We start from the raw sequence: 112,245 nt of genomic DNA on the forward strand, positions 1-112,245 counted from the left end.
ACCCACACACAATGTACAATACGATATGCAAGACACACAATGCGATGTAATGAACAGATAGGGGAATACCGAACGACCAACCAGTTGGTTCGGTTCGGCATATTAGCAATGATTATCAGTTCAATACACCACAAAATTTCGAGGCAATGAAAAGAGAGGAAGGTGTCGCAATGACTTGGAGTAGTCCTTGGAACCAGACACCCGACTTGGCCTAGGCGATGTAAAGAGGAGGCATGCACAGTTGCACACTGAATGAAAAGTAAAAGAAGATAGTATAGAAAAATGCAAGCGACAAAAAATGGGGTGGCATGCCACGGAAGGCGAGATCGATATAGGTCAGGTCGTGATCAGGTAGTCTTGAGGAAGGAATAGTATTGATTTATTATTATTATTATTAATGACGAGTTTTAAGTGGCGCGTGGCGCCGTTTCCGGCCTTGTGCATCACGGACAAAATATGTTATCAAGGATCGAATTTTCGTGCTCTAGGCCATAGGTTTACAATAACTTTCAAACTATGTATACAAGTTACATGATATAATAAACTCGGCGACCGGGGTAAATAATTGCCGCATAGTAGGTAAATTGGTCAAAGTAAGCGGTATATTGAGCGTGGTACATGCGTCGGCAAGAAATGTTCGGTGAAAGTCAAATTTTTCGCAATGCCACAGTGTGTGGTCAACCGTGTCGGGGACGTAACACACATTACAAAGTGGGGAGTCGGAGCAACCGATATTGAACAGCTGTGCCGCCAGGCGACACTGACCGGTTTGGAGGCTAAACATTATTCTTTCAAATAGGCGATTTGGGCATGAATTAGGCGTCACTGTTGATATAGACGGTCGCAACATCCGGTAGTGGTGCCCTTCCTCCTCTGCAATGAACTCGGCCTGCCATTGGTCTCTGCAGAGCTGACGGGTGACCGCTTTCGCCTCTGATAATATTACGGTAGGGATATCGATACCGGGTTCCGGCGATTGACTTGATGCAGCCCGAGCTAGTTGGTCAGCCTTCTCGCTGTCGTCTATTCCGGTGTGACCTGGTATCCAGGCAAATGTTACCATGCCATCCGTAGTCTTTATCTGTGAAAGAATATCAAATAAGAGAGAGATTTCCTTATGCGGTTTGCGGGTATGCGGGGCTGACAAGGCCCTCAGGGCCGCCAGGCAGTCGGAAAAGATCACATAGCGTCGATTCGTGGAAATGCTGAGTTGTAATATCCAGGTCAGCGCGAAGACTATAGCTTTCAATTCGGCTGAGAATGAGGACGATAGAGTTGGGCAAGCCCGACTATAGCAATGCGAGTATTCTGGGATGTAGACCCCAAGTCCGGCACCATCTTCCGTCTTTGAACCATCAGTAAATATCTGAACGTATCTGGACGTATTTGGTAGAAATTGCTTGTATTTCGACTTGAATGTGGACATGCTCGTCGACTGCCGGATGGCCGTCAGGTCCGGCATATTTGATAGAGCGATGATCTTTTCGGTCGATCAAATGATGTTTGGACGACGTGGACGCTCGTGCTGACAAAGTCTCCGCGCACAGAGAAACCTGTGCCGCGCACAAACAATATTATCACTATAGCTTTCGCAGAAGGCACTGATGAACCAAACAGACGACCATTTTAGATGCAATACCAAATTTAGAAAATGCGATGAGAAACTATAATCCGACGCAGCGGAAGTCGAAAAAACGGGGATTTCGGGAGCCGAGTCAAAGTGATAACTTTTTTAGTCAACACCACACATTTCCGGGCAGACTTGGACAACTAGAAAATTTTCAGCTTTTCCAGATTAGATTAGAATTAGAATTACAACTATACGGTTTTTTTCCAGATTAGATTAGAATTAGAATTAGAGCTACGCAGTCTTTTCCAAATTAGATTAGAATTAGAATTAGAGCTACACAATTTTTCCAAATTAGATTAGAATAAGAATTAGAGCTACACAATTTTTCCAAATTAGATTAGAATTAGAATTGAAGCTACACAGCTTTTTCCAAATTAAAATTAGATTAGAATTAAAATTACTGAATTCGCAAAATACTTGGAAATTGAATGAAATTGTGAATGGGAAATAAATTCGGCAAAAATCAAGTTCAGTTCATATCTAATCACGGTGCGCACCCATAACCACGAGAATGGTTAACGTCTGTTCACCACGCTTGGCTCGCTTTGCACTCACCAGGGGTCACCAAGACGCGGGCCACATGCAGCCAGCGATCTGGTTTGTGATTTTGGAAGAACGCAAAGTAAAGCATTTTGAAATGCTGAAATTGATCTCAGTTGCACATTATTATTGTTGTTATTTCAAAATATGCTATTCGCCTGTGCCCAACAACACTATTCCGCACTAGATGAAACGGCTTCGGATTTGTACTAACGCATGGCTATTATTCGTCACAATTACTACTCTGATTGTAATTACGGTATAAGTAATGCGATGGTGGCTTGGCACTTGATTTCCCTGGGGGAGAGGGATATTCTTGTTAACTCGCTGCGAAATGCCGCGGACAACAAGGTATTTTCAGGAAAACAATAAATTAGATTAGAATTAGAATTAGCACATAGGACCATTTCACGAATTAGATTAGAATTAGAATTAGAGCATAGAAACATTTCACAAATTAGATTAGAATTAGAATTAGAGCATCGAAACGTTTCACAAATTAGATTAGAATTAGATTACTGGCATTTCGCTCTAATTTAGTGAAATTAGACAACAAAATTATCTAGTTGTCCAAGTCTGTTTCCGGGTAAATCGGGAGTCCAGTCGAGCACGGTTGTTCAAGGGACAGCGCAGTGATTTGGTGAGTTTGCGCACACGTGTGAAAAATTAGAGGGAACATTGATCATCAGTCGGTGTATATGCCGCAAAAACATCGAGGACAAAAATAAACCAAGTCCTTTCCTTTTTATATCGATTATCGTAACACTATCCAATTTGATTTGCAAAAAATGTCATAGAAGCATAGCCTATAAATGCTATTAACACTACGACAGAAGAATGCAGGTATGAAGACACGACACACCGTCGTTGAAAAAGAATCTCTTACAATGTAGGTCATGGATGTGAACCTTACGGTCTGCGGGCTGGATCCATCCGCCGAAGCAATGCCGAGGAAACGAAAAAATGCTTGTATTATCCAGCAGATTGCTATCGAAAGTAAATATATTCAATATTGAATACTTTAACACAGGGGCGGGCAACTTCTCCAGTGGGCGGGCCGGATATAGGAAAATTAAGTATTTGGCGGGCCAGATTGCTGAATCGATACATTATTCGCCCATTTATCGACATTTACACGTAGTCAATCGTATTTAATGAATGTATTTTAACGACAGCGATGTCACTTCAAAGCCATTTCTCGCCGATAATGACGAAGACAATGTGGATTTGATTTGTGGACAGCATTGTCATACAGGCGCCGCCATGTCGGCTTCTCTCTGATCAATTAACACATCCGGTGCAATCGAAATGTCCTATAGTGACCGGCTTGTCGAGCGCGGAATTTGATAAAACGGGTATCAATCGAAAGCTACCGCGGTACTGATTGCGAAAATATAAATTTTATTCTGCTCGTAACCCCGGAAACCCCTAAAATCAGCCTCGATTATTGCATTGTAACGGAGTTTGGTATTGTGACGCAACATTGCCCTCCGGGACCAAGTGAGCAAGCTAACCGCAAGCGTATTGGCCATCGTTGCACAACCGAATGAACATTCACACTCTCACTCTCGTACGCATTTGCTCCTGAGCTGCGCAGACGGCATCGTTGCGTCACAATATCACATCCGTTACAATGCAACATTCGAGGCATATTTTTTTGGGTGGTTCCAGGGCGACGAGCAGATAAAAAATTTATATTTTCGCAATCAGTACCGCGGTAACTTTCGATTGATACCAGTTTTATCGAATTGAATGCTCGGCAAGCTGGTCAAAAATTACCGCCAAATTGCCTTAAGCCAAATGGAAAGTGTGACGTAGACCAATTTCACTGAGCTGTGAGATTTGCTCGTGTCCAGACCATATAGGACACTATGGTGCAATCCTTAATTAAGATTTCAAGTCGTTCGATAAGCCCGGTACCCCAAATTTACCAATATATCAATTCATTAGGGTTGAGTACATACGTGGTAAATGCCGATAATGCAAGTCTTGCTTCGACGAACTTATGCGTAAGCTCTACTCTCGCACGCTGCGCACACACGTAGGCAATATATTAACATAGAGTCACTAAAATTTGACATTTAAGCAAGAAGTGGGGAATCTCGGCAGTCTGTGGCCGCGGGCCACATTATCATGTAAGACGGGAAACTGTCCGCGAGCCGGATCCGGCCCGCGGGCCGTATGTTGCCCGCCCTTGAATAATACCTCAAGACAGCAAATGTCGAACATGTTCATAATTAAATTGTTCATATACTAGGGTTACCATATTTTGGAATTGGAAAAGCAGGACACTATTTCAAAATTTTCAAACTTAGAATACTGGAGTAAAATACGGCCGTACGAGAAGGTTATATGTGGTAAATTCTACGTTAGTTCTAGCAAAAATCAATCCAGTACACTCGTGTTTTTGGGAATGCAAGGAGGAAATGATCCACAGTTTCGGGTTCGCGCAAAGGCGTATCAATGCAGCCTATTTTAAATGAATGCCCTTCTAGGCGGCAATGGCCCGAGCGAGGCCAAAATAGTATCGTTTTATCCGTGCATTGAGGGAAACGTCGTTTGCACAGTTTGATGGAAACGTTTGTAGTGGTTTCCCGTCTCTGTATCTCGGTACTCTGTCTGGCACACGGTTCGAACGTAGTTGCGTACTTCGTTTTTGACATCAGCAGTATGTTTAAGTAATATCAAGTGTTTCCTGGCTATCAAATGCGGAAGCGGCGGAAGGAAAATCCTGTTGAACGTTCTACGCGGTGACCGGTTCGAGGTAGCGATTGTGTCCAGAACACAGAGACAGTCTGACAGGATGACATATTTATCGGTTCGACTGCCATGATTGATTTTATCCACAATAGCTAATAGCATCTCCATTTTAAAAACCAAGTATAATCTCGGGCATATCTGGCTGAAACGGACAGACTGTGACGGAATGTAAATCGCGAAAGCCTTTGCTGCGACATATGTATGAACTACGGCAGGGGTGTCAAACTCAAATTGCGTCGCGGGCCGGATTCAAGCCTTCAAATCGATCGCGGGCCGGACCAGTCCACTGATTCCAAAATGTTTCGTCGTGCCCTTGCTTTTCCCTTGAATATTTTAACATCAAACATATATCGATAATATGCACGATCATATGGATGTAATTCTAGCATATCGTAACACCCGTTATTCGCGAATAACGGAATAGGCAAAAATACTATGATTTCTAGGGATGGTGTGAACCGCTGAAAGGTTCAGGTTCGTGTGAACGCGAACCTTTTTGAAAGGTTCTGTGTGAACGCGAACGTGAACCTCATGACGTCACGTGACGTCATTTTGCTAATTGCTAATTGCTAATTTTGCTAATTGCTAATTCCAACCCTACATTTTAGCGAAGTGCTATAGCCTATCATAATATACAAGATACCTAGCGACGACTCGGGCCACATAACGCCACAATTCTGAATTACATATTCCCGTATTAAACGTCGCCAAATGCATCAATTGGGGCAATCAAATGATATAATAATCCGATAATATAAATATCTTCCGTCGCTTTGCCAACAATTTCGACAAGGATATGCAAGGGAATATAAGCTTACGCCTTAACGGCCTAGGCCTGACCGGGCAATGTATTCGGCGTCTGGGTATTGCTACTTTGATATTGAGGGTTTCTATACTTGCTACCGATATTACCGCATTGAAAAGTTGTACAGCAGTAGCCAACACCCCAATCGCACGGATTTGGTTTTTATGACACAATAAGCATATGAAATCAGGATTGACCCCGTACGCCTGCTAGATTTTTACATCAGACAACGTTATCAATTGGTGTTTAGTTCGCTCTTGCTGTTGTGTGATTGCGGGTCAGGCTCACAGCAGAGAGTCACTAAATATTCACAAACGGAAAGCTGGATATTTCGAGCAAACTTTTGTAACAAAGCAAGTAATATTTTTGAGATTGTCAAGGTGCATGGTCGTTTAGTGTTGATATTTTATGCTGCCAGCGCCATGCATAGGGTGGCCCTGATGCGCAGTTGAAATGCAATTAATTTCAACCAAAGATGTTATATTGAAGTGAAAATTGTAATATATAAAAAAAGGTTCACGGTGCAGAACCTACCAAGGTTCGTTTGTTAACGTGAAGCTCTAAATTTCCGAGGTTCACACACAGAACGCGAACGTGAACTTTACGTTCACACCATCCCTAATGATTTCCCGGTTGAATATAGTTAAATACCGCAACGAACAACACATTCGTTCGAATTGCAATCTCCGTATTTACTGACGGCCGCTCCCGATGAGTGTCAGTTGTAAAGCTTAGAGTGAATAAATTGCGAATATGAATGTGTTGTTCGTTGCAATATTCAAATTCTCTACCACAAGGAACCTAGTTAAATACCGATAAAACAGTGGCGTTATCGACGATATAACTTGGCCTATTTCTATGCTAAAGTTCACTTGCTTTAATCGTAATCTGGCGTCATCCATGCGCATGTCCATGCGTTGTGAGGAATCTCAGATATTTAACTGCAAACGCGGACGTTGGAACTTGGTTTATTATTATTAAATTACGAATCGGGTTTCTCTTAAGTCCGGGGACCCGTTGGGTGGGATGTGACACAGCAGTGCGACCATAGATCTTTCAATTACCTATTTGTGTAACGAAGATATTTTCCATATAAACTGCATATTACGGGACCGAATTGGCACGCTCACTCCTGTGAATAGCCACCATAAAACTCTGAACTCATTGTGCAATTTTGGCCTTGTCGAATTGGGGTGTCAATGTCACCGAATTGTTTCTAATGGTAACTAGAGTGAAACCGGGTAGTTACAATGGGGTCTATGAACAATGAACATGCTCAACATTTGCTGGCTCGGTGTAATATTTGATGGAAGTATTTCTTGCAAAACATATGAACATTTGTTATTACTAATGTGCTAGATAATATAGGAATTTTTCAATCTACTCGGAATTGCTTCGCGGGCCGGATAAAATAGTCTGGCGGACCGTATGTTTGACACCCCTGAACTACATTATATCAGTCCGATTTCAGTCATACAATAGGTTCGTTAATGTGATCACTGAGCACTCTATGGAACATAAATACACTGTTATAGCTAAATTTATACTAGTCTACGACAACGTAAGCTCTAATCACTTCGTTCGCGGTCAATATATCTGTGACATACTGACGGACAACTACCAACTTCTCGATGACTTGAAATTGACTTGACATTTTTGATTCGAGTCACGAGTCAATCCACATTTTGAAACGCCGATTCGAGTCAAGTCAATGTATTGCAGTTTTGTTGTGTTTTCAAATGGTAAAATTCATAATAAACTGATACCGATATACTGTTACCGATTCAATACAATTTCGTATTTCTGAACCGCTTTGTGTCCATTGGGTGGGTCGATCACTACTTTTGACGAACATGTCGTCTCATAACATTTGTATCCTTGTACACACGTTTTCCGATGCTGAGATACGATCAATAGAGTCAGAGTCGGAGTAGACTTCCAAGTCAAATTAGAATATCGCAGATGTTACTGTCCTAAAAATCTCTTAATAACATGCGCGACCATGATCAAATATCATCTTACACCCCTGCTATAGCACCCTGCCTGTGTCATATATTATAAAAGCAATCAATTTTCGATAGCTGCTCGTGGTCGCTATCATTTTCATTTAAGGATTCTTTAATCAACCATTATAAAGCTACAACAGCGGATCCTCTGTCGCCAGAAAAACTGGTATAATATAGGCAGGCCGTGTTATTTTTGGCATATGCCAAAACTGCCAAAAATAACTTATTTTTGGCATTTTTAGATTTTTATTTTTGGCAGTTTTGGCATCGTCCTCTAAATAGATAGTTTCAGCCACGAATTAGTCACAAAAACGCTTTATTTGGGCTAGTTTGTCGAAAGACACCACAAAATGTGCAGCATCCACGTATATAATCAGTGCCAACAAACAATAAGAAGAAAAAAAAACGATTTTATAGGTTAGTAATAACAAACGAAACCACAAAATGCGCAGTATCCACCGCAATCGGTGCCAATAAGCAAAAAAAAGAAAGAAAAGCCATCGATCTCATCGCGGAAAAATTTTTGTTCCCGATCCTTTTCCAGGAGTTTCCTGTGTTGTCTCTCAACACATTCTATTCAGTAGCCCGACTATCATTTCTCCTTCAGTCTACAGATATATTTTCGGAGGACTTTTGTCACTTCAGGTGGCTTTAATATTACCAACTCGGATGGAAGAGTCCTGGGAAGGTTAGCTTGTCTAAGAACATTGACGCAACAAGACTGTCTGGCAAAACGTGACTATGCAGCTCAGGAATAGCCAGACAGTTTGTTGCGTCACAATGTTCAACTCGATCACAATGCAATAATCGTGGTTGATTTTGGGGGTTCCAGTTCCATGAGCAGAATATAATTTATATTTTAATAATCAGTACTGCGGCAGCTTCTCATTGATACCCGTTTTAATCAAATTTAGCGCTCGACAAGCCGGTCAAAAATGGTCGTAAAATTGCCTTTGGACAAATGGAAAGTATGACGTAAACCAAATGCAGTCAGCCGTTCAATCTCGCTGTGCCCACACCATTTAGGACACCATGCTTTCACCCCTAATGGGTGGGCTGGACCCAGATTAAGAAACCTGCCTTTCACAAACGCTCTTCTCGCCTGTAACGCGGTCCTGTTAACACAACACCATGAACGAAATACACTATTTGGCAGGCCGTGTTATTTTTGGCATATGCCAAAAATTGCTTATTTTTGGCATTTTCAAATTTTTATTTTTGGCAGTTTTGGCATCTGGCTCCTGAAATGCCAAAAAAAACACGGCCTGAATATAGGGGAGTATTTTATTAGTGTTGTGTTCCTTTTCGGATATTTTCAAAGGCAAATTTTGTCCCTGTTATAACATTACCTGTGCGTTGTTCGCGACACTGTTTACTTGTCACTATCACGGCAGATCGACAACATCCTTTCCATATTTCGTATTTCATTTTTTTCATTTACTGACGTGTGCTCCTTAATCCGTCAAAAAGCATGGGGTGAAATAAATTTGGCAATATCAACATATTGTTTGGTGCGACATTGTTGTTTCGTACCTCCAAAATGCAGATTTATACTGAAAGTAATTGATTATTTGTACATCAAACTCGAGACATTTCAATTGCGAATTTAAAATACAAGACTGTCGCTACTACAGCTTATTTGAATTCGTAACGCGTGACGGCACCGCAGTATTAATAAATTCAAATACTCGTCAAAACGACTAAGTCAACATAACATAGTACTAGAGGAAAATTTGCTTTTACGAACTGGAAAGTAGGATAGCTCAGTTCAAACAATGTTGGTCAAGAGTTGGGTTTCATTATTTTGAGCTTCGGTGCAGTACAGGATACACAATTGAGAAATATCGACGATGAAATGAAAGAAACTCAGAGAGAGAAACTCATTTTATGAAATCTAGCAAAGTTATATCTTGATTGAGTTAATAAAGAAGAATTGACCTCATATTCAGTACTCTGGATTATTCGACTGCTTAATTTATACTCATGGTGGGTGAAGGCGTGCTCTGGAAATTACGACTGAAACTATATCCATTTTAAATTGCATTTCTGAACAGTAGAAATGTGTATTAGCTTCGGAGCAACATTGTAATTAGCAGTGCAGCCTGAACGTGAACTAGACGATAAATTTGAAAGTGCGATACATTACGTAACTGATTGTATGAAACGAATAGATCCCTACAGGCTCCGAATGAAAATTGTGTCCAATATAGTACAGATAGATCCCTACAGATGCTCATTCTCAACTCTTTCCAGAAACAGTCTGTTGTTAACAGTAAAACGGCATATTATTGACATATATCTTTACTCTTCGAAAAATTCCCAATTCAGGGTAACTGTAATAATATGATGTATTTCAATTAATAAAAGAAAATAGTATCAACGCGAAGTTCTATTAAACTGTTAAAAGAAATCGTGATACATGTATAGAAAATCCTATTTCTGTGCAAACTCGAGAAAATGCAAGTAGCTATTTTAAAGTGCATTGTAAATAAAGTCCGGATATTTTCTTGGACATAAACCTTAATGTAATAAGTTAGGGACACAGGATCAGGAGCAAGTCAGGATTACTTCTAAAATCTTTAATGATAATTCGATGATATCGTTTACAGGAACAAATACGTATGGCTAGAAATGCGAATGCAATATATTACGCTGATTCACCAGCCGTCCATGCAATGGCATGCACTTTCAACAGCGGTCACGGGGCGTGCCGTGATGATGATGATGATGATGTTTGGTTTTCAGGAGATTGTTCATTTTGGCTTCTTGCCGCAACACACCTGCAGCTCACGGTGACACGCATCTTTGTGAGATAATTCCTTCCACGAATTTGAAAATACATAACAATTTTGACCGCTTCTTGCTTGTACTTCGTCGAAGAAAACTGCGAAATACCCCACGGATCTTTGCATCCGGTTTGGCACTCAGCTATCGAAAAGACAGAAGGCGAAACATTTGCGCAATGATACTCGGTAACATTGTGAGGGGCAAAACTGCTGACATCCTCCCGAGTCAATAAAGCTTCGCAATATTTTGCATAATTGAAGTGACGGTGTGTTGTTGTGGTAACATTTACCAGCAGTAAAACCAATACTCCCGCCACACCAAACATTCGTAATCTCATACTGATTCTGCAAGTAAAGTCGATTCCCGCAAATTCCCGACAGCAACTTGTATATTGTTGACGGGGAAATAATATTGGCGAGAAAGGAGTATCCCCTTTTGGTGAATTCCGTATTCTTTTTTCACCCAGTTCGCTACGACAGGAATTGTCATATTCGTCAATTCTCCTATCATGAAATTGCACTGATGTTGTATTTCATATCGCGAAAACCTCATCTCAATGTTACAGTTCGATGATACTGAATAGCAGCATCAGTAATTATATAACTGTATGTATTGAAACAGGGAAAATAATAAGTTGAAACTTTGCTCTCGCATTTGGAATTTTAACTGTTTTCAATAAATAAAATGAAACGGTATTCCATAATTTTGTTTACCTTAAGCCCATGATCAACAACACTTCAATTTTCTTGCAAGCTTATGCCTTGATTAGGAACAGGGACATGTTTATGTCGCTTTTTTAGTTCCTACCTTCGCCCTCGGATCAGCAGTAACAAAGACTTACACTAGTCAGCAATAATAGTGAAGAATCACATTCAGGAGTATGCAAATTTCAATAATACTATAGCACATCATCAAAATAATCATAAGATTTTTAGCTATTCGGATAGGAATTATTCTACCACCTGAATAGGTCAATCGGATCTCATAAATATTAGTGTGGTGCGGAATGAAGCTGAGTATCCATTGCATTATGTTAAAGGTATAAACATACTCCAATTACTCTTATGGTAAGCAGTTGAATCCCAAACGTCTGCATAATGACGAAAACGTTCTCGCACTATATACCTAAATGATTAAGTGAGCGTCAACAGCGACTTAAGAGCTCTAATATCAAGTTGATATCAAGTCATCTACCGATATGAGTGAGAATACTATGCATAAGCAGTATGAAAGCTATTTGAATGCATAATTATTAAAAGACCAAACTCAAGTATGGTGCTCACTATAAATCCGGATAGAAGTCCATATAGTGGAACGCAAAGCAATATGGCACACCCACGGAGCTCAGGTAGCACCACCATCTCTGTCTTCCACGACTAACAACCAACTTACATGTAAACTTCGCGGATCGCAACCAATCGACCTGGAAATTTGGAACATATTATGCTTCGATACGCTCGGAATCAACTATCGGTTTCGTAGAAAGGTCAAAAGCGCTTTATTCAAATGTTTTCGAAATAAACTGACAACAGAACGATGTGCGAGCTAACTACGCGTGATTAGTTATCTGTGTCGATTTACTAGGAAAATTCCCGGGAAGCTGCTTTGAAGATCCCTATACCCCATTCCCGCTGCAGGATCATAAGGTTTCGCTCCGCAGAGAGATAGATATCGGTCGAAGGAAGAATCGTTGTTCCCTATTCATGGTGTTTTTACTTCTAATATCGATATCCTTATTGAATATTCCCGAGCTGCATGCCGACATAAAGCGCCATCCAATTTCGTCATAGGCTTTCGTAAGGTATCGCCAATGCGGATCGGATGGCGATGATGAGCCTGCATAATCCTTCGACACGTAGGAAGAGCTTCTGGAGTCGACGTCGGTCCAACTGATTAACGGCGGCACATTTGTAGGTAACCGTACGTCTCTAATATCTTATTACCGTGTTCCAAAGTTAATAAATGAATTATCGACACCGACCGAAACCGGTGTTTCAGTTATCAGCGACGTTTAAGTTGCGACATATTTGAGGGCAGAACGGCAGGACTCTTAGTTGTATTGTACTTTTTCATATATAGACATATCGCCAGTTCCTCGTACTGTTTGCTGGTTAAACATTTGCTCCATGCTTTCTCGTTCGATGCCGGTGATAAGTTCAAATGTTTTGTTTACGTGCTTATCGTCCCTATAGCGGCTTTGGCTCTCGCGTATATAGCCTTATATCCTTTACATATGAAAATATTATGATTTCGTATTTCCAAATGATTGCTGTGAGAGTACTATTAATAGTACGACATCCAGCCCATCTGAGGTAACGACTCCTCCGGTTATTGATCGACTTGACATAGTATCAGATTTATGATCGTCCACAAAGGTGCAGCTCCACAGATTCAATGAATGAGCTGGGCAAAGATTTAATCTTTCTAAAAGAGTGAAGTCCTTGGCCCTTGTTGATGTAGCCTACAACTAGCAGGAGGTCACCGTGGTGAAGGTATAAATTTTCTAGGGGTTATTCGCCCGATTATAATCGAATGTATACATTAGAATTGTGGCAGAAGGTAAATGCATAGTATAGTACCTCACTTATAAATAGTCCTGAGAGAATTTGTTTAATGTGATGGCTTTAGATATCCAGGGAAATGTAAGTTTCAATTGTCGGGAATTCCAAAAGACCCCCCCAACCTAAATAAATCGGCGTATAAATCGGCTATGTTATTGACAGGAACGTGGTGCGATGTGAGTTCGAAATCTTCAATTTTAGAAATGTTTCAACGGAGATGGGTTTGACTTTTTGTTCTGTCATCAGCCGACAACAAGAAATATGTAGACTTCATCACTACTACGAGCTCGTGCGGATTTTGGTATGACCATATAAAACCAACAGTGTAATAACTCCAAAAAGCATCTGTACATGAATTCATTCTAGTGTAAAAGTGACCTTTACGTGGCAATTTAACTTTCTCATCGACACTATATTGCTGCAGCCTGTCTGACCTGATAATTTTGTCAACATTGGGATGAATCAGCATTGATTTACGCGTGTTATTAACTGCTATGGAATGATGTCCTCGATATTGTGTTGTTACATTTTGAACTCGCTCAATCATTTGTCCGTGCTTGCTGCCGGACTCAGGCATACGATAATTTTTTCGTGTAATCATAATGATCAACAACAATTGCCAAAGTGGCGCGCCATAGCGGATAGAACACATTGTTAGTCTATTGTATTTTATTCAAGAGAATACTGAATTCATAACATCAGTTTAGTATAATAAAATCCAGTATTAGCAGCTACATATACCATTCGGATGGTTTCCCTCGAACGTCATACATTCCCGAGGAGCCAGCATTTCCAAATGTCCATCATGATAAAATTCAAGAGAGAGCGTATGAGCTTGAGCAATGAGCATGCATAGTAGCACACTTATAGCATGGTAGCTGAAATGGTTGCTCGGCATTTGCGTATGCGAAATAATAAATGGTAACACTTTAGTATGTGCGATACTTGACCATGTGAATTTATGGCCCTAAAAACCGAATCCTAACTCTAACCACAGCAACCGTAAATATAACTCACATGCTCAAGTGTTGCATGTACGTACGTGTACGTACATTGCTCATGTGTAGGGCTGCATTTAAAGCAAACATATTAAAAACAAGGCCCTTGTTTAAAACATGTTTTTTATTGTGTTTTTAAAAAAATACATGGCGTCACGAATATTCATTGTGACGTCAAAGTGGACTGACATTGACAATTGAAAATATTGGGAAATATAGCTCCTTTGATGAAATACATGTACTATTGCTGTTGAATCGACTATTTTGAGGGTTCCAACCATCCCATATCGATATATGTCGGCTATATCGGGTGGTAATTGTCTGTAGGCTCATAAAACATGTTTTTTGGAACGAATTTACACAATTGTGGCATAATTTTACAACTTAAAAAAAGCACAAATTTCTTTTTTAAATGCCTTTGTTTAAAACACTGTTTAAAAAAGGTGTTAAACATAGTGTTTTAAAAGACCGTTTGTTTTAAATGAAGCCCTACTCATATGTCCATTGTCCACGGACCGACTCACATAAGGTATATCTGGGTAATATATATTGGATCATAGCATAGCATCGTAGCTACACGATGTCCGAGTTTAAAGTCAGTAGTACAACATGCGTTTTAATAATGAGTACACGCTCTGATTAGCGGCTGGACATGGACATCCGTCCTGACTGGCAACCGTCGTTTCTTCAACATCATTGTGCAATGTGAATGTTCGGCTGCAAGCACAGATTCAGCAGAAGTGGCTTTGCAATAGCATCAGGATTCCAAGTAAGCAAGCATACAAGCTTGACATTGACGCATCAAGTCGGCTGGATGAATTTCCGCGGCCTATGAATAAACATACTATCGTATTGAAATGTGTATTACGAGAAAGTTATGTGTTGTTCTCAAATACCGTATTTGAGAACGTTAATGCTGAAATCCGATGGTACGAATATTTCCATTTCGCCGTTCCCGTCGATATCAGCAACTGATGGGATTCCGATCCGCTTATCCGATGACCATATCTAAAATACGTAAATATGTGATTGACATCTCACGATATTATCTTGTTAATGTTCATTGTTCAGCCGTCTCTTTCACGCAATTGTATACGTTGATAGTTTTTATGCGGAAAGATGTTGTTGGAAGAAACAAAGCGTTGAAATGATCACATATTCTCACCTAATTTAGAAGCCAGCTCCGTGGATAGTAGTCAAACTAATACACGCGTCACGCGAAAGTCGAGTTGCTATTGGAGCAATGTGATTACCCGCTGGCCAGTGGCCACTGCCCACTGAGAAACATAGCCTTGTATGTCTTGGACCCAAGGATATCTGACCGAGGTTTGTAATCAAGAAATCGGTATCGGCTCTCGCTCTAGCTTCCGTTTCCATTGTTCTATATCCGGTTGTGGAAGCAGGGCCGTAACAGCACTTCGTCAGCACCCCCAAAAAAACTTTGGTCTTGGGGCCCCCATAGGGTTATAGGCCGAACTTCTGGGGGGCGGACCCCCCTCCGGCGATACCCTGTTTACCGCTATTTAGCACATTGTTGGGAATTTGTTTAGTGACTCAGCTTTTGTCGCCTAAGCGCGCGAAGCGCGGAGAATTTATAGAATTCATGATTGAATCGGTCAGTATGATCAGGAATTGCATATACATTGTTATCAATTTTTATCTTCTCTCTGCTCACGTAATCAGATTTGCCGGTAGAGCTGAGTGAGGTGTGCTTGAAAAGGTAGGATGACTCAATAATAATTAAACATCTTCTGGCGTATACCCATTGGCAGGAACGAAACAGTACCTCGTCAGGCCCCAAAAAACGTGGGTCTTGGGCTCCCATAGGGTGTAAAACGACCCCCCCCCATCACGTTGTTCGCGTTTGTCACGAAATCATCTGTACTTTATTGCGAGGCAGCGCGATGCGCGAAAATTTTCGATGATTTATGATAAAATCGGTCAATCAGATCGGCGATTGCATATATATTATGCACATAATTAGCAGAGATGAGCATGGATTAGGATTAGGTTTTGAAAAATCAGGATTTGTGAAATTTTGTCGGATTTGGATTGGATTTGGATTAGACATTTTTTTTGGAACGGATTAGGATTTGGATTGGATTTACCTATTTTCTGGGAGATTGAAATGTCGTGTGGCGAATGGCGACAAACTTTATTCAGATCAGTTATTAATGTACTTATGGTTACTAAGTTATCTTGAATCAAATGAATCGTTGGTTGTGAAAGAAAATTTTGGAATCCCTCCATTGCATAAATTAGTATTTTTTCTGAATTTTCAGTTGGAATCGGATTAGGATTGGACATGGACTTGAATATGAAAAAGTTATGGATTAGGATTTGGATTTGGATTTGAAGGTTCGGATTTGGATTGGATTAGGACATAGAAATTTCAAATCCGCTCATCTCTGATAATTAGATTCACCGATAGAGCCGAGTGAAGTGTCTTGAAAACGGGAGGGCCCGTAAATAATAATTAAACATCTTCGGCGGGCGGACCCGTTGATATGACTTCGTTACATGATGTTATTTCGTGACTTCCAGTCTGCTATAACAAAAAATATAGAATAGCCCAAACGTGAGCTTCTAAACTAAGAGACGCACACGATTTCAAATTGGTATTTCTTCACTGGCATAAAATTTTTCCCAGCGGAATGGTATTTGTCTTGTGAGGTTCAGATTGCAAAAACAGCAACATTCGGCGACAGTCATTTAGGGGCCTATGGACAATTAAACATATATGTATTTTGTATATATAACGAAGTCTTCCGTCAGCATAAGGGCATAGACGCTTTCGACAAAGGTTTTCTCGCTGCCGATCGTTCTGGCACACTTCTTGGAGTCGCATGTTATATGGCCCAAAACTTGATTGTATGTCTTGGTGGGTCGTGGCGCGGTAATGGCCCAATACCCAATGATACAGACAAATGGCTACTTGAATTCGCGCGCAGCGCGAAAAGATTTTGAAAAATCTGCATAACTTTTCAAAAAATACTCTATGATTTATGCTAATTCACGAAATAATTTTGGGCCCCCTTCGAGCTCGGCCCCCCCCAATTGGGGGTTTGGGGTGCGGCAGTTACGGTGCTGTGTGGAAGTATAGTGATGGTTGATTAAGCATTAGGATACGACAACGAAAGACGCGGTTGAGAGACAAACTTGGATATTGCGGTTATCCTCTCGTTCGCTTTGACGACGGAGGTCTGCAACTGTGCATTTAGCGAATTTCTCTATGCTAGTGTTTGCGTAGCTCTGTTTTGCAAGTAGTGTGCGACTGATGAATCAGGAGTATTGAAGAAGGAATAGTGACAGCTGAGATAGTTATAGTTGCTGAATATGTCTGCTTGAGCCTGCATGGTATATCGTGACGTAGAGACTACCGTATTTCAACGACCGCTACTACGGAATACAGTACAATACGCCCATTCCTATGTATTGGCCACGCCATGCAGAGTAGCTTCGATGTTTATTGGCAATGATTGCTGTTCAAGACCGACTGGCGTTATGTTATTGCGGCATATGTGGCATCAGCAGTGATAGCAGTGATTACTAATTTAGCTTAGAGGCCTCGGTATCAAGAATCCTTCTTTTTGGTCGTCTCGCGATAGGCCTATATTTCTGATTGCTTTTGCGTATCATTGCTAAGCGTTACCGCGCGTCACCCGTTAAAATATCGTAGGCTTGCATTCGCTTTCAACCTTAAAGGCCTCACCTCTCGTCTGGTATAATCCCATATATACGGGCTCCATGTGTTAGGAGATAAGACGTAAACTTTGCCGTCATCCTGCCCCGAAACGAGTAAATGAGGTTTTTGCTGGCTGTTAACGTAAAAGCATCGTAGTTAGGAGCATGAGATGATTTGGCATTGTCAAGTACGTACGATCGGCCCGCGGTACTGGAATACATATTGAAGCTAACCACTGGTCCAGGTGATGTCATATCGTAACTGGTAACAGCCAGATTCCACTGTGAAAGTATATGCTTTCTCCATTTGACTCCTTTATCGTCAAATCCCCCGCGCGGATATTCATAAGCCAATACCATACCTGCAGATATACGCGTCAAGTTATTTTACACCGACATGCAGGGATAAGTAATTTGCACCTCGGTTCCTCGCGGTTGCAGTTGTCGACGTTAGAATATCCAGACGTCCATCCATATTCAAATCAACGATTTCGAGCCCGACATAGTATCCATCCGAAGCGATTAATTGGGATCGGATTTTATTTTCCCGAGACCAGTCATTGTTAGAATCTAAACCGGATTATAGATTGTTACAAACACACAAACACAATTGCCAATTACCCCCGTATGATATAGCAAAGCTAATATACTCATTGGGTCGATCGTACTCAAGCCCCAATCGGTAATGGAAACTAATCGATTTGTCAGCATTTGCGACGAAAAAAGAGGATATTGTTTTCCGAAATCTTGCTCTGTTCGCTTCGCACTAAACTGCAATTCTTAAACCGCGCTGTCCAGTGCATGCGGGAAAGCAATACACGAGGTGATTTTCGGTATGAAGCTATCGAGCTGTGTGCATTTTACAGCAGCGCTGAAGCCATATCGATTTCATTTCCTTGTTTATATTCCCATCTTGCACTTTCCGCAGGGTTACTGTACCGTAATTATGTGACGTATCCTCCGGTATTTCCACTTCGATATAAGACGGACACGAACATTCATGCCTGTATTTTGTTTAGTCTTAATTTGGTAGTGATCGATTTCATGTGAAAGATCAAAGATTGGAAGTACGGTTTCTGCAAATGAATTGGCAACGGAAATATTAATCATTACGCTCATACCAAGAACGTTGTTTAAAACATGTTTTGCACAGTGTTTTAAACAAAAGACACTTTAAAAAAAATCAAAATTGTGTTTTTAAGTTGTATAATTATGCCATAATTGTGTAAATAAGTTCATAATACATGTTGTAAGAGCATACGGACGATTTTCACCCTACATAGCTGACGTATACAATATGAGATGGTTGGAACCCTCGAAATAGTCGGTTCAACAGCTATGGTGCGTATAGATACAGATAGATCATTGGTACGGATTGAATGCTCTCATGATGATGACCGCCGACCGTAAAAATGCTGTATCACGATGCAGTCCTGGTCAACGATATTTTTGGTCCGTATATATAAACGGGTTGAAAGCTTATTTCGTCACAGGCGCTATTTATTTACCCTTTATTTTGCACGCAATTAAATATTCGTGACGTCAAGTCTTAAACAATAACTAAAAAAACAATAAAAACATGGTTTAAACAAGGGGCTTGTTTTAAACATCTTTGTTTTAAATTAAGTTTTTGTTTCCATGCAATCCTACTTATACGTATTAGTTACATGCACTGTAAGACCGTATTATTTGTATTTGCACGCACCTTCCACCCAGTATGCCGTCAGTTTTCCTGATTTTCGTCCAGCGATTATGAACACATTCAGGTCCGTTTCGGTGACCTTACTGGGCAGCTTCATCACCCGAAAGTCGGTCCCTCCCACGTCATCATCGCCACTAATAAGATGACGGATCCATTGCGACTGGCCGGACGGTTGTTGCAGCCAGATCAAAGAGTTCACTTAGGAATTATATTGTCAGTAGGATATGTGATATTTTAATGCATTAACTCAACCTACGTCTATTGCTCCCTTCGATGGTGATGCAGTCCGTATGACCATCAATATCCATGTCCATCCATTCCGCATGAGAATAGCCCTTTCCCGTCTTATTGGCGATTGCCACCGGCCCTGATAAATGCGTGTATAAAGTTAGATCCAGTTTTCCGTGGCGTAATATACCTAAGGTTGCATTTAAAACAAATAGTTGTTTAAAATACCTTGTTTAAAACATTTTAAAAAATGTGTTGTATAATTATGCCATAATTGTGTAACTACTTTCCAAAAAACATGTTGTATGAGCCTACGGACGATTACCACCCGATATAGCCGATGTATACGACATGGGACGGTTGGAGCCCTCAAATGGTAAGTTCAACAGGTATAATACGTCGATATTTCGTCAAAGGAGCTGTTTTACCCTATATTTTCAATTGGCAATGTCACTCCACTATGACGTCACAATTGAATATTCGTGACGTCATGCCTTAAAAATAAAAAATAAAATAAAAATAAAAAACATGTCTCAAACAAGGGCCTTGTTTTAAACATGTTCGTTTTAAATAGATTTTTGTTTTAAATGCAACTCTAAATATACCAGATATATCAATTTGTCTACTTTACTTTATAGTTAATTATTATTATTATTCTTACTGTGAATTCAGCTAAGATGCTTATAGGAGGGCTTGTGCTATTTTCTCAAGCAAGTGAATGGTCTTTTTTTTCGCATTTCGACTTATTTGCTTATTAATATTATTATTAAAGATATTATTTCCGGCGAGACGTTTTGTGAAACATACTGAATAGCTGGTTTGAAAAATGTATTCTAAAAAATTGCCCCACCAGCCCTATCTTCTCAGATGTTATTGCAAACATTAATTGACGTTATCTGTAACATCCTGGCCTTTTTACGAGCGAGGATCTATCGTAATGTCTCTGGCGCAAGTTCGAACCTAACAAACCAACTAGTTGGATCAGTTTCGAGTATTTTGGCGGTTATATGTAGTTTTCATAAATTGCGTGTAAACAATTTCACGAACTCGTTAAAAATAAACATTCTTTATTGGCAACAGTTGAAGGAAACGCAAAGCATTCATGGACTTAAACTGAAAAAATCAGTTTGCCTTGTTGATTTTGTGATCGTTCTTGTATCTTTTTCCTAAATATTTTTGTAATTAATAAGCTACTGAATATGAGTATCATCCTGGATAGCCCATTCTTCACATGTTGGCAATACGCATAAAACGGTAAAGATGGCTCTATTTACCAACTAGTTATGTAGATATTTTATGTTTTTAAACTCATTATTGCAATATACTTACTCCATTTTTTGGCTCCCATGTTGATGAGGAAAATACCTCCGACGTTTGATGCGAATACCGATCTCGTATCATGGTAACCAGACGCCACCCACCAAATGTAAGGCGGCTGGTTTTGAACTGTATTCATCGGGAGCAGTCCCACCTTATTAGGACTAATGATTGTCGTATAATCCGCCACTATGTCGGTGTTGGACTGCCATATCTAAATCAGAGTGCAGCAGTAGCACCGAATATCTCTCTGGAAGATGTGATAGTATATATATCTCGCAAGGCTGTCATAATTTTACCTCCGGCATCTGTAACTTGTCTTTTAACTGGGAGATCCGTCTGATGTGACTCGTTGGTTGACCAGAGACGTAGACGAGTTCATATATTGGGTAGTATTCGATGCTATACCGTGGATCAGCAATGACCTGTATATTGCACCCGCGTTTTACCCTCGTACATTTACCCTGACTATATAAATATTCTCACTTGGATTCGCGTGGGATTCATAGATAACGTGATTGTATACAATGGCTTCGCATAAAACTGCTCGGTTGTCACCCCCTCCTCCGTAAGCGTCGATTGGCATGTTGCGATGTGAAAAAGTCGCAAGACTATCGCTGTTAATAGCGACAGCATCTTTCTGCGTATTACACAAACAAATTCAATGATCGACCTGTCCCTGTTTCAAACCCTGGTTAATTGTGACAATATCCTTCTGATTGGAGTTATTTAATAACGAATCAATACTAAAAGTACGTTACTAATCACACGTTATTCGCAAGTTCCAGAACACCACTGACACCGTATTTCTCGAGGCTAATTGCTTCTGTATCGAACTAATTCTTCTTTAGTTACACAACGAGTTTGCTGCTTCTCTCCTATATGCCGTTGCGATCTGTCCCTCGTGAACAGCAATTCGCAGAATGTTATTCGAGCCCGAGGGCGTATTTTCAGTTGCCGTTCTATCTGGATTGGCAACTTCTGAACGACATCAATTGCATCGATGTGCGACTGGCTGCGCCACGACATCGCGAAAAGCTCATAGGTCAGACATGGGGTGATTACTTCATGAATGTAATCGATTGCGATTACGATTACTTCTTAATGACGCGATTACGATTACGATTACGATTACAGCAAAATCAGGAAGTAGTCGATTACGATTACGATTACATTGGAAAAGTAATCACGATTACTCACGATTACATTTATTTTGCATCTTAGAAACTATGCTGGAAGACAATATATGGATTGCGCCGAAAAGGCCTAATAAGATAACAAACTCATTTTAAAAAAGATGCGTCATTTGCTTGATGTACCCATTGCCCATTTTTATAGAGGTCAATTTATCGCGCCCAACGATTTGCGTTCTTGTCAGGGCCATAACTGCCGCACCCCAAATTTCCCAATAGGGTTGAGAGCTAGATCGAAGGGAACTCAAAAAGTATTTCGTAAACAAACCTAAGTTATAGAGTATTTTCGAGAGATCTAATTAACTTGAAAATCCTGTCTAGATCAGAGATTCCCAACCGCGGCTCCCAGCTAGCTTACTTGCGACTCCCATTGACGTTGGAAAATCTAACAAAAGTAATAAAAAAATCAATCTATAACAAACAAAAATGATATTCAAAAATTACGCTTGCTTGGCTTGGAATCTGGAGTTTATAAATAAGGGTGGAGACCAATTCCTTGGCTGCTGAGTAGCGATTCTCTACTCAGCAACGATTTCGTTATTCAACTCACGTCAAAAAGTATCCTCACACTCGAATGCGTTTGGATCGGCACTCAAATCTAAGTCTGCTCAGTTACAGATTTAATTAAGCACAGGTACAACAAGGTACAATCAAGTACAACACGTTTTACAACGCTCTATGACCATCAAACCAATGGATCATTTGACTTGATTGTTAAGTTCAACGGCCGCATTGACGGAATGAATGCTTTTTTGCCCATGATGAAATTGTTTTCAAGTCCTATTGTAGTTAATGAGGCCACTGATCCTATAGTAATTTAGAACTTGAGTTGCTAGACATGCAGTCAGATGGAAGACATGACAATTAGTTCGTGTGTCTCACGAAAGTTTTTCTTTTAGTCTGCTGCGTTTGAGCCACTACAATATCTTTTGATTATATAACAAACCGAAGGTCACGAATTAACAACATACACTAAAGTAATTATGACAAGATACCAGCGATTATAATTATGAAATACGTGCCCGCAGCTCTGCAGGTAGGTGTAGCTGTGAGGCGAGATAGCGTAGCGGTATATAATCCACGGCTGCAACACCGATGGGTTGCGGGTTCAAGTCGGGAGGTCGACTACCAAAGTGTTGGAGGTTTATCTATGCTCATCCTCGCCGCCTCATCCGCGTAAGCGGTGTCTTACAAAAAGCCTTGAAGTGGGCCGTGCTACAAGTCGGCAGATACGGAATCAAAAATGTACAAAATCGACCTGGTCTAAATGACAAACACCATGATTACGTCAGACTAACAACCTCTACAGGAAAATCTGACCATCGGGGGCTGAGAGGGGATAAAACATTATTGCAATTACTAATATTATTGACGAAATTCAACTTGAGATTTTCACCAACGTCTGGACTGGGGGACGAATTGCTATTTTGGTCCTGCTTCCAGCTACAACCAACGCTAACATGATATATAAGCGGCAGGTCCCAATGTTGAGAAAATAATTGTGAAATAACGATTGGCACCCGTTTCAAGTAGAGTCATATGAGAATATGACGAAGCGAACATAAAATTCTGGCTTCAACTTAATACAGATATTGTACTGCAAGCTGCAGTTACGAGAAACGGCCAAAACGGCTCGGTTATGATATATATATATCACCAGCAGCTGTTGATTTTTACTGCTTCGTTATGGAAACCGCAATTTGACTAGTACAAAATTTCAAATCTTTGTCCGGTGTACTTACGTACTAGATAGGCCTACTGCTCGCCAAGCAGCAACGGTTAAACTGCGTTTAAATAAGCATAACCAGACCTCAACACATAAGTTACTATTTTAAACTAGGCAGAGCGGAGACAAATTATACTGCTGCGAGGTAGTGCATGGCGTGTGGAACGTGTTGATAACCTGATACACAGCACGGCGGGTGTTCTTGCAATCACGCTAATGTACGACGTACGTAAATAGAATATCTATTTACTGTGGATACTTCTCACGCAATGACGCGCCAAGCTAATAGGCTGCTTCTGACGTAATAATGAACAGTGGCGTTTGAAAATCAGACGTTTGTGCTACCACGAACATGGTATAATATCTCTTCCTTGTTCACGAATGTTCATATGTCATAGTCATTGTACAAATAAAAAGTAATCGTTCTTTCACAAAGAAATCGATTAGATATGGGAAGTAGTCGATTACGATTACGATTACTTCGGAATTTTTCGAATGTAATCGATTGCGATTACGATTACTTGAAAATGCTGTAATCGTCGTAATCGATTACGATTACTAATCGCGATTACCCCATGTCTGCATAGGATGTGTTTTTATTTTCTGCTTGATTCGTAGATCGTGCGTCGGAATAGGAATACCCTATGGCTTTCGTCGGATTCGATGGAGGAAGATAAATATCAGGGAATGCTGCCTTCATCCTTGTCCACTAATTATGTGCCGATTACTAGTGGATTGGTTAAAAGCAAACCAAAAAAATCTGATTTCATCTCGTTCGTTATAAATTTATGAAATATATTGTGGTATTTTGTAATTCCGTCAGCCCGATGCCTGTAATGATATCAGATTTGGCAACGCTGTAGCGGGATGATACGTAGAATTCGGTAATATTCGAGGAATCGCGGTCTTCGCTGTTGGAGTAAAATTGTCACCGAGCAGATCCTTAACTCGACAGTTGCAACTTGAGCCGTATTCTGTCTCGATAGGTTCTCTACCACGATTTACAGCGGGGTCGGCAACCCTCGACACGCGTGCCATATGAACCACGCGAGATGATTTTCCATGGCACGCCAAACGATTTGACGCAAACGATGTATTGGGGATATTAGGGTGGAGAAAGGGATATTAGGCCTACGGAAAGGGATATTACCAATAGGCCTTTTAGGCCTTCATATTCCGACCCCGGGATCTGTATCAGCTTGACTGGCCAGTATCCCAGTCACAAGTATGGTGGCGGCGGGACAATCCTCCGCAGACGCCCCCAGCCAAAGCCTGCTTGTGACAGCCGTTTGCACCTAACAAGTGAAGCAACTTAGAAGGTAACAAGCAAACAAGAAGCAACCTTTTGGGAGCTCTTGGGTACTTTGGACCCAAGAGTGACCTATTAAGGCGCTTGTGGCAATAGTAACATGGTGTAGTACCATGGGGCTGCCACAAGCGTAACGGGGTGGAGGTTTACTGCGGTTACTCCAGGTTACCCCTAAAAAAAATGAGCATCGTTTCTATAGACAGCCTAACACTTTCATGGGGTGAACAGAAAATTTTCAAATTTTTTATTATTTATTTTTATTTGATAAACAGAAACTTTCATCTCCTGTAGCAAATCGGTTACTGGCTAGAATTGAACCAAATTTTGTGTGTAGGCTTAAATTAGGTAACCTAACAATTTTATCAAGTAGCCAGTACGATTTGAGAAAAAGAGTCATTTTTGAAGAGCCCTAATGTCCATGTGGCTTGGCTCTCTCCAAACCACTGGCATACCAAATGCTAAAGATTTTTGTTTTCAAATGCTTCACAGCCTCATTGCCGCTTTATTTTTCATTCAGTGGGCTATACATTCCTCTTCTTTACATCGCCGAGGCCCAGGTGGGTGTCTGATTTCAAAGACTACTCCAAGTCGTTTCGACGCCTTTCTATCTGTTCATTGTATTACAGTCTTGTGATGTTTTGAAAGGAAAAAAATACTAATAAATTGATACTGATATCAAAAACTAGGCCCATAATACTTACTTTTTGACATATTTATAAAAAGTTACTTTCTCTACTACTTGAACAGAAATTGACGCCGTTACTTCTACTTCTACTAGAGTACCTATGGTAAGTACTTTGAACACCTTTGATGACGTCACAATGGTTATAGCTATGACCCAACATCGAGGAATACGTCACAGAACAGGCTGTTTTTAGAACTGAAATGCAAAATTTTAAATCACAGATTATAACTGTAGTCTGAGAAATAGTAAGAGAAGTAATGTCATAACATGCTTACAATTGTAAGGGACCTCATGTACCTGATGACTCGCGGCAGAACCATAGTGTCCAATATGGTATGAACCAGTGCCTTTCAACCTGCGTGACGGTTCGCACTTGCGCGAATGAAAAAATTGCAGTGCGAATGACGAAGGTTGTGCGAATGACAAATCCGGATGAGTGCAAATGAAAATTGTGTATAATTTTTAATTTTTCTGACGTGTAATAATTCAAATAAACCTATTAGGAAATTCAAGGGCACTGTAACTGTTCTAGTTGAGAGGCTTGTTTGACGTACGACGCACCACTAATCGTAGCTCTCACAAGCCGCAGTGAAACAATATTTTCCCACTATAATTATTACGTAACCCAAACCCTGGTTTGGAAGCTGGTGTGGTGGCAGATATATACAGTATATCAGCCCACCTGAGCCTGCGACAGGCTGAATAAATGACGTCAAATTGGCTTTTTGCTTTCTTTCGCTAAACAATCATCACATTTTCGTAATAACTGTTCGATTAGCGCGAGGCACGAGGATAGTAGTAAATACCATCATTACAGACTCACATTTGTAAGTTACTGTAACGCAAATTTTTTCCCCTTCAAGGTTTATTACAGTATGGACCTCGAAGGGTATAATTTTGGGTCGACACGGTGCCAGAGCCATCTGTTAATATGTATGTAATATTTATTGAATTTATTGCAAAAAATCCTGCGATATTTTTTACATATCCAAGGTCACTGTGTTGGGTACTATAGCCAACAAGCGAGACACGCAGAAAATATGGCTTTATCATGAGAATTCATGATAAGATTTGTCCGACTTTTTTTTCTGGAAAGCATGGTCGAAGACCTTTGGGATGAACTACTGTAGGGGGGGATCAACGAGCGAGTTCAGGCCTATGAGACTCATTCATTTCGAGGCCAACCACTTCTGCGTCGGGGGACATCAAGACGTAAAATTTTGGGCAACAAACCGCTGATAAAATGCGGCAACAAAATCTTTTACAAAAAATGACCGATGCTGGATGGCCAAACCTTTCGATATGGAGATGTTCCGTTGTCGTCGCGGAATAGCCTCGTTCTTGCAATCTGAGTAGACAGTAGTTAAAGTCGTACAACTGCGACACGCAAAGGAATTTAATCACCGTAATTTGAAATCCCGTGCTTCAGACATGTTTTGTAGAGCTGTGTTGGGTATAGAATTGTGGTGTGCGCGTTGTGTACGTTATACATGCCCGTAAAATCGTAGCATACTACTCCAATATTAAAAATGAATTCCTTATCATGGGTGAGGCTCGGGTCGCTAGATGCCACAAAAACTCAGATTTGGATGGTAGTCTAAAAAGCTGTTTTACCGTTATTAAATTGTTATCAATTCTAAAGTTAGATTGAGCTAAAGAGCAGAACACATGGTATTTTAATGAGATTATGTGCTCTTCTCATTTACTCACGAGACAGAAAATCGGTAATCGGAAATCGAAAAAAAAAGAACACAAGTTGGAGCAACGTATCATAAGGTATAGTGCAGGGTAGGGCAAACTTTTGAGCTCGCTCGCCGCATTCAACATCTGAATCCATTCGCGGGCCGCACTATATAAAATTGGGATCATAAACCAAAATTCAATATTGGTATTTTATTACAGTGAGGACATGGAGATAATATATGTGCTTATTTAAAACAAACCAAACATTGCTTTGATGATATCATACACGTGTCAGAAACAGTGCCGAGATTTCATAGGCTGGTCGACCTCAATGACCAATTTTTCAAAACTATAGAGAGGAAAGTCGGTCGTCCCGATTCTTAGAACAGAATTAAAATTCAAATCTGTGAGCAGCGATCTGTTCATAGATTTACTAATTCCACTTTTGGTTCAGTTCCAGGACACACAATGCTGACAGCATCATAACCATGTTAGATTCAAACACGCTTCTACTATTTCCAGATAAAATATAAATACCCTAAGTCTACGCATAGAACGAATCTGTAGGCACATCACTAAAATAGTTAAAACTGGAGTGGCCTATCTGAAATCACACTCGTGATCAGATTTATGTCAATCTCGTTTAGGATTTCTGTCATTTTTAGCAGTAGAAACCTTTTAAACTCTGTGGGCGGCTTTGAGATTGTCGCGCCATAAATTAAACATGAAAATAATATAGGAAGTATTTACCTTAGAACTGTGGTTCTCAAACTTTTTAAGACACGCCCCCTTTGTGGTGGTGAAAGATTTCGCGCCCCCTTATCGTCATATCAGAAAACGCCACCAGGATGCTAAAAAACCTAACTGATAATTTGATGGCATGGTAGGTTACGACTGTGGATGATAGATTTTTAGATATGAAATTCAGACTAATTACAGAGCAATAATTAGGAATTGGGTGTAAATCGCGTGGAGCGCGAAATAATTTTTCATTCGGGCTCAGCTTCGTCCCCCATTCAGATGCTTTCACGCCCTCAAGGGGGGAACGCCCCCCAGTTTGATAACCACTGCCTTAGAATTATCAAGGTGAAATATACTAAAAAATGTTTAATTAGTCCGTACATTAATTCGATATTTAGTACGCATTTTGTCAATATTTTTAATAAGCTTCTTTAGACTCTCGCGGCCGCGGGCCGTAGTTTGCCAACCCCTGGTATAGTGAGTTCTAATTGCCCTATTTACCTCGGTCGTTTTGGACCGTATTTTCCTAGGCTTAATGCAAAAGCCTCAACACACAAATGTGAGTTTTTCAGCCTTTCGAGAAACTGGAGTCCCATTTGTGTCAGCTCTCAAAAACGATTTCTAGTAACAAGCATTATTCACTCGCTAAAAATACGCTGCATTTTGGATAGGACTGCAGAACAGATTTCACGACCTGGGCATCCGAGCATTAGTAGACGTTCATGTACAAAGCCCAACAAATTGTTTGACCGAGAAGGGTTTTAGTGAAATAGTTGAAATCAAAACGAGCGAAAAAGGTTGCATTTTTAATGAGACACTTGATAGCTTAAGCTACATAGTAGCCAATTTGTTGCGCATCTAAACATAACGCTGTTAAGTAGCTTCATCTTCTTTTTACATAACAATTCTCTGTTAGCTTGTGCGAAAGAAATTTATTTTGCAACAAAAGTGCGAATGGATCTCCAAAAGGTTAAAAAGCGCTGGTGTGGACCATTGTTGCCACTCGAGGTTCGTGAAATAACAACACGAGAGTGAAGCTAACAAGAGAGACCCGGACAATACTGTTGCGTTACAATGCCAAACTCGATCACAATGCAAATTTCGAGGGTTATTTTGGAGGGTTCCGGGATATTTTCGTAATTAGTTCAGCAGCATCTTTCCGTTGATACACGTTTTATCGAATTTAGCGCTCGGCAAGCCGGTCAAAAATGGCCGTAAAGTTGCCTATGGTCAAATCGAAAGTAATACGTAACTCCAATGCAGTGAGCCGTTCAGTCTCGCTGTGTCCACGCCATATAGAACACTGATTAAAGCGTCTCGGTCATACCGACATAGGGAATTGCTAGGTACATGGGTTTTATTTCAAAGTTACCCCACTTTCTCTTACTGTACTTGCCCATTTTCCCCACAACATACGAAAGAACATGAATTACGATACCATGAACCTGCGCAGCAAAACCAGTGTCGGCGATCAAAAATTCCCGATTAGTTAGCCTTCTTCTCCTCATCGATTCCAGCGAGTCGGATCGACGAGTCAGCTTCGAATCTGACTAAAACCGCCATGTAAATGAGCCTATACTGATACAGGGGCAGTGAAGTAGGAGCACATGCTGCCGCCCCTGGCGTTCGTTGGACATGCCGCCCTAAGTAGACCTACACTGCAGCAAATTTTGAAATAGTTTCATGTTCAAGCAATCTTTTCAATAAAAATAAAGACCAATAATGTGCCGCGTCTCAGAAGTTCTCTCTTGCTTGAGAAAGAGGCCTCACTGTCTAAGCGCTACGGCCCAAAAACACAAATGTATTAGGCAAATAAAATATCAATAGCCGCCTCAAAATTGACCTTTTCGAGCTTAGTTAAAGGTCTAAATGCCCAGGATTGGTTCATGTTCCACAGTTTTCTTGGTCTGCGGGGCCAAATCGTAATCGTAACAAATTAGCTCGTGATTAGCCATCTTTCCGTGCTGTCTGTGCAGCCTGATTTTGTCACCGCCTTGCAGCCTGCCTCCTCTGGCGCAGAGCCAGAACCGCCAAGTGGCTCCTACACCACTGCACAGTACACTGTACAGAGGTAATAGGCAGATTTTTCATCATCGGGCCATATCATCGTAACAACATTGAATGGCTTGTAACTGATAGGATATATGGTACCGAACACAGTTGGCTTGGAAACGAATAAAGCAACCACAGAAGACCGATCATTGCGCGATTAAAAATAAATGGGGCAGATATTATGTACATTTAGGCGATAGGTCTGGTGCAGTAGCAACCAATAATTTAAGAATCACTGGCGTAACCAATGCGTCACGTTGCCTATTTATGATGATATAACAAGACCAGCAGGTAGAGTGGGAATTAAAACAAAAATCAACTTAAAACAAACATGCTTCAAACAAGGTCCTGATTCAAAACATATTTTTTAATGTTTCTTATGTTTCTTTTAAGCCAGGGCGTCCCTAATAGTCAATTGTGACGTCATAGTGGATTGGCATTGACAAATTAAAAAATAGTGTAAAAATAGCTCCTTTCACTATATATATGTACTATTGCTGTTGAGCCGACTATTTTGAGTGTTACAACCATCCCATATCGATATACGTCGGCTACATTGGGTGGTAATTGTCCGTAGGCTCATACAACGTGTTTTTTGTAAAGTAGGAGGATTATCTGGGTTCCTCATCGCCAACGTAAAGCCCACAGCCCCACATACAAAGCGAGCCGAGCTACGAGTCGGCACCAACGACCACGATCGCGACGCATTGGGGGAACGAGTGAATGAAGCATAACTGAGAGATATTGAAAGGCGTTCACAGAAATACAAGAAAACAAAGACCTATGAACATTAGGTTGGCGAGATTGCGTAGTGGTATAATCCACAACTCCAACACCAATGGGTTGCGCGTCCTAATGAGGGCGACTCCAGAAAGAGGTTTCTCTATGCTCCTCCGTGTCATGTCACTCGCGTAAGCGGTGTCATACAAAAAGCCTAGAAGTGGGTCGTATTAGCCTACATATCGGCAGTTATAGAATAAAAAGGAAGAATATCGGCCTGGTGTAAATGACCATAAAAATTACAGACACCCTGAATACCACAAACAAACTATCCCATGAACATTATGAAATTTGTGTCGCGGGGCACAAGGCCTAAAAAGTTGACAAGCTCCACCGTGTTGTCGCCATAAATAAATCATAACGCGACAGATTCAATGATGACATGATGAATTTATCCCTATCGCATGGTGTCTATATCTCATAGTTGTGAAAAATTGCACCAAGTACAACATTCACTCTCAAATACTTATAAAAGTGACTTTTTTCCTGCCAATCGTAAAATGCTATAGTTTTAAATAAAATTTCCGCGATGCGCATGCTGGAATGTCAGTCTGCTGGGTCGGCTCACTTTACGTCGGCAATTTCATCCCATCAACAAAGGCCTACTTGGGAAATTGGCCTGCGACCACGTTTGAGTTTCAGACCTCTGAATTGCTCTATCTCGCCACACTGAGGTTGGAACGTGATCGTGAGACAATATTCCCGTACAGTAACACAATTATAGCTCTACGCCTGATTCAATTTTCTTTTCTTTTTATGTTCCGTTGTGCAAGATTGTTCCCGGGCTCTGAGGACTCTCATCGAATACTTCTCGGGCAGCTCATAATACCCGATGGAAGGAGGAGGAGGTGCTATTGCAGGCCTAGTAAAATGACCTCAGAATTGATGAATGTTACCAACGAGTGTTACTAACATCCTATGATAAAACGTTCGGTCCAGAAATATCGGTATGACTCATGTTGTGAATGGTGACAAGCGCATTATTTTGATTGTTGGCTATACTACCGACATCGAGACATCTTGTTATACAGACAGGACGTGGAAAGGAAGGCTAAGAGCGTTTTCCCATACTACTTCTTTCGAAAAAGGCAATTTAAATAGGGGAAATTCGAAGCCATCAATTCGGGTTCTTGCAATTTCTACAAGTAGGTTTAAGAATGTGATATCACTCAATCTGACTCAATATACACATCGATATGTACGTACATTTCAGTATCAGAATTTCATCATTTCAAAACACCCCAAGACTGCGATACAATTAAAAGATAGGTAGGTGTCGAAATGACTTGGAGTGGTCTCTGAAATCAGACATCCACAAGCAATTCCGGACACAGAACTTCAAAATTACACCAAACGATATGTTAATATGTTTCAGTCATTCACTAAAAGCATTCGATTGACATTCATCAGTTGCGATCCTTCTGCACAGTGCACAACTTGAGATTGAACTATACCACGACAGCAATTGACCAATGACCATAAATGATTCGTTATTGGCAAAAGATAAACTAACCTTTTCACGTGTTTGGGTAATAATGCACTCAAGTCCAAATTATTGCAGGTTTATTGAAAGCCCTAATACTATCGTACTCATTCTGAAGATGTGATCAGTTTCTTGCGCCGCGCTAGCCATTTCCTGCCATGAATTGGTATACATATATATGGCTGCGTCACGAAGCTTTCTAGTTCGATGAGCAACTTCACGTATACGCTACCGTTTGGTATTGTCTGGATTCGCGCATTGAAAAATATGGCTGCTGATAGTTCGGAAGAGGTGCTAAGGAAATATGTCGAGGGCATCTTTGATCGGAAAGGGCTCTTGATGCATGAGGAGGTGTGTCGCTTTGGTGAAATCATTAAGAGCAGCAGGGCCAGGTTGAAATTCGCACGAGAGCTGGATAGGAGAAGGAATATCTGCCTAGTTGACGAGAATACCTACCATAAGCTGCTACATAGCGTGGCTCTTGCGTTTTTCGAATCTGTCAAGGACGAAAACTTCACAGCTGGAAGTATATTGATGAATATGACATTTACTTACCATTACATACCAAAAGGCCGCCGTGTACATGACATAAATTATTCTACGAGTGGATCCTCTCGTGAGCGATTGCGTTCGTTGATGAGAAAATTGAAACAAAACATGCTTTGCTGCAATGACATTTCGTATATCAATGACTACAACGCCAAAAAGCAAGTAGATACGGACTCGGCTTCTTCGCAGACAGTCGTCTATTTATACGAATCTCTGAACAACCACGTTGTTTGGAAGACGATGGGATTTTGGGAAGAAATATTACTCGATTCCGTACATCACGAACGAAGACAACGTTGCACGCTGAGACCTTGGCGCGATTTGGGCAACGTGGAAAGGGACGAGTTTAATGCAGCTTTATGCAACATAACATTCGGCCAGTTAACTTCGTACCTGAATAACATGAAGCTTCTGAATTTGTCGAAAACAGCCAGGATCAATTTTCTTCAAAAGCAATGTGTAATCGGCGGTATCGTAGAAGGAACAGAAATGCATTCGACGTTGTACAATCTCGTTACCAATTAGCTATCGGTTAGAATTGGTCAATCATCTATCTCTGTGCCTGTAACACTTGGCGACGTTGATTTCAAGCTAGGCTACTATTTCTTCTTGTATTTATGTGAATAATGAAACCCATAGCAAGAGAAACTCCGTTGAAATGGATTTATGAATCAACTTTTTGCTACTGCTGTAAGAATTCGCATAATCGACGAAGTCTATAAAAGTGCATCATTTTCGCGCGAGATTGTGGTTCTAATCTCAGCAATAACCTGTTTGTTTGTGAGCGAGTTTTGTCTGGAAACCTTCACGTCGCTTTCCTTACGTCGTCTATACATGTAAACCCAGAAAAAGAGCGAGAGACGAATGCAAGGAAAATGATCGACGGAGCTGAGAAAGCGTCAAAAGAAAAGACAGCCGAAAAGATCACGACAGAGCACTTCTACATCAGGGATTAATACTAGTAATGACAGTAAGCCAAGGTGAATGTGCTGGTTATCGTACTCGTCGGCAACCTTTTGTGTGCAGCGTGCCAAAATGTCAAAAATGTGAAATTATTACTAACTGGCGTGCTAAACATTTTTAATTTTGTCATATTTAGCGTTTCTAGCAAGGAATCCCACCAACAACTTATCTGCAGCTGGCAACGGCATCGGTTACGCCGGTGATTCTTAAATGTACGTAATATTTGCACCATTTAATTTTAATCGCGCAATGAGCGATCTTCTATGGTTGCTTTAGTCGTTTCCAAGCCAACTGTATTCGGTACCATATCGAATCAGTGACAGTCCAATGAATGGTGTTACGATGATCTGGCCTAATGATGAAAAATGTGCCCATCCCTGATCAGTGTGTCATACAAGTCAGTTTTTTGTCACATCAGAGTTCGTCTGCCACTAGGTCTCGGTTGTCGTTTCTCCAAATATCGATCACACGGGCCAGTCGAAACTAAAAGAATATCTCCTTTCCTGAGACGAACAGGCTTCCAAACTAGCATTTCGAAGCAGGGACTCATTATTTTCCTCGGCGGGTTTGTTCGTTGTATTCATGGGGCTTGTCGGTTACAATGGTCATTGACACCGGGCCGATACTTGTAGCACGGCCTATTTCCAAGCTTTTGTAAGACGCCGCCTATGAGGATGAGATGGCGAGGATGAGTCTAAATAAACCTCCAGCACTTAGGTAGGAGAATTCTGGAGTCATCCCCGGTCGGACTCGAACCCACAACCCATTGGTGTTGTAGTTGTGGATTATACTACTACGCTATCTCGTTACATCGGTGGATCATTTGCTACGTGAGGCTCAAGCTGCGGGCGCTGGTCATTTCGGACAGCGGACATATTAATATCTAACGTTTTGGCCAACATGCGGCGGTTATTTTAGTTCAAGGTTTATCATTTTGGCACCGCAACACCGCACGGATCGCATGGTCGCATGTTTCCCAAAATGTTATGTCTAGGTCGTGACTTCTATAGAGCGAGGATTTCCAACGCCGAAATGCCGGATCACATAATATTCACGCTCCCGTAGGCTGCACAGTGCACAGTGCACACTGCACACTGCACAGTCACTGACACTGCACACTCCTAAACTAGCGCATCCATACCGTTCTGTACGATAATAAGTTGCCGTTCTTTCATAATTGCTAATACGGTTGTATTCACTTCTGTGCATTATGTTTCCACATTGTAATCAAGAAATCAGGTTCCAATAAATCGCACGAAGCGCGGAATTAAATTTTCAAGATATATAAAATCTGCCACAATAGACTCTATTTTATGTTGATTTACGGAATAAGTTTGGTTCGCAAGCTTTGTACATTTTAAAAAACTTCATGTTTTCAGTGTTTGTTAAAACATGGTTATAATATGTCGTTTGCGTCCAATCATTTCGCGTGCCATGGGAAATCATCTCGCGTGCCGAGGGTTGCCGACCCACGAAATAAGCAGTAACATCCTAAGGAAATGAAAGATATATCATTTGATGAAAATTATTGGTCGCAATTTCGTCTCAAAGCTGCAAAGTGCCACAGTAAACGCAAAAAAGAGTCGCATGCGTCCCCAGGGTCACGGCATCACCACTTGCAGCACCAGATGAACGGATTGTGATATGAAATGCCAACATTGCTTTCGTCTTGGTGATCACTGGGTAGGGTACAAGTAGTTAGACCCTATTATTAGCCGAATTGTGACTTTTGTGGGGGAGTGTCGTGTACAGTGGCGTATGTAGAGGAGGTTGCGTTCGCAATCGAGGCCACGTCCTTCTGAAATGTCAATTCTATCTCCAATACTCATAAAATCATTTGTAATCAAGCAATTGGTATCATGCTGTTGGTATCAACGAACAATACGGTAACACTCTCCAAGGTCAAGCCTCGTATTTCTGAACTGGTATCTGAAAGGGAACAATACAGGCCACATTGATTTGCAATAAATGGTGATCATGGTTTCGCTTCGTGTGAAAGTTATATTTTAACGATTTTGTTCTTTTGACAAGGTTAAAAAACCACACCTCTAGGCCTAGGTAGATGTCTGATTATAGATTACTAACGCACGGAAAGATGCGCAACAGATGACTTGCATTTGAATGCGCATGTGAGCTGATCAGCCGGCTAAAAGCAGCATAACTGGTAGTCATATAGCTGGCGATCCGAGCGTACAAACTTATATGCCTGGTCTTAATCGAAAGCTATAGTGTCGCACTGATTTCGGAATGAAAATTAAAATATTGCCAGGATAATAGAACCACCTCAAAATTTGTCTTCAAAGTCTCAAAATTGACATTGTTCTGAATGGCCGGTCGACGCAATTGGTCACTGTGCAGCGGCGCTCTCATTGTCCAGAACAATCGGCCTCTGACGGCTATTTCGGATTGGTCAAATTGACCTGGCGAGATTTTAATTTGTATTTCCGGAATCAGTGCGAACTAGCTTTCGATTAAGACCAGACATGTCAAATTTGGACGCATGGATCGCCAGCTACAGAACTTCCAATTATGCTGCTCTTAGACGGCTCATACTCTACGCATTCAACCGTGAGTCACGTGTTACGCATCTATTAATAGGTTAGTAATCTATAGTCTGATGTCAAAGTCTACTCCAAGTCGATTCAATAACTTCCCATCTTTTCATTGTGTGGAAACCTTGTGGTGTTGTGAAATGATATTTATAGCCCGATGATGGTGATCAGCGCTGGCAAAATAATGATAAGAACAGATGCTCGCGCCATTTCCGCAAGTGGGCAGGATTGGGTAACGTTTTCAATCAGTGCCGAAACCACTCACATTGTGGAATCTGCCAGACGCGTAGCTGGGATGAAAACTTTTCGAAGGGATCTAAATAATCACGTGGCGTCACGAATATCCATTCTGAGTAGTGGAAACTGATGAAATCATGATGGCCATGTCGAAAATTTGGAAGTGCATTCGCGCCGATCGCCCTTGGTTGCGCCACTGAAAGTTGCAATTCCGTTAGAGGAACTTTTTCCCGAAATGTTCCCCATATCCAGTGGATATTATCCACACTCAAAGAGTGTTGTGAAAGCAGATGCCATAGTCAATATTAAGTTCGGAAACAGTAATTCGAGTACTAGAGTACGTGTCGAATACAAATTGAAATATTTGAATGGCCCAGATAGGCTACTGCAAATCCCAATCGATGGCGATTATCACCATGATTAGGTATTTAACATTTACTGAGGGAGCCATGAAACTCTGACGCGACGTGAGTTTGCAATATAGTAACTGAATCAACAGTATATAACGCACACGAATTCACGGAAACCACATTTTCTTTTCAAAGTGTAGAGAGCTGCAACAATCAACATTGTCGTGAAAACAGTTCTCGACAACGCAATATAGCGTTATTTATATCAGGTGCAACTTGTTACCTGTCGTTGCCGTCACATACCAGGTCTACCTTTGTACTGTACTTTATTTTCTGTGCACGCTGTCATAATAAGTGAGGCATGAATATCGACATATCAATGTATATGGACATATCACACGCTTGCACAATACGCATAACATTAATTTTCTTCTCATACGCTTGCATGTGCGAATTCATGCATTTACCTCAGGTGTTAGTGGCTTGAGGACTTGACGTAATAATTACGCTATTTCGGTACTCATCTCCTGAATTTTCTGCGTTCCATGGTGCTGCAAGATCGTCATGTTTTGAAATAACGAAATAGAGCACAAGAATGAACGCGCTATGTACTCATCCAAGTAACAGAAACGTCATAAGGATTTCGAAAGTTTATTGAAATGAAGTTTCGTAGCATAACTTAGCGATGAAAAGTATCGAGAGAATACAACTAAATACAATAACTTTATTGTTAGTATTATTCACAATATCCGGGGTACGAGATGAATATGCTTCGCACTTCACTCTAACGGACTGCGCTCTGTCGTCGGCGACGGTGATCCGGGTGACGCACACATGCTAAGTCACACGTGCAACGCTTGATCCACTTTTCGGGTATCCGTCCCATATCTCTACTGATCTCGAATAGCACATTATCGGCATCCACATGCGTGTACCACCATATCGGTGTACTTTTTATAGACTACGTTGTTGTCGTCATCGTAGTAGAGCACGGAGATTGGTTCCAGTTCAGTTGGGGAGCAGCATGGCTGTGCTAACTTCTCTGGCGCCATAAGATGGGCAAGCGTTTGTACAACGGCATGGTTTGTCGCATTCATGTTGGCACCCAGCGGAAATTGGCACAGGCCTATACAGTGGTACGCCCTGTATCCAGCAGGAGCGATGATCCAGACCTAAAAATATCGAATATAATGTGACTGAGGTTGCAAATATATGACATGGTATGATACACTGCTGTAACACCGATGGGGGAAATTTACCATTTTTTTTGGGGGGGGGGGGGTAATTCAAATTGACGTTATTATATACTTATAACGCTGCACTGAAGTATTTTCAAACGTAAATATGAATTTAGGCTAACATATTATATTTCGCTATTATACATATTTCGTTTCACTTTAACACATCATGCCTGCTTTGATATCATAGTAACCATTAGTGATTATGAATAACAGGACCGAATGTAGTTAATTATAGTGGCAGGAAAGTCCAATTTATTTTGCAGTATTGCGGATCATATATTGTTGCGCATGTTGGCAAATTGAAAGACAAGGGGCGTCTAAGTTTAGCTTTACACCTGCAATACAGTAAGAATATCGTAGGAATATAGTTGTTAGCATTGAAAAGTGTAGTGGTCTAGTCTAGTCAGTAAAATTAAGTCTCGAGTCATCAAAATGCCTTCGAAGAAACGAGTGGAAGATTTTGGCACCTATTGGGTTCGCTTTCAAAATGAATAACCAATCTTTGTCATAATGACATTGAACTTTCTGATTGGATTTACTTCCACTTACTGCTGTGAAGTAGGATTTTTTGCAATGGTATATATCAAAACGAAATGAGTTTGCGATTGTCAATTACATGAGATGCTGTCTATTATATTCCCCTTTGTCTAGATTTGACCACTGCATAAAACGAAAACAGCAGAAGCATTCCCATTGACTTGATATGTTTAACAGACATTTCAGTGTACATTATGACGTCATCTTTGTGCTGTTTTACAATTAATTGAGTGCAAGCTGTAATTTGATATTTTTGGAAGAGGGGTAATTGCATCTCGTCATCTTCTTCATGGGGCTAGCGATATGAAAAAGGTTAAGAACCACTGGATTACAGGTTCGAGGTCGACTCCAGAATCCCTACTGGGTTCCTCTAAGCCAGGGGTGCGCGGACCTGCTTCACGCGCGAGCCGTATATCAAAGGTCTTAGCTTTCAAAGATCCGCAATACAACGATACGAATTTATGACGTCGCAATGAAATGTAGGCAATCGAATGAAGATTATTATTGTCTGGTGATACGGTGCATCTCCACCTGGGCTGAAGGTGGTTGAAATCCGGCATGTGCATGTGCATCATCAAAGAGCCGCAACCAAAGGCTGAAAGAGCCGCAGTTTGCCCAGCCTGCTCTAGGCTCATCATCGACACCGATCCGCCCACACAGCGTTTTGCATAAGCCTAGATGCAGGTATACCATGCTATAAATCGGCAGCACAGAAATCCTGAAGTAAGAATATCACAACTGGAATCGCGACCAGGAAAATTAGCAATAAAATGCAAAATTACTTGATCTTAGCAGTCAGGTGACACGGTCCATTTTGCTATGAACGCGTTCAAAATTTCAATGTAACAAGTTGTGAATTGCATTTATGGTTGCTCGGGCTCCGAAATATTCTAATCCTCTCATTAAAATAAATATAGCTTCAGTGTCAATTGTGTCATTTCAGAGAATGAAATCATAAAATCACGAAACTGTCTATACAGGACAAAAATATCGAGCAGCTATGTTATCTTGCCATCAGTTTACTGTAGTACGATACGATAGGATATTGCAATTTCATTTTGAACTTACGTCCCAGTTTAGGTCTTGAAAATTTACGTATAGTTCTTCTCTGTGACAAGCATCACTGTCTCCCCTACTATGTTTCAGTCGATTTCTGTTTCTGTTCCTTGATTTTGCTGCACAAATAAAAATATAAGAATTTCATCATGTTTTAGACATTATTGTGCCCATTTCTAAAGACTGCTAGCGATGATGCCGACTACAAATTCAGTGTGGTTTCAGACACAGGACTGTTGATTGCACAATACAAATGGCTCGAGACTCGAGAATTTTTGGTATGGATGTTGTGCAATGTGCACGTTACTTACATTTGCGTTTTCTCTCCTTGCTTGCTCGTTTGCTAACACGCCTGCCTGCATGTTGAGGTGACTCGCTCTGACGATGGCCAACCGCGTTCTCGCTGTCTCGCAGGCCTGGAGCGAGAAAAAGAATTTGAGGATTCGTTTGATTTACATTGTTAATCCGCGATAATTACTTTCGTTTCCCGTCTCGCGTCGTTCACCGGAGTCAGTTTCTGTCAAGCTTCGTTTGATTCTTCTACGCAATCTGCGAGGCAGATTTTTCGACCCTTGCGTCAGGAATACTACCAGAAAGGCTCGCTTTGAAGAGTCGCCACGCTTGGTTCCAACTATTCCAGCTTTGTTCAGGTTTATTGAGCGACCTGCCGTATAATATTGAGTTGTGTATAAAATTCTATATATTGTTGTGAGTTGGTTTTCTCGATTTGTTCTATCCATTCATATATTTATGGATGGTTTGAATATATCTTGAAGTTTATATAATTGTAATGTATGTTCAGTACAATGGTAATCAGTCCGTAGCTGACCAATGATCAATTGAGCATGTATTACTGAGGCGTTCTATCGTGCATGGTTATATGGTGTTGGATTTTCGCGTAGAAGATAATATGATTATTTCCAATGCAGGTCGTATGAAACGAGATGGGGATGCGTATATAAATATTATACTTCCATGATTGACGTCCTAGTTTAGACTTGTTCTGTTACCTCACTATGGTATATGCGAAATATCAGGGAGGATAGGCTCGTCAACGTAATAGCATCATTACGTGCTACGGCTATATATTCATATTGGTGCGGAGCAGATCAACAAATTCTCTGGTCCGACTCCGGTCCTGTTTTTCAAATCTCTGGTTCGGCTCCGGCTAAAAATGAAAAAGTCCGGCCGGATATCCAATCCGGCTCCGGTCCATGCTCTGCTCTACACTGTACGGCGGTTCTCTGAATTTACAAATATGCCTCGTTTATTTTCGCTCTGGCTTGGCGGTTACTTGCGTGTGGTTGGTTGGTAGTTACAAAAGTCATGTTCATCAATAAAGATGCTAGCCGGATAAAAAGAGTACTGATCCGGTTCCGATCCGACTCCGGCCAAAATTGAAAGAATCCAGCCGGATATCCAATCCGACCCCGGTCCATGCTCCGCACTAATTCATACCAAACTATCCGTGGCATTACATAACAACTCAAATCGTTGATGAGCATTACCACTTACCAGCTTACACTTTCAACATCAAATTAACAACCAAACAATTCGAATCGGTGACTTCAATGCGTTTTGTGATCAGAGTCAATGAAGTGTGCTCGTATGCTCAAAAGCTGTTTACTCTGGCTACAGATTGCTTTCAAAAATGTAGCTAAGAATTTTGATCTCTCCAATGCGTGTTTCTCGAGATATGTCACGTACGTAGCAGTGAGCTTATGATCATAGTAATAACAACGCAGAATATTTACCTTCTAACGTCTCGACGGAAACTCTCAGCCCCAAGTTGTCGCTTGTATTTTTCAGCCAGTCATCCACTGCTGAATATACGTCAAACGATAGCCATCCATCTTGCATGCTGTGTACTCTTACACTAGCCAGTAGAAAAAGCGATATCCTGGGAAAAATATCGATTAATGTTTTGGGAGTACAGTGATGTATCAGTTGGCGTCCCCAAGCCTTTAACACCGTTCAAGCCGATGATAGTACGCCGGTATAGTAGAAAAACAAATACCTATGTACATACTTATGTATCTAATTGTGAAAATATGTTTGTCTGTATGAATATCAGTATGACAATACTTTTAGGGCAGGACAACGTCTCGAAAATCATTTAACGATAGAACACAGTGACTAACATTCAGCTTCAATGATGGTAGATATATAGTGACCAAATAAGAAGAATTATAACTAGCTGGTATTATTGGTACATAATAGTTATATGGACAATTCCAAAGCTTTTACATCCTATCCTTTTCAATGCATCTTGACCATCATTTCGGAAATGGTGTATATTCAGTGCAGGGCGTATGCTACATACGCGAAATGTCGCCCATCTTTGATTTCATCGCCGCTTTTGTTTGATAAAAAAACTTTGATTTCGAAATTGTCTTCTCGATTACACTTGTCACAAGGAGCAATTCGGGTGCAAGGGTTTGCCATTGTACGGAGGAATTCCGAGTGTACTTGAGAATTGTGTCTTCTCAAGTTATATTGTTACGCTGTCAATTAAGTTACAATTGAAGGAAATATCTCAAACGTTGACAAGTTTTTTCGTCGATGCTCTCGAACTAAGGTATACTTCAGATCATCCCCTCTGAATTATGTCGAAACATGTACTGAAAATGGAGATATGTTGTATGTTTACAACCATCATTCAGTGGGTTCGCGCGCAGTCCATATGATAACTATATATAGTCGATTATGTCCAAATACATATCTAAATACATATACTTACTGCCCGTGCATATCATTACGTTTGACTTGGTAAACGTTTACTCTGAGCGTTGAATTTTCAATTCTGTCCGTGGAAGCATTTTTGTAAACTCGAAATCTCGCCCCTGTCAGTCTATCTTCGTTTGGAATTTGGTCCAACTTGAAATAAAAGGGTCGATGCCTCTTCAATTGCGTCCTCGTTGTTTCATCGAAATCTCCTCGCCCTGTTTTGAACATACACACGCCCTTGTTATCAATTAATGGCTTTTCCTTTGTTTGTTTTGACATCAATGTAAAACGGGGTAAGCAAGAGGTAATAGTCCTAATCTACGACGCCTAAACATTACGAATCTGGTGTCACGATAACAACCGTTCATAATCATTTCTTATATGGAAAAGTTAAACAGTTCGATCATGTCCTCTGGGTTGCCACAGACGCTCGTGATTCATAAAATTAAACGGTACGTGTGTAGTGTATGGTTAGTGAAGGTCAAAACGTGGTTTGTGAAAAGGAATCCGACACCAAATTCTACGCATGGGCAGTATCTGCGAGACTATTCCTCGACGTTGGTAGCACTTTGAATCTGGCACAACGTTAAATTTACCCTGTGCCAGACACAGCAAAACATATAGGCGACCTTCCACAATATATCACTGTCTATATTTTTTTCTACATCTGTTGTATAACCTGCATTTTTGCGGTTGCATGGGTGATGAGGATAAGAATCATGCTACATAATCTCCGCTTAAGAATACCGTGACATACTGGAAATTAAACGAAGCCCATTGAACTATGACATTAACGGAGTGTTGGATTTCTTATGCGATGCACAATCGAAGTACGCGAAGTGCTGCTCTTAATTTGCAACGCATGCAGTCTCACTTGAACCCGTATAGGAGGTGAAATGGCGTATGCACGATACATAACTATTTGTTTGGAATACAATGGCCTCGCGAATCCACCAGGTGGTTCATCTCATAGCATATCAAGTTTGTAGAATCGGTAATGAAAGGTCATAGATGTTGCTAGTGTATATATGATGGAACGCCGATGCAGAGTCATGTTTAGAGTAACTATGAGCGTGATTCTGAATCGCCGAATTCCCCGTAATAGTCTGAAATACCCCCCAAGTTGGGAGTCTGTGATTTAAGACGTCATCTGTCACAATTATACAGATAAATCTATTGTTTATTTCGTTCGTCGAGTACAAGAATTCCGACAGGGACCACAAACAACGTGAGCACGTACGTCCCTATAACTGAGCTGCCCCTATTACGTGTTTAAGAGGCGATACTGTCAGGACTCGGCTATATAAATTCCTGTGTACTGTCGTAAAGCTGTGATTACGATCCTTGCAAAAGTGTGCCATATCAATATCGCTAACAAGGATCATCACGGGTCGAGATAAATCGTCCTCTTCTTGTGTGTGGACGGACATTATACCCTGGTTCATATAGGAGTGTTGGATTTCTAATTTAGTTCGCCTAAATTTTGCAAAAATTTGATACTCCGTTCAGCTATTTCTGTGGTCCCGCGGTTTTACACAAAATCCTATCACCTGAAGTGTGCTTTGGATCAGTTTACACATTTTAAGTGGTATACTATTTCTGCGTCGGTCGAAATATTTCTGAATAAGTTTCTAGAGTATTATTCTATATTTTAGGGTAACTGCTGATCAACTATGAAATAATATATATTTACGATGTCTCTTACTTCAATCGAATGCACACGGTCCAGCGTGCATCGGTAAAATGTTGATTAACGAACATATGATGCATACTAATCGATGTTAGTGAATGGGTTTGTGCAGTTTCAGGAGCTTTGTCGTAACTTATACTGTCGTCGAAAATTAGCCAACATGCTCTATATAGGTGAGGTTGTGAGGCGAAACTCCTTGAAATTATTTCGCCCACTTGAAAAGCGCTCGTCCGTTGACCTGATGGTCCTTTTTAATTATCACAAGTGAAGCCAGAATTATGACTCGTAATACTCCAATCTTGAACAAAGCAAGTCTCGTGTGCTAACCTCACGCTTGGTGAAAAATTATGGTAATTACATCTTGTCGTTATAAGCGATGAATGTAATTCTGTAATACGATGCGTGGTGTCGGTTGTGTCCAAGAGCTTAATTGTTGCTAGCATCGCAAATCCGACGATTTGTAGCTCTCCATCAAAGTATATATGCTCTATATCTAGTCATAATCACACGTCATTATTAGATTATATACACGTCATGAACAGACGCTTTCGTACCACATTAAACACATACCCTTTGGAGATCTGGCTACAAAACTCATGACCACGTCGGCATCTCCCAATAGTCCTTTCTGAGCAGTACCTTCTTCGTCGTGGATATTATGCTCATTTATTTCCGGTATTCCGACTTCATTTGAGAAGACCATCTGAGCTTCACGAAATTTATAATAGGCGGAGTTAGTCGCTACGTGGACTTCGGTTGGCCATTCGTCACTAAATGGTCCCACGGAATGCGCGGCTGGCCTATGTGGGATTCGTGCCATGGGATGTGAATTAGTGTTCGGTAAAGGAGGGCCCCTTTTCTGCGGCGAGTTTGACTCGGAAACTGGGGGTGACAATTCATTTTGTATCCTTGTGTTAAATATTTCCGAAAAACCTGACACTGTGTTGTAGAGTCCAAGCATGTATAAAGGCGCTGATTCTTCCTGAAGACCACGCGCTGGTTCGCCGTCCGGCCGGGGCCTGTGGGACAAACCTAGTACCGATAGAATCTCCTTTTGCACTTCACGCCTTTCCCTCTTCCCAAGCGATCTATGTTGGTATGAAGGTATTGAACTACTGCTGTGTTGATCCATTGAATGCGCGTGAACATGGTGATTGCAATACATAAATAAAATTAATATTAAAGTCAAAAACTTTAAAAAGAAGTGCGTGCTCCGAGTAACCATTACCCCATCCCGTTTGGATGACGAAATGTCTTTCTTATGGTTCGAGCATGAAATATTATTAATCCCGCGTAGTCTGTGCAGTTTAGCTCTCGTAAACGAAGTCCATTTCCTGTGCAGTACTGATTGAAAATATCCTTTGCATTCGGTGGCTTTTGTTTTACATGGAATAATCTTTGTGCTGTCCATCGTTTGCTGCCAAGGAAACTTCCCAGTCGCCTTCACTGGATTTCAACATGAATTAAATTATATTACACAAGCTAATGGAACATTTTCCGTTAAAATAGTCTGGAAAAAGAACGAGGGTGGGTGGGTGGGTGGTTTTCTCCAATATTTATATCTAGAGGTACACGCGTTCTTTGTTCCCACATTTTGAATTTCAACGAAATGTCTGTGGGATCTTCCAACTAATTCCTAATTGTCTTCTAGTTGCACTTCTCCGGAGTAGAAAGTAGAGAAATCTCATGGCTACGTATATCTTCAGAATAAAAATACGTACAAACGTTCCTAGAGATATTTGAAAATTTCTTACTACTACATTTTTTATAAGTTTCTCTTGGTACACAATTTGAATATTGCAACGAACTATACATTCATATTCGAAATTTATTCACTCTAAGCTTTTTTGACTTTAAGCATTTTTTTAATATACGAGATATCGCAGGAAGTATAGTAACATCTTGAAACTGTATAATAAATTGCTATCTTCTTTCTGTACTGCGTAGGCAACGTAGCGGGAATCGTTTTAAGTCTGTTCGCTGCAGCCAGTGAGTCACTTCATGACGGATTCTAGCTTCTAGCGAAGACGCCATATTTCAAGTGTCTTAGTAATTTTGCCCCTCGTTTTCCACGATCCCTAAAATCAGTTGTTCGCGAGGAAGGCCATTTATACAATAATCTATGCCCGATATAAACAGAATTACATTGTTAAGCCTACATTTTTAGATGGATCGTCTCTCGAGTGGGACTTAGCAATTCAGACGATGTGAATCATTCGGGTAGCTATAGCTTGTAACGACGAAATTCAATAGTGAAAGACTCTGTCTGCTGGGCGTTAAGATCGAGAAGATATCCGCTTGGCTTACATGACGATACCTGCTAAAATCACAAACCCGACATCTGTTTCGCACTGTTTTTTTGGGTCGGTATCATCAGAGCGATATTGTCACTTTCCCCAGATCCTTTACGAAAATGTGTGGGTTGCTTGTAGGATGCTTGAACCGTAACCTCAACTGAATGCTTAGGTATCGCGCTACATAAGTGCATCCATCATTCCAGTAACTTGTGGCGCATATACCGTTTCCGGAATCGCGTGCTCCTTATGACCATGTTTGACAGTGTCTGTCTCGCTAAAGCGGCCAGACTTATCCAGTTCACTTGGTCCCGTATATCGATACTATTCGTTGTTTCTTCCCGATTTTTGCGTGTTATTCTTGAACCTTGTTGCTACTTTACCTTCGCTTGCTCTAGGCACAAGTCGAGATACACATTAATAAGTTAATTGAAAGTTTATAACCGTATTCCCTGAAACTGATGAGGAGGGATCAAATAGTTTTAATTTGATGTTAAATGTATTATCCCACCTCATGTATGCTGTAAAGCAGGGGTTCTCAACCCGCGGCCCGCGGGCCGCATGCGGCCCGCAGACGTTCATTTTGCGGCCCGCGACATCTTTCATCATGAACGCAATTATTAATGGCACGGTATTGTTACATATTAATTTAGCTACTTGGCTCTCTTATCGCACCGTCTCTGTTTCATTTGATTACTCATTCTTTGATGTGTTCTGGATTCTTGATATACGCTCGAGTTTAGATTGTTATTGTTTTGAATCGCTATTCGGCTGGACTCTGGTTCAAGGGGACCCCGCTTCGTAGTACACTTTTAAAGAGTGTTTCACTCACCGCGAATGATTTGAACAGAAACAATAACAAGGAACGGGACATTAAACGTCGAAAACTGGGTTTGTAACTCTGCTCGCAACAATGAATTTGCTTACTCGGATATGAACGGTAAACCAATGTGTCATATTTGTGGAAGAACACTTGTAGTAAATAAGGGTTGAAGCTTACAATGGTATCATGACAGTTTCTTTTGGAGTTATACATATCACCAGTGGTGGCCCTACGAACGGGGGGGGGGCCCTGGGCGAGACTTACCGGGGGGGCCTATAAGTATCTATCTGTAACTTCGGGGGGGGGGGCTCCGCCCCCCAGACCCCCCTTTCGCATCGGTTATTTTTCTCTATCTTTCACCACCGCAAAGGTTTGCCTAGGTGCTGCATTCGGCCATGTCTATTTTGCATGTGTGCAAGGATATACTACATCAAAACTAAGTAATTCTACCGCATGCAGAGACGTGATGAGTATCGGGACACGGGACTTTTCTAACAAATGCAGTGATTTGGTGATGATTGACACATCTGTACGGAATCATATTCTTGCTCGGTACACGGATTTCCATGTTTATTCGTCATTATCCTTGAAAAAAGCCCAAAATCCAAATAGGGGGGGGGGACTTCGACCAGGGGGGCCCCGGACGACCGCCCACCTCGCCCACCCCAAAAGCCACCACTGCATATCACCTGATCTTGGAAAAAACGCTGCTACCTAGGTGTCAAACCAGGCAATCCAAATTTCGAGACATTGTTAAAATTGCCGACGACGTTATAGACGCATCGTTCAAAATTGATTGGAATATCGCGAAACCTAAGAAATCTGCTAGAGAAGGTGCATTTCAATTATACTTTAACATACTATGGGAATATTCGCTTTTTCCGGAGCTTAGCACCAAGGACAATATCACCTGACAAATTTCGACGCTGCAGTTGTCGGATTCAACCGTGACCAGATGAGTAACAGCAATGTCAGTCGATCTTTTACCGCATGTTCTGAAACACGTTGCCGCGAAGACTACTCTAGCGTCGCATTAGACGAATCCACTAGCTCCACATACATTGCAGAGCTAATCATCTGGGTACATGTATCAGAGTGGGCATATTTCCAGACGAAATGCTGGCGGGGCAAAAGTGGGGAGGGACCTACGAGAAACATCAGCTTGATAAAGCTGACTTTTGTAACTATGGAAGAAAAGGAGAAGGGTTGATTGGTTTGCTCATAAATGACCCCGAACGCCAGACTTCTTCTCATATATTTGCGAGCTGAAAGTGATAATTGCCTCTGTACCGAAAAAGTGACAGTAATTAAATGCTTGCTCGCTCACGCATTGAAACAGAGTTCGGTTCTCTGGTGGAAGAGTTTGAAGGTGCATATAAAGACTTGGTAACGAATGCAATGCACGCTCCATGAAGGGAGTTACTTGCGCCGCTGTAAGATAGGCCTACTTATTCTCACAAAAATACAGCAACTGCAAACTTACGAACGCCGTCAATCAATGCTTTAGAATTCATAAAAATGTCCTAAATGCCCTATACGATTGGTAGATAGGCTATACAGAACCCCAAATTTAATAGTAGTTAAAAATACATGGTAATTATGTTCTGCGGCCCGCAGCGTCATTTACTGTTGAAATGCGGCCCGTTATACAACGGAAGTTGAGAACCCCTGCTGTAAAGAGACGGCGCGATCATGGTTTCACCGCCAAGCTGTATCAAATTTCGACGGTATAATCTACATGCTGTTAATCAGCCAAAACTGCCGTGGTCCTGACCGAGTAATCAGCAACTTAAACAAACCCTTTTTTACAGCACTCGCTAACGTCTCTATGCAGATTAAAAAGTCGTTACGCAGAACACTCTAGCAGATCATTGGTTCAGCGCCAAGTGATCGCACGCTTCATATCATTAGCGGAAATTTATCTTGAATGTTCCGCAAATAAATCTTGCGCCTACATTGCTCGCGGTATTTAAACTACTGAATACGAGCTATTTTCGCAATTGGCAGAATAATCAATCACCCCTGATAGTTTACCTGGTTGAGATTATATAGACTATTTTTTCGTTAGTGCTACGCGTTAATAATCTATATCAAAATCACGTTCTGTTTTCAGCCTGGCACTTCCGCATAGAATAAAACTTCTGTTGCCTGCAATTCGCAGTTTAACTCCAACACGTCGCCTCGCTCATCGGCCCAGCCCTCAATAACCGTTAATTAAAACAAATTTAGACTCGCACAATGCTATTCATCCGACACGTTAGGAAAATGCTGTACGTAATTGGTCAGCAGGCCGCTGACCAAATATTGTTCAATCCGTCGTTTTGGAGCTACAGTTACAACAGGTACATAGAGGGTACGTAGGTGATATATGTACCCTATCGACCATTTGGTACTCGGAGGCATTCAGTATACTGGTGACAACACACCTACCGTTGTCACGCTTTCTTCATTATAGAGGTTATAAAAGAAATTTACAGCATCAATTATCCACGGGGCAGTGAACATACATTCATGTATGTCGAAACGCTTCATCATAATGCCTCACGGGATTCTTCATTTTAATCATCATCGCGCTGGGGATTTGCTGCTGTATATCGCACTAGCTCTGACAATGAATGAACTGTTTTTACTTCCCGTTATTGTCTCGCTTTACCTCAAATCTACCCAATTTTACTAATTACTACTTAATTACCGCCTCAATCAAGGAAAAACTCAATTTCAGATCAATCGACAGACCATATTCTTTTCACAACACGAGTGATTAAAATTCCTCATATAGCTTGAAGAAAACATGTTCAGTACCTGTCTGTCTATGGCCCCGCATATCTATAAATTGCATATCTCTTGGACCAATATATTATTTCGTTAGATAACTTAAACAGTTTTCAACATAATGCCATCAAAAATGACCGCAACGTTTTCTAATATTCATCTCCATACCCGGAAATCTCAGATTCATATACTAGGAATTTACTGTGATGTGGAAATGAGGGAAATTCAAAACCCCGGAATGTAATGTAACATGCAGGGACAAAAGAAGTCTGAATTCTTTGAATATATCGGGAGTGCTGGTAAATTTCGAGAGCTTCCTTCTGTGTGATGTTTTATTACGGTATGATACGCCGTACTAGACAGCATATTTCTTCATTTAATTCGTGATATCAAAAACAGCATCGAATTTTACCAAGTTCATGCATGTTCTAAGGATACCAATCTCCTTTTATCATATGAATTTTATTATTTATTGGTTTTGTGTAAGATGTTGTTGCGATATCCGAAAACAATATCTAGCAACGAAGCCTGCTATGATTAACAGTCGGACGCGCGAAAAAAATGTATGTGTACATTAGCTGACAATAATATTACGTACCTTATATTTGCCGGAGAATGCAAGATTTTGTGACGGGCGAAAAGGCTTATTTATTCAGTAAGTAAATTGAACATTTATGTACAATTAGCTTTGCGCGACTGCTGGTATTTCTGCGATAGAATGCCTTATCAGCGATTACTTTATGCATACACGCTATCTGAAGTCGTTTCATTTTCCATATTCCCCGCCATTTTCCTTTTTTAACATCGACATATAGATAGCAACGTCTATCGGAACCAATCGACAGCATTCGGTACAATCTATTATTTATTATTTTACTGAACATTATACGGTGTACTCACACTTCTCACTTTATATTTGATGAAGGCTCTAATCCTGGTACAGGTTACGTTTGTCTAGCTTGAAAGACTACTACGCATTGCAAACGATGCAGGGTTGCTACGTCACGGATGTCTCCCGTCCGCACATATTGAAGGATGCTAATTCTTACAGTATGCGGTTTGCACCCCCCGTATTTGGCCATCCCATGTGATAACTAGTCGAAGGACTACGTCATATGATGTATGTGTTAGCGTTTCATATGTTTTGACGTATACGAATTGAATAGCACAGCTGTCCTGATGATGTCCAGCATTTTGGTACAGGCGAGTCGGAGATTTCCATAGTTTGAGACGGAATTCTTACATCGGCCAACATCAAAACTTTACCTGCGACTCATGCGTGACCCCCGCCTCACGTGAAATACACCCGTTCGACTCGGTGTCACACCGCGTCCTATTCTGGTCATCATTCATTCTTCACGATTGTCAATGAAAAAGTTATGAATGAAATCGCGCAGGATTGCCCAGTCGCTTATGTGACGCGTTTAAGAAATCCTTACATCTAATCCGTGACGTTCATATTTGTTCGGGTCCTATAGCTGTACAGGTGATCCTGAAAAAATTGCGGATATATACGCATGTGCTTTGTATTTCATTCCGCCCACCAAACACGCATAGGGCTAACTTCTGTGGTATAAACGCATCAACATAACAAGTAGGCTGCGCCAGAAGTACGTACGAGAGACATCATGACATGTTATATTCATGACGAAACCTGTTTAACCATGGACTATTTACATATCCACCCTCAACAATCTCCGAGTCGTTTGCTTTTTTATGTCAATCAAACGCCAAGTCTGACTTCACGACGGCGATTTTTCTCGTCAAACCTCGACGGCCTGGCGTCAAAACATAAATGTGGACCTATTAAAGCATCGCGTCTTGGCAAATCATATGTTGTAACCACACATACCCGAGATACGAAGATTAGAACATATTGATTCATAAGATAGGATCGTTTATTATCCATATTAATTCAACCCTAATCCTTAACGTGTCTTGACTATATCCTACTTCTGTCACTCCGAACTTGAGCTGCTTTGGAGTTATTAATTTATAACTAGCGTTAGCCTACAAGTTATAGCCTGATTACGGCACAAATCCAAAGATCTAGTCGGTAGTGTGTATAAATGTTTTCCTATATATGTGTGTCTTCTTACATCAATAATTGCCTTAATAGCTGCCCGGTATTAAAATCCTGAGCAAATCTAAAACACAGAACATAGCTATCAAACACCCATGCCATATCCGCGAGTATATTCTGCCGCTCTGACTATAGTCAGACTGCCTCCTATCTATACCGGCAATCCGGCATGCATGCTGTTGTGGCGTGTGGCAGTGTATAACACATCAACGTTTCCAGTTCCATACCATGTATTGGTAAAATTTACGGTTGGTGGATTTTAACATCTTTCTCCATATAACACACCACTATAATTTTTCGGACTATATCCCCGCACTTGCATTCCTACGAGTCCAAAACAATAACCGCACCATCTCAAATACTAGACAAACTTATTCTGAAGCTATACGTGCAGTGATATTTCATACCCACTGGCATCCACAAGACACTATATATCAAATCTGGTGACTGCAGTTATGTTTGCCCAGTTTATCTCAATTCTGCGTGTTATGGTGACAGACAAAATAAGTGCGAGTTTTCTTGTTGAAATGTGGACCGTCGGAATACAGTGGCGGTCAATTTCTCACGTTTCGTCACGTTCAATCATAAATTTTACTGCTCTGCCATGAGAGTAGGACAAACAATTTATCGCTGCCTTCACTTGAAATGAGTTTACTCAATATCCTGAAGCGCTGCTGAATCGCACCTCGATGCAACAGTAAACCAACGAAGATAACTAATAGCAATTTCTGGGGCGCTGTGGCTGACAGTTGATCAGAGAGTCTTACAGCTGAAATTTATAATAGCGGTGTGAATATCGTCTTTTCATCCTAGTAAAATATCGCCAAGTTTGTGCATCAGTTCCGTTTCGGTCAATGTCCCTCATATTTTAACGACTACTTCACCTCGGAGACAAAAGCGCCCAAGTACAGCACACGCGCGTCGACGAAGAACAACTACCATTTGATCAGGACTGAATACGAGAAAACGCATTGCTCTATCAAGTATACCGGACCCCAATTGTGGAACAGCATCTCGCCGGCTATCCGACAGTCGTCGAGCATGTCCGCACTCAAGTCAAAATACAAGCAATTTCGTCTAAATCAATACTAGCCAGTCTTCAGGATTACCGGACCACGACCTAACATCGACCTCGCCCTCCGCCACATGCCACCCCATTTTGTCTCTTGCGTCTTATATTCTCTGCATTACTTTTCATTCAGCGTGCATGCCACTTCTTTACTTCGCCTAGGCTAAGGTGGGTGTCTAATCGTAAAGGCTACTCCAAGTTGTTTCGACACCTTCCTATCTTTTCATTGTCTCGCAGTCTTGTGATGTTTTGAAACGATAAAAATATTATTAAACCTGATAGATTGATTGATTGAGCCTCATGCAAACACATCACGGGCGATATCCGGGACTAAATTAGGCGACATGCAAGGATATTATGAACTATAAACTATGAAATATATAGCGTATAAGATGCAATCTGCATAGCGAAGTTTTTAAGTAAGCAATGACAGTAAATACTGCAGTACAATCTACTAGTGACTTTTCGAAATCATTAAATGAAACAATTACAACCTTTGAAAGCATAAGAGTCAAAATATTCACTGCGCAACGGTCATGGGGAAACATAGAGTATATTTGTTTGCATGCAGCAACGGAATTGCGTGACTTGAGCGTCACGTTTTGCTAGTTTCCGATCGGGGCCTTGCCGGCGGGGACTTCGTCATCCACGGTCTACATACAAAAATAGCAACGAGAAGGCTAATCTATGTGTATGTACATTTCCTTACACCGTTAGGTGAATGCATAAAATTACCACCCCGGCCTATTAGGTCTTATTTCGTCATTCATAAGGATAATATCATCCTTTGCGGATGTGCCAATCCCATCAGTGATTACTCATAGCGTTTTATATTTGTCCATGTCGAAACTAAATTAATACTAATTACCTCGCACGTTAGTACGATGACGTGCAAGCTCTCAACATTTCTTAATAGTTCGTTAATATCTCATGCTTTTCCTTCCTGATCTATTGTTATCCATTCCTGTTATCCCTTAATATTCTGCTTGTCCTAGAAAAATCCGCGCAATTTTATTGTTATTCCCAAATCTCGCTGCCCCAGTTTGTCACTAAATAATGATCTTTTCAGTAATCCGTATTTTTATTGTTTGACGATAAACGATATCCGTTGCCATACACATATTTACCCGATGCCGCGAGAAGCAAATTGAACGTAAATAATGAAATATAACCCTGCATTACCAGAAGCTGCCCGAAGAAACCTATATTTACGCCTCGAGAAACAAACTTCTGCTAGGAATTTCAGAAATTCACCAATGCCAGCGCTGCCCGCCTTGCTGTATACTTCTAAACCATATTCAATCGGCAGCTACCGAGTGCGGGCGCGTATGCCCAGTAATTTTCTAGAGCAATTAACGTATCCGTAATGAATGTAATTGCATCACTTGATGAATATTCCGTAATCTCAATGGGATATCACGCTGTCTGCGATCTAATTAGCGCAAGGCGTTCAGATGCATAGCTTTCCCATCAGCTACAGTTTTACTTTTTATTCCAGTAACATGTCGTATATCGGCCATAACTTGCAGTCACGCTCGTTGCTAAAGACTAAATGGTTTGGCGTCGATTGTCTGGGGCCCATTTCAAAAGAAACATAACATATTCTTGAGGTAGCGGGAAAAACTGGCATTAACCCTCTATCAACATGCGATGGGTTTGTTTACAAGTCCGCCGCGAAGATGTTATTTGAGAAGCAAACTGACATTGTGCGGGATCAAATTTACTTATGAAAAGGGCAGATTGACTTGGAGATTTTGATGTTTAATTAGGAATATTTACTCTGGACAGCCACCAAATCAGGGAGTATGCAATGCAGTTACTATAGCAGTTAGTTTCCAAAATGTGTCACGGTCACTATATTAATTTCGCAGCAAATTTGCTAAAAAAAGCCTACAGGTGCTGCAGTATGTGTTTGTTCCATCAGAATCATCACATTATATGACGTAAGGTCGAATCACCTCTCTATTTCAGTGAGCGACTGCAGTTTGCGTTTATTCTACACCATTTTGTTACCCCATTTAACTCCTAATCATTATCGCAGTACTACCACCGAAATCCATGTCAGATGCTGGACTACATTTTACATACGTACTTCTACTGTATTCTCGTTGTAAGCTACATATTATGCCTGATTAATAACATTGTGATTTCGTAATTGCTTGGGTGTTTTTCCTTTGGCTCTCGAAATGGACTCGACCGCATTAAAAACTTTAAGCGAAACTGGTTATAGAGAGCCCGTGATGTGATTGCGCTCGGTTTTGGTTCGAGTCGCGCATCAGCTGGTATGTTTGTCAATTTATTTAGACAATCTACGGTTTTTGGAAGTGAAACGATAAAACGCCGCTTTTAAGAAAACATTGACGGAGCTTTCTAGAAAACGATCGTTGTTTCCGTGACTTCTAAGCAAATAACGGGGAATTTGTTGGTCTAATATTGACTTCATTTCGGAATAGATTTCCATAAATTCACATGTACGGACGTCTCACGTATGGCTTATCACATCGCGGCATTTACCCATGGCATTCCAGCGTCGTCTATTATCTTATTAATTGAACGTGATTTTCCTTGTTTGGATCAGTATAACTTTTGATGGTAAGCCTACCCGTTGAAAAAAGACTGTCTTCTCAGTCACTAAAAATCACATGTAACACTTTACGCTAGTTTTCGTTGTATCGCCTCGGCTACATTCGAGTGAACTTTCATGCTTTAGCAACCTAATCATCGAAGTTTGGATACAGACCACCGAATGTTAGGCGCCAAGCGGGGCCCATTCACCGCCGTCTAAAAGAGATAACGACTTCGAAAAGCGACATATATGAAACCGACTTGACGAAATCCTACTATACTCGGCGGCATGTTATTGATGTGCGGTTATGATAAGCGACCGGCTACAACTAACTGCCGTGTGAGCGCGCCTGAATTTGTCGCCGATGAATCCAAAAAGCATCATTAGAGGTTTGATGCAGACTACAGCGCTGGCATGCATTGTCCTAATTAGAGCCTTCGGAACAAATTTGCCTAAAATAAATGAATATAACGAAGATCTTGTCGGCAGATGTTCGCGCGTGTAACATATTCTGTAGCGATACAATCAAAGGTGGGAAGGTTCCTGGCATTTATAAGTGATATCCTTTCTCCGAAAAATATTAGAAGATTCTTATCCAAGGTACGGATTAATTTCGGCAATTATCTTGAGATTGCTTTCGTAAAGGCTTCACGCCATTTTGTTCATTATAAAATAATATATACTCCATATTTATGGTCTAGTATACGTGCACGCTTATTTCTGCCCGTCTTCCCAACCAGTATGTGTGCGTTCGGCCCGTGATCTCGGCTCATATCGATAAAATCACATAGCTGACATAAATATCCCCGTAATTTGAGTGTCTATCAATGTATATCTGTTTACATATTTCACTGCAGTCTGGCGCCATCTTTTCACGTTGTCGGCTATAATCATCAATTATTAGCATTCGAGTAAAGACGTCTCGGCGGTGCCCCTAATTTGCTATTGATTTATTCAAGCTATCGTACCATACACCAGTTGAAATTCGCTCTAAGTTTTACTTGGTAAATTACATTGGTAAGTGGCAGGATGTAACGAAATTAACTGACCGACAATGCAATACCAACAATACTGCGGGGATTATCGTCTAATGGGCGGTATACCTCATAGAGATAAAGTTTGATATGCCTATTTATTTACCCGATATCCAGCACTACTGGATATCTTTCTCAGAAAAATATTGCCAGCCAATCAGTGTATTCGATAGGTATATTCCTCAATTTTGTAAGTTCAAGGTTTTCGCATAACGTATGAGCTACTTTTATCAGTTTTTATCCACTTTTCAGGCGAAACGATCATAGCACACAAGTTGCATCGAAGTGAAATTATTTATAATCATAAAGATCTAGAATTAATGCTCATTTACTCAACTGTAGTGCCTCGGTGTTAGCCATGACAACATTCAGTGTTTCGTCTTTTGTCCCTGCTTGTCTCTTGAGTGGCGCGGTTTTCTCAATTGCCAATTAAAACTGGAATGGTAAACTCAACACTCCGCGTTCGTTTTTCTTGGTTAACATCGTGCACGTCCCTGTTGGTTTGGACTCCTTCATTTCGAAGGTGCGCATCCAAAATCCTCGGCCAAGCTGACTGCATTTCTTCTACACGATATTGCCGTCTGAGATGTTATACTCTGTAGCTGATCACGTGACTAGTAAACCATGGCGCTTTGACTACTCGCGGACTAGCTTCGACAATTCAATTCCCATAATTGAGTTCTTTTTATAAACGATGCCATGAACTTTGCAAGTCGGTCACCGAGTGAAGTGGGAGCCTTTTTCTTCTACGACAAAGTCGGCGATTTCTCTTCACTGAGAGATCAGATACGCATATGTTTGTTGTTTGTGGAGTTTGTGTCAGTTTGGCATTTACATAGATAGTCCGGCCTTGAGATTCATGAGCTTTTCTCTGTTTACCTTCTTCCCTCTGCCCATATTCGGTTGTCGTACATGGCATCAAATATTATTTAACATTCAACGGTTGGTGGTTTATTTCGTTTTCTAAATTTCACCCCGATCACTCCATACACTCCTTACTCATGTACGTTTAAAGACTACAAATTGTTTCAACACCCTCCAATCTTATCATTATATCGCAATCTTGTTATGTTTCGATCTGATGAAAATTTCAATAACTGACAATGACTTACTGACTATATGTCCAGTGTCCATGTATGTATTGTCTCTGTTGATATGTGTATGGGAAAGAGAATTGCCTTAGATAATTTTAAGTTTCCTACAGGGCCAACAGGGCAGCTGGTAAAGCGTTATCATAGTTTCCACTGACGTCACACTTGGATATTTGAATCCGTGGAAGGTTACGTAATCTTGTCAATTAGCAGTTGAGGTTTTGGTGTGTCTATAGCGATAACACTTAGAACAAGATAGCGTAACGGTGGAGCGTCCGGCTTCGGCATCGGTTGGTCGTGGTTTCAATCCCTAGCCAGGTGAGACAAAAGACAGCATTAGAAACACTGGTATCTGTGGCTTCCTCGCTTGGCGCTCAACATTGCTGAGATAGCATGGGCGGTGGTACAAGACTTAGAACGCCTCACATGACTATATCTGGATCTTCCTTGTCCAGCAGCATATACCCATCATGCACTCATGGTATGCATATGCACAGATCATAATTATGTATGTATATTATGAGTCGGTTTATATGCCACAAAAACACCAAGGACAAAAATACAGAACGTCGTCTTCCTATTCCCATTAGACCACAAGGTCAGCAGGCTACAGACGTAAAAGAAATTTTGCGGTGCTGACGCGTATACTTTACAATACAACAATGCTATTTTTCTCGTGTCACAAATTCTACTAATACTTTATATACGACGATAAAAATACTTTTGGAGAATGTCAAACGACAATAACGCAAGGTAAATATCTAAATTCTACTTGATTGTTTCACAATGCGGGTACACGCAAACGATTAGTGACTTACGCATAGTTACGAGATTGTGCAAATTGCGAGTTCGGGCTTGTCCGATCCACCACGATTGTCCAAACGCTCCTCAGAAACCTACGATGAATTCATTATCCAAAAATGTAAGATTTTCACCATAGAAAGAATCAAGTATTATTAGGAAACCAACGATTTGCTAACTTGCAATAGATCATTGGTAATAATAACGTTGTTACCGTGGTTTAGAAGGGACGCAAGGTCTTGGAATGTTTAGATATGCTGGCTATGCACTAATTTCCTATTCAATATTTTCAAATCAACAGTCAAATACCATGCAGGAATAAGACGTTATATATTTGTGTCCCTGGTGTTTTTGCGGCATGTACCAACTCACGCTATCTGTACATTTGCATACCATGAGCGCATGATTTGCATATGTCGCTGGACAAGGAAAGTGCAGAAATAGCCTTGTAAGGTTTTCCCAGTCTTGCATCACACCTCCGTGCTAGTTCGGAAACGCTGAGCACCAGGCGCGGAAGCCACGGCTACTCGTTTTACTGATTAGGTCATTGATCTAAACCAGCCTGGGATTGAACCGACGACCTACCCGACCAAGAAGCCTGGCGCTCCACCATTACGCGATCTTTCTGCGATGAATTAGGGCTAAATACTTGGCGACTCGTATTGATATACCATGCGATGACAAACTCTCATTGTCCAATTGAAACTCGATCGAAACTGCGTATTTGCGACATCTAATGGCTGTGAAACGCGTCCCGTTAATGTCGCTGTTAGGCTGCGCTGCGTGTATAATGTATTGTATATTAATGTGTATTGGGGTAAATTGTATTTCGATTCACATGACAACCACAGATAAAATGAAACTGTCTCAGTACCAAGTCTTTTTCTGTAGAATAATGTCCCTTTGCTATGCAGTCTACTTATCTTCTACGCTGACAGTTTTCCTTTTCAAGAATAACTTGGGATATCATTTATTATTTCATTATCCATACGGTTTCAATGGCAAGATGAGCTTTCACAAATACAGTAAGATCACATTTATTCTCAAATCTCCGTCTAATTTATCATTATTATCATATTTGAAAGTAAACATTGCATCCAATAGTTACCATAAAACCAATGCGCTACTTAATAGCTTCCATTCTGTATAGATGCGATCGAAGGCTTAAAATATGTTATAAAAATACTACATTTATGTCGCTATAATCGTAATGCTTTGGGAGCTTGTTCCAGAGCAACCCGTCATCCGGACAAAGAAGTTGGCATATGCGTGCGTCGTGCGTGGTATTACAATCGGTAAGCGTCATCGTCTTGGATAGCTTGCAAGTGCTTGGGTAGAAACGATCCTCTTTCGAAAAAGCTGCCGGACATTTCGGGATATCGACTGTCACGCATATCTCCGATGTCGGAGTACGTTGCAGGAATATTGCGGCACTTGGCGTTGGCAATTAACGAAACTGATGACATGCTCTTACCAACACCCATAGCAGCAGCTTCTTCTGCTTTTTCCTGTGATCGAAACATCGATAAGTCCATGATGCAATTCGGAAGAAGGTGCCATTATTTTAGAGAGGTGCATCATCCCGTATCACTTAAATTTGCTGATGACACTTTTATGTACCATCGTGTGGAGTTATGTGGAGTCATACCATATCCGTCCGTGGACTACCATTTATAAGCCAGCAAAGGGCGGATGCAATTCACTAGACACTTCGCCATTTCCCCTGTGACGAAATTATTCATACTACATAAGTGAATCGTACTAAAGGATTGTCACAAAACATTGCAAGTGATATTTTTAGTAGGTCTTCATTTACAAATCGTTTTATTCATGTTTATACATTTCATAGACAGACTTGTACGAACTAATAGCTTACGTAGCTAGAACTAGAACTATAGTCAATTTCCAAAAAACGAAATTAGGACTAGAACTAGCGACCTTTAAAATTCCGCAACGAACTAACTAATACCTGATAATACCAACTACTGAATCGCAAGTGGGTTAAGAAACATTGGAGTCAAGAATCAAAGGACGAAGTTTCGATTTTGAAACGGGTGAGGTTTCGACCCCCCCAAACCCACCCCTGGCTATACGCCACTATTACTAGTGATGACTCTGAGCTAGCGATGGTCGTAAGAACATCACATTACAGAACATCGGTATCGCGATTCGCGCCGAGCGACGTACATGGTTCCAGTTGATCTACAAATATTTTTAATGTGCCACTAGCACTCGAACTAAAACTGTTTACTTTTCAAAATCCGCAACTAAAACTAGAACTACCAAAAACCGTAGTTAGTTGACCGACAACGAACTATAGATGGATCTGTTCATGAAACGATGGTATGTATGTATATGTATAATATGAAATGGTGCGTATAACTCCGGGTTGTATTTTTCACCATGCCATTTCAAAATCGAAAGTTCTTTATAGTATATACAGACTGCCATTATGTTGTATTTCTCCACCAAATAATATGAAAAATTCAATAACCGTTGTCCTAGTATAAGGGCTATAGAGCAACAGTTCAATTTCCATTTTGATACCGCGCACTATTGCAAATGTTGCCGATGCCGAATGAATCGCTGGTCTTAGCGCCAGTTTTAATGTCGCGGTGGAAAGAAACGGGAGGAAAGACATCAGAGCATATTCACCTTGCAATATGTTTATTATACGCCCATCCAAAGACTTACCTTCATTTTCCGATGTTTTTGAATTTTCCGCTGTAGCATGACCGCTGATTTAGATGAATCCAGAGGTAACTTGGGATGCGCCGGACAAATGTGGCAGCACGTCATGATGAGAATAGACACCATCTCAACGAAACCTGCGTTACAATCCAATTAGAGGACAAAATCCCTTCATGTGTCACACGCCACTCGTGATTACCAAGAGCTGCTAGAAGTATTGCGATCGCAGAATAGTCAAAAATATCCGGTATCGGCGCTGGCGGAGTCGTGGTAGGTGTTTTGATCGTTGGAAGCGTACCTTGACAAGGAGAAATAACTCGTAAAGTTAGATTTTAAGAAATCAGTATAATTACTGTCACACTTACCTGTCCACGGAGGCCATGTTGTGGGCGGAGGTGTAGTTGTCGTCGTGGTAGTTGTAGTCGTTCGCGTTGGTGGGGTCAGTGATGGTAGATGCGGTGGAGTTAACAGGTCGATTGCCGTCTCGTCCACGGGTAGCAATAGATGCATCTAACATTTTGAAAGATTATTGAGGGATTGCCTCGTATCTAGCTTTTCACTACATATAATACGGCGCGATGTAGCTAAACCGACATGAAAAATACGTTCGCGACCTCAATGACATTCACTTGTCCAGACTTTGGTATTGATATCAAATTATATTCCTTTTAACGGCTCGTTTAAGTGCGCTACAAAGTGGCTACTTAATTCAGCCTCGCTCTGATCAAGAATAATTAGGTTTATTGTTGTTGTTCGTCTGGGTTCAATGGTATAATAACGATATCACTGAACTTTATGTTACGGTCGATTAAAATCTACGACAGCTTGTACTATAATTATATAATATAATATAATTACAGATCAGAATTGCTCACCTACGTGTATTGTCGTCAAAATCACTGCGGATTCTATGTATTTTGAGCTATTTAGGGATGGTGTGAAGTAGGGATAATGTGAACCTCTGAAACGTTCAGGATCGTGTGAACCCGAACCTCTTTAAAAGGTTCTGTGTGAACGCGAACATGAACCTCATGACGTCACGTGACGTCATATTGCTAATTCCAACCCTACATTTTAGTGAAGTGATAGCCATTACCTAGCGACGACTCGGGGCACATAATGTCACAATGCTGAAGTACATATTAACGTTTTAAATGTCTCCAAATGCATCAAATTATATAATGTTCCCATAAAATCAATATCTTCGGTCTCTTTGCCGACAATTTCGACAGTACTTGCAAGGGAATATAAGCTTACGCCTTAACGGTCTAGGCCAGATCGGACATGTATTCGGCGTCTGAGTATGGCTACTTTGATATTTACCAGAGTTTAAAACGGGTTTCTATACTTGCTACCGATATTACCCCATTAACAAGTCATACAGCAGTAACCAACACCCCATCGCACGGATTTGGTTAAACATACGAAGTCATGATTGACCAAGTACGCCTGCTAGATTTTTTACATCAGACAACGATATCAATTTCATTGATTGGTTGAATAAGCATCATTTGTTGACTGCATGTAGTGTATTTCGCTCTTGATGTTGTGTGATTGCGGGGTAACCCAGCAAACACAAAACCGTAAGAGGATCATCCGGGATCATCTCGATTAGGTTCCGATTTTCTATGTCTCGGGGGTATGTCTAAATCACGTAGAAAGGATGGTCCTCTAGTTATATGCATTTAGAATAATTCCCACGCAGTGCTGTTCCATCTCATGCGGTAGGCTTCCGGTATATCCCGTAGGTATATTAATCAGGCCAATTTTCTATTGCTCATGGTTATGTATAAAATACGTAGAAAAGATGGTCTTGGGTTTACATTCCATCAAGAAGCGAATTCCTATCCGGTGTTGATCAATCTCATGCGATGGATTCGCAAATCCAATATAAAACGTCATTGCTGGAAAGGAATTGTGATCGCCAGTGTTGTTACGTCAGGCTGATACAGCTCGGTGAGAGATGATTCGCGGACTGCTGGCTTCTGATTGGTTGTTGAATTACTAAAAAGTTCGGGTGCTGGAAAGGAATTGTGATCGCTAGTGTTGTTACGTCATACTGATACAGCTCGGTGAGAGATGATTCGCCGACTGCTGGCTTCTGATTGGTTGTTGAATTACTAAAATGTTCGGGTGCTGGAGAAAAATTGTGGCGCTGGCGCTCTTCAACAGATTCTGCATTTCTCTATGGTAAATGCCGTAAAGATAAACTTTGTGACTGAGAGAGGTAGCGGGCAAAAGCTATGTATGTACAGCAGCATGTAGCTTAGGGGGTATTTCGAATTACCTGTAGTATATGACGTCTAGAGCTGCTTGACTCCTTCACACCAGAGTTGCACCGTAGAACTAGAAAACTTTCAGCTTTTCCAGATTATAATCCAATACAATAGAATTAGAACTACATAGTTTCTTACAAATTAGAATAGAATAAGATTACGGTACTGACATTTCGCTATAGTTTGGTGAAATTAGACAGCTAGAATTATGCAGTTGTTCATTCCGCTTCATACATATGCATGCATTTATCAATATCAGAATATTATTTATGCTGGAATTTTCTATAGGTGAAAGTCACATAGATATATCTGTAGAACATATCTGTAGGTTACCTTTCTTGATACTGGTATCCTGATTTTTTATCAAGTTTGAGAGGGAAAAGTGATAAAAAGAGAACGGAACTGATCCTAGAAGATGTAATACCAGAGCCACTCGACACAAAACACGATTTAAAGAAATTCGATGACAGACTGCATGAAAACACAGCCTTTGCAAGAGATGTGGTATGTTGAATGTGTTTTATTATTTTTAGAAATTCAGTTAGTCAAAGTTGTCGATCGTATTACTTGGATCATTTTTAGGCTTGTTTTAGCACAGTGGTTACCAACCTTTTTCGACCCATCGCCCCCTTTTCAAGCTCAACACCGATCGTCACCCGCCAAATTATGTGTACCGAATAATGGGCATACAAACTGTAATCACCGGCCAGTTGACTAAAAAAAAGGTCAGCCGTTTTGACGCGTAATTGCCCACCTATCGCCCCCTTCGCTATTTTCGCCCCCTGTCGCATCCTTTGTCCATTTTCGCCACCCTAGACCGCCAATTCGCCCACGTTGGGAACCACTGTTTTAGCATCTATCGCAAAGATGCTAAGATACAACTGTTCTCTGAACGCGGAAGGTCATGAACGGTCGACTAATTCTGTTCCTATATTGACACTTCAGATATTTGCACTCAGTACCGTAGGCGGAGACAGTATTGGACAGTCGGCAAGAACCATGATGAAGAAAGTCGCCTGTGCTGGTGTCTGGAGTCAATATAGCAGAGTTGGAAAGAACGGGAAAGACGCTTTTATCAACCTCAATTTAAACAAGATCATATAAAGCAGTGGTTCCCAACCTTTTTCGGTGGCAGGGCCAAATTAAGAATTTCAGAGTACGGCCGGGGCCGCACGAATACCAAGGCAATGAAAGGTGCCAAAATAGTCACCAAAATATGAAAATTGGCATTGTTCCGATCTTATGTTTGACGCCATTGGCCAATGTGTTGCCGCGCTCCCATTGTTCAGAACAATCAACCTTTGCTGGCTATTTCGGAGTAGTTATATTGCCCGGGTGAGATTTCAATTGGTATTTTTGGAATCAGTGCACACTTGCTTTCGATAAACACCGACATTTCAAATTATTCGGACGCCTGGGTCGCGAGCTATAGGACTACAAATTATGCTGCTTTTTGCCGGCTAAACAGTAGGCATATCGGCGTATTCAATCGTGAGTCACTTGTTGCACATCTATCCGTAAATTAGTTATCAATACCCAGGGCCGTAACAGCACTTCGTCAGCCCCCCCCAAAAAAACGTTTCTCTCGGCCCCCCATAGGGTGATAAACAGAGCTTCGAAGCCCCCAGACCACCTCAGGCTAGATGGCTGTTTACCGCTATTTATCATGTAAATCGGGTGTCCGTTTTAGGCAGCTTCTCTCGACTAATCGCGCGAAGCGCGAAAAAATTCTATAATTCATGATTGAATCGGTCAATATAATCGTGAATTGCAAAAATATTGGTATTAATTTTTATCCTCTCTCTGTTCACGTAATCAGATTGACCGGTTGAGCCGAGTGAGTTGTGTTTGAAAAGGTAGGACCACTCAATAATAATTAAACATCTTCGGGCGTATACCCGTTAGCAGGAACGAAACAGCACTTCGTCAGGCCCCCAAAACACTTAGGTCTTGAGCTCCCATAGGGTGATAAACCGGAACCCGTGCCGGTTGTGCGCTTCTGCCACGAAATCAGGATCCCAGTTTAGTGAGCCAGCGTGGAGCGCGAAAATTTTCGATAATTCAAAATAAAATAGTTCAATAAGATCGGGAATTGCATATATATTGCTTTCAATTACTTGTCCTCTCTGCCCACGTAATCAGATTTACCGGTAGAGCTGAGTGAGGTGTCTTGGAAACTGTAGGGCCCGTAAATAATAATTAAACATATTCGGACGGGCGGACCCGTTGGTACGACTTCGTTATACATGATGTTATTTGTTATTTCGTGACCTCTAGTCTGCTATATCAAGAAATATAGAATCGCCCAAACATACCAAACTAAAAGATGCCAACGATTTCAAATTGGTAGTTCTTCACTAGCATATAATTATTCCCTGCGGGATGGTAGCCTATTTGTCTCGTGAGGTTCAGATTGCCAAGACAGGAATATTTGGCGCCAGTTATTTAGGCGCCTATGGTCAATTATAGCCTACCTATATGTATTTTTAATATAGGCCTGCATAACGAAGCTCTCGGTCAGCGTAAGGGCAGTCCTTTTCGGTCAAGGTTTTCTCGCTGCCGATCGTTCTGGCACACTTCTTGGAGTCGCATGTTACATGGCGTAAAACTGTATATGTCTTCGTGCGTCGTGGCGCGGTAATGGCCAACGCCGATATGCCCACTTCTATAAATCTTGTGTATTTTATCTTGGTCGAAGAGTACCCAATAATTAAGGTACTTGGAAACTTGAAATCGCGCGCAGCGCGAAAAATCTTTGAGAAAGTTGCATAAAATTTTCTAAAATACTCCATAATTTATGCTAATTCACTAAATAATTTTGGGCCCCCTTCGAGCTCGCTCCCCCCAATTAGGGTGCGGCAATTACGGTCATGTCAATACGTATATCTAAACCTATATCTATAGCTACTGCCCGTTCAACTAGAAAGTTAGGGCACATTGCATTGAAACAGCAGTGACGTAATCTTAGCAGTCTACTCCCAACTTTCCTGCAATCCTTATTGAAAACTCCAGACTCCAAGCCAAACAACAGTATTTTATAAATATAATATTTTTTCATAAATCGATTTCTCAATATTGTTGTGGGGGCCGCAAGACGGGTAGCTGGGGGCCGCATGCGGCCCTCAGGGCCGCGGTTGGGAATCACTGATATAAAGTAAGGGACATTCATGATATGCTGCCGTCGAAAAATTTGGATTTGAATAAAATAGTATTTACGGTGACCGATTCTTTGTTTATTTATTATAGTTGTGCTCACCGTAAATACTATTTTATTAAAATCCAAATTTTTCGAGGGCAATAACTCCGCTTCCACTGGTTGGAATTGAACCAAATTTGGTGAGCATCGTTTCTATAGACAGCCTAACACTTTCATGGGATGAACAGAAAATTTTCAAATTTTTTATTATTTATTTTTATATAATAAATAGAAACTTACTTTTCCTGTAGCATAGCGGTTACTAGCTGGAATTGAACCAAATTTTGAATGTAGGCTTAAATTAGGTAACCTAACAATTTTATCAAGTAGCCAGTACGATTTGAGAAAAAAATCATTTTTGAAGAGCCCTAGTAGGCATTCTGGTAGTTTGCCTTTGCCGTAAGCCAAAAGAGTTCAGAACTACTGTGCTAGTGTGCCGCGAACTACTTTTCATTTTCAAAGTATGCCGTAAGGTCGAAAAGGTTGAGAACCACTGATGTTATAATTTAACATTTTTGATGTCAACGCTTCCAAAAATCATTTCAGGAGCTTGCAAAAGGATTCACGTTGGGGCAAATGAAAAAGATTACATTCATGTTATCGGGGAAGCACTGCGGCACTTCCCAAGTCAGAAAGGGGGATGCGGATGGAAGGTAGGGTTTTTATGTATGTACGCCGTACGGTGTACGCTGAAGCACTATTATAGGGGTCCGTCTATTTTGTGCATGTCGGCTATATCGACTATGTCGGCTATGTCGCAGCTATGTAGCGGCTATATCGGCTATGTCGACTATGTAACAGATATGTCGGAGCTATTTGGACTTTGTTGCAGCTATAAGTCGACTGTGTGACAGATGTCGCAGACATATGTCGAGTATGTCGGCTATGTCGACTATGTAACAGATATGTCGGAGCTATTTGGACTTTGTTGCAGCTATAGGTCGACTGTGTGACAGATGTCGCAGACATACGTCGAGTATGTCGGCTATGTCGCGGCTATGTCGAGGCTATGTCGGCTATGTAGCCGCTATCTCGGCTATGTCGCCTACGTAATCAACTCCGGGCATGCAGGAGTGGATTTTGCAATAATATTAATTTTGACATTGGCTTACATATTTTTCAGGAAAAGTATTAAGTGCCGAAGTCGGATCCAGAAGGGGTGCCTTTATTTTGTGCTAGGAAACTTATGAAACTTATGATAACTTATGAAACTTATAAAACATGAGGTAAATTAATTCAGATTCGAATTTTATTGTGAGACCATTGTCTCGGTATTCGATTCCAAATAGGGATTTTTAAATCGTGATTGCAATAATGGCAATCCAGATTTACATAGACCAGTGGTTGTCAAAATTTTCAACCTCACGGCACCCTCTGTAAATGGAAAATAGTCAGCGGCACCCTAGCACAGTGGTTATCGACCTTTTTTGGCTAACAGTACACTATAAACTACCGGAAGATTTGACAGCACCGATAGACACACGGAGGTGATCTCTGACGAAGCTATTTTACCTATTCGGTGACCGTAAAACATGGACATGAACAATCTGATTCGAAAATTCATCCGAAGGGAGGGTTCGCCGATGAAAACATAATTAGTCGAAACATAGTCGACCTATAGCTCCGACATATCTGTTACATAGTTGACATAGCCGCTACATAGCTGCGACATAGCCGACATAGTCGACATAGTTGACATAGCCGACATGCACAAAATAGACGGACCCCTATTATAGGACTTCATGGGACTGATTGCACACATCAACGAGTGACGACTGACTAGCAAGCTACTCTATTCAGTGTATGTGCTTATGTGATAACTACTTATGCACTACTTATCCTCATTTCTGGTTTGAAGTGTCTGTCCTTACGAAGTAGTTTTCCCTGAAAAAACTTTTTCGACTCAAAAACTGACAAAATTTTACATGACAAAATATGATGAATTCCAGTGCATGACGTACTATGGTTAAAATAATTAAAATTTGTTGTAGTACAACGAAAGATACTTTCCTGCATTCTCAGCAGGGATATCTAGTTCTAGATAGCCATGATTCTCTGATTCTGCTAGTGGCACACAGTGTTGCTTCATTCTGACAATGGTGCAGGCTACATATCAATTTTTGTAAGAACTATGCAATGCCCACGCAGTTTTGCTTCACGTAGATAATTTTGACATTTTTTGACTTGACTCGAGTCAAACCTATAAAAGTGGGATTGACTTGTGACTTGGGGCCTTTTTACTTGGTTACAACCCTGGTTTAATATTAACATTTTCTGGCGGTTGCGGTAACAACACGCGGTAATGTAACTACTGGAATTATTATTGTCAGTTTTTGCGGCAAAAAAGTATTTTTTCTAGGACAAACTACTTCATAAGGACAGACCAGGACAACCAGAAATAAAGGTAATTGGTAAAATTCCAAAACACCTGGTCTGCATACTTTGGGGTCAAATGTGGTCAAATTTTTCTAGGTCACAAATGTCAAAATATTGATTTTTCGCGTGAAAATCTTTCGTTTTTAGGTAAAAAAATCGCTCTATTCTTCAGTCCAGTAGCAAACGCTTCACAGTCTGAACATCGGTGTAGCCAGGAGAGGGTCATGCCCCCCCCCCCGTATATTTTGAACTGTTCTGTAAATTAATAGAAGATGGAGTATCTTTGAGCAGATGTTTTGAACTTCAATTTTTTTCACACGCTATATTTAGTTTGGGACACTGTAAAACCCACAAAACCTGTAGAACTAGCAGGGTTTTGCGGGTGACAAAGTGGGGTGAATAGCAGGGTTCTGCGGGTGATAAAGCGGAGTTTTCCAATCGGTGACAAAACAATGGATAAAGGTATAATTAGATGACCAAAACACTTTTGCCATGAAGGAATGATATTGTAAAACATACACACATTACCTGAATATGCCTTGCTTTTGTTGCTATTGTTATGTGTGCCACCCGCTTTATCACCTGCTAGTTTTGCGTGTTTTACAGGTTTTGTGGGTTTTACAGTGTCCCATTTAGTTTCGGTATTTTTTATCGTTGAGTACCCGCCTCTCGATAAAAATATAAATAGACGTAAATAGTACGCATGATGTACAGAATTGTATATCTATTTGTGTGATGTCTGTTTTTTTTTGCGCTTAGTGCCGCAAGAGATACACGGTGTGCCTACATGGCAATGACGTGGGGCTTTCGATCCATCCTGTTGGGTGCCCATTGCCCACAGATCAGTGAAAGTATCACTATTATTGACCATTATCTTTAAAAAAAATGTGCTTTGCGCGGAAGTAGAGGAGCACTGATCTTCCATAACGTTATGTCTGTGGGTAAAAAGATCACCGTTGAAGTTGTGTTAATCACCCAGTTACGAGCCTAAGACCACAGTTTTTTCACTCTATTTTTTTCTTCATATCTTCATATTTCCCCATCAAACATTTTTCTGCCCTCTCCTCAAAAAACAGCTATGCCCTGGATTTGAATTAATGCGACAACTAATCGATATTTCTGTCTTTACAGGAGGTTGCTAAAAAAAGAAAAAGAAATAACACCTTATCGTCAGACGACGAGCAAGACGAAGAAGTGATGTGTTTTTAAGGGTCCGTGGACATATGAGCATGCGACATTACAGCATGCGAGACTTCGGCATGTGACAATTTGGCATGCGGCACATGAGCATGTGGGTTAAATTACGGGTTAGGGGTAGGTTAGGGTTGGATTTATGGTTGGGTTAGGTTAGGCTAGGCTATGTTTCGGGTTAGGGTAAGTTTTTGGGTTATACAGTCACATGCTGAAGTAACGCATGCTGATGTGTTCCATTCTGAACTGTCGTTTTCCATTGTGTCGCATGCTCATATGTCGGGCAACCGTTTTTAAGCTGACATGAAAATTTATTGTTTTGGAAGTTCTTTCTTTTTGTTTGAGTTTTTTCGTATTATATTCAATAAGAGCCATATAAAGCTGTGATTTGTGTGTTCCCGAGGTCAGTTATGCCGCTAGTGCTGACAGTCCTGCGGAGCAGAGATGAGCGGATTTGAAATTTCTATGTCCTTATCCAATCCAAATCCGAACCTTCAAATCATAATCCATAACTTTTTCATATTCAAGTCCATGTCCAATCCTAATCCGATTCCAACTGGAAATTCAGAAAAAAAAAAATTTTATGCAATGGAGGGATTCGAAAATTTTCTTTCACAACCAACGATTCACTTGATTCAAGATAACCTAGTAACCATAAGTACATTAATAACTGATCCGAATAAAGTTTGTCGCCATTCGCCGCACGACATTTCAATCTCCCAGAAAATAGATAAATCCTAATCCGTTCAGAAAAAAATGTCAAATCCAAATCCGCCAAAATTTCACAAATCCTGTTTTTACAAATCCTAATCCATGCTCATCTCTGCTGCGGAGCAAAGAATTACGTTGGAACGAGGGATTATGTACCGTTGTGCAGTCGACAAGGCAGGGTATTTTTACATGCTCGCCACGCCGTAATAAACCGGCACTTGCAGAGTGTTTAAAGTACGTTGAAAAGATCTATTTAATACGGTCTTGCAGAGCGTTAGAAGTACGTTGAAACGAGTCGACAAGGCAGGGTCTTTTTACATTCCCGACACGCCCTAATAAAAACGGCCTTTCTACATTCCTGGTCTGTACTAGTGTTTGCTGGGAAGCTCACAGCAGAGCAGAGAGTCACTAAATAAACGGAAAGCAGGATATTTCGAGCAAACTTTTGTAACAAAGCAAAAACAATTTTTGAGATTGTCGAGATGCATGCTGGTTTAGTGTTGATATTTTTTTGCTGCCAGCGCCATGCATAGAGTGACCCGCAGTTGAAATGCAAAGAGTTTCAACCAGAGATGTTATAATGACGTTGAAGTAATATATGGAAAAAGGTTAACAGTGCTGAGCCTACCAAGGCTCGTTCGTGAACGTGAACCTCTAAATTTCCAAGGTTCACATGCAGAACGCGAACGTGAACCTCACGTTCACACCATCCCAACTATATATCATATGTCCTACATAACACTTCAATGACGAAACTGCACAAGTCGGTCGGGCCAAGAAAATCCAAAACTCAAGGCGACCATTGATATCTAGGTAGATAAGACTGGCTTAGGAGTTTATTTTGTAGGTACTGACGTACGTACAAGATTGCATTTGCTCTATGTTATGTGAATATGATATCATTTGAAGCTTTTCTCCTTTTGCGATATTCATATCGTCGGAGAAGTTAGAATACCTTTATGTGCGAGAGCATTATTGTCAACAAGTATATTGTGACGTCGCAATTATGGCGATGTTACCTTGGTAACTATCATAAACCGGGAGTGCAGCGCTATCTTCAAATGCGAGGATAAGCCGCCTATCATCGGGTTGCCATACGCCCAGAATTTCCCGGACATGTCCGGAATTTCACTGTTTTACTGCGTCCGTGACGAATTTCTAAAATATGCCTAAATGTCCGGAATTTTGAAGGCTTGAAGTAAGCTCATATTTTGTTCGTAAATCAACATAAACAATTTTGTTTTTGGGCAAATTTATGAAATTTTTCTTCGCACTACGCGCGATTTAGTATCATATATCTTCGTTTTAATATGGGGACTACCAGCCTCGCAAAAACTGCGATAAAAATGAAAAAAATATTATTTATATACAGAAATAAGTCTAATTGTAATCGCAAATACAAGGTAACGGAATATTCATAGAGTCGGTTGAGGCCGTTTGGATGCCTTATTTAAAGATAGTTTGCCCTTTATTCTGGGGTTTGCGAAGATGTTGAACGTAATCAACTTTCAACATAGGCTGTGAGTAAGTCTGGGCAAATTTGCCGACCATTAATTGGTAATCAGCTGGCCAAGGCAAGTTGGAAATGGAGTGCTACCGGATGTGCGGTGTTTATGTAGCTTAGTGGTGCAGTGCCCACCGGTATTAGGCTGATAAATAATCTTGTCGGTGTGACATGATCATGACTTAACGATGTACAATTACGCTACTTGCATTTTCGAAGTCATCATATCCTCCACCAGCTCTACCACTATCCGATCATGTGGGCGGAGAGAGGATCAAATCTATATAGTAATATATGGAAGAACCAATATTATTGACATAATTCCACAATGAGCGGGGGGGAGGGGGCGTAGTGGTGACGATAAGGGCCCACTAATCGGGCAGCCCCGGTATGATTCCCGTCGGAGGCTTATCTGGGCTCCTCTTTCCCCGTCGTAAAAAGATCAGACAAAAGAAAGCACTCACAAGGAACAGATAGAACTAGAAAGGGCCGCAGCTTCAAACTATATCAACATCGAAAACAACTGTGACGTCGGGCACTCTAGGCGTATCTGTTCATTACAACGCATTGTGTCTTATCTCGTTGTTCATAGTGTGTGTCTTGTTCAGATAAAATATAACTTAGCGATAATTAATTATTATCATTATCGATATCGATTATTGATCATCAAAGAGGATTAGTTCTCCGCCCTCTTCTGTAATTCATTCAAATCATTTACGACCAGATGCATATAGTAAGCCAACAGAAGTTGCATCGATTACTGTACGGTGGGCCGATCAGTGTTTACTTGTGCGGGAGGGGGCTGAAAAAATGTGGCTTCGGCCGTGGTAACAACTTACAACAGACAACCACTTACTCCTGAACCGGATCGTGACCACCTCTAGTCGATAGACAAAGCTTTGCGGGTGTGACGTCATATTGATCGAAATATGCACATACCTCATTTAAAATCCTCTAGTGGGCGCAAGAGAGTGTCGGGAGTTTGTGTCACAAAATATGGTAACCCTAGCTAGATCATTGCGACATGAATAAGCTATATATCATTAATAATATAATATCAATTTATTCTTAGACACTCAGATTTTAGTAGGACTGAGTCAGACTGCTCACCTTCACTTTCTCCATACTTTCAGCGACCGAATCTTCCATATTAATCACCAGTCCACAGTAACTTGTCAACTGCCGCCTGGTTTGCTCATCCAGCTCCTTGGTAGCCACAATAACCGGAACAATATCCCACTCGCATAATCGCCTCGCAGCTTGAGAAGGATCATCAACCGAGTGCCCGTCCGAAACCAAGAACAGCAACCTCTTTGGGGGCGTTTCTGACTCTTCTGCGACATACGTCTGTTCCGTGAATGCATCTTCTCCGAGGATATATCTAAGCTTACATACGGCGTTTTAATTATGTAATTATCATCCGCAATATGGATTAACTTACAGAAATTGATTGGTTCTAATATAATCCAAAGCAGTGGCGAGGTGCGTTTCGTCGTGCGTGTTGTTGATGAACTGCATGGAATCGTAGAATTTCACTCGGGTCGATGGCTCGCCGATGTGCTTGATGACGTGTGTCTCCGTGTCGAAGGTGGCTAGCCCGAACTTGCTCCCTGTTATCGCAGACCTGCATCGTCGAATGGACAGTACAATAATATCGTACTGTTGCGTTCATGTTCACGCATTGATTTGTGTTTTGTTACTCGGAGTGAATGCGTATTGCTGCTGTTGAACATATGCGAATAGCAGCCAACTCGAAATGTGGAAAAAGAGGACATATGGGCATTTTAAGCGTCCTCGGAGGACCATTCACTTTCTTGAGAAAAGAGGGCAAATTTTCCTGAAAGGGGACATATGATAGGCCCACAATTGATACCTACAATGAAGCAAATGTTTCGCGTGGCTTCCCTGACCTCTGGCGCCTTATCTCGTTTCTGGAATACAGCGTTTACACGCAACATAAGATATGCATATTTGCGCGACAAACCAGAATTATGCTCGCGTGTCTTATAAGATGGGGTATGAGAAATCAAATGAGCTCTTAGTTACCGAATATGTGGCTTGAAGGCAAATGAAAATGCCCACCTTGGCTCCTCCGAATTATACCCCACTCCTCCTTCAAATACAAAGTGTTTCGTGGCCAACTTCATCCATTTGATGACAAGTCCCGTGTCTATGCTTTCGGAACTAGCGGACACGTCCACCAAATACACCACTGTCGCTTCTGCACATAGATGCAGCGAACTGTTTACCGCATACGGTGTTGAGTCATTTTATGGAATAACTTACCGTCAATCTTTGGTAATTGCAACACGGGCTTCCATGTGGCATGAAATCCCTTCTTATGAAATGCGTCGTCACTGGTAAAACGTACCAACATCCATTGCTCTGTGCTTATCACGGGAGGTACATCGCCAGATTCCGTCAATGGGCCGCTGCGATTATATTTAAAATAAAATCAAAGCTTTGGGCACGGAAGCCGGAATCATAGCAACCACGCGTTCAGTTGCATTCGGTTCGTAAGTGCATGTTGCAAGAATCTGGCCACTTGTAATAAATTCGAAAGTACCGTTTCCAGATGTGATCAAAGTAGTCAACGCATCTACACAAGTAGAAGTAGAACTAACGGTTTACATTTATATGCAATTACAAGTAGAAGTAGCTATTTCAAAGTCATGTCAAATTATTTCATGAGTAGAAATTGAAGGTATCAAAGATAGGCTACTTAAGTATCTAGTTTCAAAAATAGATTCACTCGGCGGATCGCATACTTTTCGCAGTTAATCGGTGGTGACCCTTTTGGAATAGCAGGGTTCATCTTCAAATAGGGGCTGAAATAAATTTAGTAACCGTGATATAGGGCTCGTTCGTCCTATTTTCCTGACATTTACGCTCATAAACGTAATTCAACCTTATCCAAAAACTATACTTTGTAGTAGCGGACCGGGGACAAATGTAACAATCGACCTCACCTCAAGGAGGGTGGAATAATTTAAAAAAAACACGAAATATTGGACACTTGGGTAAATATTTTCTGGTCTGGAATAACTTGTTCAGAAGAATAATAGCTCAAGTGATTACAACGTAATATATGTAGCTGGAACAATGTTACCATAGTATACCGTGATGATAGGAAAACTAGGACTTACATCGCCGGGAGGTACCATTCTGGGATACTAATCGTGGTCGAGCGTGTCAGAAGCAATTTTAACACTCTGTTACTTTTGCCCCGTTACTATCTTTTGAATGCTGAATATCTTTGTTCATATGTTGGTATAACCATTCATCTACAGCAGATTAATCTTGCAACGCAGCCAGAAGTTCAATACCAGAACAAGTACTACCTTGCCATACCAATTCCAACATGATCATCTGTCGGAATGGCCATGAAGAAGTGGTGATCTGAAGCTTAAGGTTAGGTTATTTCCGTGAATCCACCACCCTTTCTCATGTTGATCGACTGGTGGAGTGTGGACGTTGAATGGTCACTTAAGAACTTTCCCGTGACTGAATCCTAATCCCCTGACTTTGAGCATCACCCACTTACCTTTTGTTATTTGGTGTGAACAATTCATTTTAATTTTGTACAGAACAGAAGAATGCCATTAGCTTTGACGCCGCACAATGTTCTGTACTCATTTTCCTACACTATCATCGACCCATTCAACCAAGATATTTTAGCCAGATCGGTTTCGCACCTTCGCAGGTGACCGAATGTCCAACCCATCATGCACGCTGAACAACAGCACCTTGGCAGGAGAGGTCAAATGTGTGTATGGAGAGGATGGAATAAATGTGGTTCTTGTGCACTTTGAGCTCATTCAGCAGGCAAGAAGAATGATTCTGTATTCAGGCGCCAAAATGCGATGGGGCGTATAGCCTGGAAGTGTTCAAACTTCTCTTAATGCAATAATACCATTTGTGCTCCCGTTTCCGTTGTTCATTTCGTTACGGTACAGACCGATTGTAACATTTGAACGGAGGTTTTCGCGACACAAAATTTCCTTGATGGATTGTTGATTGAGTTCCATTTTAGTTTTTACATCAACTTATATCGAGTTATTGGCTTCTTTATATGAAACTTTAGAAATAAAATTTCCATGAGAAAAACACGTAAAGTTAGAAAATTCAAAACGTGTTACAATTGTCCCCGGTCTCCCCTAGACCTCAAAAAACTGTCAAGTAAAAGTAGGAGTTGTCTAAAAACAGGATTACTTGAGTAAGTAATGCAGGTGGGCAAAATGTAGTTGAGTACTCGGAAAATGTAGAAGTAGCCTACTTCGTTACTGACAACCTCTGAGTCACTGACTATTTCGTTCAAATAATCTCCATGTATTTATAGTGCGGAGTGGGTCCACAAATTCTCTGGTCCTGCTTTTTAAAGCTCTGGTCCGAATCCGGTCCGACTCCTAGGTAGGGTTCTAAAATGACCGAGCTCCGGTCCGAAAAACTCCGATGATAATTAACTACTCACATGATGGTATTGAATATTGATTGAAACAATTCAAATTAAATTAAAAACTCAAAGATCAAGTCTAAGCCTTATCTGAAGTAATTATGCAATATCCGATCCGGTTCCTGTCCATGCCCCGCTCTATAGTATGTACCTCACTACCTTTTCTGAACATACCTAATCTCTGCAATCTTTTCGTCTTCCTCTTGACTGTAGCCGTCATATATTTTTACCGAATCGAACGCCTCTTCAGTCGTAAACTCGTCGAATCTAGATATTGTCGAAACCGTGTATTTCATTTGATATTCGAAGCTCAATCGCCAAGTAAGTTACTCGAGCGATATGCGGAATCCTTTCCTGGCCGCCAGCCGCCATTCGCAGTCGACGTTCTCCATGTACATGTCATCGTAGTAGCCCGGCGACCATATAGCTTTGTCGATGTGATTTTTCGTATCCGGGCAAGAGGCTCGAAGCTCACCATCTTGTCAAAATTAATATCGTCATTAACTTGCGAACGAATTTAGCATCAGTCGAAATGGATAATTTTAAACCGCAAGATGATGATAATATGCTGAGGAGAAGGTAACTTACGGGTGATATTATTGCTTTGAGCCGAGTCCAAGTTAGCGCTGGTCAGACCGGGACAGCTACTAGTTGTCTAATTGAAACAATGATAGCTAAATGCCGGTAATATAATTCCAATCTCATTTGTAAAATGTTTCCATGCTCTAATTTTAATTATGATTCAATTTCTGGTTTTCCTGAAAATGCTCCAGGAGAACTGCGGTGCGAAACTGGCCTAACTTGGTGTACGGAGCTTTGCTATTCTCGTGCTTTTGACAGTGAACTCTGATTTGATATGACCTAAGCTTCATTTTTGCTTTATTTCTTTGTACCCGGAATTGAATTCATCATCTAAGATTTTGTTCATCCAGTAATTCTAATTCAGTCATTCTAAGTTGGAAAAGTTGAATGTTTTGTAGTTGTCCAATGTCCATCTATGGCACAGGTTAAGGCAGTGTTGGGAACAAGTCACTACCTTCGAGTCACGAGTCATTGCACATTGTGACTCGAGTCAAGTCAAGTCAATCGACTTTCGAAGGTAACTCGAGTCGAGTCAAGTCACTTGATTTTTGGAGATGACCCGAGTCAAGTCGAGTCAAGTCAAGTCAAGTCACGAGTCAAGTCACAATTCAAGTCAAGTTGCTTTTTCGTAGTATGAGGCATGGTTACGTCATTGCATTTTGATAGCTGTCTGGAATACAGATTGAGTGGTCATTGATTTTGAATGGATGAACGAATATAGAGTTAAATATATGCCCAAGAAGGCGCTGTATCGCTTACATATACACAGAACTGCTTAACTACGTAAGTAATTGCATAACCTCGGTTTATATTTACCAGTCAAATAGGTAATAGAGAAATGAACTGAAAAGATGCAATATATTACCCATTAACAAATTGATATGATACAATTCGAGCCTGCGCCAATGGTTGCTGACTATATAAACAAGAGGTTTGGGTAATGTAAGAACAGAGTACAAAAATATACATTTTGCTATTACATTACTTAACCATACTAGTTTACGACAACGTAAGCTGTAAGCTTCGATCACTTCGTTTGCGGTGAATTTATTTGTGAGAGAACAATGGATGCTCAGTAAAACGCACGATCATTGAATCATTGTTCGCTCTCGCGGGTTACACCAGCGTTTCGCGAACAATCCGAACATAGGCAAAATTCAGTGATATTCATCAACACCGAGTACTTGATGACTTGAAATTGACTCGTGAATTTTGCTCCTAGTTACGAGTCAATCCACATTTCTGATACGCCGAGTCAAGTCAAGTCAAGTCATTTTAGCAAAGTAACGCGAGTCAAGTCAAGTAACACGAAAAAGGTGACTCGAGTCTGACTCAAGTCAAGTCATGACTCGAGTCATCCCAACACTGGGTTAAGGACATATCTGTCAATATAATTTAGCCTTTACTCTTTTTCCAATTACAGTGAAATGAGGCAGTAATACTTCCATTGGCACTGACTGCAATATCCAGAGTATTAATTGCCATCAGGCAGGTCTTAGTTTGAACCAAAGTGCGATTACTCAGGCGCATGATTTTCCTAGTTGATGTCATTTCATAGATATTTCTGAATACCGTCGCTCACTGACCTCCAAAGAATAACGTAGGAACGCTGATTAAATCTTTTATAAGTTGCAGAAAATCAGGTGATACCAGCTCTGAGAACCGCGATATCCGAAAACCATGCTCAGCCTTGCTGGACATTGCCTGTAAATCGAGATTCACCAGACCCTGCGTCACGGAGTAAGCCTACAATGTCACCTGACCTTTGCGTACAGCTCTGTTAACTTTTGGTATTCGTCGTTCATCTTAACCCGCCATCGAGATAGATCTTCTTCTTCGTCGGCAAATGCGATATTTTCCTGAATGTCGGACTGAAACTTACGGAATATACCACGAAAATAGTCCACGCCTTCGTCATAGTCCTCTCCCACGATAACACCTTTGCTATACAGATATAATAGAACACTGATACCTATACATAATTTCTCTATTCACATATACGTACGTATCGAACGCAATACCACGCATCTGCTGTGGGCCCCGTGACTGGTACCGCCCTCGCACTCCACTCTGACGGTATCGCGGTTGTCGATTCTCTTCGGGATCTGCTATAAATGTTATGACATACGCCCCGGCGTCTTTCAGTCCTCGAATTTCATCTACAGCGCCGTCCAGCAAACTGTAGCTCATAAAGGGCGTTTGAAAATTCAACACGAGCAAGATCAATGTCGGTTTTTTCCTTGCAAATCCACTGCTCAAATATCGGCCTGCAGATTCGAAAAGTCGTTTTCGTAACGCGAGACTTTTTTTACTGAAAAAACTGGTATATCGTCGCGTTTTCGGCCATATTTTGTCCATGTTAAGGTTTATCAGATTGTTTCAAAGTTAATCATGTTCAAGATAAGGCCAACAGAAAATTAAAATTTTACATAAAGCTGATTTTCTAATTGCAGAATGGACATACGCTACTATGATTCAACAACGACGATATTCTGTATTTAATTAAATAATTATTACATTGACATTCATTACCATACTGGTTCACGGTAAACTTCCTTGGTTATTGGACGTGACCGTTTGGTGATTATCGCCTGTTTTTAAAGATAGTTCCATCCCGCAATCATTACCTTTTATGGTCTGCAGACTTTGTTCCAGGTCAATTTTATGAGGGGAAAGATCTCCGTCATACCCCATTAGCAGTTCTTCTACTATGCTTTGGTTGTACATGGTAAAGCCCTCGCTGATTTTCGACAAAAGATTTTTAACAGTCATTTCTATGCAGCACGAATCAAAATCTAAGAAGTTCTGCGCTTTGTCTGTAAGTAGGTCAAGTCCTACTCTGGTTTCGTTCATCCAACTGCCCAGTATATTCACTGCTTGCAGTCCTTGCATGGCGAACTTCTTGAAGTTTTCGAAGTCGTCATCCTGTACCGAAGTTGCAGGCGATTATTCATTGCTACGAAAGGCCAGCGATCAAATCATTACCGTAACCCCGGAGCGTTGTAACAGGAAAATGATGTCGGAATTGGTACTGATGTCGCTGCTGTGTTTACCCACCGCAGCTCGAAAGTCGATGCTCTCTTGGGCGACCGCTGTAATCATTATTTCAAATATGCACATGATTACAATTATACAATAAGTAGAATGAAACGCCATGCTCACAACTTTCTTATGGACAACCTTTGATTGCTGGTACCAAGAAAGTTTGTTTTGTTTCTGATTGTGATGTCATAGACAAGCGTGTATTCGGATTGTGAACATTGGAATGGAATGCGAACGATGGGTATTAAAGAACGCTAAAACATAAAAATCCGTCGATGTTGTTTTTGTGATTGGTTATATTATGCCGTGTGCGTCAAATAATTTGGTGTGCCATGCAAAATCATCTCGCGTGCCACAAATGGCACGCGTGACGGGGTGGCTGACCCCTGCCATACGCGGATGAGATGGCAAGCAGGAGCCTAGATAGACCCCCAACACTCAGGTAGGAATTCTGTAGTCGACCTCGGTCGGACTCGAGCCCAAAACCCATTGCTGTTGCAGCTGTGGAATATCCCACTACGCTACCGCGCCACACATATTTTAATGTAATGGAGGTATGACCAATGTTCCCTCTAATTTTTCACGAGTCTGCGCAAACACGTCAACTTACTGCGCAGGCCCATGAACAACAGTGCGCAACCAGGCCCCCCTTATGGTGATAAACCGAACTTCACCCCCCAGACCTCCCTCGGCATCTACGTTTTTGGCCGCAATTTATCATCTACATTGGGTGTCCCTTTAGTGGGTGTATATCCTAGACGCGCGAAGCGCGAAAATTTTATATAATTCATGATTGAATCGGTCAATATGACGGGAATTGCATATATATTGCTATTATTATTTATCCTCTCTCTGCTCACGTAATCAGATTTACCGGTAGAGCTGATCGAGTGAAGTGTGTTCGAAATGGTAGGACCTCTAAATCAGTGGTTCTTAACCTTGCCCCCAGCGCCCCCCAGGGGGCGCTGGCGATGTTGAAGGGGGGCGGAAACGCTCAGGGGGCGATATGGGGGGCGCTGGGCTCAGGGGGGCGGTATGGGGGGCGCTGGAGAAAAATGGCTTCGCAGTAGATGATGTGGTGATAGGACATATCTTAAATGAGTATTGGGAGCAAATTCACACCGAAAACTTCGTTACATATAGCCTTCAAAATACATATAGGTTTAATTGTCCATGGGCGCCTAAATGACTGACACCGAATGTTCCTGTCTTGGCAATCTGAACCCCAGAAGACGAATTCCATCTGGCAGGGAAAAATTATATGTCAGTGAAGAAATACCAATCTGAAATCGTGTGCGTCTTTTAGTTTAGTACGATTGGGCGACAGGGATATTCCTGTTGGGCGATATCCCCGTTGAGCGATTCTATATTTTTTGATATTGCAGACAGGGGGTCACGAAATAACATCATGCAACGAGGTCATACCAACGGGTTCGCCCGCCCGAATATGTTTAATTATTGGTAACGGGCCCTACAGTTTCCAAGAAACCTCACAATGTTCGCTTCAAGTTTTGATGAGTCTGCGCACACTCAACAACTCACTGCGCTGACCCTTGGACAACAGTGCGTAACGACTAAAAAAAGGTAATAACTCCGGATTTGTTGTGCGCAACGTAGATTTTCTGTGCGCAGACACCGTGTCAGCACTGCGCACGTGCGCAGCTTAGAGGGACCATTGCACCTAACTCAGCTCTACCGGTAAATGTGTTTACGTGAGCAGAGAGAGGATAAAAATTGATCTCAATTTACATGCAATTCCCGATGATATTGACCAATTCAATCATTAATTAGTGAAATTTTTCGCACTTCGCGCGACTAGGCGAGAATAGCTCCCTCAGTAAATGGACACCCAATGTAGATACCTAATAGGCTATCAGCAAATAGCGGACAGCCTAATGGGGGTCTGGGAGCGAAGTCCCCCGGAAGTTTGGTTTATCACCCGATGGGGGCCCAGGACCAACGTTTTATGTTTGGGGAGGGGGGCTGACGAAGTGCTGTTACGGCCCTGGTAACGAATATTTGTACCTGCGGGAACGCCCGAATATGTTTAATTAATAATTACGTGCCCCTTATTTTCCTATACAACAGCTCACTCAGTGTTACTGGTAAATCTGATTACGTGGGCTGAGAGGATAAAAAGTTTATAGCGACTTATAAATGTAATTACCATGCATTATGGAAAATATGCAATTACCATGCATTATAGCAAATTTTGGTACCTAGGGCGACCAGGCCACACAAACTTTGCTGACCACCAAAATCACGATATGGGGTTCGTGGGGGCGAAGCCCTCAGAAGTTCGGTTTATCACCCTATGGGTGCGCAAGGCAATCGTTTTTAGGGGGGTTGACGAAGTGCTGTTACGGTCCTCCCTCTTACTCATTGTCTTTATTACATTCCTTACAATATGAAGTTGAGGGGGGCGCTGGAGCACAATAATTTTTGAAAGGGGGCGCTGGACGAAAAAAGGTTAAGAACCACTGCTCTAAATAATAATCAAACATCTTCAGGCGTCCGTTGGTATAATGACTTCGGTACATAGTTCGGTACTTCTAGCCCATTGTTATTTATAACTTTGTTAAACCATGTTATTTCGCCAGTCCTAGAAAAGATTGCGCTATTGAAATGAAATCAGTATCGCTCATGCGTAGGCCCTACGAGACCATACTAAAAAAAAATCTCGTTCGTGAGGCGCACGTGATTGCAGATTCTTATTTCTTCATGGAGCGCGATATCTACCTTTGCGGGCAGCACTTGTACCTCGGCTTCAGACTTCAGCGATAGCACTATTTTCCCCTGGCTATGTTCCCTATAATTTTTCTGCGCGCCCGCGCGGTCCCTTGGACAACAGTGCGCAACGACTGAAAAAAAATCATCACTGCGGATTTTTTGTGCGCAGCCTAGATTTTCTGTACGCAGAGACCGTTTCAGCACTGCGCATTTTGCGCACGTGCGCAGCTTAGAGGGAACATTGGGTATGACTAGACCCACCAGGGGAACTGCACGAGTGCACGTATTCTTGGTTACCTACAAGATAGCGTAATGGTGACGCCTCCGGCTTCTTGATCGGTAGGTTGTGGGCTCGATCCCAGGCGGGTCAGACCAAAGACCTGATTTGTAACACTGGTATCTTCTATGACTTTCCTGCTTGGCGCTCAGCATTACCGGGATAACATGGAGGGGTGGTGCAAGGCTTAGAAAGCCTTACAAGGCTATATCTGCACCTTCCTTGTCCAGCGGCATGTGTACTGTACATCATGCACTCATAGTATTATGCATATGCACAGATCGTGTGTATGTGTATCACTAGTCCGGTGTACAAGCCGCAAAAATACATAACGTCCTTTTCTTGGTGTTGGATGCTTTCTATGCTCTTCCTCGCAATGACGACCGAGTAAACGGTGTCTTACAAAAAGCCTACAGCATAAGTGGGCCGTGCTACAAATAAGCCGATGAGGAATCAAAAAAAATGAATATCGACCTAGTGTAACTGACCAATGACCATTATTAGTCGAAGCACTATGAATACCCAAAACAACCAAGTATTGTTGAAATTTACACATACATTTGCGATATTCACAGTAAACAAGCTATATATTTTACCAGGAATGGGGAATTTACTGTTGCTACTTGCTGTTGACGTTACTAAAGTTAAATCAGGCAGTTAGGCACGGGACTTTTGTTCCATTTTCCCTTGCTCCTTCGAAGCAATAAATACCCGCGTACAGAAAAAATTATATTGCATATATTGCGCATTTAATGCTCATGGAGCACATGGAACTCATGGAGCAACGAAATGTTTCGGTAAGACTGCACGCCTTGTGAAAAAACTGTTGACTGCTTCCGGATATCTAGTCTTCGGTCGATTTGGTACTTTTTCCTCCGGAGGTTTGAATTTCAAAATTTTAATCCTTTCCGATCTTGGTAACTTCATAAGCTGCAATACGATGGTCATCTTTCAGGCGTTGACCGTTTCGAGCATTTGCCGGATACGAACTTACCTCTATCATTTCTCGTTTCTTTCGCTCCCTCACCATGGACACTGTGGAGATGCTTGCAATTAAAGGCGGTAGCGTTGACGATGTGTATAGGATCAGCGCGACGAGGCCAATTGATTCCATAACACCTGTTACATGGAATCAATTGCGTGTCTCTGCTTAAAATGCTATTATGACTGGATGGCTGTACCTATCACCGCAAGAAGGATGGCCAGTCCGAGATAGTCGAACCTGTCAACGCTCTGAAAATGTGGCGTAGGTGGCGGCAGTGTGGGATAGGTTCCTGGAAGTGTATAGGGTTACCAGAGAAGTCAGACATTTGGCATTTCGAACATTGAGAACAGAGTTGGACAACCATAGATAATATTTTGCTTTTAAAATTAGATTATAACTAAAACTACAGCTACACAGTTTCTTTCTTTAAATTAGATCATAATTAGGATTATTTAATTCGGAAATTGAATGAAGCTCAGTTCATATCAAACCCGAGTTCATGGTCAGAAGCGCGAGAATGACAAATGTTTGCACAGCAAGCTTGTCTCGTTTCGCACTATACAGCTCTCCTGTAGCATTTTCTCGAAAACCACACGTTAGATTACAATTAATATTAGAGAATCGAAATAATTCACAAATTAATTAGATTAGAATTAGAATTAGACCAAAGAAACATTTCACAAATCAGATTAGTATTAGATTACCGGTATTTACTCTAATTATAGACGAACAGAATTATCTAGTTGTCCAACGCCACTACGAGGTGACGATGGGTTGGGGGTTATGTTACGATCAACCAGACCTGCAATCCGAGACTGCACTATATCCATCCATGCAACCACATTACACAGTGAATTCTGAAGCTTCTGTGCGAAATGCTAAATGTCCGAAATATGTGTCATTCGAGTTTCATTATAGATTACTAACCTACGGATAAATACGCAACTCCCGTTGTAACGCTTCGGCAAGCAGTTACTCCTATTGCTGAGCAATCTAAAAGTAGCGTAATTGGTGGTGTTATAGCTTGCGACCCGACGGCTGAAATTTAATTAAAGTCGACTTAATCGAGAGCTTCTGTCGCACTAATTCCGAAAATACAAATTAGAATATTGTCAGGGAAATGGAACCACCTCAGGACAGCCGCCAAAATTTGAAAAGCGGCATTGTTCCGACCAATCGCTTAACGAAATTGGCTATTGATATGTTCATTGTGTTGCGGCGGTGCCATTGTTGGAACAAAACCGATTTAAAGACTTTTACGGCTGTTTTGACGTGGTTCCATTTCCCTGACAAGATTTTAATTTGTATTTTCGGAATCAGTGAGACAGTAGCTGTCGATTAAGACCAGCTTCATTAAATTTCGCCAGCTATGGCACCACCAATTACGCTACTTTTAGATTGCTCAGCAATAAGTGTAACTGCTTGCCGGAGCGTAATGACGGGAGTTGCGTATCTATCCGTAGGTCAGTAATCTATAGTTTCATTCAGTGGTAATCTTTAGCAGCGCAGCTCATTCATTCGCATTTATCTGTCGTACATACCTGTATAAGGGTATTGTCGTTGCGTAGTAGATGACAGTGAATTTGGATCTGTGGTTGTTGAAATTGTAGTTGATTTTACTGGTATCGTGGTGGTAGTTGTGGATTTTGATGGCGTTGTAGTTGTTTCTACTACTGTGATTCTCCACGCCTTCTGCTCATTGCAAAATAGGATACTTCATTCTCACTACGTGCTTCCGAATCTTGCGGGTATCATGTTGACTTACTTTCAGGTCCTGCATGATTTGAGCTGCAGAAGCGTGGCGTTGGTATGCGAGTCCGCAATCGCTAACTAAATCATCCCTAACTTGTAAATTGACCATGCCAAACCCAATGAATATCGGCACAATATTCCAGTCGCACAGTAACTTGATGAAAGGCTTTGGATCGTCGACGGAATGCCAGTCCGATAACACGAACACTGCTCGTTTCGGAAACTCCGCCGTCTCGTCAACGACGGAGGATCGAAGATGACTGGAGTCTCCCATTACACGTCTGTATATATTTGTAAACACATGTTACGTCCGGATTACATTGGATTGAATTTTTCATCCCGCGATGAACTCACAAAAACTGCTTTAATCTTGTGAAATCTAGCGCCTTTCCCAGGAAAGTCGGCTCCTCCGTCTTCTCTAAATCTGCCGCCGTATCGCGCAGATCCTCCGCTGTTGAAGGTACTTCGATACTTTGGACGACTTCGGCTTCTTCCGCGAATTTCACGATACCAATGTGCGAGGATGCTTTTTCTTTTGCCTTTCTCAATTGACGTTTGTAACGAAACTTTTTGTCCGCGCTTTTTGTTGATCTGAATTCAACTGTTCTTCACTTAACATATTCAATTAATAACAAGTATATCGACATACTTCGTTTTGCCAACTCTACTCAAAATTGAATATTCACTTTCTGTCTCTACTCCTTTCTTGGAACTCGTATCATCCAGAAGAAAAAACTTCGATATTTCATAGATCCACGTCGAGATATCCTCCATGATTATGCTGCCGGATACGTCTACCAGAAATATTACGTGACCATCTATAAAGAGAATGTGTGTTTTGATGTAAGCATTTGCCGTAGATTCTAATGGCGGGTTTCAACAGTAGTGGGCATACCCCCAACTCACGCACCTACCTTCGATCTGATCGTAATGTGTCAGAGGAGTCCAGGTCGCTAAAAATCCACGCTCATTGTTTCCACCGTCAGTTTCAAGAATTAACATCACGCTTTCCTTCGTGCTGTTTACTGTGAAGGGCTTTTCTTCAGATGCCAAATTCCCGCTGTGAATATTTCATAATAATTCAATTCGTTATATGCCTCAGTGTGGCTGTTGAAAACTATTTGAATCATTACTATTTGGGCATGCGTTCTTAACCAGGATCCGGATTCGATGTAATAGTATTTACGGTGGTTGGTTTTATTATTAATAATTTAATTAAATAATTCGCCACCGTGAACACTGTTTTTGATGAAATCCAAAATTCTCTAGTCCATTCACTTTTCTTCTACGGTTTGGAATGAAACCAAATTTGATATGCATCGTTTTTTGAGACAATCTAACAAGTTCATGGGGTAGGGTATTTCTAATTCTAATAACACAACACGTTCACATTGCCAAATTTATTCCACTCGAAGCCTTTCGACTGACTCTCAACGTATTGTTTGCTGCAATATTGAAGTTCTGTACTTAAAATAAATTTAAAACTTCATCCTCTAATAAGAATGCTTCTTTCCCGGTTGGAATTGAGCTAGTTTTGATGTGCAGAGTTTATTTTAGCCAAGCTCACGATTTTATCAGGTAGCCAGTTGAATAAAAAAGTTATTTTTGAACATCCGTAATGTACAGTACAAGCATATGCGTCACGTTACCCAGACTTATCCATGCATCCTCAAAGCAGAGGAATTGGTAGGTATTAATCATTTTGCTGCGGCCGCTGCTTGGTGCTATCAATTACAAAATCGGTGTCTACGGCAGTGCCGAGTTGAAACTAGATCAAGTTGCCCACCTGACGTATCATCGTGAAAGTAAAATAATAAATTCACCTGTATACTCCTAGAACGGGAGTTTTCTCTTTTGTTTCCCCGTCGTAAATTGTCACTCGATCAAATACGCTTTCCGTTCGGAACATATCAAACCTTTAGACCAAAAGAGCAGAACAACAATTTTTGAAGTCGCCGCAAGATGACGCTAGGTGATCGCATAGTTTGTTTTGTCTCGCGGTTAATTCTGCCATGTGCAACTTGGGACGCGGGTGTCTTTCGGCTGCGCTCATTGACAAAGTCAATGGGCTGACAGTGGGGTTGAAATGACTCGAGTCAGATTCGAGTCGCGATTTTTTGGTGACTCGACTTGACTCGAGTCATTTTCTTAAAAATGAAAAATGACTCGACTCGACTCTAGTCAATTTGTGCATTGACTCGACTTTTACTCGAGTCATTTCGCATGACTCGGACCAAGTCATATGACTTGAGACTGGGTCTACCAAGACAGGCGTTTCATTGTAATTTCGAAGAATAGTAAAGGTATCACGCTATTAATATTTCGTCTATCAGTACTGATACTTGAAAATGCTACCAGAAACTGTTAAAAGGGAGACAAATTAGTATATTATAAATGCGAAGCATTCGATATCACCCAGCCGAGTCGTGAAAAGTGGGTTTGCTATGACATTAAATCGGAACTGAACAGTAAACACAATGACTTGGACTCGGACTCGAGTCAAAACACTATGAATCGGACTCGACACTCGACTCGGTGACTTGGACTCGGACTTGACTCGGTGATGAATTGAAAATGACTCGAATTGGCTCGAGTCAAAACTATAAAAGTGAAATTGACTTGTGACTCGGAACCTTGTGACTTGGTTACAACCCTGATTGACAGCTGACACTTTTAATCAGATTTTTTAAACCTGTGCGCCACGAGGGTGTTTTAAGGTGGGCCAATGAGCTATTTGGAAATTCATGAAGTTAGTAAAAAGATTGGTTTTGTTCGTATCTTCATTTCAAAAACTATAATTCATATTTTCAAGTTTGTGTATCAATTGACACAAATCCAAATGATTAGTAGCATGGAAGAAAAAACTTCCCCCTCAGTAGTATTGATTTCAATAACTGTGTGCGTTATATTATGACGTCATCGAGATATTTCCAGTAGTTAGAGACAAGGAATAGTTTCGAAACGTAAACTGAACCACGACCATGAGAAGTTTAAGGACCACTGCTTCAGATCCACTTGAGATTCAAAACTGCCAATTATCTCATTCATCCGGTTAATTTCGGGCATATAATGGTGGCGCGCGCGTAATGTCTTGGATATTTTTGAATTTTATACCAACCTCAAGGACACAAACTGGCCTCGAGGAACTGTGATCAGCCACGAGCAGTCCTTCGCGTTTGGATATTTATGCGTGGTGTAATAGTCAGGAGTCCAGATTAGTCTGTGAATAAGATTACGCGTATCTGTACACGACGTTTCGACTTCTCCTTCTGTAAAATATATCACACCCACAATGATCTCAAAGTCACGGCATCGTCTGGTTAGGATGATATACCGTACCTCCAAACCAAGTCATTGGACTCGAAATAATCCCAGTCAGAGTATTCAAGACGTTGCTACTAAGCAACTGTGAATAATTGTCCAACTTGAATCCGTGCTCAGGAATGCTCGACATTTCCTGAGATGCGAAACAAAAAAAATCACATTATAGTTACAGTTGTTGGCGCTGGTATTATCCACCTTCGCGAACTGCAAAACTAAAGTTTTGCTCAGCTTCCCATCATCAATCCTCGGCTCGTCAAACTTGGCGATTCCCTCGAATTTCGGCTGGTTGTCTTTTTTGTCTTTTTCTATCAATTCCTCCAGATGTAAGTTGTAGTCGTTTGGTTTCTTATGGATTTCGCTGCAATTACATCGACGGTATATGATTATGGTTTCCCGGTATTTGCATCGACCAAATATAGGTATATCTCCTGGGTGGTCTAAGCTAAACGAATAATTTATAGTTATGGGATACGGGAATAAACATACCAGCGACCGCTATAGAGATCGTGAAATGAGTGTTCCTGATAATCATCTTATGCATTGACGGCTGGAGCTATAAGACTTATCAAGAATCGATTATCATCACCGCCTTTGGTTTTATGAGGAACACAGTATATAGCCACAACGTCAAGATAGCGGCATCTTGTTCAGTCACATTATCGAGTTTCATCAAACCCTTTTAAGGAAAATATATCAGGATTAATTTCAAGCGATTTTGTAGATAAAGTGTATAGATATCGCTTTCATCCTTGTTTCCTGATATCCTCTGACCCCCGCATTTTATCGGTGGTACTTAATGATCCGCCCATGTGCCTATATAATCCGATTGGTAATTATCATTATCATGCCATAGTGTTTTAACAACTATCTATATCCCCGAATGTTTAGCTCATACATGCTATGGTCGTAAGATTGTGTATTTGTATCCAAATCGACTTAATTGTATTGCGATTCCATTCGGTCCTAGGCATTTCTCAGTATAGCTGTCGGTTCCTAACGGACCATCGCCACCACTCGCCAGTCATGATCACAAATGAAGTCGGCGTAATTCAAATGGAACACAGCCTATGACTATATCATATTTCCTAATCGCTGTTATTTAGCCCCTTCAATGGTTATCACGAAGATCTTTCTGAGCCTATTGTGTTACCTAATTTGCGATACATGTAGGGTTTTAGGGTTGTAGCGTGACAGTCGCGGAAAGAGAGAGAGACACTTAATATATCAACGCAAAAATTCAAACATGATGGATGGATGATCATCGCGACACATCGCATCAACGTATTCAAAATACGAAGCTATACTGATACGATACACGAATTACAGGATTAAGCATATATCGAGAATTAACCTATAAGGAAGATTGATGTAATGTAGCATTTTGGAATCCTCGCGACATAACATCTAAGCAACAAAATCTTTCACAGGGTCTGGTGAATCATGGCCAGTTTTAGTAAGCCATGGGTCAATCAGTACCCACGACATCAGCATGGTTTAAATGTGATATTGAAAATATGAAACATCCCATTGAACTGAATAATATTTACTTTATTTCTTTCTCATATTGATCGTATTCCTCTCTGGAGTAGATTGAGTTGTCGCCAATGTCACTTTCGACGCCGCCGCCCGCAAGATTAAAATCTTTGTCGATATGAGGCTGTCTGAAAATTGAATATTTCCGCTGCCGTATTCGTAAGGTCGCATTTTACCTACTTCACCTATTCTCGAAAGGGTCTACAATGACCGTCACGACGTGAAGTCCCAATTTTTGTAACTTGGCGACTTCCAACATCGCCGCGTTTAGAACGTTAAAGCTCATCCGGCGCGTTTGAAAATTCAACAGCAGGTACAACACAGAAGGCTTGTAAGTCGTCACGTGTTCGTCGGATAGTTGTTGCTCTGGCACAAAAACAGGTTTGCTGAAAGTCGGTATTTTTTAACACTTACCCTGTTAGTAGGGCTGGTAAGAATCGAGTACCTATAAGCGATTTCATTTCGAATGAAGGATATGAGGCTTCGAGCCAAGTCGAGTATTCTAAGATGTGGAATGTTCAAATATGTACCTTTTTATGCTACATCGCGCCAAAGATAATTTGTAATTTTTTCAACCATGCATATACACATTCAAATGTATAGTTAAAAATTCCAAGCAATTTTCCGCGGTCCGGATTTAGCACGCGGGCCGTAAAATACCCAGGTGTGTCCTCCGCCAATTTGCAAACCTTTGAAGATCCCCTAATTGTCAGTGAGTCACAAAAACCTACCGCAATACAGATCTAACTACACATTTATTACATTACCGGTACTTACATTGTGCGCCCGGAAACACCGGTCAAGAACAACTGATCTGCTTAGTTTTATTTAGTAGGTTGCGGATTTTTAAAGATCGGGTAGTAGTTCTAGTTCTAGTTCTAGTTCTAGTTGCGGTTTTGAAACAGTCAGTAGTTCTAGTTTTAGTAGCGGATTTTCAAAAGTTGGTAGTTTTAGTTATAGTTGCGAGTTTTCACAGTTGATTAGTTCTAGTTTTAGTAGCGGATTTTTCAAAGTTGGTACTTCTCGTTCTAGTTGCGAGTTTTAAAAATTGAACAGTTCTAGTTCTAGTAGCGGACTTTTAAAAGTTGGTAGTTCTATAGTTATAGTTGCGAGTTTAAAAAAATGAATAGTTCTAGTTCTCAGTAGCGGATTTTTAAAAGTTGGCAGTTCTAGTTCTAGTTGCGAGTTTTGAAAAATGAGTAGTTCTAGTTCTAGTTCTAGTTGCGCTTTTCGAAGATCCAGTAGTTTTGTACAGTACAAGACTGTTCGAGACTCAGTGGGAAATGGCCTTATCGAAAAAACTCTTAGCGGCAAAGAGCTAATAATTTCAGTACTAGAAAGCATCATCTCTCACAAAACTCGACACACATCATTTAAATTAATACTCGCTTCAGATTCGAGTACTCGTATCATTGTGCCCAGAACTACTCGTATGGAGAACTACTTCACCTCGTATGGAGTAAAGCCCGTACTCGACATCGACGGAGTCAGGCGACAGGTCTGAATGGTTTTGTATGTCATAAAATCTTTTGGTGTCTTCGTCGATAATGACCATGTCGTTGGTGATCATTCCCTCCAGCTGGGATAACCCATCTTGGCAGCAATCTTTGAATGTGATCATATGCTGTGTCAGCGCTGAGAAGGCAGTCACGGCGAAACGCGTTCTGTCTCTTGTAGACGCGATCGCTTTGGCAGAACTGGCACATTCCAGTATAAATTCTTTTACCATGTCAAAATCGGAGTCCTTTGAAATTAAGGAGGATGATTTTCATTACAACATAGACTAGAAAGGGATTATATTCGCCCGCGACACTCACGGACAATCCGGCCTTTTGAATCGCGACAATGATATCCGGATAATCACTAAAGTCATCTGCAAGCTTCGATTCGGTCATCGGGATCGAATCCGCATGTGTTTTTCGCGCTCTGCCGTGACTCCTCGAAAGTGGTTTCATTGATCGGGTGTCATCGAAGGTTGAAAATAATGCGATAAGAGCGAATGTATGAAATAGAAATCCGTTCGTCATCGTAACCGCTCTGTATTAGATGCAGATATATAGAATAAAGATGCGCCAAAATAATCTTCACCATGTGCTTGATGCTGCCTAGCAACGTCATTGTGACGTAACAAGTATTTAAGGAGCAACGTGAAGTCTTCTTCTGAGCTGTGTGTGCGCGATGAAAAATGATTCATACATGTGGTTGTTCATGTTTGGAAACAATCGCATGACTAGAGTGAATTAGGCTATCATAATCATGGCCTAAATTGCAATTGATTACATACCACAAAGCATAATTCATTCTACTGATGTGCAATTGGTGAAATATAACGTAGGCTGAGATAAAGTGATAGATTATAGTAATTATGTGTATGGTCTCACAGTACAGTAATGCACGTACTGCGCTCACTACTGTTCCACTGACAAACGAAACGTAGGTACAATAAAACTATTACGAAGTATGGTGCTGACGCTGTACGTTTCATTATCATAGCAAGTCTTGCGTTGGAATGTTTGTAACCGTCATATTGTGATGAAATGAGATGATAATTCATGAAATGAACCGACAAATCTCGTGTATTGTTATCCAACGCCCTTCAACTCCGATTGCTGTGAATTTGATCACGATATAGTATTGACAGCAACGATCAAACACTTTGAATAGATAGTGGTTTTGACGGCTCGATAATTTCAATGTGCAGTTCTTACCTAACATGTATTTCATTGCCGTATAGTACGGTATATTTGTTTGTATTATCATGGTTCCATTATTGTGTTCAATCACACCAGCACCACACCTTCATTGTCCCGCACGACCGTATTTGATTTCAGGCTTCTCTTAGATACACGTCTTGTGAGGTTTAATTGGCGTAGATAGAACTATACCAACAGTATCCTGTCCACCAATGTTCCCTCTAATTTTTCAGGAGTCTGCGCGCACCCACCAACTCACTGCAAGGTCCCTTGGACAACGCTACGTAACGACTATAAAAAAAAAGGTCATCACTTCGGTTTTCTTGTGGGCGGCACAGATTTTTCTGTGCGCGGCTACTTTTTCAGCAGTGCGCGGCCGCGCACGCGCGCCGCTTAGACGGAACATGTCCAGTGTCCACCCTGTCAGAACAGCATCTGTGGTCCATTTGTAATCCCGTTGTCGATCTATAACCACTACGCATGGCCGTAACATTTGTGGTTTGTTTGTCATATCTTTCTGTATCCATAATTTTAGCAACCATCAATCACTCTGCTTGAAAAATACCTTTCTATCTCTCGTATTGTGTTGCGGTCAACTATAGGCAGTTGATAATCTACCGTTGCCCATGTTGTATAATATGCTCTGTTACAAGTCTGTGGTCGCACCTTCGCGTCCCCAATGTCAACCCGCCTGGTAGCACAGATATCGATTCCAATGCTCGGCGATTCGTATAGACTTCGAACTCGAAGGGTTAGCTACCAATATCAGGAAAGGAATGCCACCATTCGTATTTACTTTTGTCATATCACCTAAAGTTTTTCCAACGGAAATATCGGACCCATTTAGTCATTTTTTTGTATATTTTGATTTATTCGGTATACCAACTAAAATATGCTGAAGATTTGTCGCGATATTCATGATAAGTTACAAAACAAGGAGCGTATAAAATAATATGCTTGCTGTATGTATACACGTTGTTTTCTCCAAATCGAAGCTATAATAACAGTGAAATACCGTGATCGATACGTCGTTAATATTAATCACCAAAGAGAAACTAATAAAAAAACACCGACAGTTTTTAGAATACAGAATGTCACAAAGTTGAGACGAGGCAACGTTGCAAGTGAGAGTTGGATGCAGTCCACCTTGATTCAGTGATTTATTGATGATGTTGTCGTCCTCTTCGTACACTATAAATCAATCACTGTAATACAGATAAACATAATGTGCAAAATCGCAATCAGTGGTTAATATATTCCCAGTATTGTCGGAATAGTTTCTCGGGTTTCGCAACGAATTGCCTGTTTATTATGAGTGATTATAGCGGAATAAATGCCTGATTTACAGAAGGAGACGTCGGCATGCGATAATTCCACACATTTAAGGTTCACACAGTGCGCAATTTGGCTTTATAACCGCTGGAATGTATGACTAAATGCTTTCGATACGAGCTGCATAAATATTCGTGTCCACGCTACACAGTAATCGTTTCTCTTCGTATGCATTCAACTTCGGCTAAATCACCGAGAACCGATTCGAATCGAACGTCATTCGACTTATGCCCATTAGCTTCAAACGAGATGTTCTCCTCCGAACCACTGCTGTTGGTTTCATCAACGAACTTGGCAGATCACATGCTGAAAAATAACAATACCGTCGTTCTTCAGTTGCGATAATTTGAATCGATATTTCGTACATCTGAGCTGCTCGGCAATATCGTCTTCCTTCTCAAGTTCCCAAGAATAATCATCGATCATGGTGGCATGTTGGTCGCATGTTGTGACCGCTTTGGCCTGAAGAACCTCCTGCCGTCGTTCCAGTAAACTGCGAGCTATTGCGTTATCTTGTATTCTCATATCGAGCTGAAATTAAATCACGGAACATTCCTTGTTATGTTGTGATTGGAAGAGGGGATGTTCTGTCATTTGTTATGTTCTGCTATTCACTTGGATATATTTTGAATTGAACTTACTAGGTCCAACAATATTATTTAACCACGGTTAGCCGTTTAATTTTACTTCATCAATTGCAGGAAACCTATTATTAAAGATGGCTTCAAGATATTATGAAAAATAGTACAAAAGTATAGTGGCCACATAATTTTGACATGAGATTTCGCCTTTATCGTTTCACTCTTCATACACGGATGCAACTATTCGGGATTCAGTAAATACGCTGGAAATTTGAGTGTTGAATATGTAATATCAAACCCGAAATCGATACCAACTTATTTCGCGTCGCAGTTGAATAACAAAAACATGTCGAAAATGAAGTATAGCTTCATGTGCTGTGATTGCGCACAAGCAAAGCAAGTTAGACAGTCCGCCCGCGGAAATCTATCACAAATGCAAATGGCCACCAACATTTCTATATACAGGGTTACGGGGTACATATTTATATAACTGTAACGGGTATATGCCGAATGTCTATATAGTCTGTAGAGTTGATCCTAACGGTGAACCGCACTGCAAGATCGGGACGTGTTAACGCTTTCAAAAATCACCTATTTGTGCGTGGATGGTGTTCTAAAAATAATACATACAGTCATTGCATACGACTTGGACATGTTTATTACGCTGTTTCCGAGATAACTGATGTATCTATAGTCGTTTCAAGCATGACGAACGTTGTGTGTATCCTAGAAACATGTCAGCCTACTGAAAATAACTGCGTTTGGCTATTTCTGTGTCACCTTACACAGCAGATTGCTCAAGACTCAATATCGTCATATCAACAGTGATGCCCCGTTCCTCATGACCTTCGTAGTGCAGACATAAAGCGATGTAATCACTATTTTGCTGTCTGCTTTGGTTACAGTCGAAAGATGTTTATATTACGACAGGAACCTGTCGTGCATATGTTGCTATGATACGGTTATAATGCAGATCGTGCACCATCAAAAACGTCTATAATCACAAATAAGCTAATTGCCGCATAGTGGCATAATGAGATAGTACTTTGAGAGGCGCCTGGAAAGCTCAGCATCCCGCGTACTTTCGAGACAAGTCGCAACAAACATGCCATCACTTGATAATTAACCCTGTCAGGTACCTCCCTGTTTCATGTCATCAGGTGCGAACTTCATGCTTGTGTAATTATTGATAAAGGTAACACACTAGTCACCGCCGATGAATGAAGTATGCTATTGTTTGAACCTAATCTGTTGACATTAAGCACGCGTTCAAGATGCGTTCAAGACGTTATCGCTGTCCATCAATTTGAAATGAATGTCATCCGCAGATCGGATTGGAAATGAGATTACGTCGTCTTGTCACCATGTTTGTTATTCTCTCAGTGGTTAATTCAATCAGTAGATGCTATCAATTATTATACCCGTCCGCTGCATGACTGAGTAAATAAAATAATGAGTCAATTTCAATTTCGAACTGTCGCTATTTTAGCAGAATTGATTTATGTACGAGCCTGAACTCTTCTTGATGAGATTTTTGCGTTGTAGAACTATATACGCGATGTCTCATCCATATGCTGCCTATAGGTATTATACTAATAATATCCATGGCTTGTACGCTTGGGACCTTTTGGATGGAAATTTCGTTGTCGCTTATGTAATATCGTAGCATCCAAGTTAATCCCTGGGATGATAAGTCGTGATGTATAGTTTCTGTGCTATCTTTAGATAAGTGACCTTTTAATTAGGTCATGTCTTCTGAGTCGTACAATATTATTAATAATATCTTAATTCAGTGACTTTTAAACGGTGATTTATGGCTAAATTTTCAAGCTTGGGGATATATTATTCTCACCAAGTCTCGGCGAAGTTGCTGCAATGCTAGTTCCACCAGTCGATGTCTGTGTGAAACTGATGACGTGTCGACGTGCCCCCCGTCCGCGTCTGGACAATCTTTCTTAATCTCTGCGTAATTCTTGATGCAATCGACACATTCTTCCACAGTTGTTTTACGGAAGTATGTCTCTCGGACACTTTCTCTTGTTTTAGGTGAGGTATTATCGACGTCACAGGCGTTAGTTGTTGATTCAGCGGTAATCTCTGTAGTGTCATTTTCGCTTCCTATGCCGACAGGAATTTCTTTTACGATACTTGTCCGCCCAACGCCGTGTATTTCGGCAATGGTGGTCGATATTCCCGATGGTATTTCATGTCCTGCATCGCTTATGCTTGGAACGTTGTTTTCAAGATCAACTGCCCTACACAGTGAAAGTCAAACGAGCCATAAAAGTGTGTAAGTGTAACAGATATCATGTCGTGACATTCGAAAGTATAGCTGTTTATGAACACATAAATATTGAAAATATATATCCAGATGTAAAATGGATTCGGTGGCATTCGTACATGTTTGGCTTATGTACGCTATAATAATCCTATCCCTGCAAGAATTTGTGTTTGAGCTATTGTCGGAAACTGGGAGTATGCTATTGTCTGACATTCTGTTTACGTCTCATTCAGATTTCAACTCGCGTATGACCAATGACCTTACGAATGGAATACTACCAATGAGCATGCAATAACCTTCATTTTCAAATTCGATTTTGCGGAAGTTGGGTCCCGTTTTTTAAGCAATTTTATACTATCAGGGCCATGTGCTTAGTTACTTTTATGTGCTGCAAAAAGACTTAATGTGAAGGATATTGTTATTAATAAAACCTTGGAGAGGCACTTATCACCTGTTAAGGTATTGTGTGCCACCAACTACAGCGCAAACTGATGCAGAAAAAGAACATAAAGATGAATCCACTTCTAGCTAGAGAGAACAAATTCAGCTACGTCGGACGATAGGCGGGGTAAGATAACATATCAAACAGTGTAAAATGAAGGTTGAACCTAGTACATGATGAAACTGATATTACGGATAGACGACAATGAAATGATGCACAGTCTCGGGAACGTGGCAATATTCACCAAGGGAGGAAGATAACACGACTAATTTTGAATATATGACTCTTCAGCTTGCAGTGTCCACTGAGGAGCCGTAATGTGTAGGGTAATATTCAGGTTTTGAAAACAGAGGCACGGGGACTTTCAGAAAATGCACATTAAACATGTATTATGGCACAGAGATTTCGCATTCGCCGTCCCCGCGGACATGGAAGCGCTGTGTTTGCAACGTCTATTACTGTCCGTTTATGACATATTTTTTGCCACTAGATTTTTCTCTGACTAGACTGCTTCCTTGCCCACGCCACTACATGTTCAGACGCGTACTTAATCGAACGTTTGTCCACAGCTTACAGCACAGCACACGCGATTCTATGAATTTCAAAGGATTTCATTCCGGTCTCCATTTCTCCTAAAACGTCAGTAATATGCGATATCAATTTCCCGGTGACACGTCATGCTGCCAAAGCAAGGCGATGCTCGATCCGATAACAGCCGCGTTATATAAGCAGAATGTGCAGTTGTTTAAGAATCTGGATATAATTATATGCTGCTGTGGAACTCGTGGGTATTTATGATGAGCAGATAAATTTATGTGCTTCCCAAAGTTTTATATACTTACGGATATATCCCTTCGGATTGAAGTTTTTCCAAACCCCTTTTCCACACTATCACGGATTCTCGTTTCGAAGGCAATCGCAGTCTTTCCGATAATTCTTTCAGACGCCTCAAATCCGGGATGGCCACTTCATCTATTTCCGTTTTTTGCGCTTCGACTTTCATTGCGCTTTTAATTAGACGATGATGGGGCAAAATCAGAGCGTTTAAACTGCGAAATAACACGGACGTGATATATAATTTTAGATTGGGTGCAGCGAGATATGTCTAAGATTTGTTCTACTACAAATTGGAAAATACTAGGTTACGTAATTCTACCTTGTAGTCGACTTTTGGCTTTGTGTCAAGCACTCCATTTCAGTTATTACCATCATATCACGCATATGATATGATGATAGGTCATTTGATCCTTGAGTTGCGTGGGCGCCATAAAACTGTATCTCGCCGCAGTTCAAACACGATATAGTAATGTCAATATAATATTTCATGTTTCATCAATTACAGAAAGAATATGTACATGTCACGTCTACAAATCTGTGTAATGTTGTTTTCTGTGACTACGTCTGCGCATTCGTCCACGCATTTAATGCACAGTCAACTGTACTGACTTTGTAATCAGCATGCATAGCAACTGCTGATATAATCATGAAGGCCCAAGACCTGGTTTCTGATGTATAGTGTCGCTTCCTCGATAACTATTATTTCGCAGTTAGTGCAACCGCTCCAGTAACATCAATATACGTTTTATGTACAATAAATGTCCATGTCCCCTGTCCACTGATCTGAAAATGTCGAAACACTGACAACATTGTACATTGTACCCTTGCATTTAAACCCAACTAAACTATATACCACAACAGTGTGACGGAGTATATACAAATGCTGTCTGTGAGATGACTCTTCACAGTATATCGACATGAATTCATTGAACATTCTATGATACTTTGGTTACATCGCTAACTTCCTATGATCGGAAATGCTCTTACTCATAGCATATTCCACGATAGAATTTGCATCTTCTTCCATATAGCAAACAAACATACTACATTTATTCCCAACTATAATGCTGTCATAGTACGAAGTCTTGTCAGTAGTTTGCAGCCACTAACTGCTGGCACATATATTCTATGAAACGTCTAATTCTAATGGAAATACAAGTCAGCATCCTCTATACTCTGTTATTAAGATAGTGCTGACGTGTGGAGAAGTTCACATCGAGCTTGGTAGCTGAATTAACTGGATATTGAAGGGATGATGATAGAGCGTGGGCCTTTCTCGACGAAATCCACTTGACCGGGACAAATAAGCCCAATTTAATTACGTCTGGTCCACCTATAATGACCGATTGTCCACCCCAAGTCGTTTATTTCGCTTCACCAGGCTGTGCTGATCTACGGAGAAACGCAATTATAGTTTCAAATGCAACGTTGTGAAGTAAATAACAATTCATTGGAGCTGAGGTTCGTACAAATATAACGTGTTGTTACGCCAAACAGTACGTGTGTGCGTGTATGTATTGTATTGAGTTTGTTCCGTATAGTCGATCTTCTTCTAAATCTACGATGTAACGAATGATGCACCTTGCGCATATTAGCTATCGTATGGCCTGGCCACTGGTCAGTGGTCATAGCCTATAGTTGTTTAGCGTACAGCTCAATGGTGTCAAACATATGGCCCGCGCCCCGCATCCGGCCCGCCAGACGATTTCGTCCGGCCCGCAAAGCAATTCCGAGTATATTGAAAAATTCTTATATTATCCAGGACGTTTGTAACAAATGTTGATATTTGCTGCAGGAAATAGTTTGATTAAATATTCCCTCAAGACTGCAAAGCATGTTCTTAGGCAACATTATATCGGTGTTGTGCTTTCACTCTCTCTGATTCGAGTAGGCAAAAAGTGCTCACTGAGTTCAGTGTTTTATGGAAATTGGATGAAAAAGTAACTATTCACAGAGGTAAAAACGTCGATGCGGAACCGTTATATTAAATTTACATGGAAAATATATTAGTTACACAAATATATATTTCAAATATCTATGATCGCACTGCCGCGTCACTTCCCATCAAATATAGGTCCCGGGATGTGGGTCGAGAAACCCGACAAGCGATTCAATAATAATAACCCAAATTCCTACTCCCGCGTATACCATTAAATATCTTGTATTCGCCAGATTACGACTACAGCAAAGGGAGCATAGAACTATGGCAACTTCTATCGTCGTTAGCGCCACTCTTTTGTCGGCTCTTAACTGCATTCAACCGGGCAATCATCGTATTTTTGCCAATATAATAGTTCGCGAATGAAGGTGTTGCGACTTGCTGGAATAGAACCCTTATGATCCGTGTATTATTTATATATGCTTGATAATAAAGCATTGCAATGAAAAGCAAGGACACGAGATAACATTTGGGAATCAGTTTACTGATCCGGCCGCGGGCGATTTGAAGGCTTGAATCCGGCCCGCGACGCAATTTGAGTTTGACACCCCTTGGTATAGCGACTGCATCATTGTAATGCTGAAAGCATGGCGAAATTCAACTTCCGTTGCTTCAGAGGAATACATAAGTACGTATCTCCCTTACAAGAAGCGCTGTACTTGGTATTGTGATTAAATCAACGGAAGAGTGTACGAACCTAAACCATTTCCGCCTCTGGCAACGTTATAGTGTTGATATTGAAATTGAATATAAAATTCATGATCTTGGAGCAACTGGTCAAGTAGACTATCTATGTTACCGAATCTGGTCCCTGGCACATTGACTTTGTCATCATTTGATGCGTCACAGAATGAATCCCAGTTTGCGAAGCTGAGATAGATGGTCATGAAACTACTTGTTCTGTTTGGGTCTACATACATTTGCGAGCAAATATTTCGACCATGAACATTAGGCTAACAAGACAAGGCTGCTTGCCAATATAAGGGTTTCTACATCCGACATGCAGCCAGAGTTCAAAGAACTTTGACCGACCACAGATGTGTTATTGACCTCAACAGCTATATTGAAGTAGGCCTGCATTAGGTTAATAAATTCATTAAGTACGACTTATTACGACGACGGAGTAATACGCGATTATAATGTATCGATTCTGTGATCCGTCCCGCCAAATACTTAATTCTGCCATATCAGGCCCGCCGACCGGAGAAGTTGCCCACCACTGATATAGGTGGTCATGGCTACATGAAAACAAAACATATGTCTTTAAATGCATTTTCATTTGAAACCGAAGTCTCGATGTCGGCGCAAGAACATATCACGATTCAATTGGCTGCAGAAATATATCGCACTGTCATTCGTCCCGTGTGCTATTAGATATCACGGTATTTTAAGTAGTTCAACGTTATTCATTGGCAATGCCAGCTGCGTTTCATAGCTACAGGTTTACGCCTCCGAAAACTATTTTTCATGTCGGCTATTATGTGGCAATAACCCATTTCACTTTCGGTCTTTATTCCTCGAATGGCGGCGTGTCAGTATACATGCCTAATGATCACAGACGAATAACATCCGCATTGTAAAACCAATGATTTGAAGGAGATTTATGGTCCGATAGCGCATTAATTCGTAACCTCTACCAGCCCGTGGAACATTTACACTAATCTGCAAGCCACGGAATCCCAAATTTCCGCTGACTCATGAAAACAATAAATCTACAACAATATGCAACTAACTACACATCCGATACATTACTATAGATTACTGGTGCACAAATGAACTGTGCAGCAACACCGTGGTAAAAGAACATAACCATTAAAATATATTTTTCACCCAAACGTAAACATTATAATGAATATTTCTTGCCAATCTGGGAGACTTCAGCTGTTCGCTCTCGGAGAGCAGTTCAGAAAGGCGAGCCTTCACCTTTGAAAGTGTCATCGCATTGTTCGGTCGAAACGCAACAGCGTGATACCAATTGCTTGTTTACAAGTGAGCTTATAAATATTGGAGATATTATTTGCGTTGAGGCAGACGACACTTTTATACAAATACACGTTGGACCATGTCCGACTTTACTTACGAGGCTCATACCCTCTCAACCATGTATTCCCGCATTGGTTTTATAAAGATGTGAAAAGGTGAACCAATGATAATGATTTACAACAGGGAACTCTAGTATATCGCACCGATGTGACGGAAGAGGCATACCCAGAAATGATTTTGCGTTGATCCATACGCCGTTTGGATCTCGTATATTCGCGTTCGAATCACTAGACCAACAGACGAAAATCGAGATGCGGGACGAAATAAAAAATAAGCGTATCTAGTGCTTGAATTTTGCGACAATATTTTTGTGTTTGACAGAGGGCAAGGGCCACTTCAACCTATCGGCTGATTTTGCCGGGACGAAGGTATTGCTTGATTTCCCCTAAAACAGGTATGAAAGTGACTCGTAGTCAAACCCGCCTAGGAGCAGATTCGAACCACCAGAGACTGATACTTTACTTCTAATCCAATTTGTGAAATATTTCTATGCTATATCATCTTAGGGTAGGCATTATCATGTGCATGAGAATTAACTCTGGTTGTAAGTAATCTGCTGTATTTTTCCCATACGGAACTTATTGCGATTTAAAAGTTATTGCGCATTCCGTAATTAAAAAAAAAATTCTGGTTTTCCAAATGTGCCTGTGAGCATTTGCGACACGGCAGCCTCATTCCGACTAAAAAATCTTTTTTGTGTGATAGATTGGTAACTTCTGTAATCGGTAATTGTGCCACACGGTGTATAGGCCACGAAACGATTTCTATGGTTATCCCTAACACACTTTTCATCGTTATTCGCCACATGATCATCACGTGAGGCATTTTGCACACGGCGCAATCGATATCTTTTTGGCGGGCAGCAAAAACGGGCGTATGCATTCAAGTGTCATTCTAGCTAGACACAGTTCCTTCATACGATTTATGTCAGGGACGGGCAACATGCGACCCGCGGGCCGGATACGGCCGCGACATGATTTTGACCTGCCCGCAGAGAGTTTCTTACTATGCATTATAATATAGCCAGCGGCCACAGTCTTCCGCAATCCGCCACTACTTGCTTAATACGTCATATAATAGTGACTATGGGTTATTCTTTAGCGTGTGTGTGAGTAGAGTGGGAGAGTGAAGCTTCAGTTCTTTGTTTTCTTGTGTGCGACATGCAGCCAGATCCCAAAGAACCTTTTCCACAACTTTGATCGACCACAGTTTTTCATTGACTTCAACAGCAATTGAAATACATTACATATGGAATACTGTTTGGTTTCTATGCTTCAGACTTTAATTTGACCTTATATACAATTAATCCTTGTATAGGTGGATATACTCGTAATGTATCGATTCAGGCATCCGGCCCGCAAAGTACTTCAAAGTACCCTGATTTATGTGAAACATTTTGAATTACGTGCGAGAATTGCCAACATCAGAATGGAGTCATATCCGCGAGAACGTTGTGATTTTGAATCAGTTCACTTCAACATTTCCACCGCAAAGGCTGCGACACTATGCAAATATAGGAAGGGGTCAGAAAGTATTGGCAAGGACCAACAATCAAACACCAACCATCATATCCGATAGAAAGCAATAATGATTTGCAGAACGCCTTGAAATGAGACCACAATCACTCTTAATGGAAATTCGGAACGATAGCGTAGGTCAATTTAAATCAAAAAATTGAAAAGGCATGTTTCAACATGAGTTATAGGCAAGACCTACCGTATTTTCAGCTCTCAAAGAGAGGATAGAATTGTTGTCGGCAAGAAATAAAACGAAAGTAAAATTGTTACATTTGAGTTTGAAGATGTTTTAGATATCCTTGGTAGTTGCAGACAAACGTTTCAAAAGAAAAGGGAAAGTCACAACTCACGGTCACGTCGCCAAGATCAAAAAATCAAATTCACTTTTCAGATTCGCCCCATGAATAGTTTACAGTTAACTTAACTTTTGCCAACGGTGAATGATCATTGTGAACGAGATCGTAAAATTGTTTACACGAAATGCCATTAAAATTATATATAGGCCTATACACAACCGCCAAGATTCTCGAAACTGATCCAAGTCACTTTCTTTGTAATATTGTGACTGCATCAAAGAGAAATTACGTCAAAATATCGCGACAAACCCTCGCATGTGAAAATGCCCAGATGTTACAGAGAGCCCTTTTTATGCCAGCAATTCAGCATGTTCCATGGCTATAGTATTTTTTGGAAATATATGCAACATCTAGCCGAGAAGTATTCTCAAAAGTGTAAGCAACTAACTAGAAATGCGAGAAGGAGAAAATTTGGTCATTTTTTGAGCGTCCTCCGAGGACCATTCACTTTTGCTCAGAAAGGGGGACAAATCACCCTAAAAGAGGACGTTTGGTAGACCAATCCAAAACTCTATTCAACAATCATAGGTTAGGGTAGTATTGGTTTCAATCGAAACACATAGGCACAAATATATTTTGCGATGTGGTACATTTTTGTCACGTTTTTCAAGTACAATTTACGTTGTAAATATAATCTTCCCCTTATCTATTTTCGCTTGTTACAGTCTTTTGTTATTGCATTGTTGACACAAAATAAAACTGTTTTCCTCCGTCGTATCTATATTCTATATTCGTTCAGACGTCCACATGCGACAGTGCGTACTATAATAAGAATGTTTAAGACTGGCGAAAACAGGTATGGTGAATGTACCTTCATTAATTGACGTCTAAATGCGCTAATGGTCCAACACATATAGTTCTTGGATTGATCGCATACAAATCATTATACGCGTTACAAAGTTCATACTCAGTCACCCAGAATACAAATGAGGTATCGTTTTTCACAGCAGTTGAATGGACATACGATTTTAAAGCTTTTCATTTGTGTGATATTTCTGGGTAACTCACGCCGAATCCGTCGATTTTCTATTTTAATTTCATTTTCTGTAGCGCATTTCAAGATTTTACTTACATATATTCTCAAAAATGAGATACTAAGAGAAACAACAAGAGGTATTACTGATGCTGCGGCAATGCCGTTAAATGGCGGATCATCTGTTGTTAATGGCCAGTACGACACGAGAACACGCAATTTTCGAGTATACAATTTCTCTAAAATGGTTATTCGACACCCGATGTTCAACAATATTTTGACTTAGAGTCAAGTTTGTAGTCCAGTTTATCTTAAGCAACAAGCAAACATTTTCAGATCTAAGTCTGCACAACAAAGTATACACAAGGTATAGAAACTGAACCCGGACAATATGTAAAAACGTTAACCACTCGTGACTTATCAAACAGAGCCGGCAACATAACAATTTTGATACGTAAAAAATATTATCTCCAGAGTACACACATTATTCATAACATGAAATCGCTATCTGTCTGTGTAATTCGTGAGCGCCTATTTTGTAACGGAATCAAAGTCCACTACCGGTAGCTGTTATTAATTACCATTACGGTATTAATCAACTTCAAACAGCATGATTTAGCTAATATGACCATTGCAACACAAGATTAATACAAATGTCATTTAATAGGTTACGCAACAATCGGTCTCGAATCACGTGGCGGATAGATAACTATTGTACAATGTGCTGTACATATTAGGTTTGAAAATATGCACCTTCCCGACATTGGATTGTGGCCATACATACACGGCATCCTAATATGATCAAATTGGACAGGAATTAACATCCACCTTGTGATATCACGTTTCGATTACCCAATCGATAGTCTAGTATCCACGTTGCTGTATCAAGTACTCGCAATCATATGTTAAAATACATTGATTATCACGTGTGCTTGTAATTTTGAGATCTATCCATTTCGAATTAGAAACAAAGCACCTTGTGATTCTTGTGATTAGGTTTGGTGAGATTTTCGCAAGCACCCTAAAATATTTGTAATTAGCATTCTTTAGTCTAAGAAAGTTTCTTTGATTCATTTTTTTTTCAGCTACAGAGTGACCAACGATGACTTCATGCTTTATGGCAACTCACCATTGGTGACAATACCATGAGATCAGTCACGCCGATGTTTGTGTTTCGTAGCTTTAACCGCGACCGACATGCGAAAATCGTGATAAGTTCAAGCGCTTACGTAAGGTGATTGCGGCTGGCTAATCGACATCGCACCGCGTCCTAACTCTGAGCCTACACCTCATACAATGACTCTTTGACTAGGCAGCGAAACTTTTGTGAGGTTAATTTATCTGCTACGCCTTCACTGACACAATTACTTCAGTATGAATTGCTTCTGCTTCTGCATGAAATGCTTCTGTCTACGATGCTTCCGTTTGTGATACCTGTAATTAAGCTTGTCATGCCTAGTAGATTAGGCGATCCTTGAACCTGTTGTAGACCGTTAAACCGGTGGCAGTGTCATACCCATGGGACCATCAGACACGATGATGTGCAGGTGATAACGGTACTTATATTAATAGACCTATGTAGTGGGTATTCCATTACTATCAACGTATCACCGATATTAGATATTCAAATATAAGTAATGTATATTATGGCGGTGCGTAGCATGTCACGCACATATAATATTACAATTAGATTCCTTCCTCTCATCAAAATATATTTTCACGATGGTAAGACGGAATATGGCACTATATAGCCACGGGACCTTCACGGTTTCGCCTTCACCTCCCTTATCTGAAGGTGACACCTAAAATGCTAAGATCTTATAGGTGTAGTGGTTGTTTAATGTTTAGTTATCGCGCGAACGACACACGTATTGAATTACACCGAGTCGCGTGATTTCAGAACGGCCTGTAATCAAGTTCTGCAGGTACACAGTGCAATGTTTTGTAGGATAAATTATATAGAGTCGGCCCCGCTTAATTCGGACTCCGGATAACCCGGAGACAACCGCTTTATTTGGCCAAAATGCCCAGGAACGTAAAGAAAGTAAAAAAAAAATTGCACGTTAAAACTCTGGTTAATTTGGATAATTCTCTTACTTCGGACCCAGACTCACAATTACTATCGTTAGGTTATGGCACAATAAACAGTCCGTCGTACCTTTGAACACAAGGTGAGTGATTATATCGAAACAATGATGTTCAATGCAGTAATAACCGACTATTAATTCATACAAGGTCGTGGCAGCTTCACAGCCGCTTTTTATTGGATACAATTTCGTGTATCTTGTAAAACAGATTGGAACTGAAAAGTTTAGCAGAAAAAGTGGAATTGCTCACCAATGTAAACGAAGATGAAAGTAACTACGCTTCCTTGGCATTTCGACAGTTAGTTGCGTCGGTGGGATATCTAAAAGTACTATTTGAACCTAACGTGCGTTACACAGTAATACAGACAGTATTTGTTGAATGGTTTGGCACACTGTACCATATAACTAACCTGAAGGTATTACTAATGTGTGTTTTATGCGATTTGTACCATGCAGTATAGCGCAGCTGCAATTAATTTATAACGCAACAGAACCGTATTTTGAGCGCATTGTGTGCCCATGCCCACGACCGTGCAGCGAGCAATTGATCGTCGGCTTAACTCGGACAAAAGTGAGCCAAACTGTGTGAATTAAGGGGAGTCGAAAATTATATATTCATAATTATATGTGCAAGTTAGCCGCCGTATCAGCAAATATTACTTCGTTGTTGTTTTATTTCTATTTTGATGGTGGCAAACTGCTTCTAAATTATTGTATACAAATCGGTTTGGAAAGTCTCTTTTTTTTCTCAAGTTTTTTTGTACGTAAAAAATGTTCTTCTGCTCATTGTCCACTGACGCACATTGCAAACGAATAGTTTCTCTCCCAACATATAGAAGAGGTCTGTTGGTGTAATGGTCATGTTTATGGTATCGTAAATACGTTTCAGATGTCCACGAGTATCAGGTATAAGCGTTGTAAACCGGAACTGCTTTCGCATCCTCCCATCCTTAAGTCGTATTTATTCAGATATATCTGAAAGAAGTCTAATATTGTATCAATGACGTGAAGCATGTTCAAATTATAGTGAAAACAGAAAGTTCCCGATACATTTAATTCTTATTTCAATGCATAAATTGTCTATACTCTATAATATGAATGGACTGGACAATAACTGAACACGAAACCAGTATGCCTACGTGCGTTTTAGCTATGATGTAGCTGGTAATCAAAATATTTCTATTTAATTAAACACACAGAGATCACATCCTCATCACTCTTCTGCGATTTGGCTATTACATCTCGCTATACGATGGTTGCGTCACATGTTTTAAAACTTTCCGCTGGCGACTGTATAGCATATGCTCGTATCGATGCGCGTTGTTCAACGGATATAGAACTGTCAGACCACCTGCAGTGATAGGGAACTGGGATATTGCCATAGGCAAATAAACAACGTCTGAAAGATGAAATGCCGAGAGACACCAATTCATTTATCTGAATAGCGATATGTGCATGTCACTTCTGATTTGTGACGTATCATGGAGTTAGGCCGCTCCGCTGTGATTCACTATTTACCGCGCCTGATGCAGATTGTTCGTAAATTTTGACTAGACCGCCATCCCTGTTGATGATGGCGTGTTTTCGCCCACAAATCACGCCTACCTCTCAACACAGTGACGCCCTACATTTCAAGAGAAATCGTGTGGAATTAATAGGCGGTACAGCCATGCTTAGACGATGATAGGGAAAACGTCGGCACGTATGTTTGTCTTGATTTCGTTCATGTATACGATTGCACGGACTGCACGCTCCCGTTATAGTTACATTTGTCATGATGGCGTAGGACATGGACGCAACTAGGGTTGCATTTAAAACGAGCGGTGTTTACCTTTTTTTCAAACGTTGTCTAATTATGCTATAAATATGTAAATGCGTCCGAAAAACCACGTAGTATGAGACTATGGACGATTTGCAGGAACAATTGTCGACGTATACAATATAGGGTGGCTGGAACCCAGGAAATCGTCGTCAGTTTGGTACGGAATTTGTGTTCTGATGATGATGACAGCCGACCGTAAATATGCTGCATAACGATGGATAAAGAAATTTTTCGTCTGTTTTTGACAGTGATCGGAAGCCTTTTCCGTCGAAGGAGCCATATTTACCCTATATTTCCAATTGTCAATGCAAATCCAATGTGACTCTGTGTATGCTGATTAGCGATTGTGATTAAAGAGTGACATCGCGAAACTGAATGACATCGAATGTTCTCAAACATGTGCATGCATGCGTAATGGATTTCCGCTGATACTTAATTCGAAAAAAATCGAAACCATCCAATTTTATTTCAACCCCCCTATTATTTTGCGGATGGCTAAGCGCCTGATCACGTGAATTTCTGATTGGAGCGAGCTATTATGTCGGCATCAATTCCACTATCAGCTACTCATCCTTCTAGTACTGTGAACCTAAACAGAATAATGGTTCAAAAGGAATGTAAAGTCTTTGATGCTTCTGCGAAACGACCTGCCAACCTTTCGACCGGTGGTTCTCAACCTTTTTGTCCTCGCGGACCCCTTTCGGACCATCACGGACCCCGCGGACCCCCACGAAGTTTTAGTTCAAATTTAGCTCAATTATCGTGCAATCGTCATCTGTTGTGTGCAAATGATAACTAATCGCCTTAGTGATAAACATCAACAAAAAGTCTTTTCTTGAAAATAAGATCATACTATTCATGTAGAAATTTGGTTGACTTCTTTTATTTTAAAGCGAATTCGGCAACTGTAGTTCTTGAAATAAGTGGTTGTGTCTTGAAAATCCGCGCCTTCGAATTGCCATGAACGAGTGCCGAAAGTCCATTTCCACAAATAGAGATGGTGGCGAATGTAATAATAACGCGGAGCGCGTCCGACGACACATTTCGGTATGATCGCAACAAATATGGCACCAAAATGGACAAACAATTTTTTTTATCTGGCAGCTTATCTTGAAATTATTTTGGGAAAAATCGTTATCTATCGGTATCACAGTGTTGGAGGTTTACCTATAGGCTCCTCCTCTATCCCTAATCCGCGTAAGCGGTGTCTTACAAAAGCCTAGAAGTGGGCCGTGCTATAAGTCGGCTGTTACGGAATAAATATGAAGAATATCACCCTGGTGTAAATGACCATAGTAGACGACAAACACCATGAATACCTCAAAACAAACAAACAAACAAACAGGAAAAATGGATTGTTTTAAGCATTTCGAAGTCACCGTTATCGACCTTACTCATCTTACTTTTCTTTCCCACAATCCCCAACCAAAGTCTCTAAACAGCAAAATGTGGGCAATTTAGTAATTAAAATGGAAGGAAGGAAGGACGTATAGTTTATTTCTGTCCTTGATGTTTTTGCAGCATATACAACGACTCATGATATACATACACACGATCTGTGCATATGCATACCATGAGTGTATGATGTGCATATGCCGCTGGACAAGGAAGGTG

At 40.9% G+C, this 112,245-nt stretch overlaps 5 protein-coding genes and 3 long non-coding RNA genes across 9 annotated transcripts; 4 read left to right on the forward strand and 4 right to left on the reverse strand.

Moving 5' to 3' along the window:
- Positions 1–13,571: 13,571 nt before the first annotated feature.
- Positions 13,572–21,893, reverse strand: LOC145445136 (uncharacterized). The gene is made up of 10 exons (XM_080323274.1): positions 21,505–21,893; positions 21,318–21,443; positions 21,031–21,232; positions 19,730–19,840; positions 19,477–19,671; positions 18,192–18,341; positions 17,968–18,133; positions 17,800–17,905; positions 14,984–15,095; positions 13,572–14,916 (listed from the first exon to the last, which is right to left on the reverse strand). Exons 1-10 carry the CDS (start codon positions 21,652–21,654, stop codon positions 14,819–14,821), a joined length of 1,416 nt encoding a protein of 471 aa, XP_080179400.1. The 5' UTR covers positions 21,655–21,893; the 3' UTR covers positions 13,572–14,818.
- An 8,412-nt stretch (positions 21,894–30,305) lies between these two features.
- On the forward strand, positions 30,306–32,129 carry LOC145445138 (uncharacterized). Its single transcript, XR_013916897.1, has 2 exons — positions 30,306–31,201; positions 31,961–32,129. It is a non-coding gene; the product is annotated as an uncharacterized LOC145445138 (long non-coding RNA).
- An 808-nt stretch (positions 32,130–32,937) lies between these two features.
- LOC145444170 (uncharacterized protein KIAA0513-like) lies at positions 32,938–33,744 on the forward strand. Its single transcript, XM_080322093.1, has one exon. It carries the CDS (start codon positions 32,938–32,940, stop codon positions 33,742–33,744), a length of 807 nt encoding a protein of 268 aa, XP_080178219.1.
- A 4,212-nt stretch (positions 33,745–37,956) lies between these two features.
- LOC145445135 (bone morphogenetic protein 7-like) lies at positions 37,957–47,810 on the reverse strand. The gene is made up of 7 exons (XM_080323273.1): positions 45,143–47,810; positions 42,896–43,097; positions 41,910–42,055; positions 40,634–40,819; positions 40,467–40,571; positions 40,168–40,274; positions 37,957–38,493 (listed from the first exon to the last, which is right to left on the reverse strand). Exons 1-7 carry the CDS (start codon positions 45,981–45,983, stop codon positions 38,233–38,235), a joined length of 1,848 nt encoding a protein of 615 aa, XP_080179399.1. The 5' UTR covers positions 45,984–47,810; the 3' UTR covers positions 37,957–38,232.
- A 12,316-nt stretch (positions 47,811–60,126) lies between these two features.
- On the reverse strand, positions 60,127–81,274 carry LOC145445134 (uncharacterized). Of its 2 annotated transcripts, none has more exons than XM_080323272.1 (15): positions 81,071–81,274; positions 80,713–81,010; positions 80,091–80,352; positions 79,849–80,029; positions 79,672–79,789; positions 77,834–77,981; positions 77,678–77,770; positions 75,337–75,482; positions 75,133–75,271; positions 74,492–74,674; positions 74,161–74,431; positions 62,162–62,306; positions 61,996–62,094; positions 61,800–61,933; positions 60,127–60,613 (listed from the first exon to the last, which is right to left on the reverse strand). In XM_080323272.1, exons 1-15 carry the CDS (start codon positions 81,239–81,241, stop codon positions 60,392–60,394), a joined length of 2,610 nt encoding a protein of 869 aa, XP_080179398.1. In that variant the 5' UTR covers positions 81,242–81,274; the 3' UTR covers positions 60,127–60,391. The 2 variants fall into 2 exon arrangements, with proteins under 2 accessions (XP_080179398.1, XP_080179397.1); XM_080323271.1 differs by having other exon boundaries at positions 75,097–75,271.
- Positions 66,512–71,219, forward strand: LOC145445139 (uncharacterized). Its single transcript, XR_013916898.1, has 2 exons — positions 66,512–67,921; positions 70,776–71,219. It is a non-coding gene; the product is annotated as an uncharacterized LOC145445139 (long non-coding RNA).
- On the forward strand, positions 71,933–74,529 carry LOC145445137 (uncharacterized). Its single transcript, XR_013916896.1, has 2 exons — positions 71,933–72,744; positions 74,184–74,529. It is a non-coding gene; the product is annotated as an uncharacterized LOC145445137 (long non-coding RNA).
- Positions 81,275–84,850: 3,576 nt separating the features above from the next.
- LOC145445133 (uncharacterized) lies at positions 84,851–100,489 on the reverse strand. Its single transcript, XM_080323269.1, has 17 exons — positions 99,900–100,489; positions 93,546–93,765; positions 93,178–93,472; positions 91,914–92,094; positions 91,743–91,856; positions 90,391–90,553; positions 90,211–90,328; positions 89,990–90,140; positions 88,695–88,787; positions 87,786–87,931; positions 87,521–87,689; positions 87,226–87,462; positions 86,885–87,152; positions 86,661–86,811; positions 85,316–85,408; positions 85,129–85,253; positions 84,851–85,064 (listed from the first exon to the last, which is right to left on the reverse strand). Exons 1-17 carry the CDS (start codon positions 100,058–100,060, stop codon positions 84,909–84,911), a joined length of 2,841 nt encoding a protein of 946 aa, XP_080179395.1. The 5' UTR covers positions 100,061–100,489; the 3' UTR covers positions 84,851–84,908.
- Positions 100,490–112,245: the final 11,756 nt, after the last annotated feature.

The sequence above is a fragment of the Botryllus schlosseri genome, chromosome 8 (genome assembly GCF_051294905.1).
Source record: "Botryllus schlosseri isolate E-star chromosome 8, Bs_hap1, whole genome shotgun sequence".
Lineage (NCBI taxonomy): Eukaryota > Metazoa > Chordata > Ascidiacea > Stolidobranchia > Styelidae > Botryllus > Botryllus schlosseri.

Bases quoted from the DNA above. Each gene is read 5' to 3' on its own strand.
- LOC145445136 (XM_080323274.1), bottom strand. From the start codon at position 21,654: ATGCTGTCGCTATTAACAGCGATAGTCTTGCGACTTTTTCACATCGCA. The intron at 19,672-19,729 runs GTAGGTTGAGTT...ATAATTCCTAAG, and splicing joins CATCGAAGGGAGCAATAGAC to TGAACTCTTTGATCTGGCTG. The intron at 18,134-18,191 runs GTGCAAATTACT...GTATATCTGCAG, and splicing joins TGCAACCGCGAGGAACCGAG to GTATGGTATTGGCTTATGAA.
- LOC145444170 (XM_080322093.1), top strand. From the start codon at position 32,938: ATGGCTGCTGATAGTTCGGAAGAGGTGCTAAGGAAATATGTCGAGGGC.
- LOC145445135 (XM_080323273.1), bottom strand. From the start codon at position 45,983: ATGGACAGCACAAAGATTATTCCATGTAAAACAAAAGCCACCGAATGC. The intron at 40,820-41,909 runs GTAAATATTCTG...ATTATACGGCAG, and splicing joins TTCCGTCGAGACGTTAGAAG to GTCGCTCAATAAACCTGAAC. The intron at 40,572-40,633 runs GTAATTATCGCG...TTCTCGCTCCAG, and splicing joins ACGCGAGACGGGAAACGAAA to GCCTGCGAGACAGCGAGAAC.
- LOC145445134 (XM_080323271.1), bottom strand. From the start codon at position 81,241: ATGGCGTTTCATTCTACTTATTGTATAATTGTAATCATGTGCATATTT. The intron at 79,790-79,848 runs GTCAGGTGACAT...CTCGATTTACAG, and splicing joins TAACAGAGCTGTACGCAAAG to GCAATGTCCAGCAAGGCTGA. The intron at 77,771-77,833 runs GTAACTTACTTG...GACAATATCTAG, and splicing joins GGATTCCGCATATCGCTCGA to ATTCGACGAGTTTACGACTG.
- LOC145445133 (XM_080323269.1), bottom strand. From the start codon at position 100,060: ATGAAAGTCGAAGCGCAAAAAACGGAAATAGATGAAGTGGCCATCCCG. The intron at 92,095-93,177 runs GTGAAGTAGTTC...TTTTTGTGCCAG, and splicing joins CGGGCTTTACTCCATACGAG to AGCAACAACTATCCGACGAA. The intron at 90,554-91,742 runs GTAAATATTATT...ATGTAATTGCAG, and splicing joins CAATATGAGAAAGAAATAAA to CGAAATCCATAAGAAACCAA.